Consider the following 129,028-nt stretch of genomic DNA (forward strand, 5'->3'; position numbering starts at 1 on the left):
CAGAGAAGTTCACTCTACCACATTGAAGATAGCAAGGGGGAGAATCATTCTATAACAGAAGGGAGTGAGGATCGAGAATAACGATCCAATCTACCCCAATTCCCCATTCACAATTTCTTTTTCCTCCCTACTACAGGCACCTACTCTTATGTATGTCCAATAGATAGATACATACATACATAGACACATAGAGAGATAGAGACACCAAGATATACATACAAATATATATATAGTCAATAAAATTCTAAAGTATTACTTTTTATTTTATTATTTACAATAAAATATTGTTTTAAATAAACTTTGGTGGGACTGATTTACATTCAATAAATTTAGGTACTTGTTTTGATTATCTAGTTTGATAAATTTTAATAAATGTATATACTCGTGTAACCTCCACAATCAAGACATAGAACACTTCACCATCCCAGAAAAAGTTCACTTGTACCTCTTTGGAGTCAACTCTACCACCCCTGCCCCCAGCTTTCTTTCTGCCTCTGTAGATTAGGTTTGACTGTGCTCAACTTTCATATAAATGGAACCATCCTATACTGCATGTAGTCTTTTGTGTCTGGCCTCCTTCATTTAGTGTAATGCTTTTGAGATTCATCCGTGTTGTGGCCTGAATCAGCAGTTCAGTTCCTTTTCCTTGCTGAGTGGTACTCCACTGTATGAAGGTACCACAGTGTATTAATCCCTTCAACTGTTGAGAGACTTTGGTATTTTTTTAATTTATATAAGTGATAGGGCTTTACACATATTACTCTGTTTCTTACTTTTTCATGTAAACTATTCTATGGCCATCATGTTGCTAATGTGTAGCTCTGCTTTGCTTTTCTGGCTGCTGCAGAATCATCCACACCTTGCTGCACCTCATTTCCTCTGTCCATTCACCTAGTGAAGGACAGTCAGCTTGCCTGTTTGCTAACACTAACAACGCTGCAATGAACAGCCTCACGCAGGTGTTCTTATATATCTGCGTGACTGGTGCTCTGGGGTTAATACCCAAGAATTGGATTTCTGCAGTATGATGTATGCAAACATTAAACATCATAAGATACTGGAAAACTATTCCTCAAACTGCCCACCAGCATGCATCAGGGATTTCGTTCTGCCACATGCTCACCAGTTGTTGATGTTCTCAACTTTCTGGTTTTTACCAATGAGATAGAAATACACTCCATACCATTTAGGTTTAGTGTGTTTCTCAGATTACTGTTGATTCTTTTCTGGTATGCTTATCCAGACTTACTGTCAAGGTTGTGAACTGGGCAGCTTTCCTTTTTTCTTTTTTTTTTTCTGGAACAACTCATATAATACAAGAAGCATCTGCTTCTTAATATTTGTAGAACTCACCTGTAAAACCATCTGGGCATGGTACCTTTTTCCTTATGGCAGGATGAGGCATTAACACCCTTGATCCCATATTTTGCTCTTTCTGGGGAAGCCTGAATATCTTGCATGCTACCTATCAGATACACATGGGCCAAAGAAGATAATGTTGCAGCTGGGTAGAGGAGGAAGGGACAAGGGAAGGGGGAAACCAGGGATAAGGGTAGTCACTGAGCCTGGGATCCAGAGATGTAATGGTGTACAATACAAAAGCAGGCTTTGGGGCTTCCCTGGTGGCACAGTGGTTAAGAATCTGCCTGCCAATGCAGGGGACATGGGTTTGAGCCCTAGTCGGTAAAGATCCCACATGTCGAGGAGCAACCAAGCCCGTGCACCACAACTACTGAGCCTGCGCTCTAGAGGCCAAGAGCCACAACTACTGAGCCCATCTGCCACAACTACTGAAGCCCACGTGCTCATAGCCTGTGCTCTGCAACTGCAACAAGAGAAGACACCACAATGAGAAGCCCATGCACGGCAATGAAGAGTAGCCCCTGCTCACCACAACTAGAGAAAGCCCACGCATAGCAACGAAGACCCAACGTAGCCAAAAATAAACAAATAAAATAAATAAATTTTTTAAAAAGTTTTTTTAAAAAGCAGATTTTGTTCAGATTAGAAGTGACAAGGGAGAGAGAAAAAGGCTGGGACTCTGTGTTATGTCTCTGTGCATGTGTATGTGTACCTAGTGACTCTTGGTATACCTAGTCATACGTGGTGTATATGACCATGTATATTACACTCAATGTCTATTTGCGTAGACATCATACTTGGCACATGTACATTTCCATACATCCACATAGGCACACACCTACCTGTCCTTTTTACCAGGGCCTATTTATACAAGCTCTGTGAAGTGTGTGTGTGTGTGTGTGCATTTTACAGTCGATTATTATTTATCATTTGCATAATCTGAATATTACACTAAATAATAAATAAATAAATGTGTTTAGTGCATTTGTATCTATTGTATTGTTGGTAAAGATTCTGCACACAGGATGTGGCTGCATGTATGTGTGCATGCATGTGTATGTATGCGTATGATGGGAGGGTATTACACAGAACACGTATTATTACATAAACTGAGAATCTCATTATGTGAGTTTATTTGTTAAACAAAACACATTTATCAATTGTGTTTGTGTGCATCCACAAATGTGTATGTGTATGTGTGTGTGTGTATGTGTGTAGGGGGGTGTTACCCCTGTGTTTATTTCCACAGACCACACACTGCATTTGCAAGTTGCTGTCTGTCTGTTACACCCACACAGCCTTCCCTGCCCCCTCCCCAAGTCTGTTTGTAAAGACACCGGCATAATGTGGATGTGTGTGTGAATGTGTGTGTGTGTGTTTGCCTTTTATTTTGCTCACTGTTCTGTGACAACAGAATGCTTTCCCCGCTTACCTCCTCTTCCACATTGCAATCCTTTGGGGGATATCAAGGGCAAGCCAGAGAAGGGTTACCTGGAGAAAAGGGTTGCTAAGCAACCAAACACCCACCACCCCCGAGCACCACCAACCCAAAACTCCGTTCCAGGCCTGCAACCAGATTAGCATATTAATGAGGCTGTAATTTCCCCCGAATTGTCTGCTCCTACACACTCAACTCACAGCACACTGGCCCAGGAGTTTGCTATGCAAATAAACTGGTTTTACAGACTGCGACTTAATTAACTCATCAAGTTCATCCTCCTAACAGAAAAGGCAGACGAACTACAGATTAATGAACCTGTGTTTGCTCGTCCCTCTCTCTCTCTCCCCTGCCACGCGAGCCGGCCTTTCTCTTTTTATGGCCCGTTTCTCTTCCTTCTCCTCCGGAACCGGTAGCTCCCCAAACCCACCTGGGGTTCTCTTCCACATTCCTCTGGCACTTCCCAATCCAAGCCTGGTGTCCCCCACCCTCTAAGGTCCCCTTCTTTCTCATCCCTGCCCGGAGCCCCCAGTCCCCTCACCCAGCTCCAGGGATCAAAGCCTCACACCATCAGATTCCTCAACCCGTCAGAGGACTGGGAACAGGGGCGCTGCTCCTTTAACGAGAGAAAGAGTGCGGGCTTTATTTTTGACACACGATTCATAGTTTAGCCCCAGCCCTGATATTCAATCAGCTGAACACAGACTCTGGAAGAAGAGGCATTCTCCCTGCCTGCGTGTTAATTAGAAACACCAGTCCTGGCTGCTGCCCACACTAATCAACTTTCTCCAGTCTTGATGAAAGACACACACACAGGAGGGGTCTCTGAAACTCTTGGTGGAGAAGTTCTCAAAGCCTGGGATGCAGGAAGCCCCTCAGGAGGGAGTAGCTTTGAACAGTGGACCATTACTCCTTAAATCCTTTTTCTTTTCTCTCTGCATTCACCCCTCACTGAGGCCTGGGGGTAGGATCACCTCCTCCAGGAAGCCTTCTCTGGTTTGGTGACATTCAGTAGGTGGATCTAAACCAGAAGAGAGCCCGATATTGGATGATCACGGCATTTGCACCCCCCCAGATCCCTGACCTCCATACAAGACCTTCCACAACTTCTCCAGCTCCATAGATGATCTGCTGAATAACTTTCTGCCCCCTCCCCAGACTTCCCTGTCCAAGTTCAGGTCCCATTATTTCCCACATGAATTGTTGCACCCATGTCCTATATCAGTTCTCCGTGCCTGCTGCCTTATTTCTTTCCAACCGGCCTTCACTCTGCCACCAGAGAAATAAACCAGGCCCTCTCCTACTCAAACACCTTTGATGGCTCCCTGTGGCCCTCGGGACAAAGTCCAAATGTCATATAGCATTCAAGGCCATCAATGATCTGGCACTACCTAACCTCCCTCAGATTCTCCCCACACCCCAAATGTTTGTGGTTCTGACATAAGTGAATGTAAGACTCACCTGACACCTTTGTTAAAATACAGATTCCTGCCCCATTCCCTGAGACTCTGCTGCTGTAGGTCTGGGGTGGGCCCAGGAATCTGAATCTTTAGCTTGTATCCCTGGCGACGTGGTTACCGGTCGTCTTTGGACCACTCTATAAAAGGCCCCGTCCTGTGAGCTGAAATTCCCTCCTGCCTCCACCTGGCCTAAGCACTGGCTCGGGACTGGCCCGCTGACATCTCCCGCCTGGCGCTTCTCCCCAGCATCTCCAGTGAGGGATGCTGCCTGGAAGGAGTAAATGGGGGCCCTTCCCCCAGATACCCCAGCCCCGTGGGTCCCCTCACTCCTGCCTGTGAGCGGTGGGCTCCTGTGCAGCCCTTGGGGCAACTGTGTGTAACTTTATTGCCTAGTTCTGGGGACAGGCGGGTGGTGGGGGGATTGTTTTTAACTGTCCTTCCAAACCAGGAATAACAAATTCTCCCCAATGGTTGCTCTTATTGTCAATCAGTTAAGATCTTGAGTGTAAATAAAAAAGAATGTGAGTTGTAGAATCCAACTTCTTGGGTTTGATCACCTCCCCCTGCATCTCACCATTCACTTGCTGTGTGACCTTGGGCAAGTAAATTCCCCTCTCTGTGCCTCATTTTCCCCATATGCAAAGTAGGAATGTTGATAGTTCCACTTCGTAGGAGTAGAAACGCAATTTTAAAACATCCACATAAAGTACTTGAGACACCCAGTTAGTGGTTGATTACTAACTGTTGTGTTCACAACTTGCTGGTCAGACTCCAAGGGGCACGCGCTTTGCTAACCAGATGTTTTGGTTTTGGTTTTACTCTCAGGTCACTCCCAGCAATACGGTGCCTGGAACACAGTAGATGGTCAGCCAGTGAATTTTTAATTAAATTGGAACGTAAACAGCTCAGGGGATGCAAAGAAGCTTCCTTTGGGCATCCAGGCAGTTCTCACCCTCACCTGCACACTCACACAGAGACAGACACACACACGCAAAGACACACACAGATAGACACACATAAAGATAGACACATTTATACACACAAACACAAAGACATACAGAAGCACAGAAAGACAGACACATAAAGACAGACCCATAGACAGACATGCTCAGACACACACAATACAGACAGGTACTCATGCACACACTCAAAGACATAAAGACACACAAAGAAGACAGACACACAGAGACACACGTATATACACATGGACACACAGATTGACACACACAGAAACACTCTCCTGTGCATATGCCTGCACACGCCTGCACACGCACGCACACGCGCACACAATTCCAGTCCCTTTTATTCTCTTATGCCAGAATCAGAGGCAGAAGCCACAGAAGCAGCTGCCTCCCGGTCTCTACAACAAGGCTGCATTTATTTGAAGCGTGTCAGGAGGTCATTCCTCAGCTAAATAGTGTCATTCCCATCCTTTCGGTCCCCTCCTAGGACCTATTCCACGATCCATTCATCATGCCTGTATCTCCAGCTGCAGGGCCTCCCATGGACGCCGGCCCCTTCTGCATGGAGGGGTAGCCACAGCAACTCCTGGGGGGGCTGGACTCAAATCCTGTCCCCCTCCCAGTGATTACTGCCCCCACCTTACAGATGAGAAGGTGGAGGCTCAGAGAGGAGAAATGCATTTGTTCATTCATTCATTCAAGATTAGGTGGACCCACTTGGAATTGCCATTTTTGCAAGGTCAACAATAGTCAAATATCAGCAAATTCAAATGGTGCATCCTAATATTCAATGAGTGGGTCCCTCATGCCGGATACCAGGCTAAGCCTGTAGATACAGCGATGGACCTGGAACTGACACTGTAGTAGGTGAGATAGGGGTATGGACTTGTAAGGAGTAGTAGGTGCTGTAAAGAGCACAGGACAGGGCTTCCCTCATGGCGCAGTGGTTGAGAGTCCGCCTGCCGATGCAGGGGACACGGGTTCGTGCCCCGGTCCGGGAAGATCCCACATGCCGCGGAGCAGCTGGGCCCGTGAGCCATGGCCGCTGAGCCTGCGCGTCCGGAGCCTGTGCTCCGCAATGGGAGAGGCCACAACAGTGAGAGGCCCGCGTACCGCAAAAAAAAAAAAAAAAAAAAAAAGAGCACAACACAAGGGGATGTGGTGAGATGGGAAGGGGTGGGAGCTGCTCTAGACAAGGATCAGGGAGGACCTCTCTGGAAAGGTGACATCTGAGCCAAGTTCTAACTGAAGCAGGGCCGAGCCCCATGAGTATCTAGGGTTAGTGGATTTTTTTTTTTTTTTGGCTGCGCGGGTCTTAGTTGCGGCACTCAGGATCTTCGTTGCAGCATGCGGCATCTTTAGTTGGGGCATGCAAACTCTTAGTTGCGGCATATGGGATCTAGTTCCCTGACCCGGGGTCGAACCCGGGCTCCCTGCATTGGGAGCGCGGAGTCTTAGCCACTGGACCACCAGGGAAGTCCCCGGGGCTAGTGGATTTAAAAGCAGAGGGAGGGACTTCCCTGGTGGCGCAGTGGTTAAGAATCCACCTGCCAATGCAGAGGACACGGATTCCATCCCTGGTCCAGGGAGATCCCACATGCTGCTGAGCAACTAAGCACGTACGTCACAACTACCGAGCCTGCGCTCTAGAGCCCACGAGCCACAACTACTGAAGCCCACGTGCCCTAGCGCCCTCGCACTGCAACAAGAGAAGCCACCGCAAGGAGAAGCCCGCCCACCTCAACGAAGAGTAGCCTCCGCTGGCCACAACTAGAGAAATTCCGCACACAGCAATGAAGATCCAACGCAGCCAAAAATTAAAAAAAAAAAGCCAGAGGGAACAGCCGGTGCAAAGGCCCGGAGCCGGGAATGTGCAGGGGTGTGATGGGCAGCATGGAGATGGAAGTGGCAGGAGCAGAAGGGGTGAGAGGAGAGGGGTGGGGAATGAGGTCGGGGGCAGGGAGGAGACGGGTCACATAAGCAGCTTGGATTTTATTCGAGTGTGATGGGAGCCACCATCACCGACAGCTCCCAGATGGGAAGTGATAGGATCTGACTTACACTAAAAACATCACCACCTCCTGGGTATGTGTTCAAAAGAATTGAAAGCAGGGATTCAGATTCTTGAACGTAAATGTTCGCTGCAGCCCTATTCACAATCACCAAAAGGTGGCAACCACCTGAGTGTCCATCAACAAATGAATAAACAGATGTAGTCGGGCCAGACAATGGAATAACTAACATGGAGCCATAAAAAGGGGTGAAGCACTGACACAGGCTACAACCTGGATGAACCTCAGAAACATGACGCTAAGTGAAAGAAGCCAGACACAAAGGACAGATGTTGTATGATCCCACTTACACGAAGTATCTGCAATAGTCAAATCCATAGAGACAAAGAGAACAGAGGTTACCGGGAGCTGGGTGAGGGCGGGGGCGGGGGCAGTCATTGCTTAAAGGGAACAGACTTCACGTTTGGAGTGATGAAGTTTTGAAAATAGATACTCATGATGATGGCATAACATCAGTGACACTGAATTGTACCCTGAAAAATGGTTAAAATGGCAAGTTTTAATAATAATAACAATTTTTTAAAAAAAACACTTTTGGGGACTTCCATGGCAGTCCAGTGGTTAAGACTCCATGCTTCTGCTGCAGGGGGTTAGGGTTCTATCCCTGGCTGGGGAACTAAGATCCCACAGCCCACGCGGAGCAGCCAAAAAAATTAAATAAAAAACACTTTTGAGTAGAGAATGAAAGGGGCAAAGATGGCAGTGTGAAGGCTACTGCCTTTGTCCAAGCGAGAGACTGTAGTGACCAGTCTCAGCAGCCCTATTAGAACCAGGGCTGAAACCCAGGTCTTTGCCCCCCACACCCTTCCCTGTGAAACATCTGGCCTCGGGGACTTGAGTAGAGCAGTGGCTGGGAGTGTGGGTTCCAGTTCTGGGAACCTGTGTTCAGATTCCAGGTCTGCCTCTCCCAGCGCGTGACCTTGGGTTCGTGACCTTACCTCTCTGAGCCTCACTTGTCTCATCTGTTGAGTGGGAATCATAAGAACACCTACTTCAGGGGTTGTCGGGAGGATTCACTGGCGTAAGGTAAGTAAAGGTTTGTCCGCTGCCTGGTAGCAGAAATTCCTCCATAAACACTACTGAGCAGGGGTCACTGTGCCAGGCCACGGATCACCAGCCCCGGATTCCCTCCTTCCTTCTCCCTTTTGCTCCCTGCTCCTCTTTCCCCCACCCCTCTCCCACTTTCTTCTTCTTTTCTCATTTCCTCCTCCTTTTATCTCCTCCCTCCCGGATGGGCTTCATGGGCCGGCAACCTGTGAAGTCCCACAGGGCCCCGCACTTGATTTGATGCTCTGCTGTCGCCATCCTGAAATTCTTTTTTTTTTATTATTATTATTATTTTTGGCTGCGTTGGGTTTTCGTTGCTGCACGCAGGCTTTCTCTAGTTGCGGAGAGCGGGGGCTATTCTTCATTGCAGTGCACGGGCTTCTCATTGCGGTGGCTTCTGTTGTGTGGAGCACGGGCTCTAGGTGCGCAGGCTTCAGTAGTTGTGGCACACAGGCTCGATAGTTGTGGCTCACGGGCTCTAGAGCGCAGGCTCAGTAGCTGTGGTGCACGAGCTTTGTTGCTCCGCGGTATGTGGGATCATCCCGGACCAGGGCTCAAACCTGTGTCCCCTGCATTGGCAGGTGGATTCTTAACCACTGCGCCAACAGAGAAGCCCTGAAATTCTTAATAATTGTTGAGCAAGGGGTCCCTCATTTCCATTTCGCACCGGCTGGTCCTGCCACCCACCTGTCCAGACCCTCACCCAAGAAGAGTACCACTCTGCCCAGCTCTGGTTTGCAGGAAAGTCTTCCTAGAACTCCCGGCCAGAAGGAGCTGGACACAGTAGGTCACCCCAAGTCCTATTCATTTCCGATTTCATGGCTCGTTCCCTATTTTAAAAGTCTTCTCTGGAAGAACAGAGATAGCAGGGGGTGGGGGGTGAGAAGAAACAAGGACAATACTCCAGATTCCCTGTAGCTCATTCCAGAGGTGCTGGGTACCTTGGGGACAGGAGTAGTGAGGAAGAGAAAGACAGTTAGCATACGGAGATGCCTCAAAGGTCCTCTTGTCTGCAGACAAGAGTAAACTGGGTGCATTTCAAAATCACCAGGAAAACAGATTGAAAAAGTGGGTCCTCCAGCCCCACCACCTCCAGGGGGTTTCTGATGACTCCACTGCAGGTAGATAAAATCCAGACTCCTCGAAGGATGCCACGCCATCTGGCCCGTGCCCACACCATCCCCTGCTAACAACCTCTTAGCAAGCCCCCACCTCAGCGCTCCTCTCTTCTGTCAGGAACGCTCTCCCTGGATCTTCCCAAGGCTGGCTCATTTGTCTCAGCTTATATGTCAACCCCTGAAGCCTAAATATAAAGCGGGTCTGCCACCCCTGTTGCTCTCCATCAATGACCTGAGTTGGTTAACTTTGGAGCACTGATCACAACACAAAGAAGGTACCTTATTTATTATGTCTTATCGCCTGTGTCCCCGACTAGAATGGGAGTTACGTGGGAGCCAGGATCTCATCTGTCCTGTCATTATAGTGGCCTCACTGCCAAGCCCAGTCCCTGGCACATAGTAGGTGCTCAATAAACATCAATTGCGTACATGAATGAATGAGTCTGGGTTTTCAGCAAATGCCCCAGTGATTCTGATGCGTCCAGTCTGTGGGTGTTTGGGAGCCAGCGGTCTGGTTTGGTCACTGTTGGAATCCCCTCTACATCCTGTCAACCTTTTCTTGCACACCCTCCATGATGGGGAGACTCATTCCCTCTTTCAACAGACCTAACAGTTGGCAGGATTGACCTTCTTTGGATACTAAATCTGCCTCCCCATAGCTTCCACCCACCGACCCTTATCCAACCCTCAAGTCCCCTCTGAACAGACCTAATTCCTTCATCAAACCATAGCCCCTCAAAACCCTTCACCTCCCAAGACTCCTCAACAAGTCCCATTTCTAAGTTTCCCTTCTCCTGAGGGAGGACCGGGATTTAATTGAAGTAAGCCTGTTCTGGATTAGACACTTCCCATTTATTATTCTTTGACATCTGGCTTCATCTCCAAAATGTTCCACCATGAACTTGGATTCCTTCCATAATCAGGGAGAAAAGTATTCAAGAAACAACCCTATTCAAACTAACAGGCATTTATGGGCGATCTCTCTCCTCCCACATCACACCACCCCTAAAACTGAAAACACATTTCTTTATGGTCTAGAAGGATAATAAGTCATGAGAAGTGAAAGTCACAGAAAATGCAGGGATGAAAGCATCTTTCTTCAAGATGCTAGTCTGGTTCCAAAGAAGAAAAGAAAATGTGTGTCCTTGTCTGTGAAGTCCACCCAGGGGGTCACAGACCATCTTTATGACAAACCTCAGGTGAGCTCGACCAATCAAACACTTGGTTCTGTAAAAGACAGAGTAAGGGACTGTTGCTTCCAATTCGGGAATTTTCAACACCAAGTCCTAGCTGTGTTGTTGGGAGGAGTGTGTTGATCAAAACAGGGCTGGGTGCAAATTCAGAAATATCTTTCTGACCATTTGGAAATTGTTCATGCGGGTGAGACTAGGACCTCAGTTCCCAGAAACCGCTGTGGGAAGGTCTTGGAGTGAGTTAGGTTTGGAAGTTACACCAAGTTCTCCCTGGGAGGCCACAAGTCTAGTGTCATCCAAGGAGACTCCCAGGATGCTAAGGGGTGAGGACTCTGGAAAACAACCCATCGCTACCCCCAGACCATTTTTTAGAGCTTTTTTTACCAAGATTTCAAGAGGTGAGCATCAGCTTTTGTCAACATGCCAGAGAAACAACTGGGGTGTTGGCTTGTCAGGCAGTACAGACAGTCGCTCTCGGGAGCTGTGGCTCCAAAGAGGAGGCCAGAGGAATAGCTGCCCGGCGTCCCTCTGACCTCCTGCCAGGGATCCCCCTGGCCAAGTCCAACCTGAAGTCAGAGGGAAGAGAGCCCAGGGATGTCGTGTCCACACGGGTCAGCCTCCTGGAACACAGAGCAGGTGGAGAAGGATGGAAAATGAATCCAGAGGATCAAGAAGACCCCACCCACACACACACATTCTAGCTCTGCACTTAGCACAGTGCTTAGTACATAGTTGGAGCTCAAAAAATATTGGATGAATGAATGAGTGAGTGACCCTTGATCCAGCCCAGTCTAGGTACCTTGCATTTTTCTACCTTTGAATTTTTCTTCACACTAGTCTCTTCTCTCTGCTTCCTCTCTAAGTCACACCTCCATCCTTCATAGCACAACTCAAAACCAATTCCCCCTTTACGCTGAATGAAAGGAGCCAGATACAAAAGAATGCATACTGTATGATTTATAAATTTATAAAAAAAATTTTTAGTGCAAACTTATCCATAGTGGCAGAAAGCAGATCCGTGGTTACCTAGGGACAGGGAGCAGGGGAAGAGAAAGAACGGATTACCAGGGGACCTGAGGTGACTTTCAGAATGTTGGATATGTTCACTACCTTGATTGTGGTGATGGCTTCAGTGGTGTATACATATGTCAAAACTCATCAACTTGTACATTTTAAACATGCACAGTTCATTACACATTGATTTAAAAAACACAATTCCCCACAAAATCTTCAGATTCCCCACCTCCTAAAAATGCCTGATCACTGGTTGTTGGCACTTTGGCATTCATTCATTCAGTAGCTATTAACTGAGCACCTACTATGAGCCACACACTGGGCTGAATGCTATGGACAATCCCCAGCCCACAATGAGCTCAGAGCCCTGTGGGCAAACAGACAAGGGGGTTGTGGGAGTATACAGATTCCTGGAAAGAAACACGTCCAGGAGGACGTGAAAGGTGAGATAGGCAGGTGTCAGTGGGGAAGGAAGAGCAGTCAAATAAAAGGCTCAGAAGGGAGAGAGCATGTTGGCAAATCCAGTCAAAGCTCAGGACAGGTGGACTGTAGGGAGGGAGGGGGCAAGAGGTGAGGAGGGCAGGGGGCCGGGGGCTTGGAAACCAACCAAAGCATTTGGGTTTTGTCCTGGCAGCAATGAGGGAGCACCTGGAAGGTTTTTTTTGTTTTTGTTTTTTAATTAATTTATTTTTAAAATTTATTTTTGGCTGCATTGGGTCTTCATTGCGGTGCGCGGGCTTCTCATTGCGGTGGCTTCTCTTGTTGCGGAGCACGGGCTGTAGAGCGCAGGCTCAGTAGTTGTGGCACACGGGCTTAGTTGCTCCGCAGCACGTGGGGTCTTCCCAGACCAGGGGTCAAACCCATGTCCCCTGCATTGGCAGGCGGATTCTTAACCACCGCGCCACCAGGGAAGCCCCACCTGGAAGGTTTTAAGCATGGGAGTAACCTCGTCAATTTTGTTCAACAACAAAATTCCTCTGGCTGGGACATGGAGAATGAATTGGAGGAGGTGGGATGGGAGCAGCGTGTTCTGGAAAGAAAAGGTTCTGGCCTGAACTAAGGTCTGGCCGTGAGTAGGAGAGAGACGTGAAAGAGAGAGAAGAAGCAGGATCTGGGAGAGATTAGAAGGGGAGTGAGAGAGGAAGTACCAGCATGGTTTCTGGCTCAGGGAGCTGGACAGATGCAGTGGCCAGAGAGGCAGCAGGCATGGCAGGGAGGGGGTCTGAGGATAGTTGAGTAGATGGGGCTCACATTTGGTGTCCTCTCCTTAAGTTATGAGATCCTGGAAGAAGCTATGAGATCCTTGAAGACCTTTGCATCCACACCAAACGGCACTCAATGCCTGACACATCATTTTCTCCTAACAGATGCTTGTTGATGGACTCATTGCTGAGTTCTCTCTCCAGACTTGTACTCATAAACCCAGGCTCAGAGGACAACTATCTATTTGTTGGTGAGGTTTCCATCTCTCCCGGGGACAAGCCCTAGGCGACAGCAATGATGGAAGACAACATTAAATCCCCATGGGCCAACTGCACCAAGCCCTCCCCATGACCCCCACCCGGGCTCCCCATTCGTGGGTTTCTGGTCAGCCTCCCCCTGTCCATAATCAATTTGCTCTCAAAAGGAAACAGAGCTCTGTGTCTGCCAAATATTAATCATCACGCCGCAGACAGCTCCAGCATAGTTCTCCAGGAAGCTCCAGTCTAGGCAAATTAGGCTGGGGACACAGGACTCCCAATTCAAAGACTGAGGGGTGCAACAGAGAGGTTCAGGAACTTTCCCAAGGCCACATAGCAAATCCAAAGGCAGAATCAGGCCTCCCGATGCTGTGTGGCTTGTCCTCAACACTGGCCAATCTTCCCTCTCCCTACGCTCTCCAAAGTTTGCCTCTGAGGACCTTTGAGGGTCTCAGATTAGAAAAGCCATGAAGAGTGTAGAAGGGTAAAGAGACCGGCCCACAGTCTCATAACTAGGAAAGGGCAGGGCGTTTTTTCATTGGAGCAGAAACTGAAATTCCTATTCTCCCTCGCTTCTCAATTTCTTCAGGGAACATGTACAGTCAGCAATCACTCTATTTATCTACACCGATGAGCCTGGTCACCGCAAACTCTTCCTTCCCGGGGCACTTTGTATCTTTTCCTGGTTTCATATTTAATCTTCTTCACTGAACTCCTGGGGCAAGAGCTGGGTCTGATTCATATTCCTGCTCCCCAGCCCCGCACAAAGTGCCTCGACCTCCGAGGAAGCTCAGTAAATGTCTGCTGATTCATTTTGATCCTTCGATGAGGTGCAAAAGGAGAAATTGTTGGAGTGGGGGGAGAAACAAACCACTGACTGAATAATGCCCACAACCCTGAATTTCCCTTTGGAAATCTGGGTTTCTATCCCTGCCCTCTTTGCCACCATGTGGGGAATACCAAGGCAGCCATCTTCTCCAGGCCTTGGATGTCTATAAAACTGTAGTAACAATAGAAGGAAGGGCTTGAAATTTAAGCAGTCAGAATTCACATGAAAAGAATCACTGCCATCACCAAGAGGGGCAGGACACTGCCAGTTTCTACTCTCTTCTCTTCAAACATGGTTGAGATCAGAGCACAGAAAGGGCTGCCACTGTCTACAGTGGAGAATGATCAATTCAAATAAAAACACCCCAGTCCAAGTCCATGTGGGCTCGGGGTGGTTGATTCACCAGCTCCACCTCACAGACTCATGCCCGGAGAGGTAGAATGACTCCCCCAACCTCACGCAGCAAGAGAGTGGCAGAGTCAGGCAGCATGAGATTAATCAAATAAAAACATCTCTGTTGGAAAAGTGTCTTGGTGAGTTAGCCTCAGACATCTTGAGGCTCAATCTTGGCTTTGCAAGTTACAGGTCATAAAATCCTGGAGAAGTTGCTTAACCTCCCTGTGCCTCAGTTTCCCATCTGCAAAATGGGTGGAATAATAGCACCTACCCTGAAGACACACATTAAGTGCTTTGCACAGTTCCCAGCACACGCAATCTCCATATAAGTTGTTGCCACTGTTTATTTCTCAAAAGACCCTGGAGGAATAATGATAATGGTGGGAATGCTTTGCACTGAAACAGACAAGGCTGGAGATCTTTTACAGTTTTTTTGTTTGGTTGGTTTTCGGTTTGGGGATTTTTTGTTTGTTTGGTTAGTTGGTTGTTTTTTGGGGGGGAGGGGCAGTTGTTTTTTCCTTTTTCCGTGCTGTGTGGCTTGTGGAATCTTAGCTCCCTGACCAGGGATCCAACCCGGGCCCCTGGCAGTGAAAGCACTGAGTCCTAACCACTGGACCGCCAGGGAAGTCCAGAGGGTTTTATTTATTTATTTATTTATTTATTTTTGGCCGCCACCCCACCCCCCACGGCTTGTGGGCTCTAAGTTCCCCTACCAGGGATCGAACCTAGGTCCCTGGGAGATCTTTTAGACCACAAGACTTCTGGTGCCTCTTAAAACTCACAGGCATCTGTTCCCAGACCACCTGGTTACCTCTGCCCTGACCTCTCCTGCAAGATTCCGCAGGGACATGGTGTGGCTGAGAGCCACGTGCAATTGCTGGATCAGCTCTCTCTAGAGAGGGACCCGACGGCATCTTTAAAAACAAAGCCTTCTCAGGTCTGGTTTCATGAGACCTCAGAAAAGTCAAAGCCTCCTGGAGAGAAGGAGAAAGGCAAAGAGGCTCTGAGAAGTTTCCATAAACACTTGCTTACCAGGAGAGGCCTCCGGAGAAGCCCATGCACTGGCCCTGAGACCTTGACCAGCAGGGGACTCCCCACTGGTTCAGGAGGGAGTGGGCGGAGCCTGGCTGAGCATGACACCCCTCCCCCAGTGGGGGCCTTTAGTGCAGGGATTGGGGCATCAGGGCCATAACCCTTGGCAGAGGAATGGGAGCTTCCTGCCAGCCTCAGAAGGTAAGGCAGAGTTTCTCCACCTCCACACTACTGAGACTTTCAGCAGAATAATTCTGGGGTTGGAGGAGACGGTCCTGTGCATTGTAGGATGTGTAGCAGCGTCCCTGGCCTCCACCCACGGCTAGCAAATTCCATCCAGTTGCGTCAGCCAAACACATCTCCAGATATTCCCAAACTTCCCTTGGGGGACAAAATCACCCCCGATTGAGAACCACTGATGTAAAGGGGGCTTCCCAGAAGAGGAAGGAGAAACAGACACCCAGGTTAACAGTGATGGGTAGAAAGAGAGAAAAGAAAGGGAGAGCAGAGATACCTGCTGGCTTTAGGGGGGAAAAAAAGGTGGCGGGGCGGGGGGACTTGATCCCTAACAGATCACATCTAGTAGCCCCAGGGATCTGGTCCAGGTAAGAGACCTTACACCCTCCTCTTTTACTCTGAGAGATCACTCCTTATTCTTCTTAAAAGGGCACATGATTCTATTCTGTAAGTATTTATTGATTGCTTTTCGTAGACAAGGCACTCTCATGCACTCATTCCAAACAATTATTCAACAAATCTGTACTGTTCTTCTTTTTTTTTTTTTTTTTTTTTTCGGTACGCGGGCCTCTCACTGCTGTGGCCTCTCTGGTTGCGGAGCACAGGCTCCGGACGCGCAGGCTCAGCGGCCATGGCTCACGGGGCCAGCCGCTCCGCGGCATGTGGGATCTTCCCAGACCGCGGCACGAACCCGTGTCCCCTGCATCGGCAGGCGGACTCTCAACCACTGCGCCACCAGGGGAGCCCTATTCTTCTTATTACTTAATATTTCTTTGGGCACTTGCCTTGTGCCAGGCACTGTGCTAAGCACATTACACTTATCATCTCATCCAATCTTCACAACAACTTCATGAACTTATTCATTTCTTTTATCATTATTATTTTTCCTAGTTTGCGAATAAGAAAAGTGAACCTCAGAGAGATTAAGTAACTAAGCCCAAAGCACCCAGTTTGATACACTTTGTGGGAAATGAATGAATGAATGAATGAATGAGTGAACAAACAAACAAACGAACAGGCAACAGAGTTCTTACTCTTCCTATGTGTCCATAGTCACATGTAGACATCGTATGGAAATTCAAGTTGATGGCAGGTCTCCCCTGCTAGGTTGAGAGAAGTTTAGGAGCCAGGGGAAAAGGGGTGCTCGTTCATATGGTAACTGCAGCCTCTGGCACAGTAGGAGTCCAACACATGTTTATCAAACGAGCGAATGAAGGAGGCTCTTTGCATACATCTAATTTACCTTTATCAACACCACCACCCAGACCAGGACAGGTCTGGTCCATAGCAGAGGCTCAGCATCACTGTGTTTTGTTCAAGGAGAAAAAGGGTAGGTTCTGGAACCCTGGGTCTTGAGGAGGTCTGGCAGATCTGGTTTGAGATCAGAGGTTCTCAAGCAGGGGTGATTTTTGTACCCCAGAGGACATATCTAAAGACACCTTTGGTGGTCATAACTTGCAGGGGGAAGCGCTCGTGGCATCTGGTGGGTAGAGGCTGGAGATACCACTAAGCATCCTCCTATGCACAAGACAGTCCCCCACCCAATGAAGAATGACCCAGCCCCAAATGTACAGAGTGCCAAGGTGGATAAACCCTGATCTATTTGTATCAGCAGATGACTTATGATGCGGGGTCGTTACAAAGTGCTTTAGGGTCATCTGGCTCTTCATTCACTCATTCAGAACGCCTTTATCAAAACCTGATATAAGACAACCATGAGAAGGAGGGGACAGGGATGAATACAGCTCAGCCTCAACCCCGGCCCCCCACCAAGCTTACCAGGTCCTGGGGTCTCCAGTAAGGATGGCCAACACGAGAATGCTGAATGAAAAATGGGAGGTGTACGCAGTCAGCCAAAGAGAGAAGAACTCAAGAAGAAAACTGCCTTGGAAGGTCCTCTGAGAAAGGGAGACACCGTCCCACTTTAGTGTCATCATTATGTGATCTTTTCAACTATGTGTCTCTTAGGTACACCAACAGGGCAACCACATTGAAAGAAGTATGGCTTTCAGGGCTGGGCCCCATTTTAAGTATTTCTGCTCTATTCACAACTAATATTTTTGCATCCCTCTACAGAAGGCTTTTACAGATAGTCCATATTATATTGTGACAGTTTCTGTTTAAAACTATTACAAAAAAAAAAAAAAAAAAGGAAAGGTACATTTACATCATGGTCAGTCATCAGATCCAGGAACAAATCTGGGCTGGTTCTGACACTTACTAGCTGTGTGACTCCCCTCTCTTCCTTTCTTCATCTGTAAAATGGGGCTAATAAAGCCCCTCGGTCCTAACACTGTTCTGAGAATGCCTAAAGGTGCTGTGTTTTCTATGAATCATCTCACTGCGTAGCAAAATATCAGACACCTAAAAAGATTCAATGACTTTTTAATGCTTACAGATGAGGGAGTGATCATTAACTTAACAAAAGGATTACTGGCCAGGAGAATTACCTTAAAGTCACATTCCAGTAGTGCATTTAACATCTAGTGACCTTGGCCATCATGGGATGGAGACACATCTTGTAGAGCACTTCTATCATGTAAAGGATGGTTCCCCCTGAAGGGTGACAGTGACCACAGTGGTCCAGATAATGCCTCTGGGAACCAGCTCTGTCTGAAGCAGGGCCAGCTCCAGCTCTGGGATTGGATATTGGAAGGCCCTTTAATGACTCCAAGCACATAATTATTTCCCCTTTTCTCCAAGAAGATAACCCTCAGCTCCTACTCTATCTATTCCAGGGCCCAACAAAATGGATTCACTCACTTTTACCAGCTCAAGGAGACACTTTGTAAAGAATAAAGAAATTAGTTCCCCCCACCCCCGAATAAGGCCCAGTAATAGCAGCCATCTACTGTTTTCCAGTTTCCCAAACATCTCCCCCAATGCTCCAGGAAACCCTATGAGGCAGGCACAATTATTGCCCCACTTTACAGATGAGCAGACTGAGGCTCAGAGAAGCTGAGAGTTCCTACCTGCCATGACTGAGCTGGTCAACATTGGAGTTAGGACTCAGCCAAGCCCTCTAATTTCAGACCCTCTTCTACCTTGACAGACAAGAGAAGAGCTCTTGAAGAAGAAAATGAGATTTTGGAAGGTGAGTCTCATCTTTTTCCCTTTGTAACTCAGTCGCTTTGCCCCATCACCTCCCCAAACCCACCTCCCCAAACATGCTCTGCGCCCCTTTTCCTCTCCTATACCAAGCTCTGACACAAGGAAAACAGACTAAAACCATCCCACATGGCCACTCCCTGAGACAGGTATACTCTTTTACCCTTATTCCACAGATGAGGAAACTGAAGAACAGAGAGGCTAGATGACTTACCCTATATCACACAGCCTGTAAACGGTGGAGCCAGATTCTAACCCTGGGGAATTGGGCTCCAGAGTCTGAACTGATAACACGACACTGTATTACTTTCCCTGCAAGTGGGACTGGTTAGATTTTTTTTTTAAAAAAAGAAAGAAAGAAAGAAAAAGATTTTGTAACTTAGACAAATTCCTGGTTTGCTGTGTTTTTCCATCATCAGCCTTTTGTTTGTAACCAAGTGAAGGTTTCAGACCCAACAAGAACAAATAAAAATCACTCTCCAAGGTCAAAGGTCCATTTCTCCATCCTGACTTGATATCTAGTCTGCAAAGACTACACTCCCTTGGGGTCCTTGGGCAAACTTTTCTTACTTCCTTTTTCCAAGCTGGGAACCCACCCAGCCAGCAGCTCCATTTGCAGAGCCCAGAAGATAGGCGAATAAAGTTCAGTCCCTTCTCAGCTTTGCCCATCCATCTCCATTCATTTCTGTAGCTCTCCCGTCGTCTGTGTACGCCTTCATTATTCATTCAGTCAACAAATACGTATTGAACAGCTATGTTCCAGTTACTGAGCTGGGCGCTGGGGATTCAACAGTGAACAAGACAAACACAGTCTCTGCCCTCATGGAACTGATATTTTATTAAGGAAGATAGACAATATGCACCTAAACATATAAATAGGATAATTCTGAGTATTGATGAGGGTTACAAAGAAAACAGACAGAGAGGTGGACTAGAGAGTCACCGGGGATGGGGTGCTTTTAGATCAGATGGTCAGGAAAGACTTCTTTGAGAAGTTGACATTTGAGCTGAGACCTCAGTGGCAAGAAAGAGCCAAACTTGTAAGGATCTGGAGGCAAAAGGACAAACCAAGCACAAAGGTCTTTAGGTGAGAAAAACTAGGAGTGTGTGAGGCTAAACAAGGTGGGGCACCGAAGGGGAGGGGGTGTGTTACAAAAGGTGGGCAGGAGCCAATCACAAAGGCCCCTGCAGATCGCGGTGAGGAATATGGATTTTATTCTAAGTGCATTGGGGAGTCGTTGGAGAGTTAAAAGCAGGAGAATGACAAGATCTGATTTATGATTTTAAAATATAACTTTAGTTATGGAGTAGAGAATGGATTGCAGAGGAGGGCAAGGATAGAAGAAACAGGGAGGCTAGTCCGGAGGCTATTGCTATAAAACAGATGAGATGATGGTGGCTTAGACTAGGGAGGTAACAGGGAAGAAGATGAGAAGTAGATGGGTTGGAATATATCTGGAGGCAGAGTTAACTGACTTGCTGTTGGATCGGATACGAGGCAGGAAAGAAAGGGGGAATCAAGAATGACTCTTAGGCATGGGTTTAGGAGATGGTCCAGGACGCTTTTCATGGAAAACTATTCTTATTTTGTGAAACACCCACCCAACCCACATGAAGGAAGAATCCTGTTTCCTCTTCATTCTAATTTCTTGCATTCACATTTAGGGTTTAAACCAACTTCCAAATCCAGACCATGGGCCATAATGGCCTGGAAATCCAAAGGGATTGTACAAAAGACATTTAGCAGAGTAAACACTGGAATATCCCCTGTATAACTGTCAGTGTGGCCCCCTAGAGCAAGCACAGGCCCCATAACCAATGAGACCTGGGTTAAAATCACAGGTCTTCACTGTGTAACCATAAGCAACTTAATGAACATTTCTGAGCCTCTATTTCATCACCTGTAAAATGAAGCCATGATAAATATCTCTCACTTTTCAGAGTTGCAATGAAGATCAAGGAATCAGATGTACGTAATGGTCATTCAATAAGTGGCGCGCTTTTTTTTTTTTCATTTCTCCTTCACCCACCCAAGGGCAGGGTTTCTCTCCTAGCACGATGAGGTTCTGCATTCCAAGAGGTTGAAAGGTATATGATCCAAAGGGATGACTGCAATGGCCTTAATAAAAGATCTCTGAGTGTTTTGGTGAGAAGATAACAGTCAGGGTGTGGAAGAACTGGGGTACCATCACCTCAAGCCCAAAATGCAACCTCTTATTACAAATCACTCTCGTTTGAGAATTCTAGTTCCTCTGCCTTTATGGGCAAATTATCTCTAGAATGTCCAGGTGGGGAAAGGAATGAATCTATTCCATTGAATTCTCAAGGACCCCTCTCCATAGGTATTGGTGATGCTAACAACTGGGCCTAGCTGACAACTGGGCTTAGCTGGTGGGGAGGCTTGGAGGGTGCTGAGCGGACCAAATGAAGAGGTGGCCCCAGGGCATCTGGGCTCTCTGGGAGGCAGTGTATCTATGAGATGCCAGAGGGATTGTGTATACTTCTGTGTGCACTAAAATGGGTGTGCCCCCCTTCGAGGGAGTATGTAATTTTTTCTCCCCTGCACAAACTTCTTTAGACAAGTGCTGCATACAAATATGAGCAGAGGAATCAATGCTTGGTTATACACCATGCCAGAAGTCTAGATAACACCGCGCACATTTAGAAAATGAAGAACCAGATTAACGCTTTTGTACCCAAACTTTCAAAGGGAATCGTTTCCCTGTCAATAATCCAGGAGATTGTTATCCTTACAGATCTCATCTTTTCCTCAAAGGGTTAAGGCAACTTAATGTCCATCGCTTTCACCCTCATAAGCCATCTATTGACTCACAGGCAAGCTCCCTAGCCTGTTCACCTTCATCTTTGACCACCAATCCTCCCAGCTCTTATATTTTCCCACTCAAGAAGTTAAGATGCCAAGGATAGGATATTCCTGGAATTAAATATTCTAAACCCCTTACCTCTTCTTCAGAATAAATCAAAGGACAGATTCATGATATTTGTATATGCTTCGTTCTATTGTTTTAAGCATGAATTTCCACTTCTTTGGGGGTCGGGATAGCTATTTGTATCTGTTTTAGAGTACATTTTCAATAAACCTTTCTTTCGTCATTTATTTGGGAAGAAAGGAGAAGACACCGTTTTTAATCAATTGTTTTGTTCTTTGATTATACACACACACACACACACATACACACCTGTGTACAGGACGCGAGTTCTAAGGAAAGACAAAAGGGGGAAATAAACGCAGGAGGGGGCAAGAATCACAGAGTGAAGGAGAGCTAGAACGAGGGCGTAAAGGAGGAGAGGGCAGGTTATAGGAGCCCATTTGCCCTCGCGGCGGCGCGTCCGGTTCAGCACCGCGGACAGCTCCCGTCTTTGTCTTGGTCCAAACTCCCGCGCCCGCGCGTAGCCAGGCTGCGACCGGGGGCGCACCCGCTGCCTTCTCCGCCAAACCTGCTTCGGGAAAAAAGAGAGAAAGACCAGAGCGGACAGGTAGAGGTTTTCTCATCTTCTCCCCGCATCGTCCGAACTCGGCCCTGATCCCATCCCACTGCATTACGGCGGTCGATTTTAACTTGGTTTCAGGCGGAACCTTGCTCCTGTCTACACAGCGTTGGGGGCCAGGGAAGTTCACATGGCGAGTTCAGATTAGGTTTGGAATTCGTTTCACTGTCCCTGCCCCAGGCCCTAGCCTCCCACAATCTGTCCCCAGACAACGCCTAGCCTAGTCTTCGACCAAAGAGGGGGAAAAAAGCGATGTCTAACGCTTTACCGTGGGTATACGGGGCTGTGAAAACGCAAGACCACCCAGACCCCAAGACCCGCCGCGTCAAATCCAAGCGAGGGGAAACTGAAACTCAGAGAGGGAAGTCAGAGAGATGAGAAAGGGTTGATTCCGTTGCAACCGAGGCCCAGCAAAAAGGAATGAATTATGCTCTGATCGGAGACTGTACATCCCGCTGCTGGAATTCCGCAGAGTTTTTTCTCCCTTTTGCCAGGAAAGGCGTCTTTCTCCGAGTTCAACAAGCTTCACCCACAGAGGCGGCTCCAAATGTTTTGTTTTGTTTTTTTCTGGGTCCCTTCGTAGAATCCAGAATAAAAAGAATTTCTTCTCACGTTCTCCTCTGCCTGAAACCTTGCTTCCCCGAGGGAGTGGGAAACGCCGCGCGTGTGACGGTCATTCTCCAAATCCTACAACCACATACATAAACACACACACACACACTCCAGCCCATGGTCGATAAAGTTATGCGCTTCCACCAACCTTCAGAGAAGTCGGCCAGCCAAGCTACGATGCACTCTCATGGAATTCGTTCCCTAAAGGAGCCCTAGGGTAGGGGTACACAGGGGAAGTTTAGGAATGGGTCTAACCACGAGAGGAAGATTCTTCCTCAGTCCATCTGCCAATTTGTTGGGAGAAAGAAAGAGAACTCTTGCAGACTTTCTGATGCCTGGGGCTTCCATACCTGCGTCCAGGCCGCAGCGATATTGCCACAAACCAACCAGCCAAAGACCCGGAGCCCAGCTCCAGCCGCCGCGGACTGATTGGTATTCACCTCCAAAATAAGACCTCTCACCGCCCCCCGCCTCAAAAAATCCCTGGAATTTTTTTTTTTTCGGAACAGCATTCTGCTCTTCCCCTCCTCTTCCCCCAAGAAACGGAGGAGAAAGGCCACCGCGCACTGTTGGGCAGCTCAAAGGAGTTTTAGAGAAAGCGCGATCCCCGCTGTGGTCCCCGAGGAACAGAGGGGCTCGCAGCAGGGTAAACATACTCGTCTTGGGAGGAAGGTGCTGGGGGTCGCCTTCCCTGGGCCCCTCCCCCCTCCCGGGGTCCAAGGGCGGTGGGCAGCCCCTCCACCCCCCAGCCGGCTCCAGCGCGTAGTTCAGCCAGGCTGCGGTGTAAACCGCGGCTTTCCGATGCAGATTTCCCTTTTAACACCTTCTAAACAAAGGCTAATGAGGCCACTGCGTTGCTCTATCAACACACAATCATTAGCAGCCGAGAAATACACACAATCACACACACACACACACACACACGCACAAGCACAGCGCGCGCGAGCTGCCAAAGTTGGGCGATTTCTAAAGGAACCCATATTAGGCTAACAAAAAGGAGGTGGGATGTGGAGGGGGGTGGGGGAGAGGAGGTGCGAGAGAATGGGGAAAGGGGGAGGAGAAGGAGGTAGAGCGCCAGAGCCAGAAAGGGAGCGCGCGAGAGAAAGAGAAATGCTATCGAGACCACGGAAAAGACCAAGATAAAAGAAAGGGGAAGCAAGATACAGACTCAAACTCAGACTAGCTAGCTAGTTGAGGGAGGATAATTAGAAAGTCTGCGGGATGCTGAATTTGGAGGTTAGCGCTCCCCGTTTGGGCTCCAGAGATTGAGCAGAGTTGCAAGCATCTTCTTAAAAACAGCTCCCGGAGCTCCGGTGATGGCCTCCACCGTCGGTTACCTCAATGGGGCCAGAGAGGCCAAGACCACAACCCCACGCGCCCCAGCGCTGCTGCTCTCGGACATCAATGGGCTGGGGCGGCCCTCCAGGCTAAATCCCCACGGCGAGAATGCGGAAGATGCCAGCGGCTCTCAGCTCAAACCCTCGGCTAGTCTGGCCACCTAGGGTTTGAGCCTCACCGGGCAGTTGTCGGGGCAGCCTCCAGCTCTGCACAAAGTATGGAGTTTTCCCTCTCGGAACAAAGAGTCAGCGTTGCCCCCCACAAGTTGGAGGACTGGGTCGCACCTTTCCTTCTGTCTTCCCCAGGCCCCCCTCGGGCCCCCAGGGATCAGCTCCAGTCTGCACCCTCCCTGCGACTGCTGCCTAAGTTGGGCCCTGGGTTGCAGCGCCAGAGAGTGATGTAGCCTGCGGGAGCTGGCAGGGCAGCCTGATGGGTGGGGCCTCTGAGATATGCATTCCAGGAGGGGGTGTCTTGCTGGAAGGAGAGAGGGGACACCATGCTCCACCCTACCCTGGCCCCAACCAGCCAGGTCTCTAAGCTGGCCAGCGCTCACACACACACACCCATTCACTTTGGAGCTGGATCTCCCCAAACGGCCAAGTGCGAGCAGCCGCTGGCCTCCAACCTGCTCGCGCCCAGAAATACTGGCCGGGCCTGCCCCTGGTGGCTTGTAGGGCTCCTCAGCAGACTTCCACCAGCCTGCCCCATAAAGCTGACCATGGCCTTCTGGCCCCAGTGCCTGTCCCAAAGCCACTGAACACAACAGTGCTGCCCACCTCCTGCCACCGCTCACGCCCCTCAGGCCCCTTAAAGTCCCTCCCCAGATATTGGACTGGGGACTCAGAGCCTCACTCCCCAGCGCTGGGAGGGGGTGTTTAAGGAGGGGAGAATCTTTGCCATTGTTGATGGATGAATAAATAGATGAAGGAAAGAAGAGGGAGGGAGGGAGGAAGGAAGGAAGGGAGGGAGGGAAGGAGGGAGGGGAGGGATTCCCTGCCTTTTTGATTAAACGTTCCAGGTCGGGCCAGCCCAGTTAACGAGACCGTTAATTAAGCCGCGCACGATTCAACTGACAGGAAGGCCCTGCGCCCCGCAGAGATGTTCTGGAAACCAAGCAGTCCACAGCAGAGTGCGAGGGGACACACTGGCCTCGTCGCCCCTGCCTTCCAGGGTTCAGCCTATGTCCTGCCCTCTTGGGGACGCCCAGGCCCACACACTCTCCCAGCCTGGACTCGGGGCTGCCCCCAGCTGGCCGCCCCCGCGGGTATCCCAGAAAGCTCATCCACCGCCACCTCACTCCCATTCCCCCACCAATCCCTTCTGCATCCCTGTCCGGATGCCTAGGCCTAAGCCCTCACCCTGATCCACGCGACGCACCCGGTGGACGTCCACCCAAGCCAGCCTGGGCGCACACGGTCCGGGGATCATCGGGCAAACCCGAACTCCCGAGGGCAGGGACCGTGGACTGCACCTGCCGGCTCGGCTCTCTGGGTCTCTCCGGAGCGCCAAGCCAGCCGTTCTTCTCCGGCCTCCGGGCGGTAGGGCCCAGCCTCCACGCCCGCTCCTACCCGGGGGCCGATTCCTCGCGGCGGCGCGGCGGGACGCTGAGTATGTGTGCGCAGCGCGGCCTATATTTACACCCCAAACAAAATAATTACACTTTTGTCGGAGGGAGAAAGCCAGTGATTAGGCGCGGGCTCTTTGCGGCAAAACAGTTTCTCAGTGGTACACCAGTATAATTTTTCACGGCTGGCTGAAATCAAAGAGGGGAGGTAATGAATCCGGCGAGCAATTTAAATTTACAATTTGTAACGCCGCCGCCGAGCAGACCCGGCCGAGAGCGCAGCTCTGAGACGCTCGCTGCGTTTGTTTAATGTTAAAGCCGCGCTGGCTCCGGCAAGGGCGGGGGCCGGCGGCGGGGAGGGTGGAGTGTGCGTGTTGGGTGGGGGGCGGTAATGATGGAAGTCTCGGGAGAGGACGGGCTGAGTCGCCCAAGAGACCACGGGGAGTCGTGGACGAGGGGCGCGCTTCCCGGGTCCCCCCAACGCGCGCGCTCCCCGAGAAAGCAGGCCACTCCAGTCCATTCAAAGGGAGGGGCTGTCTTCAGATGGGGCGAAGGGAGATACTCTGGCCGCCAGAAAAGCCCCCATTTCTGCTCGGCTGCAGAATCTCCCCAGGCCGGAGAGTTTCCGTGAGGAGCAGGGAGGTGTTCTACGACCTGCGGGAAGGTCGGCTCCAAACGCCCAGAAGAGTCCCCATTCCGGCCGCTGCCCCGTGTCCCAGGCTGCAGAAGTCGGGAAAGGCGCACCCCGCCCCAATCCCCAGCTCAGCGCGCCTCGAAACTCCCACCCCGAGCGGCTGTGTGCCTCCGCGCCGGTAATTAATTACCGAACTCAAGGGGGAATATGCAAACCGCATATTACTAACTCTACAGGGCTTAAGTGATTGGAAACAGATTATTATCTTGTTTGTCTTTTGTCTGTTTTACTTATCCCGCTGCCGTCTGTCGAGTTGTAATGTTGATACTCTTTACTCTAGGAGGAAGGTTTTTATATAGTAAATTCCATCAACATCTTGTATAAGTGACATTGCGTCTCCATGCATTACCCTGTTAAGACACAAGCGGTTTATTAGTTACATATAGGAGGGGATTTCGCTGCCTGGTTGCCATCTGTTAGCGCTGTTAGGGCGGGATAATTCGTTTAATAGTTGGTCTGCTGGCGTTTTTCGGAGGCTGTGCGCCCTGGAAGGTGGAGGGCTGACAAGGGCCAAGCAGGATCCCCTGCGACTGGGCTGGAGCGAGGGGGTTCTGGACTGAGAGTGGGCTGTGCTGAGGCTCCCAGGGCGATTCCAAGGGGCTGTGAGCTGGACAGGATGGGTAAGCTCAGCCACTGGAGGGAGAAGGCCAGGCAGGGGCTTCTGGAAGCAGAGTCCTCATCTCCTGCCACCGGGCATCCAGCCCCGGGTGACTCGCCCGCATCCAGGGGGTGGAGGGGCCAGAGCTGCTCTCTGAGGCTGCCCACATTCCTCCTACCTCCCCGGCCTGGCACTGCAGCTAATGGGGCCAGGCTGTGCACTGGCATTTAAGCACATCCAGGAGGTGAGGGTGGGTGGATTTGTCCTAGACGGAGCCTGGCACACAGGCGCCCAGCAGCCAGCGTGGTGTGCAGAGCTGGGGCTAGAAAGACACAGCAGACCTAGCTCTTCAGGTACCCACTTGGGGGTGGAGGTGGCGGCTAGGCTCAGCGCACCTAGTCCAGGGCAAGGGAGAAGGCTCCCATCTAGATGGCGGCTTTTAATGACTGTAGAGTAGTTCCCCACACACACCCCAAAATCCACATGGAACACAATGAGAATCCTTCATCGCAGCCTTTGAGCCAGATGCTGGATTTGGATGCCCAGCAGAGAGGCAGAGGCAGAGAAATAAAAACAGAGAAACCGAAAAAAAAAGTGATGGGGCAACAGAGGGAAAGGGAAACAGAAAAAGAACAGAGGCTGAACATAAGAAAGAGAGACAGAAAGGAAATGAAGTGAAGAGAACTCAGGAGAGAGGGAGAAACCCCAGTGAGACAAAGACCAAGTAGGCAGCGCGATTCGCCTCCACTTGGGGCCCGGGTGCCTCTCTCAGGTTCTGGCTTCTCTGTCCCTGCCCTGTCTGAGCTCAAGGACCCTTCATACCCCAGGAGGGCAGGGCCAGGCACTGCCAGAAACTGCAGTTTCATTTGGGGCTCCCGGAGCTCTCCCAGCCAGGCCTGGGAGACCAGGCAAGATCCGGCCTGCTTGTTCCTGGCTGAGCCGAGCTCCGTCCAGCCACACCTGTCCCTTGCTCGGCAAGCTGGAGGATGGAGTAACAGCAGAAGCTGCCCAGTCTGGGGACTCTTCTTCAGAAGCCCAGCTTCTGGGTCAATGCCCCACCCAGTGACCAGCACCTGTCAATTCCTTGTCGGAAGCCAGATCACTTCACATAGAAACTGTGCACTGTGGGGCGAAGCTGGAGGTCTGGAAAGGAACCAGGGGGGAAAGCGAACATCTCTGTGCCTCCACCAACTGCCCCAATACAGGCATTCACAAATCCTGCTCCCATTCAAATCCACAAAGGCAAGCACACTAGAAGTGCACACACGAACATACACCTCCCCCCCAAAATAAACACTACAGGAGTCACATAACCAAAAATACGCTATCTGCAGAAATACATACACGCAGACACACACACGTAATGACTGGCCCACAGACACAGATCCAAAAAATTCTGAACTCACAAACACAGCCAGCCCAGCTCAGTCAGTCACATACACACACACCCACCTGCACGCGATTCAGATGTTTCAAAGGCCACTTTCACACCAATGTTACCACACATCTATACAAATAATCTTACACAGATGCACACTCACACAGGCAAACACCATCACATTCATGTGACTGCAGATATGTATGCACATATATATATATATATATACACACACTGACCAACAAAAACAGGGGCACACAGACTAATACACACAAATATTAGCAGAACTATGCACAGATATAAACACACAAAAATACACGTGCCAAAATGTATTCACATGATTGATTCATGAGTAACTCTAAAGAGAGGCAAAAACAAGATTCTCAAAGAGCAAATGTTTACTAACAAACTCAGCCAATGCACCCAAACACACATCCACAGGCAAGCCTTAGCGCGCGCACATGCTCCTCTGGCCCCCAGCCTGTGGGCCCAGGCCCTACAGACCCCATTAGCCCTCTTTCCTGGAACGGGAAGGGAAAATCCCCACTTTGCCTGCCTGCCCTCCCTAACTTAGAGCACCCCGGTCAGTCGCTGGGTTGGCGCCTTGGGAAAGGAGGCATGGCCCTCTCCCTCCCCCCACCAGAGTCACATTCCCCCTCCACACACACCTGCGAACGCCCCCCACACCCTCCGAGCCCCGTGGAATGGCACTTCCTGCCTCCTATGATGGATCGAACTTGCACACTCCGCCCGGACGCCCAGCGTGTGCAAACAGCGCCCCGCGCACTCTCCAGCGTACCCTCCTCGGCCGCGCTACCCACACCGCGGCGCCCCGACTGGCTGACCCGGGATCCGGAAGGTGCAGCGCGGAAAGCGGAGACGCGGTGAACGTCACTTCGGAGCTGGCTTCGGGGAGACCGGTGCGTCCTGGATCTCCCCCTCCCCACATCTCCCCCGAGCCCCGTGGCCAGCGCGCTCTGGCTGGAAACAACTCCGCGGTCTGAGACCGGGCCAGAGGACATCCCCCTCCAACCTGGGTCTGGGCTTGCTCGGCCTTTCTCTCTCTCTCTCTCTCTCTCTCTCTCACCCCCTCTCCCTGAGAAAGGCCGGGCTGGGCCCCAGCCCCCGCATATGACAAAGGAAGCCGGTGCCTCCTCCGGGAGTCCCGAGAACCTCGCCGCCGCAGCTCCAGGGCGCTGACCCCAGGGGTGCGCGGATGGGGGAGTCCAAAACGACGGGCTGAGCTGGGGAAAAGGAGGCAGGCGTAGAGCGCGATCCCGGCCTCGGGCAACTTCTGCAAGTTCCGTGGATTGTGAAGGGGGCAGAGGTCCCCCTCCCACTAGGCCTTCGACCCCCAGCCCCCCAAATATGTGCGAAGAGAGAGAAGAGAGACGCAGTTTTCAGATCGCGCGGCCCCCAGCCCCAAGCCCCAAACTGGAAGGTAAATACTTACTTAGCCTCCGAACCAGGTACAAGCTAATACTCAACAATACTGATGCCTTGTTTTTTTTGCTCTGTCCGGACCGCAACGCTGTAGCCAATTTAGATATGCTATAAATTTAAGAGGTTGCCATGGCCACCGCGTACCCATTGGCCGCCGGGCCCCCTACGTGCCTCGCCACGTCACCAAATCTGAATAAGGATGCGCGAATTAGGCGGCGGCCAGACAAAGATGAGGATCGGGACCGCTTGAAAGTGGGGGAAAGTGCCGGCGCCTCCGCCACCGGGGAAAGCCGCTCGGCAGAGGCGAAGCCAGCGGCCACCCAAGATACACTGGGGCGCGCGGCCCGGGGCATGAGGCTGTGAACGCCACCACTCCCCACCCCGCCCAGGGCAGCCCAGCGCCAGGCCAGGAATCACCCAAGGACTTGACCGGCTGAGTCTTGGTTCGGACCGGACTCGCCCGGCGGCGGCCAAGAGAAGAGGCGGAGAGCAGCGGCGGGGCCAGGGGGCCCGAGGGCCGGGGGCCCAAAGGGAGGGCGAGGCGGCCCGAGCCGCCGGGGCGCGGGGCTATGATGGTGCACTGTGCTGGCTGCGAGCGGCCCATCCTCGACCGCTTTCTGTTGAACGTGCTGGACCGCGCGTGGCACATCAAATGCGTTCAGTGCTGCGAGTGTAAGACCAACCTCTCGGAGAAGTGCTTCTCGCGCGAGGGCAAGCTCTACTGCAAAAATGACTTCTTCAGGTAAGAGGCCGCGCCGCCCTGCTGCCCGAGCGCCCGCCCTGCAGGCGCTCCGCTGGGGCGCCGGGGAAGGGGACACCACGAAACCCATCCCAGCCTCCCAGGCCCCCCAGATTCAGTGGGGAGCCGGGGAGCCCACCACTCTCCTCCTGTCCTCGGTCCAACAAGGGCCTGAACCCAGGCAGAGTGAGAAGAACGCTGCTTGGCTGCTTGTAGCTGGCTTTTCCAGGCCGGCTTGGATCGGTGGTGGGCCAGGGGGAGGAAGCCTGACCAACTTGCTGCCCATCCGGCTCTGCCACTTTCTAGCTGAGGCCACCCCAAGGGTGGAAGCTTCCAGCCAGGCTCGGAGAGACTAAGGATTTTTGCGAAGTTAGGGGCAGGCAGAGTGCGGAGTCCTGAAGCTGGTCTCCAGGCAGGTGGGACCCCCAGAGTGCTTCTGGACAAACAGAAACTTCCCAGCTCCTGAGGGGACTCACTCAGAAAGGCCTCCCCTGGTGATGGGGCAGGGAATCTTCTCCTCACTCCCCGCCATCAACTCCTTAAACATTTTCTCCTCTGTAGAAAGTACAAATGAAATGGAAGCTGGAATCAGGACCTCCAGAGTCCAGCCTTGCTGCCCACAGGCGCCCTCAGGCAGGTCACAGCAGATCACTTCTCTGAGCCTCACTTTCCCAGCTGAGAAACGCCGAAGGTCGGCCTGGAAGGCTGTGGGGTTTTTGGCAGCTCAGCCCTGCCTGCTTCCCCCGGCTTTGTGAGTGCCAACTGCGTGGAGGGAAGGGGGGGCGTGATTAACGCCCTGGAGAAAGGCTGCTCGCCGGCCCCAGTACCTGGCACTAGGGAACTTGAATAGGAGAAAAGGTCAGACGCGCCTTTACACGTGTAAACTCCTCGGCCCCAGAGGCCCAAGGCCCCTAATGTGGTGGTGCTTGCAAAGCACCTAATGATTTTTGATAAGGTGCATATGGCCAATTATGCTGCCGGATAAGGCCAAAAGTGACTTATGGCTTCTAATGCCCTCACTACATCAACGTCACCCAAATTCGCCCTGTTTAGAGACGTGGGTACGAGAAGACGTGGGGCCCCAGAGTCCTGGGCCCTCGCCCTCCCCCTCCCCCTCCACCGGCACCTCACCCCTCCCAGTGCTGGTCTGCACCATCCATTTCGGGGGAGGCCAGCCTTCTCCCAGCGCTCGAGGAAGAAAGAGAAGGATTTAGACCAGGAACACAGAAAAGGTGGCATTGGCGAGAGCCCCGTGTTCTGGCCGTGCAGGTTTTGGATTGCCTTCTGGTCACATTTTCCCACTGCCTGCCAGGGCCTGAGATTTGGGGACCTGGAGATTCAGTCCCTGTCCTTCAGAGTCCACAGGCCCCTGACTTGCTCAAGCGGGGCCCAGAGCAGGGACTGAAAAGTGTCCAGTGCTGGTGGTGCTGAGGACCAGCAGAAGGCTCCCTCCTTCCTGCTAAGGTTCAGCTCAGAAGAGGGGCTCCCGCCCAGCTCCATCGCTAGGACCCGACAGCCAGGCTCATTGGCCCTACCTGGACCCCAGCAGACTGTTCAGGATCCAGGAGGCAAAGCCGAGAAATGGTCCAGACCCGGCCTGCCTGGCTTAAAATGCTTCACGACCTCCAGAGCAGAATTTGCCAGGAGCAGCCCAGGCCCATCTGGTAGGGATGTGGGGTGGGGGAGGGGCGCGACTTGAGGTGCTCTGGGCTTTCTGCTGGGCTGAAGGCTGCGCCCATTGCTGGAAGCCCAGCAGAGTCCAAATAAACCTGACCGAGGCATGACAGTCCCAGTCCCAAGAACAGACCTGGATATTTGTCTCATGACTTGCATTCTGGCCAGAGAGGGCAGGATTGGGATCTCATTTGACAGATGTGGAAACGGAGGCTTTTCAGAAGCTGGGGCAGGGTGGCAAGAGATCAGGGCTTCAGGAGGATGGGACACAGGGCTGGCCCTGGGTGACAGGCCGTGTTGTGTCTGCAGGCGCTTCGGCACTAAGTGTGCAGGCTGCGCGCAAGGCATCTCGCCCAGTGACCTGGTGCGCAAGGCCCGCAGCAAAGTCTTCCACCTCAGCTGCTTCACCTGCATGGTCTGCAATAAGCAGCTGTCCACGGGCGAGGAGCTCTACGTCATCGACGAGAACAAGTTCGTGTGCAAGGACGACTACCTGAGCTCGTCCAGCCTCAAGGAGGGTAGCCTCAACTCAGGTAGGAGGCCCCCTGCCCCTCCCCAGGCCAGGCCCCAGCGCCCTCCAGCCAAGGCCTGCCTGCGCTCCCTCCTTTGCCCCCTGCGTGCCTGCGGTGCACGGCTCACAGCTCTCCACTCGCGCCGGGCAGGTCAGGGTGCGAGTGAGGTGCGGGGGCTGGGAAAGAGAGTCAGCGTTTGCAGCCAGCCTTCCACGATGTCTACACTGCCAGCTCTTCCCCGCCCTCCTCCAGTTCAGGAGGCTTTTCCAAGCTGCCCTCCTCCCCCAGTTTGGAACCGCACAATTTCCCCTTTCCGAGTCTTTTCAGCTCCTGGTAATTTCTAGCCGCACTGGGAGGACACTCATTGGGGTCTCGAGGAAGGAGAGAAGGGAGAGGAAGATCCCAGGCCCGGAGGGCATCTGTACCCTCCTCCCGTCCCCTGTCCTAGAAGGCCGGGCTCTCCAGAGAGCGCGACTCCCCCTTTCCCAAGCACTAGCTGAAAAGTGCTGAGAGGGCTTGAGAAGGGCGCTTCCAAAGGCCCAGCCCCGCCTGGAGGGAGTGGGCGGGCGCCGGGCCCCTGGGGGAGGGGCTGTCGCCGGCTTTGGGAGGGAACCCGCCGGGGTTGGTGGTGGCCTGAGCCTGCAGGAACCGGCTACCCGACTGGAGAGGTCTCGGGCCGCCGCTGACGCCCTGTCCCCTTCCCGCTCCGTCCTCTCGCAGTGTCGTCCTGTACGGACCGCAGCTTGTCCCCGGACCTCCAGGACCCACTCCAGGACGATCCCAAGGAGACGGACAACTCGACGTCGTCGGACAAGGAGACCGCCAACAACGAGAACGAGGAGCAGAACTCGGGCACGAAGCGGCGCGGCCCGCGCACCACCATCAAAGCCAAGCAGCTGGAGACGCTCAAGGCCGCCTTCGCCGCCACGCCCAAGCCCACGCGCCACATCCGCGAGCAGTTGGCCCAGGAGACCGGCCTCAACATGCGCGTCATCCAGGTGCGGCCCGGGTCACCCCTCCGCAGCCCCGCTGCGCCCGCGAGCTGCGAAGCTCGGAGGAGCCCCCTTGGCCAGGAGCCCTCCGAGCCCGCTCTAGGGGCAGACGGTGCGCCGGAGATCGGGGCCGGCTGGTCAAACTCGGAGCCAAAAGATTCAGCCTAGCCCTGCTGGCTTCCGGCGGCGTCATCTTGGGCGGGTCACTTCACATCTCTGAATCCCACCCCCGCCCCTTTCAGGGAAGGTTCTAAGCCTCGCTTAAAGGACAGGACCTTTCCTGTCCTCCCATCCTCTGAGCAGAGAAAGAGGCGATGCTCTTCACGTGCTCCTTCCCAGCGCCCGACGCGCGGGCAGACAGACAAACGGCCAGAGCCCGGCTGGGGAGTCTCGGGGCCGAGACCAGAGCCGTGCCGGGCGGCAGGCCTTTATAAAGCCGTCAGGCCGCGGATGGGCCGAGGACCAGGAAGCCCAAGTCTTTATGAGTCGCCCCACGGGTGCGCGAAATCCTTCATCCTTGGCTGGTTCGCAGAGGCCCCTCTCCACCCCTTTGGTCTAATCCGGCCCGGCCCCCGGCTCAGGGCATTCTTGGTGCGGAGGAGGCGCTAGGACCCAGCGGGGGTGGCCCGGGCAGGGAGAGAAGGGGACCCGGAACAGAGTTCACAACCCCTTCCTCTGTCCCAGGTGTGGTTCCAGAACCGACGGTCCAAAGAACGCCGGATGAAACAGCTGAGCGCCCTCGGCGCCCGGAGACACGCCTTCTTCCGGAGTCCGAGGCGCATGCGCCCGTTGGGCGGCCGCTTGGACGAGTCCGAGATGTTGGGGTCCACTCCGTACACCTACTACGGAGGTAAGCAACCTCCTTGGACGCGGTGCCCCACACCTAGGTCAATGCTGCTTGAGGGTGCAGGGCCGGATAGCCGTGATCTCAGGCTGCGCCGGGACCCCTCCCTCCCTTCTACCCATGCAAGACGTACACGATCATGAGCACACCTTAAGAGACACGCATCAACACAGGTACCCTCACCCGCAGATAATTCCTGGACAGAAAATCAGACACATGGCTTCACTCAACCATGCAGTGGTACCAACAGATAATAAACACAAGAGAAAAGCAGTGACACACTCACCCATGCAGGACCATACGAGTTCAGAGACCTCGGGGACACGCATCTGGACACATGATCACCCGCAACCAACACAGGTATACCCCACCCCCTAGATATACTGGCACTCTCACGCATCATACCAAGTCAGGCACTTCTGCATGCACCGCATCCCAACCTGACACACAGCCTTTGCCGCCCTGGCCCACGACCTGGTGTATTTGACACCAGCAGGAAAGCAGGCACTGGAGGACAGCACCGGCAGTAGGGATGGAGGGGTCAGGATTCATCTGCCCCCTTGCTATCTTCCAAGTCTGCATCTCCTGTTGGGCTACGGGGACTGTGTACACAGCACCTGGCCCGGTTAGCCCAGATGCTGGCAGTTGCTCTGGACTAGGACCCCCGCCCACCCTCCAGCTTCAAGCGCACCAGGGTTCATCAGGGATGGGGTGGGCAAGGATTGAGCCAACCCAGCTATGCACTCTCTGTCTTTGGGGCTGCAGAGGGCCAGGAGCCTGCTTTGCACAGAGGAATTTCATGGTTAGTGTTAGGAGGCTCAGGCCTGGTGAACTCTCCTCTTAGGTCACCCCTTCCCTTCCTCCTTCCCTCCTCTCTCGTCCCTTCACCCCACTGTGTTACCTTACTTCACTCTCCTTCCTGGATGACCTCTTCTGACTCCCTCACCTCCGTTTTTCATTTTTTGTTTTTGTTGTTGGTAGTGGTGGTTTTTTGGTTTTTGGTTTTTTTGAGACCCAGTTGTTTTGGGGCACTACTGCACTGACTTACTGTCCTACGCATTTCAGACTTGTGGACTCCAGGAAGGCACCTTCCCCTTCTATTCCTGAGCCTCTGGATTTGGGGAGCCCCCAGGAATGTCTCTGCCTGAGGGGAATCTGTGCTCAGTGCCACCCAGCCTGGGAGAGGAGGGGCAGAGGCTAGTAGCCCAGTTTGGGGAGAGGTGGCAATGTGGAGGGCCAGGAGCCAGGTGCCCAGGAAGACCCAGAAGGGAAAATAAGAGAACCCTATAACTAGCCTTGGTACATCCGCAGGCCTGGGAAGTTAGATCTTCTGGCCTGGCCAGGGGCCCCAGAAACTGTGGATGAAATGTGGTGGTGTGCTTTTTCGGGAGAGACTGAGATGGCAGGGCCCAGGTTGGGGGGACTACAGACACCAGAGGCAGCCGGGTTGGTGGACTTGTCCTGGGGCCTCTACTCACCAACTCTCTTCACCTATCTTTGGTTCCTTGAGCGCAAAATCTCCGCCTGGCGCAGGGAGGCTGGCGGGGCGGTACCAGTCCGGAATTTTTCCCCGCCTGGGTAATTAACCAAGGTTTCCCCCAGGACCAGTGTGCCTCTCACCAATCCCACCGCCTCCTCTACCCGCGTGGCTGCTGGATGGGGTGGCGGCCTGGACTCGCGGGCCCCTCTTTCCCCGGAATGGGGGGGCGGACCCCCCAATCCCAGGGAGGCAGCCCCGCCTAATCCGTGCTGGGAGATCCCGGCGTCGGCGGCCGGCAGCGGGCGAGAAAGGGGCCGGGCGGCGGGGCCGGCGGCTCCCCGTGGGAGCGCGGACAAAGCCCCAGCTGCGGCTTTTGTGCCCTTTTCAGACGGCGTTTGTTCCAATTACCTCCGGCCCGGCCGCCATATGGGCGGAGGCGGCGCGCTCCGCGCGGGGGCCGAGGCCCTCCCTGGCTAGCAGGCTCGCTACGCGCCGTGGCCGTCCCCCATCCCCGTCCCTTAGGGGCCCCAAATTCGCCGCTTCCAACCTTTCTCTTCACTTACGGGGAGAATGGAATGAGTGGTTTTAAAAAAGTAATTGGCGACCGTTTTAGCTGTTGCCTAAACCGTCTCCAAGCCCGCCTCCAGACACTCCCCATTTGGACTGATGTCGTGGGGTGGGGGTGGAGAGGGAAGGGGGCGGCAGGGGGCGTCCAGAACTCGCCCCGGTGACAGACCCCCAACACTAAGCAGGAGGCGTGGGTTTGCACAGGAGACCCCGGCTTCCAGGCGCGCCGGTTTTCCCGCCGTACAAAGCGGGTTATTGTCACGAGTGCCGGCTACACGGTGCTCATTTCCTGGCTTCCCACACCCCACTCATTCGGGGCCGACCCGGGGGAGGGGAAGAGGCTGTGCGGAAGGACTTTAGGAAAGGGGGCTCTAGGAGGAGGTCACACGGTCGATGCAGAAACACTTTGTTGAGAATGGGCGAGCGTGTCATCTGGAGCCCCTGCGCTCCCTGAATTTGTGGGCAAAATTCGCGTTTGTGCATTTTTCCGGAGAGAGAGCCCATAGCTCTCATCAGTTTATCAAAAGAGCTCAATGTCCCCAAATACTCCAAAACCTTGCGGTCCTGGCAAACCCGCCCGGGGTCCGCCTGGAGGACCCCAGGCACACGGAACTCTAGACGTGGCCCGGCGAGTGTTCTCATCCTCCCCCCACCTCTCCCGAGTCTCTGGGCCTCAACTTTCTCCGTTCCAGGCCAGGTGAGGCCGGGACAAACGGTCGGAGTCCCACGTTCACCGGGACGGACGCGGGGCACGGGGCCGCGCCGGGTCGGCGGGGCGCAGGGGGCGAAGGAGAGGGCGCTGAGGCCGCCTTGCGCGCTCCGAGTCCAGGGTTCCGCGGCCGGGGCCCGACTCGCCAGCCCCTCGGCGCTCCGGCCGCGCTTCTCCCGGCCGGGTCTCGGGCCGATCTCAGTCCCTTCGTGTTCCGGTCTCCGTCCGCCGCCCCTGCATCCCCGCCCTACTCCTCTCGCCGGCCTCTCAGCCCCAGCGTCTCTGGCCGTCTGTCTGACTCATCTCGCGCGGCTCTGGGCGCCTCTGTCTCTCCCGACCTTCCGTCTCGTTCCTGGGTCTCTTGCCGGGTTTTTCCCGTGTCTCTAACCACACGGCCGTCTCATCTTTCTCTTTGCGTCCCCTAGACTGTCTCTGCCTTACTCGAATAAAGCCGGGTCTCCGTCTCAGCCGTGGGTTCGGTGACTGAGGCTCTTTTCTTGCCTTGACACCGACTCTGAGTCTGGGGGCTCCCTGCTGCATCCCCTCTCCGCCCCCCTTTCACCCTGTCCTCTGCCGATCTCTCCCGGTCTCCTTATCTGGCAGTCGCCGTGACTCTCCCTCTCTGTGTATCTCTCACCAACTCTAAGACACTGTCAGGAATCGTCACTGTGTTGCGTCTCCCGCCACCGCTGTCTCCCCTCCGTCTCTCTTTGTCAAGGAACCTTTCTGTGTGTTCCTCAGCGTCTCTGCGCCTCTCCCGGCCCCTGAGTGTAGCCTTTCCGTACTTTTGGTTGTCTCTCTGCCCAGCACGAGCTCCGGGGCTGGTCCTCCGCCCCTCTGGCCTCCCTTGGTCTCCGCAGGCCTCTCCACGGGTCTTTCTCTAACCTCGAGTCAGTGTCGTGCGGTCCCCCCGTTAACGTCCTGTCCCGGTGGCCCCCACCACGTCCCACGTCTCTGGCCTTCGTCTCCCCGGGTTCGCTCCCCCGGGTCTCTTCCGCCGGGTCCCTCGAGTCCCTCGGCGACCTCGCATCTCTCACTCTCGCCTCTCCTGCCCCGTCCCCTCCGCAGACTACCAGGGCGACTACTACGCTCCGGGAGGCAGCTACGACTTCTTCGCGCACGGCCCGCCGTCGCAGGCGCAGTCCCCGGCCGACTCGAGCTTCCTGGCCGCCTCGGGGCCCGGCTCGACGCCGCTCGGCGCGCTGGAGCCGCCGCTCGCCGGCCCGCACGCCGCCGACAACCCCAGGTTCACCGACATGATCTCGCACCCGGACACGCCGAGCCCCGAGCCGGGCCTGCCGGGCGCGCTGCACCCCATGCCCGGCGAGGTGTTCAGCGGCGGCCCCAGCCCACCCTTCCCCATGAGCGGCACCAGCGGCTACAGCGGACCCCTGTCGCACCCCAACCCCGAGCTCAACGAGGCCGCCGTGTGGTAAGGCCGTCGGGCCGGGCCGCCCCCCGCCCCCGCGCTCGGCCCTGGGGCCCCGCCCGGCCGTCCCCACCTCCCCCCACCCCACCCCCCACCCCCCACCCCCGCGCCCCGGACGCAGCCTCCCGAAACCAAAGCGCCCGACGCGGCCGCGGCGCGGGGCGCCCTCGGGGGCTCTCTCTCGAGTCCGAACTCAACCGGCAGCTGCTTCTCGGCTGGGCGCGGAGGGGTACCGACCCCCGCATCTGCATCCACCCCTGGGACTCTCCGGGAACCCCCTGCCCTCCGCCAGCGCTCCCCGGCAGCCGCGAGCAATTTCTTGGGACCAAAGTGAATACTCCGGAGGGTCAAGAGATTTCAAGCACGCTCTAGACGTCTCCCGACCCGCCACCACCACCCCGCACCTCTTTGGACCAAGAGAGGGCTGAAGCTAAGGGACAGAGACAATTTTTTTTCCCCTCCTTGCAATCCGAGTGTCATTTTGTAAATCTTATTTCTCACTCTGCTTTCCCGTCTTTAAAAAAAAGATAAGAAAAAGAGAGATCGAAGAGAAGAAAGGGAGCAAAATGAGTTAGAGAGAAGATGGAGAGGGCGCCAGCCAGAGAGAGAGAAAAGATGGAGAGAGAGTGAGAAACACGCTTGGATGGGGGTGTCACTGGGAGGAAGAAAGATCCACCTGCGCGTTGGCGCCCCCTGGTGGCCAATCTTGAGGATCACGGTCAGTTTCTCTAGGAAGGGGCGGGGGGCGGTCCGGACATCGGCGGCCCAGGGCCAGACCCCCACCTCTTCCTTCCTTTGACATTTATTCTGACCCTGGGTGTCCAGGCCAGCCTCAAACACTCGCCCACCCTGCGCTCCCCCTGGGCAAGGCGCCAAGATTTCTTGGGCTCTGACCCACAGACCACCCTCTGTGCCCGAGTCCTGGAGGCTGGGTGGTCAGGATGTACAGTATTATACTTTTTTGGAAGTTGAACGCTTCTAGTTTCCTTATTTTGTATAAAGAAGAAACAAATAAAGTATGTTTTTGTGTTTACTGTTTATTTATTGTACACTAGTTACCTGGGGTTGGACATTTTATATTTTTAAGAGGAGGGTGTGCAGAGTGAGGGAGGGGAGGCAGAAAGAGGTTTACCTAAAAAAAAAACACAAAAAACCACAAAAAACACACAAAAAATCAACTTTTTTAAAAAGAAAGATTAATAAAAAAATTCTTTTTCCCTCCGTGCTGTGTGGTTTTCTTTCTTTCTTGCCTTGTTTCGTTTGTTTGTTTGTTTGTTGTGCCCCTGTCCTCAGTCACTCAGAGTGAATGGAACTGTTCTGGTTCTTGTTTCTGACATAACACAGACTTGATGGGTGCAAAGACCTCTCCTCATCTAGAGGGGTGACAGGGGGGTCTTTTGGCAATTACCAGGTAAGGAAGGTGCCTGTCATGTTTTTTCTTTTCTTTTTTTTTGGACTGCTACTATGCACCAATAGTATCTCCCCCTGCTTTACGTAATACCCTGGTCTAACACAAGCCAGCCTGGCACATAGTAGGCCTTCAAAATATTTGATGACTGAATGGATGTGTGATTTGTTTGTCTCCAGAAGAATTCTAGCTTCACTCCTAATTATGCCCCCATGTAATCCCAGGTGGCAGAAACAAAAAAAAAAAACAGGCTGGTAGGCCCAGTGCTAGTTATCTGCAAGGCTGTATTAGGACAGAAAGTGCCCCCAGGGAGAGCAAGGCTGTTTGCCCTGCAGTTCTTATGCAGTGTCGGCTTGTGCCCTTCTGTAAACCAGCATGATGGAAGGGAGTCCTCCAGGAGAATTAATGGGCCTGAGGCCACTCCCTAAAGACAAGTCCCTCCCTCTCTCTGCCTCAGTTTCCCTACTTTCAAAAGTGGGGACTGGAGGGAGGGCTTCCTATGCCTCATCTCCTTTCTGCTCAAACACTGTAAGATGAGAAAAGCAGATGAGAGAAAAATATATGGAAGAGGGTCCCGCGTTTGGATGCCTTTTCCCCCAAGCTTAGGGTGGGGGGAGCTTGCCCATTTTAGCAGTGGCAGGAAAAGTAGGGGGACAAGGAGCCGGTAGGTAGTGAACCACCAATGGGCACATGCTAAGAGTTCTCCTCATCTGTCCTTTTGTGTGGACATCACAAGAATTAATTCGAGGTGACCTAGCTTTTTCTTTTCTTTCCTTTTAGCACATCTACCTTTATCAGACAAATGCTACTTGCTCATTGTGGAAAATCTACAAATTTCAGATAAACAAGAGGAAGAAAAGGCAGTCACCCAGAATCTCAAGTAAAGTAGTGGATGCATTTCCTTCCAGTCTTTTTTTTTTTTTTTTCTTTTTGAGACTAGAGATTGTGCACACATAGACACAGAGCATAGACTTGCCCTTGGCATGCTCACAACTCTGGGAGCACCAGGCATGGGAGAGGCCCACTCTTGTGTCAGGGGTTCCTTGAATAACCCTGGGGTGGCCCCATCAAGATCTCAGAGGGTGGCTTCGGAAACCAGAGTCCAGGAGGGATGTGATCTCTGGCGTCACGATCTGGGCTTGAGACTAATTCCCTGGGGGCTCTTCCTCTGAGTGTTTGTTACTTAGGAGGGTTGGGAGCAGAGGTCACCTAGGAGTGGGATGAGGGAAGAACAGAACAAGGGCCCTGGGGTCTGGGAGACTATCTGGCTGGTCATTGCATCACCTTTTTAAGCCTCAGTTTGCTCCACCGTGAAATGGGCTCACAATGGCATTTCATCCACATTGGGGAGATGCAATTTAACCCGTGGCCAAGGTTTAGGAAATATAGGTCTTGGATTCAATCCTCATCCCCATCCTCTGCCAAACACACACACACACACACACACACACACATACACACCAGCTTCCTTGGACGATGACAAGGGGAGAGAGAAGGGGACACTTGTCAAAATCAGCTCAAATCCACCCCCACTCCTGTGAGCTCATTTCAGCTCCCCTAGTGCTTGCTGGGCCCATGGGCTCTGGGAGGAGAAATCCCACCCCCACTCCATCCTGCAGCAGTGACCCTGCAGGTGTCACTGTCGTGGTCTTGGGTGCACTTAATTAGGGAGGCAGTTCCTAAGGAAGGCTGAGTGGAGAAGGAAGAGAGTTGGAAAGGGACATTTGTCCCTACACACCCACAACCATTTTCTCAAAGTGTGGTCAGAAGATGAAGCTTGCTAAAAATACATATCCCTGGGCCCCCTGGCTCATGGCTGGAATTGCTCTCTGGAGTGGTGCCCAAGATGTTTCACATTTGTCAAGCTCCCCCGTTGCTTCTGAAGTCTCCCAAACTTGCAGGACCTCTGCCTGAAATAGTCTTGTCCAGAGTCTAATATGATCCTCATAACGCCCCTTCAGGATGAGCATTGTTATCCCCATTTTACAGATGAGGAGACTGAGACTCATGAGCTGCCTGGGGTCACACAGACATGGAGTAATTTTGAATCAAGAACTTCTGCTTCCAGAGGCCACATTGTCCCTGGACCCAGGACGTTGCCCGGCACAGGTAAGACCTCATTCTGTGTCTAACAACTACATCAATGAATGAATGAATGAATGAACAAATGAATGAAATGAAATGAATGTGCTCCAGCTGCTGTAAAAAGAGCTTCAAGAAAGACTCTAGGGGCCTCCCTGGTGGCGCAGTGGTTGAGAGTCCGCCTGCCGATGCAGGGGATACGGGTTCGTGCCCCGGTCCGGGAGGATCCCATATGCCGCGGAGCGGCTGGGCCCGTGAGCCATGGCCACTGAGCCTGCGCATCCGGAGCCTGTGCTCCGCAACGGGAGAGGCCACAACAGTGAGAGGCCCGCATACCGCAAAAAAAAAAAAAAAAAAAAAGAAAGACTCTAATGAACGCTAATTCTTACTGGTAGCAACCTCACTGGATTTTGTTTAAAAGCCCTTCCGAGGTTAAACAAAGCCAGCCAGAAGGGCAAAGGGCTCAGTGAAAATTGCCAAGGTCAAAAGACAGAGGACTTCCAGCTTCTCCACGTTTGTCCTTGTTTCTTTCTCTCTCCCCCGTCCTCGTCCCTTTCCTCCTACATTAATGTATCTGTTCATCTCCTCTATCTCCTCATCGCCTGTATTTATTATCATTTAAAAATAAAAGATCTCCGAGAGGACAAAAAATACTGTGAGCTGTGCAGGTAAGGAGGTTAGCCAGCCCCTGGCTGCGCCTTCCAGCTCTGAGAAAAGGGGGACATCGCCTCTCCCTTGCTTCCCCCGAGGCTGTAATGCTGGCCAGCACTGGACAGTGAAGCCACATGTATTCCGGCCCCCGGCATGCATGCTCTGCCCCGCCCCCACCTCTGTCCTCCTGCCCTGAAATGAACACCCCACGGAGCCCGAGCCTGAGATCTGACCCACTGTGCTTAGGACTAATATTTAAAATGCAGAATGGCTGTGGAGGGTTCCTGCTCCCAAGCCTTGTCGTGCAGTAAAAAGATATAAACAGAATAAATTACCTCTCTAGCTCGGATTATGAGAATACCCATCTCCTGACCGGAATTTTAAGTCCTGTCTCCCTCATAGCGCTGCATCCGGCTGATTTATGGAAACCCGAGCACTTCTCTGCATATTTCTTCTGTTCAGCCAAGTGACCGAGTTTACCCTTCCTATTCCATTAGCGTTATTAACACCTGGGCAACCGATCATTGCAAATGGGCCATTTCTGTGATGAACGGAAACCTCTCCCACTGCTTCTCTGGGGCCTTGCTGCCTCTGGCCTCCTCTTTCTGCACTTTGTGCTGGGGCTCAGGACCACCCCCAGCACCTGCTGATGGGCTCCAGGGGGTCTGGGAGGAAACCTCTCACCCCAGCATGTGTCCATGCTTTCAGGCAAGCATGCAGAAAGTGATAATACCACTCATTTTTTTATGCCTCAGAGAATGTTCCAGATGGAGGGCAATGCCCCCATTGACCAGGGAAAGAAACTGAGGCTCAGAGATGGCAAAAGACTAGCCTAAGTTCCCAGAGAAAGTTTACAGCAAAAGTTGGGATCTGAATTCAAATCTTCCAGCCCCTTCATACTCAAAGTATGGTCCGTGGATCAACAGCAGCGAAATGCGGAATCTCAGGCCCCACCCCAGAACTTCAGAGCCAAAGAGTGCACAAGCCCCAGGAGATGAGGGTGCACATTCGGTTTTTCGAAGCATTAGCTTAGAAACACACGCAGGTTCTCAATAATCCCTTTTTCACTGGAGGAAAACATTATGGTGTAAATTCTCCTTGCTCAGAAGCAACAGGGACCCCGCTTCCACGGTCATACCAAGTGAAGGTGAAGCAGCTGGCCAAACCAGTGTCACCCACCTAGGCACCCGTAGCACTGTGTCCACTGCTTCTTCCATTATAACACCTCAAACCCACACTGTGTCTGTGTCCTGATCCCCAGGCTGTGAGCTACTTGAGACCAGGAAATGTATGTGACTTGATTTCGGGCACTCAACGTCTCTGAGCCTCAGCTTTGCCATCTATAAAAAGGGCACAATAAGATCTAACTTCAAGAGTCATCACAAGGGTTGGAACTTCCCTGGTGGTCCAGTGGCTAAAGCTCCGTGCTCCGAATGCAGGGGGGCCTGGGTTCGATCCCTGGTCAGGGAACTAGATCCCACGTGCCACAACTAAGAGTTCACATGCTGCAACTAAGATCTCACATGCCGCAACTAAGACCCAGCATGGCCATATAAACAAATATTTTAAAAAAGAAACAAAAAAGAGTCATCACAAGGGTTAAATAAGTCTTCATATGTTATGGTCTAAACACAGTGCTTGGCACGGAGCATACCACTGACTAAGAAACACTGAATGAAATAATCATAATACAGGGATAATAACAATGGCTGTGTATCAGATGCTGTAGCTACTGTTATCATTATCCCATTTTCTTCTTTGAAGAAATGCTTAAAACGTATTCTAAAACCAGGACTAACTTCACAGGCTATTTGGACAGAGGTGCAATTTATTACTTTCCACAACATACTTCAAGATATCAATGTTATCTAATGGAAAATTATAGGGCTTGTAAAGATAAGAATAGTAAGAGATCAAGGTCTAATGAAGAATAATCTGGCAATCTGTTTCTTTTTATTTTTTGGCCACACTGCGTGGCTTGTGGGATATGGGATCTTAGTTCCCCGACCAAAGATTGAACCTGGGCCCTCGTCAGTGAGAGCGTGGAGTCCTAACCACTGGACCACCAGGGAATTCCCTGGCAATCTCTTTAAAAAGAAATGCACCACCAATGGATGAAAAGAGAAAATGTGGCATGTCCCTACCTGGAATATTATTCAGTCATAAAAAGGAAGGAAATACTGGTACAGGTTAAGACATGGGTGAACCTTGGAAACATGATGCTAAGTGAAAGAAGCCAGTTGCAAAAGGACCATATATTATATGATTCCATTTATATGAAATGTCCAGAACAGATAACTCCATAGAGACAAAAAGCAGATTGGTGGTTGCCAGGGGTTGGGGGGAAGGGAGGTATGGTGATGGCTCAATGGGTGCAGGGTGTCCTTCTGGGTGACGAAGATATCTTGGAACTGGATAGAGGAGGTGGTTTCACAACACTGTGAATGTAACAAATGTCTCTGTATTGTTCACTTTTAAAGGATTAGTTTTATGTTATGGTTCAGCTCATTTTAAAAATATGGGGGGGAAAGGAATGCAATTTTACGATATTCAGGGACCTACAGGACATCCAAACCTTGCTTAAAGAGAAATCCTGGTACCTAACAGAGAGCGTGGGAACCTCTGCTCATACCTGCTGCAGGCGCTCGGGCTGTTGCTGCTTCTCAATGGCAGAAATTGCTGGAGGAAGAGTTTGCCTCACATGACTTTGCGGGCCCCTGAGATCAAAATCAGTATCACTGTGCAATGCTGCCACGCTATTATTTAACCAACAGTGTGGGACACGGACCCACGGGAGGAGCCAGGCATTTTCACAGGTGCCTGATGCCTCATGAACAAGTCACTGTCTTTTCAGTTCTTTGTCAGCCTTTATGATCGTTTTAGGGAGAGTCTCTTGTGCTAGCTTGCTAACCCTGGCTTACGCCGGCAGGCTTGGAGTCTCCGCAGGACAGAAGCTAGCTACATGTAAGGGCATCGTTTTGTTTATCCTTCTATATATTGCTACATGTATTGTTTATCCGTTTATATATTGCTACATGTATCTAATTCTGGGAAGTGATACTGTTTCTCCATTTAGAGTGGTGATAACTGTTCCCTTTCTAAACAGCATTTAAGGTTTCAAGAAACGTGTGAATTAAGTAATAGTAAAGATGATGCATGGATCTGGCACAACCCTAGGTGGCAAGGTGGGTCTGGGGACGATATTTCAGGAATGTGTGCACTCAGAGAGAGCTGGCCCCTAAAGGCCCACTCCAGGTCACGGGAGACTTCTCCCTGAGGGCCTCACAGTCCCATGGGATTTTCAGTTTGGGACCAGCTTTGATGTGGCTGTGCTGTGTGACTATGATTAGGGTACTCACCCTCTCTGGACCTCAGCCTCCTCGTCTGAAAAATGGGGAGGGGAGGTGGAGTGAAGACCCTGCAATCAAGTTGCCCAGACCTCTACCTGCCTTCCTGCATCTGCTCTTCATTCATTCATTCATTCACTTGGTCATTCAGCAAATATTTGTTGAAATAATATGCACCGGGCACTCTTCTGGGCTCTGGGGTACAGATGTGAATAGGACAGACTTGATCTCAGCCCTCACTGAGCTGATATTTTAGTGGGGGAGACAGACAGTAACCAAGGGAGAAAATAATTGGTCATTCCAAATAGTGGTAAGAAAAGAAAGTGGTGAGACTGGGAATAACTGGGTGTTAAAACAGGCAGTCAGGGACTTCCCTGGTGGTGCAGTGGGTAAGACTCTACACTCCCAATGCAGGGGGCCCGGGTTCAATCCCTGGTCAGGGAACTAGATCCCACGTGCATGCCGCAACTAAGACCCAGTGAAACCAAATAAATAAAACCAGTGAATAAATTCTAAAAAAAAACAAAAAAAACAGGCAGTCAGCCAGGCTGGGCTATTGTGAGGCAACTGGGGTACTCATGTTGGGTGCAAAATTTAAAGGGGGTGCACTCCAAACACTTAGGAGTCAAGATAAATAGTGCTTTTATATAATATTTTGAAAACTCAAAATTAATGCAAAATAATCCGTAATGAACAAAATGGCAACTTTTTTTTTTTTTTTTTTTTTGCGGTACGCGGGCCTCTCACTGCTGTGGCCTCTCCCGTCGCGGAGCACAGGCTCCGGACGCGCAGGCTCAGCGGCCATGGCTCACGGGCCCAGCCGCTCGGCGGCATGTGGGATCCTCCCGGACCGGGGCACGAACCCGCGTCCCCCGCATCGGCAGGCGGACTCTCAACCACTGCGCCACCGGGGAAGCCCAAACGGCAACATTTTAAATAAAGACAGGATCTGAGAGATCTGCCATTCAGGGGAGATGCGACATCCAAGTGCAAGGTGAGATCCTATCTTTACGGAAAATTTCCCTATGCTTTTCACCATGAATTTCTGGTGCATTCATTTTCATTTTAAAGTTGTTTTATTACAATCTTTTTCTTGATTTCTGAGTCTTCTTTCTTTCTTTTTTTTAAACTGATTTCGAGTTTTGTGGCGCCCCTTACCTTTTCCTCCCAAAGTGAGTATCTTGCTCGCTTCACCCTAGTCCTGGCCCTGAGTGGCAGGCAGTGCGTCAGGAGGGCCTCTCTGAGGAGGTGACACTTGACCCGAGTCCTGAATGAGAAGTTGCCAACTTTGCTGAGCTCTGGAAGGGTGTGGCAGGCAAAGGGAACAGCACTGACAATGGCCCTGAGACAGGATCAAGCTTGGTGAGTTCTAGGAAGAGAAAAACGCTGGTGTGGCTGCAATTCAGGGATTCTGGGGCTGGGGGAAAGGAGGAGGGGCTGAGACCCCAAAGGTCCGCAAAAGCCAGATGACACGGGGCCCTGTGGGCCTAGGTGAGGGGTCAGACCTTTATCTGAAATGCAGCCAGGGGTACGGGAGGGTTTCAGCAGAAGGGGTGACGCTCTGCCTTGGGCTTGTTTGAGACTATTCTGGTGGTCCAGTGGTTAGGACTCTGAGCTTCCACTGCAGGGGGCATGTGTTCGATCCCTGGTCGGGGAACTAAGATCCCACATGCTGCACGGTGCGGCTGAAAAAAACCCAAAAAAACAAACCAAAAAATCTATTCTGGCTGCTGAGCGCGAAATAGATTGGGGATGGGAGTGAGGACAGCCTCAAAACTGGTGACAGGAAGGCCAGGGGGGAGGTTGCTAGTCACCCGGGCAAGGGACATGCGCAACTTCTGCCCTCTGTGTTTGCTGTCACATGTCTTCTCCCTGGAAGCCTTCCTGGGGTGCTTTTATTCCTCATTTTGCAGGAGAAGAATTTTGAGGCTCAGAGCCGTTAATTCATCTGCTCAGGGTCCTAGCTAGTAAGAAGCGGAGGTAGGCTTTGAACCCAGGTCTTCAAATACCCAGCCTGGCCCATTCTCTGCCCACCTTACCACCTCAGAAGAAAGGGTTAGCATGTAACTTCAGGCAAGCCTCAGTTTCCCTCATCTGTAACATGGGTTGAATTAGAGCACCCACTTCCTGGGGTGGAGGAGTCCAGAAAATTGAATGTGTCCTGCACAGGCTGAGTGCTCAATAACTTTTACCTTAAAAGGAAGAAAAAGGACCCTTTCCCACCACTTTCTCTCTCTCTCTCTCTCTCTGTCTCTCTGCTGGTTCTCCCCTAAAAGGAGAAACTTTGGTATTTATTCTTCAAACATTTATTTTATTCTTTAGGGTTTTTTTGGAAGGGGAAGGATTGGTGAAGGCAATCAGTTTTCGGACTTAAGATAAAAAATCACAGCAAAGGGTCGACTTGACTCTATAATTAATGGGGCGGCTTGTAATAGGATTCTCCTGCCCGTGGCGCTCCCAGGAAACACCTTTTTACATAAGATATTGCCCACGCCGGAATGGCAGCAGGGTGATTTATGGGGTTCCTTGCTCCAGAAAACCTCTCCTGGGGTTGCCCAGCCAGTGGAATTTATCAGGGAGTTTGGAAACCAGGCAAGAAACCTGCCCGTGACATTTTTGGTGGAGTTTAAAAAGCACAAACACTGGGGAAGGGAGAAGCCAGTGGGATGGGGACAGGGGGAGAGGGTCCATTTAGGTTGGGTTTTCCACCAGCAGAGCCTGAGATGGGGGTTCTTGGCATGTGATTTATCAAGAGTAGAAGGGGATGGCAGGTGAACAGGAGGAGGGGAGGGCTCAGGCGGAATCGGGTCTCAGCCTCATCCCACAGGTAGCTCTGCTCTGTGAATGGGGCCACAGAGCTGCCCCCACCTTGAGGTTGTAGGAGAGGCTGCATCTCTAAACACAGTGGCTCCCACTGGCTGTCCTCTGGAGAAGGGGGCAGCTGTGGGCCGTCAGCAGCCAACACTCTCAGCAGCTGGGGGGCATGGCTGCACCCACCTGATCCAGGAGATTCGAGTCGGTGGTGGGGTGAGCACCAATCGTATGCAAAGGTTTCTCAGGACAGGAGATGAAGATCGAGGCTGGGGACAGAGCGGAGGGAGGCGGGAGGCAGGGATATGGTCTCATGCTCCACTCTCCTAGGGCTCTTCATCATCCTCAGAGTAAAAACCAAAGTACTGACCACAGCCTGCAAGGCTCTTCGTGACCTGGTGCCCCTTCCCTCCACCCATGCACACTCCTTACCTCTCTGTCCATCTTCCACCATCATCTACTTTCTCTCCCTTGGCCTTCCCTCTGCAGTCACAGTGGCCTCCTCACAGCTTCCCACCTCAGGACCTTTGCACATGCTGTTCCCTCTGCTCTTCCCCCATACACCCCCACATACTCCTTCATTTCCTTCAGTCCTCAGCTCAAATGTCACCTTTTCAAAGAAGCTTTCTTAACCATCCTATCTCAACTAACCAAAAGATTAAGACACTTGGGAAACAGATCAACCCGCTGTGTGACTGGAGGCTCCTGGCGCTGCTTCTCTAAGCCTGTTTCTTCTGCTATAAACTAGGATCAATAACCCCAACTTCACATAAAGGGCTTCTGTAAATGGATTCCGTAAATTCAGCCACTATCCTGGTGAGGTGTTGGTGAGATCATTTAAATTTTCCAGAAGTTTCTTCTTCAAAGCAGTCCAGGGACTTCCCTGGTGGCACAGTGGTTAAGACTCCACGCTCCCGGGCTTCCCTGCTGGCGCGGTGGTTGAGAGTCTGCCTGCCGATGCAGGGGACACGGGTTCGTGCCCCGGTCTGGGAAGATCCCACATGCCGCGGAGCGGCTAGGCCCGTGAGCCATGGCCGCTGAGCCTGCGCGTCCAGATCCTGTGCTCCACAGCAGGAGAGGCCACAACAGTGAGAGGCCCGTGTACCGCAAAAAAAAAAAAAAAAAAAAAAGATTCCACGCTCCCAGTGCAGGGGGCCCGGGTTCAATCCCTGGTCAGGGAAGTAGATCCCACTTGCCGCAACTAAGCGTTCGCATGCCACAGTTAAGGAGCCCGCCTGCCACAACTAAGGAGCTGGCAAGCTGCAGCTAAGACCCGGCTTGCCAAATAAATAAATGAACAAATAATTTTTTTTTTTTTAAAGCAGTCCAGTGGGTTTAGGGACTTGGTGAGATGCGTTGCCTCATTGGGTTCACTACCTGCCCGTCATCATAGCTCAGCGAACCAGGTCCTACAGGGGGCGGACCATGGGTCCACCTGCCTCCTTTCCTCCACTGTGGAGCCCCTGGCTACTCTGGCTGTTATGGTAATTAGGGTCCTTGACTCTGGAGTGGGCCTGGGCTCTACCTCTCTCCCAGCATCCCTTTCTTCATGTGTAAGACAGGGAATCCTCCCAGGCACTGAGTAGTTGCTTGATAAAGTGATAACAATTGAAACAGCATGCGATCTCCCAGTACACAAATAGAGATAATCCAGAGCCACCTCCCCCCTCCCAAGAAAAAGACCCAGAAGAGATGAGATTTGCCTGACTCAGGGTTTCCCAACCTCAGCTCTACTACTCTAAGGTCCAGTTACTCCTTGCCGTGGGGGCCATCCTGTGCATTGTAGGGCGTCAGGCAGCTTCCCTGGACCTCATCCACTAAGTGCCAGGGGCACGCTCCCCCAACCCAGTTGTGGCAATCAAACATGTCTCCAGAATTTGCCAAACAATTCCCAGCTCACATCCTGAGAGCTGCTCTGATTGGACAGTTTGGCTCCTGGGCCTGCCCTTGAACCAGTCACCATGGCCAGACAGAATACAGTGCTTGAATTGGCTGAGGTTGGGGTCACATGTTCCTCCTCCTCCTCCTGCAGGACCTGTCCAGAGCCTTTTTATAAATAGGCAGGCAAACAGACCACATGGCTTTTCCTAAATTGCTTTGAATTTGAGCTAACACTAAGAAATCGGGAGATCTGTTATGCTGGACCTGCTATGGGATAAACTTGAGCAGTGGCCACCTCCTTTAGGCAGAATATGAGCTTTCCAGTTTGCTCCAATCCCCACCACTCCCTAATGTCTAGCCCCCAACCTGCTTCATCGTATACATCTAAGTTTGATGCCTGGCTAGTGACTGGATTATAAGTCCCAAGTGCAAAAATGTGAAGCTCTACACAGTTTGAGGGAAATCCTTCAATGAATTGCAAGTGTTGCCTCATAAATACACGAGTGCATGCACTCTCCCACACATGGACACAAACATACATGCATGCCTACAAGTACAAAAGCACACAGCCGTGCACAGATGACTTGAGATATAAAGCCAGTCTGAGCCATCATGTCCACAACTGAGAGTCAGACCCTTCTCTGAAGGTACAGGAGCACGTACCTGCTCTGTACTGGGCTCTTGCCCAGGCTGGAGAAAGGGGAGCAGCAGCAGCATGACCCTGGTCTGCCTTCCCATGCCCCTGCCATGCCTGGGGCCAGCTCTGGGGTAAAAACACCCCCTGTGCCAACCAAAGGCCGGATTTCAACCATCACCTTGGCTTAAGGCTGGAGAGAAGGACTAGATGGAGGCAGCCTCTGGAGGCAGGGGTTTTCGAGTCCGCCTGGTGAGAAGACCGAGGGAACCTCGGCTGATAGGACCCACAGGGAACCAAAGGGCCCCCCTCCCAGGAGAGGGGCCCCAGCTGGGATGGGGAAGCTGGGTGTATCTCAGGCAGGTACACACACCTGGTGACCCAGTGTTCAGTGCTCTCCACAGAGCCCTGGACCAATACAGAAAATCTCCTGCTCCCAGGACCCTCCTCGTAGGCTCCCCATTTCCCCCACTGAGTGGTCCAGGAAGGCAAAGGCAGAATGGCAATGGTTTCTCAGCTCCAGTGCCCATCCCGCTACATCAGGCCATAACCGCCATCACCTCAGCTTCAACCATCCACGTCCTGCTCTCTCCCTGTGCCTCCGCCCTGCCCTTGGCATTCCTTGGGTGTCAACCAGGAAGGGCGACTCCAAGGTAATTGACATGTGTTATCTGGACAGGGTCAACAGGCCCCTCGGGTTCTTATCTCAAGCTTGCCGAGACCAGGAGAGGAGCCAACGGCAGCTGACAAGTCTCCCAAGAGGGCAGCCAAGGACAGGAGCCTGAGTGGAAGACAGAGCGTCTGGAGTGAAGACGGGCTCTGCCACTCACCTGGAGGAGTGCGGGGCTGGGGAGACGGTGTCTGGCTGAAGCAATCCCAGGGGCTTCAGGGAGGAGGCTGCCTTTACACGGGGCTTCGAAGAATGTGTAGGATTTAGAAGCGTAGAGGGCATGGCATGCAGGGGGCATGGCTTAAGCAAAGGAAAGGAGGTAGGAGGGCAGTCGTGGTTAGAGGCACAAGCCCAGGTGTTTACACAGCAGCGTTCCAGTTCAGCTGTGTGACTTGGAGTAAGTGCTTGACTGCTCTGTGCCTCGGTTTCCTCATTTGCAGAAATGAAGATTATAATAGTATCTACCACATAGGTTACTGCAGGATTAAATGAAATGACTGCTGAGACCCGAAGCACACAGTAGGTGCTCAACACGAGAATAACTACTAGTTCCTCCACACCCCTCATTGTTGCAGGAGGAACACTCAGGAGGTGGTAAGAACTAGCAATTATTGAAAGACGATACCTATGCCAGGTCCTAGTAGTAATCTGCAAACAACCCATTTTACTGGTTAGAACACTGAGGTACTGAACCAGAGCATCATTTACTCAAGGTCACTGGGGTAGTGAGTAGGAACAAAGTTCAGGCTCAAGCCTGGCTGTGTCCCGCTCTGGAGCGCTCAGTGTCTATTCCAGGAACCCACAAGGACAGAGGGCTGGGTCCTGGGGCCTTCTGGAGGGACAACCTTGGCAACCGAGGTCGACGTCTACGGTCAAAGGGAGGATGAAACCGAAGCAGCGGGCGAAGTACAGGGAGGCCACTGCTGCTCTCAAATCCTCAGCCTGAGAAAAGGAGGAGACACCTGGTGGAGGGAACAGTTTGGCCACAGGAAAGGAGGTGGGAAGCAGCAAGTGGGTCTCCTCCAGCACAGAGGGGCAGCCTGAGGCCCAGAGAGGGGAAGGCACTTGCCCAAGGTCACACAGCCCTCATGAAGCAGCCCCTCAGCGGGAGCTGGGAGCTGGGTTCTGCCAAGGGCTATGACACAGGGTGGCCCCCGCCCTCTCTGAGCCTTGTTTCCTGCAGCGCTGGGAGGGGTTGGATAGGGCTCCCCCCATGTCCAGACTGTGTGGGCCCATTCGCATCTGGGACCTCAGCACCCACCCACCCCCACCCCCAGCTGGGTAGAGTCAAGGAAGACCCTGGGGCAGGTCTCACCTGCCTGGAGCCGGGCTTCCCCATTGGAGACAATTTGCTGCCCCCTGGTGGCCACAAAGGATTCTAATTTTCTCTCGGTTTCTGAAGAGATCCTTCCCAGGGGCTGCAGGTGCCCAGTTTCAGGACCAGTGTCCACCCTCCTTTTGACCCACAGGTGTGTCCAGACCGACCTGGAGGCCCTACCGCCTTCTCCAATGTCCCACCACACAAAGAAGGCGGAGGTCCAAGAAATACAGAGTCATGTCAAAAATCACAGGGTTTGAAACTGGCTGGGCTACATTCCAGCCTGTGTGACCTCGAGCGAGTTGTCACCTTTCCATGCCTCAGTGTCCCCATCTGTAGAACACGGACGATAATAATGGTTTCTCCTTCATAGTGCCTTTGTGAACTTTAAAGAGGACAATGAATAGGAAGTTCTTAGAAGCATTTCTGGCACATGACAAGCACTTGATAAAGATTGGCAATATTGTCCTACCAGCCCAGGCCTGAGAAGTGACAGAATGTCCCCCTCCCCTTCCTGAGCAGGTCCGCCAGGTAAGGGAAGCCCGGCTAGGAGCTCAGCATGGCCGGATTGCCTTAGGAACTGGAGTTCTGAATTCTTGGCTTTGATGCACAAGCTGTGTGATATGAAGAGAGCCGCTTCATCAGAGTGCTGGCATCAGGTTGCTGTGTGCCTTCTCTGAGTTCATGGAGGCGGGAAAAAATGGACCTGCTGGAGTTACAGGCACAACTCAGAAAGGGTTTATTGGCCAGAGCTGCAGGGAAGCCAAAGGGGGCAGTTCAGGAGGGCTTCCTGCAGGAGGCAGCCAGCGTAGCAGCACAGGGCAGCTGCCACTGCCATCCATGAGCACAGAGGCCCCTCAGCCAGCAACCCCCTCCAGGGGTGTCCAGGAGCTTCTTGGGGGTCACTGGGGCCCAGCCAGCCCTCCTAAACCAGGAGCCCTCAGCCCTGGCCCAGCTGGGCTTTCAGAGCCTGTAGCTCCCCACTGTCAATGTTGTTGCCTCCACACACGATGACCACGACTGAGGCCGGGGAAGGGTGCAGGCGGCCCTCAGCCTGAAGCCTCCCCAGGAGGCCTGAGTAGATGGCAGCTAAGGCTGCCCCGCAGGCAGGCTCCACCAACATCCGCTCATCATCTGCCCAGAGTAGGGGAACGGGGGTGGAGGGGAGGAAAGGGAGGAAGAACCAGTTAGTGCTCAGCAGGCTCTGGGCACTGCAATTCCATGAAGCCAGCCATCCAGGCATCCATCTCACAATCCTTCATCTGTCTGACTCTCTCTCCATCCATCAATCTGACCATCTATCCCTCCATCCATCCGCCTTTCATCTATCCATCCATCCATCCCACCCTCTATCCATCATTAGACTGTCTGTCTTTCCATCCATCAGTGTATCTATCAATCATTGTTTTATCCATCCATCCATTCATCCATCCATCCATGCATCCCCTATCCATCATTTGACTGTCTGTCTGTCCATCCATCAATGTGTCCATTAATCAATGTGTCCACCCATCCTTCCATCCATTTCATCCATGTCATTTGTCAATCCACTGCCCATCAATCTAACCGTCTACCCACCCACCCATCCACCTATTCATTATCCACCTTTCCACTCACTCATACATTCATCCATTCACTCAACAAATATTTATTGAGCGCCCCCTCCCTGCCAGGCCCAGTGCTAGGAAGGCGCTGGGGACACAACAATGAACAAGACACACCAGCCCCCGCCCTCATAGAGTTCACAGTCTAGTGATGTAGTTGGATAAGAATCTGGCAGTTATGAGACTGTTGGGATTGGTGCATAGGAAGTCTTCAACCCAGGTGGGGTGGGGGTGAGAGATCAGAGGAGGCTTCCTGGAGGAGGTGCCATGATAGCTGAGTAGCCCTTAGTTACATGAAACCAATAGGGAGCAGGGCCAGGATGTGCAGCCAGAGGGGAGAAGAGTGGGTGCAGAAGTCCGGAGGCTAAAGACAGCAGGACACACCCCTTCCTCACCCCCACCCTTTCCATCCACTCAATGTGCACTTACTACATGATTACTGTATACCCAGCCCTGCGATAGGCACTGAGGCTACACACAAGAGAGAGCACACTCTCTCCAGGGGATCCAGGGACTTGGCCGGTTTCTGAGCCCGGGTCGGGGGCAGTGCTCACTCACCCAGGAACCGCTGCACAGCGCTCACGGCCTCAACATCCTCCACCACCTCAGAGAAGACCTTGAACTCCTTCGTACACGCCAGGGCCTGTGCAGCCACCGTCCTGGCACCCAGACACTTGGCTACACTGCAGGAGCGGGCAGGTGGGGCAGGGAGGGCAGGGGTGCGGAGAAGAGCTGGCGAGTCAAGTCTCCTCCCCGCACAGCCCCAGCCCTCCCCAGCCCCGGGCCCCCCTCCCATCCTGCAATGGGCCGGGGGCCCGGCATTTCAAGAATCTCGAGCAGCGCCTGGCTCAGAGGACGCACTCAAAAAGTGTGTGTCCCGGGCTTCCCTGGTGGCGCAGGGGTTGAGAGTCCGCCTGCCGATGCAGGGGACACGGGTTCGTGCCCCGGTCCGGGAAGATCCCACATGCCACGGAGCGGCTGGGCCCGTGAGCCATGGCCGCTGAGCCTGCGCATCCGGAGCCTGTGCTCCGCAACGGGAGAGGCCACAATGGTGAGAGGCCCGCGAACCACCCCCCAAAAAAATCGTGTGTCCCATGAATAGCTGATGAATGCACATCACCCCCTCTGACTCTACAGCCATGATTGTGTTGTTCTTGCACAGACCCCAGAAAGCCAAGCCTAGAAAATGATCTTTTCTTCATTTTATTCATTAATAACCATTTACCATGTCTATACTATAGCTAATATTCATTGAATGTTGACAAGGTGCTGGATGCTTGGATTTTCTGACAGGGGTTTTGTTTGTTTGTTTGTTTGGCTGCGCCATGCAGCATGTGGGGTCTTAGTTCCCCAACCAGGGATCGAACCTGAGCCCCATGCAGTGGAAGCACGGAGTTGTAACCACTGGACCTCCAGGGAAGTCCCTGGATTTTCTGTTTTCATCCTTAAGCTCTCCCTTGGAGTTAGAAATTTATGAGTTCCATTTTATAGGTCAGGAAACTGAAGTTCACAGAGGTTGAGGAACTTGCCCAAGAACACACAGCTAGTCAAGAGCAGAATGTGGGCTCAAATTCAGGTAGTCTGGCTCCAGAGTCCATGCTCTGAACCTCCGTGCTTGGGATCACCTACCTGCTGGTATTTTCCTGAGCTAGGCAGTGTTTCAGGCCTGGGAGAGGCTTTGCTGAGCTCATAAGAACTGGCTCTGTGCCCTCAGTGGCCCAGAGTACGGACTCTGGTACCAGGCTGCCTGGTTTCAAACCTTGGCTCTAAACTAGCTGTGTGACCTTGGAAAAGTCACTTCACCTCCCTGAGCCTCAGTTTCCTCATCTGAAAAACTGGGCTAATAACAATAGCTGGCTCACGACGTTGTCGTAGAGAATGAGTTAAAACATTTCAAGTGCTTAGAACAGAGCCTGACAGATAGTGAGTTCTACAGAAGTGTGGGTTGCGATAATTGTTATTGCTGCTATCAAGAAGCAAGTCTGGGAGGGGAGACAGCAGTGAGTAAAGAAACACAAGGACAAGTAAAGAAATACCCACGGTAGGTAGACGCTCTGAGGGAGAACTTGGGGGGCGGCAACTCCGATGACAGAGTTGTGGGGAGAATCTCTCTGAGGGGAGGGAAAACGGCCAAAAGAAGAAGAGGGAACCCTAGGACTTCTGGGCAGAGGACACAGCCCGTGCAGAGGCATGGAGGGAGGAAAGAGCATGACCCATTCAAGGGACAGGAAGACAGGCCAGTGGCTGAAGTGGAATGGGGAGGAGTCTGATTTGGGCCTGAGAGCTTGGGGAACACACTGATGGGTTTAAGCGGGGAATGAAAAGTCCTATAGATCAGCCATGCAGGATTAAGGAGACCCCCTTGAGGGGACTTCCCTGGTGGTCCAGTGGTTAGGGCTCCGTGCTTCCACTGCAGGGGACATGGGTTCGATCCCTGGTCAGGGAACTAAGATCCCGCATGCCATGCTGTGGCCAAAAAAACAATCTCTTTTTAATTAAAAAAAAAAAAGGTGACCCCCTTGAGCGCCCCACTTCCACTAAGTGGGACTGGGAGGTCCTAGGGCAGCCTAGCGCCCCACAAATGCCCCCAGCCTAGGCCTACCTGGTGATGTCCGGCAGTGTCACCAGCCTGCCTGCCTTGATGGCCGCATTGAAAGAGTGTGCCCCTTGGGTCTCCATGGCAATTATGGGCACATGCTGCCAGCCCACCTCTGCCAGACCAGCCGACACCCCGGCCAGGAGGCCTCCGCCCCCCACTGCCAGCACCAGGGCACCCGGTGGGGTCCCCAGCACTGCCTTCAGCTCCCGCACCAGGCTCCCGTGGCCTTCCCTGCAAGATGAGGGAGCAGGAGAGAGGAGCAGGGGTGAGGGAGGCCCCAGTCCCACGGGCTCACGTCCACACAAACTCCCCGCGTCGCCATCCGCCTCCCCACCCATGGCACGTGGAGGGGAGACCCTGCCACCCTTAGTTCACTCAGCTTTCATCCACTCAGGTTATTCATCCACTCATTCTTTCCCCCTTTCATCAACCTCCCAGGCACATCCTTAATCCATTTAATCCATTCCACAACGCTGGGAAGAGGCAGCGTTCTTGTGTCTGGTTAAGAGGAGACCAGAGTAACACGTGGAACCAGCCCAACTCAAATTCTGGGCCTGGGCCCCAAGGTCTCCGCCACTTACTAGCTGTGTGATCTTCAGCAAGGAGCTTGACCCCTCTGTGCCTCAGTTTCCTCACCTGTAAAATGGGCATTAAAAAAACCATCTCTAGGGCTCTGGGGAAGACGAAACGGATGAAATGTGTCCCAAAGTACACACTCAGTCAAGGGGCTTTATTATTAGCATTTCCATTTTACACACGTGGAAACTGAGGCATGGGTGGTGAGACGCTTTGCAGAGTCACACAAATCACAAGTGGCAGAGGTGGGGTCTGGACCTCCATGTGCTTGGCTTCCAAGCCTCTTCTCCTCTTTGGGTCTCAGTTTCCCCTCTGTCCAGTGGGAGGACCCTGACTCAACGAGGGTCTCTCAGTGCTGAGTTCCATGGGGAGAGGGGCACCAGCCTTACCATATCAGGGGGTGGTCAAACGGGTGGATGTTCACCCAGCCGTCCTTCTTGGCCAACTCTTGTGCCCTTAGATTGGCCTCATCCCAGACCTGAAGAGAAACCGAGGCCCCCAGAAGACGGCAGTCAGACGGCTATGGAGGTTGGAACAGAGCCTGAGGTCTCCTGGATGGCTCCAGGGGCCAGTGGGCTGAGGAGACCCCCGAGGGTGAGACCAGAGCTGGTGTGGACCCAGAAGCCTCCTGGGTCAAAGGCAGAGGCTTCCAAGTGGACAAATGGATGCCATGTGCTTTCTACAATCCAGGCAGGACCCATCGTGTTCTATTCTCATCGTCTGGTTACCTGCGAGTCTCCCCAACAATACTTGGAGCTTTGTAAGAGTAGAGACCACGTCTTATTATCTCTGTATTCTTAGCACTGCCTAACACAGTGCAGGCGCATAGTCTGTGCTCAATGAAAATCTTTTGGATGGATGATGGATGGATGGAGGGGTGGAAAAGAAGGCAGAGGGAGGGAGAAAGGGTGATGGACGGAAGGATGTTGAATGAATGAATGAGTGAGTGAATGAATGAATGGATGAATGGATGAAGGAAGGAAGGAGAAAGGAAGACAGAAAAGCAGGCAGGAAGGAAACTGTATACACTAAGTATTTGGAGACCAGCTTTTGGGTACCATGATATGGCTTTTAGTTTTAACTTTGATGGTTTTTAAAAGCCTGTTTTCCAGGGATGATGGATGGATGGATGGATGGATGGATGGATGGATGGATGGATGGATTTCGTTTTCTTCTTCTTCCCAGGAGGGGAGAAGGATGACATGTTGGGGTCTCTGTTTCTTGGGTAACAAAGTGAACCAATGATATCCTTATCAGATGAATATCCTTTCATTTCGGGGCGGCCTCAGAATGGGGGGTGATGCTGTCCTCGTCTTTCTTTGTACTTTTTGTCCTATTGAGTGGCAACAATTTAAAGTGGATAGCACCAAGTGTTAGTGAGGGTGCAGGGAGACAGATACACTCCTGGTAACCACCAGCCTCCTGCTTCTCTTGGGTTCACACAGGAAAAGTCTTCTCAAGGTGGAGAGAGGCAAGATGACAGAGCGTAGCCCTTAATATATAACACATCTCACTCACCCCTCAACTCAGCCATCCTCAGGGATGACTGGGTCCCAGGCATAGTTCACAAAAAGGAAAAGGAAACAGGATCTCTTTGGGGGGGGGGGTGAGGTGGGAGTAAAGGGGGAACAGCCCCCTTCAGCAGGCTTCCCCTTCTTGAGGTCCTTACCTTTCCAGTCAGCTGAACTTCGGCCCCCTCCCCCTGCAGCCTGCTCACCACCTGCAGAGAGGTGCCCTCCGGGAGCACAGTGGTGGCTGGGATGCCCAGCTTCCGAGCAGCATAAGCGGCAGCGATGCCTGCGTTACCCCCTGTGGAGGCAGTAGAAGGGGGTGTTGTGGGCATTTGCATTAGCCTGTCGACACACTGCTCTCCCACCCCCTCCATTTTCCTTTGGGAGTCACTCCTTCCTGACACTTATATGCCCCACCATTGGTCCCAGAGGTGGACACGTGATCTACGTGGAGCCAATCAGAGAACTCACTCACCTGAACCATGATTGGTTCAGGGATGAGTACATCGGAGAAGCTGGGCCAAAAAGACCAATTCATGGACTGATGAGGCCATTGGGAAGGGGTACTGCCTTTTCACCAGGGCTGGTAGGATGGTAGGAGGCAAGCCTAAAACTCCTGATGGCCATCTTGTTCCCATGTGGTCTATATGAGAGTAAAGTTAGTACAGAGGAAAGACAAGCCAAGAAAAGGAGAGGTACAGAGGAGAGCTCCTGGGTCCAGCTGTGCCTGAAAGCCAATTATCCCAAGAATTCTTCAATTCTTGGAGCCTGTAACTTAAACCCGTATGACTGGGGTTTTATCACTTACTACCAGGAGGCTTGAATGATGGGAAGGGGGCTAGGAGAGGACATACAAAGCAGCCATCTGACCATGACCTTGATGAGACTGGACATTTAAGAAGAGGCCAAGGACTTCCCTGGTGGTGCAGTGGTTAAGAATCTGCCTGCCAATGCAGGCGACATGGGCTCGATCCCTGGTCCGGGAAGATCCCACATGCCGTGGAGCAGCTAAGCCCGTGTACCACAACTACTGAGACTGTGCTCTAGAGCCTGCGAGCCACAACTACTGAGCCCACATGCTGCAACTACTGAGGCCCACGTGCCACAACTACAGAAGCCTGGGCGCCTAGAGCCCGTGCTCTGCGACAAGAGAAGCCACCGCAATGAGAAGCCCACGCACCACAACAAAGAGTAGACCCTGCTCGCCGCAACTAGAGAAAGCCCACGTGCAGCCAAAATAAACAAATAAATTAATTTATTTATTTTTAAAAAAAGAAAAAGAGGCCAAGCCCTGGACATCTACTGCTGCTCCAGCCAGGTCCTCCTCCCCCATCCCAGCCCTGAGGACCCTCATGAAGTAGAAAGGGGTGGGCTCACCTGAGGAGCACACCAGGTGTCTGCATCCCTTTTTGGCCACCTGGGAAGACAAGGTATGTGGGTAGGGGCTGACCCAAGCAGGTGTCATGGAGGCCTGTGTGGGATGGAGTTAGACCCTCCCACTCCACCTCTCCCCACCCCCGCCACAGCTGTCCCCTTCCATCTGTACAACCTCACTCTCCCCTCCTGCCCACACACCCTCACCTCCTGGCAGAAACGTCCAATGCCACGGATCTTGAAGGAGCCAGTCGGCTGCACATTCTCATACTTGAGGAAGACAGGCATGCCCACCACCTGGGACAGCGCCCAGCTCTCCAGCAGAGGTGTGACGATGTGGAAGTGCTCACCCTTGGCACACTCCGCCAGAGGGCCCTCCATACCAGCAACCACCTAGAGGGCCTGCAGGAGGGCACAAACATCATAGCGCAGGCAGCTCCAGCCAAGAGTCCCTGTAACCAGAACAGGGAACGGGGAGAGGGAGAAGCTCCTACATACACTTGGCTCCCTTAGTGCCATATGGCTGCCAAGCTGTGAGGCTCCAGGGAAGTATCCGTGCCTTTCTGGGCCTCAGTTTCACCATCTGGACAAGGAGGTTTTGACTAGGGGCCCTTTTCTTCTGTAACTGTGGCTGCTCACAGCGCTGGGGATGGAGAACGTGGCCAATAGTGGTGATGAATGAATGAGAGTGGGAGAATTCATTCATTCATCATTCATTATTCATTCATTTATTCAAAAGACATTACTGAGCACCTACTATGTGCCAGGCAGTTCCAGGTTTTGGGACGCAGGAGGGGACACGTCAGAGGCAGCCCCTGCTTTGCCGGAGCTCACGGTCTAGCTGGGGAGACAGAATCACAGAATTTCAAACAGGAGTGACCTAGAGGGGAGGGTATTGTTTTAGCCAGGGTGGTCAGCAAAGACGTCTCCCAGGAAAGAAACTTTTTTTTAAACTTGTATTATAGAAAATTTAAACACAGCAAAAGTGTCAAGAACTGTCTGATGAAGCTCCCGTGTAGCCATCACTTAGTTTCAACAATCGTCAACACGTGGCCTGCCTTGTTTTCTCCATATCTGTGCCTAATCCTCCTTCCTGTATTATATTATTATTATAAATTTCCTCCCGTATTATTTCTTCTGTAAATAGTTCAGCATGTAGCTCTAAAAGCAAAGAACTCTTTTTAAACATTGTAGCCACAGTTTCAGAACAGTATACATTTGTCCAAACTCTTCAAATTCTAACCTTGAGTAAGCTAATTTTATTTTATGGAAATTATACGTCACTGATGTTTATTTTTTTAAATGTAATCACAATGCCATTATCACGTCTAAAAATATTAAAATGATTTCTTAATATCATCAAATATCTGCTAAGTGTTCCAATTTCCAATCGTCTCATTAAATGTAATAAACTGCCCGTCTTGCTGTTGGTGATGGTTTAGGGGTTTTAACAGTTTGAATTGGGAGGCAGATCGGAGCTGTGCATTTTTGGTTGGCTGAGAGGTAATTTACTTTTCTTTTGACCTGCAAGTTCTCAAAGGGGGAACTTTGAGATGAATGACAAGAAGAGAAGCAAGGGAAAAGCGTTCTGCAGAGGGAACAGCAGGTAGAACCGCCGCCTTGAGGGAAATGAACTTAGAGCGTTCCTGGTGCTGAGAGAAGGGACTGGTGGAGGTGAGAGTAGGAGGCGAGCAAGGAGAGGTGGTCAGGGATGTTGGGGAGGGCGTTCCAGCCCACGGTGAAGAGTTGGGCTATTATTCTTTTTTTTTTTTTTTTGCAGTACGCGGGCCTCTCACTGTTGTGGCCTCTCCCGATGCGGAGCACAGGCTCCGGACGCGCAGGCTCAGCGGCCATGGCTCACGGGCCCAGCCGCTCTGCGGCATGTGGCATCTTCCCAAACCGGGGCACGAACCCGCGTCTGCTGCATCGGCAGGCGGACCCTCAACCACTGTGCCACCAGGGAAGCTCTGGGCTATTATTCTAATTCTACTTGCTATGGGAAGCCGCTGGGAAGTTTTAAGCCAAAGTGCAGATGAGTGAGTGAGTGAATGAACCAGTGTGTAAGGGCGAGAAGCAGAGAGGGAGGAAATTAGAAGGGAGAAAAATAGAAGGATTTTTTTTTAAGGAGCAAACGCTCTGGCCTCCCACCCCACCCCCTTTTTTTTTTTCTGGAGCAGAAAAGCATTGAGCCGCCCAATAGTGGGGCTGCAGCTCCATGATTTGCCACTAGGGGGAGCGCTGCAACCTCCCCCGCCCACCACAAGCCCAAGCTTCTTGTCCACCCTTGCTTAGTCAAGAGCTGGGCTCCCCGCTTCAGAGGTCTCCAGGTCTCCTGTCCCTGGATTTGACTCTGGGCCTTTGTTGGGATGGCCCTGGGGTTCTCCAGGTATGGCAAAGCCTGAACCACCTCCACCCTGTTCCATCCAGGACAATTCTTAAGCAGGGCATGGCATTGGGGGAGGGTAGCCCACGGGTCACCCAAATCCCACATACCCAGCCCTGGGCCTCACCTCAGCCCCAGAGCCCAAGAATGTGAACTTTGGGGTCAATCAGAGACCAAAGTTAGAAACTAGCTATGACTTCTTGGCTGTGTGACCCAGAGAAGTGTCTCAACCTGTGTGTGCCTATTTCCCCTTCTGTAAAATGGGAATAATAACATCCCAACTCACAGGGTTTGGTGCAGATTAATAATAATAGTAATAATAATAACAGCTATCCTTTGTGGAATCCAATTACCAGAAATTGACTGAGTCATTTTTTTGGGGGGGGCGGGTACGCAGACCTCTCACTGTTGTGGCCTCTCCCGTTGCGGAGCACAGGCTCCGGACGCACAGGCTCAGCGGCCATGGCTCACGGGCCCAGCCGCTCTGCGGCATGTGGGATCCTCCCGGACCGGGGCACGAACCCGCGTCCCCTGCATCGGCAGGCGGACTCTCATCCACTGCGCCACCAGGGAAGCCCTGACTGAGTCTTTTGGAGGCGTCGTTATCTCATTGGGGTCTCCTAACAGTGCTGGTAGGCTCATTGTTGCTCTAGAATGCTTACAAGGTGTAGGCCCTGACCTAGGAACTAGGGATACCATGGTGAACCAGACAGACATCTACTCCTGGAGGTGACTTATAATCTCAGAAAGAGATCGACATTCAACAAATAACTGTATAGACAAACAAAATAATCAGAAATGGTGAGAACTGCTAAAAGGGAAACAGACATATACGGAGTCTTGAAGAGAAGAACAGGGGACCTACTTTGGGTCAGGAGGTCAGGAAAGGCCTTTTGGAGGAGGTGACCATTAAAACTGAGACCTGAAAAAGGAAAAGGAACTAACCACGCAACAAACTGGGAGAAGAGCTTGTGCATCACAGGATCATTGTGAGGATTAAGTGAGACCATAAAGTAAAGGCATCAACTCTGCTTCACATATAATAATAGCTAATAATTATATGGGACTTCCTTTGAGCCAGGCACTATACCAACCACCTTATATTTTATCTCATATAATCATTACAATGACCCTGAGATAGGTTCAGTTATTAACTCCACTTTATAGACAATGAAACTGAGGCCCAGAGAGGTTAAGTAACTTGTCCAAGGTCACACAGCTAGAAATGGCATGGCCAGGATTCAAACTCAGGCAGTGCACTTTGGCATCTGTGTTCTTACCCACCATGCTTTACTTCCTCTTTTATATTAGCATTATTATCATTAAAGGTGTGAGCATTTAGCACTTAACTGCCAGTTGTCCTTAGGAGCTAAATGCTCCTGCCTCAGTCCCCAGGCTCCCCCAGCCCTCTTGGTTATACCGACTGCCCAGAAGAGGACAGCAGGCATCAGTCAAATGAATGAACCCCAAGTTGCCAACAGCCTTATCAAGCCCAGACGCCCAGGAGGGCACCTGCTACTTCTATGAATTGGGATAAAAGACCAACTGACTACCTTTTCCACCTCCCTTGTCCCTCATGCTTTTCCCCAGAGGTCACCTGGGTGACGCCCAACAGTCAAATCTCTGGTGCCAGGGCTGGGAAACCTCAGCCACTCCTTGGCTGGCAGAATGTCAGCCCCACCTCCCTGGGATCAGGATGTGCTCCCCGATCCTCAGGGTCCCAGACCCCTAGCCTTCTACTCCAAGGCAGACGGGCCACAAGCACCCTGAGCTGAACCCATGTTCCTGGGAGGACTTCGGACAGTCTCACCCTCCCACTTTCTGTCCACTCAGCTGGGACTTGGCCCCAGAACTTTCCAACTAGCCTCTACTCACATTCACAAATGTACCCAGAGCCCCAGAGCCCTATTTGGGCCCCAGACGCCCTTACCTTCCTTCTCAACAGTCCCCAGACCAGCTCAGCCCCAGCCTGCTGCCCACCAGCCTGCCTGGGCACTGGCTTTGCCAGCTTCCTGCAGCTTCCTGTGGCCTTGGCCCCTCCTTCTGTGTTAAAGGGACAGCTCCCCACTGGAGGAGAAAGGGGACAAGATCAGCCTTCGCTGCCTCCCGGTTTGCTGTCCGAGACATGTGATTACCTGTTCCCATTTCACAGATGAAGAAACTGAGGCCCAGAGAAGGGGACTCACTCGGCCAAGGCCACCCAGCCAGCGAGGGGCACCCTTTAACTCTCACCCTGGACCACCTTTGCTGTGACACAGACACCTCCAAGTCCAGTGCTTGTGCTGAATGCCAAGTCACGTCCCCTGGACCACTGTCAAGGTCAACTTAGGTCTGAGACAAGAAAACAAGGATAAAGAAACAATTATTATCTGTCACATTAGAAAGGCATGTTTTCTTCTGAAGCTCCTCCTCACCTCTGATATTTTATACCCAACATTGGGACTCAAACAATTATTTACTGTTCAAATGAGTGACCCTGACAACCGATTCATTCATTCAAAGAATATTTATTGGACACCAACTACGTGTCAAGTCCTGGGATCTTTAGCCTCAAATAAAACAGCATGTCCCCTGCCCTCAAGAAGCCCCAAGATACCACTGAAGAGCAGCTATGATCAGTGCTGTCAGATGTTGGCAGGAAGATGTGGGGTAGGGCTGTGGGCGCCCAGAGCAGGTACCTCACCTGGCCCTTGAGGGCTGGGAAGGCTTCCTGGAGGAGGAGACCGAGAGGAGCCAGGAATCAGGAACAGGGAAAGCAAAGGTCTGAAACTGAAAAACATGGGGTGTTCCAGGAACGGAGACATGTGCAGGAGGACTCGAATAGAAAGGGCAAGGATGGGACAGCAGGTGGGTTTGTGGCTGAGGAGGTGGGCAAGGACCAGAGTCCACAGGATGCCTGTGCCAATCCGGAGTCTGGACCTCACCCAGGGGCACTAGGGAGCCATGGAAGGCTTTAGGCAGGGGAATGACGTGATCACATTCATGTCTTTTCTCTATCAGCATCTCACTGGGTGAATCTGAGCTGGTCACATTAATTTGGGGGGGGGCCTCAGTTTCCCTATATATCAAATGGGAGGTGAGGTCCAGGAAGCACCTGGCAGCCCAGATGGTCTGTGCCCTTCTTGACCTGTGTGTGACCTCCCCGGGTTTGATGATTAACTCCTGGCCACTTGGGGTCAAGTGGAACTGCTTGGTCATGATCCTTGATGAGGACTTTAGCAGTTTCATCCCCATCCTCACATTAAACAAACGCCATCCTTGTCAGGTGTCCTGTCCTGGTCTGGGCACTGGGGACACAGAGGTGATAAAACCCAGTTCATGCCCTGAGGTGGCCCCCAGCCTGGAGGGGAGAGGAAGTCACTAATTCAGTGACAACCCTGACACCCCCTAGGAGAACAGAGAGCAGAAGGTCCCCATAGGGCAGCTGAGGGTGGGGTGTGATCAGGGAGGGCTTCCTGGAGGAGTGGGGCCTTAGCATATAGTTCAGGTTTGGACAAGAAGCATGATGGCTGCATTTATTGCATCCTACTGTATGCCAGCCCTTTTGTGTTGATGAGAGGTTCCCAAAGGTTTTTTACTAATTGGGTATTTATATCCTCTGTGTGTGTGTGTGTGTGCATATAAAATAATGCACATAACTTTGTGGATGTTACTGCTTAGGAAGAAGCTAAGGCAGATATTAAAGTTTAAAAATGGAGTTGTTTTTCTTTTTTTACTATTAAATAGTAGCAGTAAGTTTCTGGCATGAAGAGGCAGTAACAATGAGAGCACAGACCCTGAAGCCAGCCTCTAGTACAAATACCAGCTTTGCACTTACTGGCTGTGGCTTGGGTAAGTTACTTAACCTCTCTGCGTGTTGGTTCCTCAAGTGTAAGATGGGGATAAAATACTACTTCCCCAGTAGTGTATGCAGCCTGTTGCCTGTATGGGTTGCCCTAAGGGACCTTGGAGACAGCCCTTTCCAGTGGACATTCATGTCCGGCATGCAGTCCCCAATCTAGGCTCCAGACAGGTATGCGCAGTGCCTTTGGGAAGCCCCAGGGCATAGTGGCCAGGGTCCACATTGGCCAAGTCGTAATGTTCATCCGCACCGAGCTGCAGAGCAAGGAGCATGTGATTGAGGCCCTACGCAGGCTGAGTTCTAGTTCCCTGGCCTCCAGAAGATTCACATCTCCAAGAAGTGGGGATTTACAAAGTTTAAGCAGATGAATTTGAAAACATGGTGGCAGAAAAATGGCTCATCCCGGATGGCTGTGGGGTCGAATACACCCCTAATCGTGGCCCCCTGGACAAATGTCATGTCCTGCATTCATGAGAGCCTTGGCTAACTGAATCACTTTGCTGTACAATAGAAATTAACACAATATTGTAAATCAACTGTACTTCAATAAAAATTTTACTTTAATGTAAATAACCCTTCCTGTCCAAAAATTAAATTAAATGAAAAGCTATTTTTCCTTACATTAAAGCAGTATGGGAGGAAGACTTTGAAGTTTTGATTATAATACTGAATTTCCATTTGGTGGGTAGAAAAAAAAATACTGCTTCCCTAGTGGAGTTGATGTGAGGATCAAAAGAGTTAACAGATGGGGACTTCCCTGGCAGTCCAGTGGTTAAGACTATGCGCTCCCCACGCATAGGGCACGGGTTCGATCTCTGGTCAGAGAACTATCCCCCATGTTGCACAGTGCGGCCCCCCAAAAAAGTTAACAGATGTAAACTATTTAGAACAGTAGGAAGTATTCTGTGTTTGCTGCTGTTGCTGCTAGTGTTGCTTTATCAGTATTATAAAAGATGTGACACAGCAGTGTGGCAAAAATTGCAAAGGCAGCACATGAATGTCCGAAGTTTGGGAACACGACATCGTTCTATCACAGGACGCTTACAACACCCTGGGGGAGGTAGGTATTGTAATGAACTCCACATTGTGGAATCAGATTTGGCTCAGAAAGGCTAGGTCATTTTCCTGAGGTCACACAGCAGAGGCAGAGCCAGGGCTTAGACCCAGAGCTCCTGACCTGGAAGACGATGGAGTGAGGGAGCCAGAGTGGCTGCATCAGAGAGCAGATGAGGCTGGAGAGGGGTCCAAGTCCCTGACCCATCCCCTCCCAGATCCACATTTGTTAGCCAGCCCCTGTCCCTGATACCTCAGGCTGACAAACACCCTGGCCAGTCTCCCGGATTATTCATTAAGCTTCATTTCACCATCTTCACCCCCAGCTGGCCTTCTTGTTCCCAGGGCAAGGGAACTGCGTAAAGGGGAGGGATGGAGCCTTGGACACAGTTAATGGGCCCTCTGAATTTGCAGGTTTAACTCTGGACTCTGCGTCATACACTTTCCAAGCCACAGAGGTTCAGTTCCATCAACAGGGAAAAGAACTGGAGTTCATGCAGTCAAGCAGCCAGTCTAGCTAGTGAGTAGCCCAGCTGGGATTTGCCCTGGATCTTCTAACACCCAGTACATCTTAGCTAATGTCTCAGACCCTTGCCAAGATGATAAATCATTCTAGAGCAGAAAGGGTCTCAAACTAGGGGGCCACGTTTTTGCCGGCTGGAGCTGATTCACTCTGACCTCTGTAGAACTATCCCATGGGGGATAGTTCTATTTGCCACTGTCCCCATCTTTCTCTATTGCATCCCTAACACCCAGAAGGCTTCTGCCTGGTTCCTGGAGTTCTTTGAGTTTGAAACCCTGTGCAGAGGAACTCTCCCTCTCTCCTCTTGCCCTGAAAAGGAAAGGAGTCAGTTATTAAGGGAGAAGCTGAGGCACAGAAAGGTTAGGTCACTTGCCCAGCAAATAGCCCACGGGACCAGTCATTGAGGGATCCCACGTCCAACATAGGTGTTCTTGTCCCAGGAGTCTTACAGATTCACAGCCATGATATCTGAGCTGAAAGAATCTGTCAGGGCCATCTAAGCCATCCTTATTGTGGATGGGGAAAAATGGGGCCCAGACAAAAAAGGGGAACAGTTCTGGCCCTATGTTCAGATTTTTGAAATAAAGATAAATGGATAGACAGCTTTAAGGGTGCAGTATATTAAATATTGCACAATATAGGAGGTGGTACAACTCGATATACTTTTATACTTTTAGCAGCACAAGTATAGGGACAAGCCATGCGATTGGAGGAAAAACCCAGGACTGAACTGAATGGTCCTCGGTTACTGATAGAAGCTCCCTGTGACTTCAGGCCTGAGACCAAGGAGTTGGTCAGTATATAAAACGCACTGAATTCAAGACAGACAGTAGCAGCAGGGTAGATATTAAGGAATTGGCTCTTGCCAATTAGGATTGGCAGTGGGGGCCAGTCTGAAGTGAGCAGGGTGGCTGGAGACTGGAAATCTAGATGCTGCAGCTCAAGTCCAGGATCTGTAGATTAGAGCAGCAGTCTAGAGGTAGAATGATTAGTGCATTCTTCAAAAATCCCAGATTTTCCAAACAACTTCTTAGGATGCTTTCCTCAAACAGGGGTGTAATGACTTTTTTTTTTAAACAAACAACAATGTTGCTTTTAAAAAGACAACAATAACCAAAAGTTCCTGATACACCAGTCTATGATTGCATCAATACCTGTAGGTTCATGGAAACAATACTGATAACACCGTGTGTCCTGGGGAAATGGGAGAGGTAGGGATGAGGGCGGAGTGGGGCAAGGAGGCGGGGGCCAGCATGGAAACATGACGATGAAAATGGTCCATAATGTTCGCTGTGCGATATGGTAGCCACTCACCACCCATGCCTACCGAGCTCTTGAATTGTGATTGTGCAACTGAGGAACTGAATTGTAACTTTTGTTTAATTTTGTTAATCTAAATGTAAATAACCTTAGGATGGATAAACAACAAGGTCCTACTGTATAGCACAGGGAACTATATTCAATATCCTGTGATAAACCATAATGGAAAAGAATATGAAAAAGAATGTATATATATGTGTAACTGAATCACTTTGCTGTACAACAGAAATTAACACAATATTGTAAATCAACTATACTTCAATAAAAATTTTACTTTAATGTAAATAACCAGAGGTGGCCAGGGGCTACCATACCGGACAGCATGAGCTAGAGAATCTGCCTAGGAGGCAGTGTGGACCCAACATGAGAGACGTTATTGTCACCAGGGGAGGGGGAAGCGTGTTAGCCAGTCCTTGGGCTTTGTGTGATGATTCCCCCACTGAGACAGACAGATCCAAGTGACATGCACACAGAAGGGCAATCACAAAACAGGGACAGGAAGTCCCCTAAGTGAATATGGGATCTGTGCGCCATACAGATGGACGCAACTCAAAAAAAAACTCCACAGCTGGAAGAAAGAGGAACGTTACAGTGGGGACACCTGACAACCAGCACCTGGGCCAGGTGATCAAGGTCAGCATCCACAGTGATGTGTCATGTTGGTAGTTGGCATGGTCTTAATGGGATGGGATGAGACATCGCCTCCATGGTCTTCCTCCCCAAATCCTATAACCCCCGTCCTTCCACTCATGAGAAAAAACATAAAATCCACGATAGTTCTGTTCAAATCTGTCAAGGTTATCAAAAACTACCCAAACCTGCAAAAGTAGCGGAAAATAACAATATTTCTTACAAGAGGATTCTTTGCTTTGCAGAAAGATTCTCCTCAGAGGGTGCTTAAATAACGAGGTGTTTTTTATTTTTTCATTCTCATTCAAAGCAAGCTTAACTGACTAAAGTCCTATGTTTTAAAATGGAGGGAGAAACAGGCCCACTGCTTGGATGCAGATGTTGAGAAGCTAGCCGATGACAGAGAAAAAGCTGGAAAAGAAATTGACTACAACCATTAAATAAAGAGGGGGCAATGAACAGGAGCCAGTCCGGGATTGGCAGTAACCATTTCTTCCCTTTTGCCGTAGTTATTTTTCTGTATAATCAGGGCAAATGCATAGCAGAGGCATGTATCATGGAGGAATGATATTTTGAGAATATTAACTTATCACTCCCTCCCCCTCACTTCCCTCCCCTGGGGAGGAGACAGACATTGACAGACAGAGAGTAACAGAGACAAACACAGAGAGACAGAGACAAAGAGAGACATTGAGAGACAAAGAGACAGATCAGAGAGAGACAGAGAAAGAGAGAGAAAAAGAAAGAGAAAGGAAAAGAAAGAAGAAAGGAAGGAAAGAAGGAAGGAGTCCTCATTTGTAACATTTGTTGATTTTCATGGTATCAATAGCCCCCAGCGGATAGTTTCAAGCTACCAAAGTTTAACGACTTACTCAAACTTTCTTGCAGATTTACAGTTGATAGGCATCTACTCCACACTCCACTGCTGGAAGAGGGGCCGTGCACTTTGCCTCAGGGAATGGAGATAAGAGAAAGTTTAAGGCAGTGGCCAACACAGGGAGGGGAGTGAAGATACCTTGAGTCTCCAACCTTTCTCTGGAATGGTTGCCCATGGCCCCCAGACTATGGGGCAAGGATTCACGTGGCTGGGAATGAGAAAGGGCCCCCCAGCAAGCTGGGGCGGGGGTCAGACAAGTGAAGACCAGGCAGCATCCCCACCCCATCTTGTGTTGACTCAGCCCTGGAATGTCACTCCACCCCTTGTGGGGAGGGGGGAGGGAAAACCCCTCATTGCCTCCAATTATTTATCTGCTTGAAATAAAAATTAAGCAGAGTTAGAGGAAAATAAAAAAGTCTTCATTTGTTGCACATGGGGTTTGTGTTCTGAGACTGAAACCCGCTGCGAATATCTTGGTTTTCTGGTCAACTTTGGATAAAATCCCTCATTAGGCCATTTGGACCCAGTCAACTCCTAACACGTTGATTGATGGGTGATGAGAACCCCAAGGGGGAAGCCCCGCTGTGGACAGTTTTAGCCATAGGGCCCACCAGGAGGCTGTTTGCCATGTTTGGGGATGATGCAAAGCCAGGCAGCATCACCACAGACAGCACCGTCAAATGGCCCAAGGAGGGTTCCAAAAGGTCTTGGCAAAATTGAATGATGGACTGAAGCCAGGTGAAGGAAAATAAAGAGGGCTAGCTGTCCAGTAGCACAGCCAGGGTCACAGAGGTTAAATGTATTAAATCCAAAACAAGGGAGGCATGATTGAATTGTATTAATCTCACCAAGAAAAAAAAATCTTTTAACTTCTCTGGAGGTTGATTGAGTAGCCTTTGGACATAGAACCACAGTTTTGTTCCCTGACCAGGGATCGAACCTGGGCCCCTGGCCATGGAAGCACAGAGTTCTAACCACTGGACTGCCAGGGAATTCCCAGAATAACAGTTTTTTAGATAAAGCACATTTCACCCACATGAGTTTAATTAATTCCCTTGGTCATATTAATAGCAGTAGAGAAGATAGAACAAGGGAGGATATAGTCTCATTCCAAATTACTCTTACACAGAATTTTTCAACCTCAGCACTACTGACATTTGGGGCCAGAAGATTCTTTGTTGGGGGGTGGAGGGTGCGGTCCCGTGCAGTATAGGATGTTGAGTGAATGGAGGGGAGAGTGGGAAATCCAACGGGGAATAAGTTAGTACAGACCTGCCCTCAGGCTGCTCAAGGTCCCCTGGGGTGAGTCTCCAGGGGCTGCCAGGCTGCAGAACCTCAAAGAGGCTCCAACCCAGACTTGATGGGGAATAAACATGAATGAGGAGCCAGGCTTGGAGGGAGGACTCAGGAGATGGGGACCAGAGGGGTGGGAAAGTCCTGGACAATAATAACCTACCAAAGATAATCATAATAGCAGTTACTATTCTTTCAGCTGTTACCCCATGCCTGACACTGGTCTGCCACTATCTCTGTCTTGCAATACCCAGGAGGTATCATCATTCCCATTTCTTGGGGCAGGAAACTGTGGTTTAGGGAGGTTAGATGACCACCCCAAGGTCACACAGATGGATGTCAGTTTCAGCTCAGGTCTGATGGACTCAGGAGCCAGAGACCTTAACTAATCAGGAGATTCTGGGGCTTGGCTGCACCTACCAAGGAGGGCAAACAGAAGTGAGAGCTGTCTCTTCCTCCTTGGGGTTGTGAAGACAGTCGTCATCATCCCCACGTCCCACAACCAAGGAAACACTGATCTGGGTGTGATGCAACAGAGCCAGCAGGCAGAGGTGAGAGAGGCAACTTGCCCAAGATTCCACAGCGAGACTCCCACCCTCCTCCTGGGATTATCGGCTCTGCCCTCACCTCCCTACATTGGATAGATCCAGGCCTCAGTTTTCCCATCTGTGAAATGGGGGAAGGGGACTTTCAGTTTCCTCCCCTGTTTCTCAAGACCTTTCAAGGGAGGATTAGATGGGAAAGGAAAGCCCTGGTTCCCTATTACATAGAGCTAGGGATGAAAATGCCCTCTTGAGTACCAGAAAAAGAAAATAGCCATCACCTATTAAGAGCTCGCTATATGCTGGGCACGGTCCTTACCACTTTACATCAATTAAGTCATTAAATCCTCACAACAAATCTAAGGGGTGGATACTACTATCAGTTAAAGCAAGTTCATGGCAAAAGTTGGATTTGAACTTGGTGCTGTCAGGAAACTGACTCACTTGCTCTCTGGAAACGGACACGCCTTGGATGCTAGAGTCATGGGCATGAAGTGATCTCTCTGAGGTTTGTACAATGACAGCGGCCAGCCTCCCTCTAAGACCCTCCAGCAGCTGACTGGTCACAGTGTCCCCAGCACACCGCCACTCTACCTGGTTCTGCTCCATTTGCTCTCCAGGGTGACCATGGGTGAGCCCCCTGCCCTGTTAGGGTCTCGGGTTTCCATCCATGTGATGGGACACAGAACCACACACATACCCACACATGTACATTTTTTTTAACATTTTTAAAAAATGAAGATATGCCCAGACTGCAAATGTCCATCAACTGCTGAATGGATAACAAAAAATGTGGTCTATCCATACAATGGAATATTATAAAGACATAAAAAGGAACGAAGCTTTCCGGGCGGTGGGGCCGGAACCCAGGTCCCCGCCCACCCCAGCGCCCGCCGCCGGCCAAGCCCCGCACCGCGCGCCTCCGTCTTGGGTCACGGTGGTCGGAGGTGGGCCCGGGTCCGCGGGACAGGCGGGCGCAGAGGTCGCTTGTGTTGGTTGGTGTTGGGGTGGGGGGGCGGTGCGGCGAGGACCCGGCGCCTCCGCGGAGCATCGCGGGTCCGGGGCGGGGCCGGGGGCGCCGCGCCTTGCTCTCCTCTCCGCACTCTCCCGGCTCTGAAGCCTCGAGAACACGGCTAGGCAGCAGTAGTTTAATGGGGCGTTTGCCTGCTGGGAACTGGGGGCCTGCTGGGGTCTCAGTTCTTGGCTGGCCCTCGAACACGAGGTTGCCAGGCGTGTGACGGCAGCAGGTAGGAGCGAGCCGCTGATGCAGCGATGAGCAGGGAAGGAAGGACACTGGCTGTTGGCCTGTGAACCTAGGCAAGAAGGACCAGCCAACACAATCCAGACCAAGGTCCGTGGGCCCAGCTCGGTCCTGTGCGGCTAGTCAGTGGAACAGACCTGCAGGTGTGGCTCTTGTCACTCTAGGGCTGGCTTCAGGATAGAGCCTGCTGATGAGCCCAGGGCACCGCCCTCAGTTCCCCAGGAGAGTGCGCCGGAGTGGAGCCAGGGGGCGTGCCCACTCAGCACCACGGCCACGCCCCTCCAGTCGGCTGGCAAGGGCAGTGGAGAGCCGGGGAAAGTCATGGCCTTGCGAATGTCCTCTGATGAAAAAGAACCTGCAGGCTTAACTTTTGTGTGGAACGTTGGTGTGTTGGAAAGCAGTTCTGTGTGCTTTTCCCCCTTGGTGTGCATCGGCAGTGCTGAGGCAGCGGGCGTGACACAGAAGTGTGAGCGGAGACCGTCTGGAATCCCCGAGCTCCAGGGAAACTAGAGGGGACAGCCAGCCTAGTGAAGAGGGCAGGAGGCGGGGGCCGGTGGCGGTGGCAGCAGCCCAGCAGGTGCCCCTCGTCTCAGGCCCCTAATCCTGGCTCCAGCCGGGTGGTCAGGGAAGCTGCACGGTCTTCCGGGCGAGCAGAGCCCACAGTCCTGAGCTGTTCTTCGCTGTGTTTGGGTCATCTCCCCCCATCCAAGGGGAGAAATCTCGATGAGGTTTAAGAATTAGTGCTTTAGGGCTTCCCTGGTGGCGCAGTGGTTAAGAGTCCGCCTGCTGATGCAGGGGACGCGGGTTCGTGCCCCGGTCCAGGAAGATCCCACATGCCGCGGAGCGGCTGGACCCGTGAGCCATGGCCGCTGAACCTGCGCGTCGGAGCCTGTGCTCCGCAACGGGAGAGGCCACAGCAGTGAGAGGGCGGCGTACCGCAAAAAATAAACAAACAAACAAACAAAACAAATTAGTGCTTTAAGAATGTGGATCTCATAGTTGAAAGCTCGGAACACGTGTTTTCAGCACAAGGTGTTAAAGTGAACGGAAGTATTCAAAGCCCTTTCAAGGAGGTTGTCTCTATGTGGGCAGAACTAGAGAATAAATGGGTCTTGAATTTAAAGGAAAAATTAAAATAAATAAATAAATAAATAATAAATAACAATAAAAAGGAATGAAGCACTGACACATGCTACAATGTGGTTGAACCTTGAAGACAGAATACTCAGTGAAAGGAGCCAGACACAAAAGACTACATAGTATATGATCCCATTTATATGAAATGTCCAGAATAGAAGAATCCATAAAGACAGAAAGCAGGTTGGTGGTTGCCAGGGGCTGGAGGGAGGGGGGAAAAGGAGCAGTGATTGTTATTGGGTAGGGGGTTTCTTTGTGGGATGATGAAAATGTTTTAAGCTGATACTCTGTAAAACGGGTGAATTGTATGCCTTGTGAATTATATCTCAATAAGGTTACTTTTTTTTTCTTTTTTTTTTGGCTGCACCGTGCAGTATGTATGCGAATCTTAGTTCCCCGACCAGGGATGGAACGCATGCCCCCTGCATTGGAAGCACGGGAAGTCCCAGTAAAGTTACTTTTTTTTTAAATGCCCAAACAGGTTATCAAAAATGATATATATTTTGTCTTTTTCTCTCTTTTTGGTTCTTATATGACTGATTTTCTTAATTTGGTGTTTTTCAAATCACAGCCGTGATCCATTCTTGTTGAAATAAATGGAACAATACATAGAGGTCAAAAGAAAGAATTAATCATCTTGTTTCCACCACTTGCAGCTTCCCACCACCCAGTCAGGGTGCTGCTCCACTGGAATGGAGCTTAATCCAGCACTTAAAATAGCTGCCTTCCTCATGTGGAGGTGGCATCAAAAGCCTAAATCTGGGACTTGTGACTGTGACCAGGCTGGGCCAGATGCCCTCCCTGACCCCCACCTCCAACCCCTCCATCAGCCTTGTATCCACGAAGGACTCAGAATTCCTGAATTTGCATCTGACAACTAAAAAATGTCACTCGTCACCTGGTTCTACAAGAATGAAGTCACTAGCCACTGCAATCTCTGACCTTCAACACACCCTGCCCAAAAGGAGTTCAGGGCTGCGATGAGGAATGAGGCACTCTGTGCTCTGGGAAAACTGGCAGAACAGGCCTTCAGACAGTTAGATAATTTCAGGAAATTTTTGTTTTTGTTTTTGCGGTACGCGGGCCTCTCACTCTTGTGGCCTCTCCCGTTGTGGAGCACAGGCTCCGGACGTGCAGGCTCAGCAGCCATGGCTCACGGGCCTAGCCACCCCACGGCATGTGGGATCTTCCCAGACCGGGGCATGAACCCGTGTCCCCTGCACCGGCAGGCGGACTCTCAACCACTGCGCCACCAGGGAAGCCCCCAGGAAAAATTTTTAGGAACCCAATTTCTTGTATCTTCTCATACCTAGAAAAGCACTAAAGTCATTAACGGAGATGCCTGCTCCTGGTGACTAGCAGCAACGCTGTACCGAGATGTTTGCTGGATTGCACGCACCCTCTTCACCAAATCTTATATGTACTGACCTCCCCCCGCACCCCACCTCTTTGGAGCAGCTCCTTAGAGCGATCTGGGAGCATGTCTCCCGCCCGGGCTACTGTCCTCAGTAAGTTCCCAAATAAAACTGAAACTCACAGCTCTCGCCTTGTGTGGTTTTATTTCAGTCGACTCATTTCATCCCTGCCTCCTGGGTGACCTTGGGCAGTTTTACTTCATCTCTGAGCCTGTTTCCTTACCTGTGACGTGGGATTCAAAATGCCCACTCACCTAGTTGTCTGAGGGTTAAGTGAAAACCCACACAGGAAACACTTGACATGGAATCAGGCACAAGCAGATACTCGGACAAAGTGAGCGCCAGCTGTATACACTCAGATGCACGCCAGGAGGTCGTGGCTACGCGTGAGCTTCCTGATGCCCACATCTCTTCAGCTCCGCCACCCTGGATCCCCAACACACACCTGTGGATGTCCCACTAGGAAGGGGGGCTCGGGATGGCCTGTGGAAAGTCAGAGGGGGCCAGCAAGAGGGGACAGCTTGTCGCATGGAGGGGGATGGCTGTGTGGTCTGTTTGTGCCCTCTCTGCCCTCTGTCTCATCGATATTCTCGTCCTGGCCAGTTGGACAAGAAAGCTTTGTTGAAGGGGCCAGGGAGAAAGCCGACTGTGTGTGTGTGTGTGTGTGTGTGTGTGTGTGTGTGTGTGTGTGCGCGCGCGCATGCGCACCACCCCTGTGGGGATACAGACCCCTGCAGACAGCCAGCGACAGATCCGAGGCTTGGCATGGGGCAGGGAGGCAAGACCTTCCACTTCTGTGATGATGAAGATAATGGTGAGGATGATGGTGATGGCTGCCAGCACTTACTGAACACTCACACTCAATTCCATACATACATACGTTATCATGTCATCTAATCCTAGGAGGGAGGTACCATTATCATCCCCATTTTACAGATGAGCAAACAGAGCCCCAGGGAGGCAAAGTGACTTGCCTAGGGCCGTGCAGCTAGTAAAGGGCAGAGCCAGGATTTGAACTCTGACCCTCCTGGGTCTTACCCATAAGGCTGTCTGCCCCTTTAGGACAACGGGGTCATAAAGGATGACAGGAGACGGCAATTTAAAAAACTGTGTTTAGATTTTGCAGTTTTGGGAGTCAGACTGCTGCGTTCAGGTGCCAGCTCATCCCTCTTACTGTGTGCCTCAGTTTCCCTTTCTGCAAGACGGGGATAATAATAGTATCCACTTTCTCCACTGTTTGTTTCTTGGGTGCCTACTAAGTGCCAAGCACGTGCTAGCGACTTTAAGTGCATTATCGCACACCCTCCTCCAGCAGCCTCCTAAAAGCCCTAGGGAAGTAGGTATTTGTCCTCATTTGCAAGTGAGGTTGTGGGTGGGGAAGGGGAGGTGGTTAGCGGGACTGGGAAAAAGACAGAAGCAGCTGCCAGAGAGGCGCAGCTAGCTGCCGCCGGTTCCCCTCCTGGAAGCCCCCGGCCTTGGGCCAGGGGGCGGGGCCTGGAGGGGGTATGGCCTGTCCTAGGGCCCCATTGGCTGCCCGGAGGCGCCTGGGGGGATAAAGCCCGGACCCGTTAGCCCCGGGACAATTCTGAAGACACTCTCTACCTGTTCTGCACTTCATCTGTCCGTGGGCCGTCTACCCATCTAGACCATCTCCAATCTATCCCTCCCTTGCTCGCACGCTTTGTGCAGCCGCCAGCTCATCGCCTTTGCCCGGTAAGCGGCCCCATCCATCCTCAGCTCCATCCCTGCGACTGGAGTGCCTGCGGCCAGCCTGGGTTTTCCCAGGGGAAGAGGGGGAGGTAGAGTCAGCTGAGCATAAAAACCCATGCTTTGAAGCCAGACTGTCTGGGTGCACTGCCAGCTCTGTGCCTCAGTTTCCTCATCTGTAAAGTGGGGGTAATAATAACAGAACCTTCCTCTTAAGGTTGTTGTGAGGGTGAAATGAGATAGGGCACTTAAAGTGTTCAGTCCATGTATAATAATAGTTCATTTTTACTGAGCTCTTACTGTGAGTCACGTGAGAGTGTAACTTCTGACTGCCGGGTGGCAGGTAGGCAGACTGCAGCTTCCCGCGCCCTCTCCCTCCTCCGCGCCTGGCTCAGCCTCCTTTTTTGAAGTCTTACCTTCCTTAGCAGGTGGGAATGGCTGCCCAGTGCAGTTTACAGATGCCCCCTTTCCACAGGGCTCTGTGCTGGAGGGACCCTGCCCCCTCACCTGAGGGCATCCGATAGCACAATGGGAAACGGGTTGGGAGCGGGTGTTCCAAATCCACCTGAAAGGGGTGGGTGCCTCCCCCCAACCCCGCAACCAGGAGGGCCCCCTGAGGCCGGGACTTGGCTACCTGCATAAGACCTGCATAAGACCTTAAGGTCCAGTCAGCCAGAACAAGAGTTCCATTGTTTGAGGAATAACCTCCAGGAACCAGAAGTTAATTCAAACAGATGTGGGGATGCCCCTGTTTTGGAGTGCCTCCTGTCTCTGACTTTTATTCAGCAGATCTAGGGGAGAGGTGGTGTGTGTTTGGGCCCCCCCCCCAGGCCCTGAATGTCAGTTAAGTCAGACAGACATGGGAGGCCCATATTTGGGGGGTGCTAAGGCTGCTGGGGTGGTCAGAACGCCATCCCCCACTTTTCTTCCAAGCCAGGCATATCTGGACCATTCCGGGAGGGGGGATGCCTGGGCCAGGAGTACCCAGGTCCAGGGGCTGGACCAGTGGAGTCACTGGGAATGTAGTGGGGGGATGGGAGGGGGTAGCCACCCTTGCCTGGCCTTCTGGGGTGTGGGGAAGGGGAGAAGCAGATAGGCTGTTCAACCACCCGCTGATCAATTCTGGCTCCCATCAAGTTGGGGAGAATCAGTTTCCCCGGTGACTCAGCAGGAGAGGCAGGATGGAAAGCCTGCATGTGTATGTGGGGGCGTGGTCAGAATCTGGGCCTTAGTTTCTCAGTCACCCAGAATCCGTGCAGACAGGGGAGCCTGAGCCACCCCCATGTGTCCTGGAGAGAGCCTGGCTCTGGGCCTAGACTGCCTGTTTCACATCCTATCTCCCCAGCTTGGGAATTCTCTGGCAGTCCAGTGGTTAGGATTCCATTCTTTCACAGCCAAGGGCACAGGTTCACTCCCTGGTTGGGGAACTAAGATCCCACAAGCCACGCGGCATGGCCAAAGATAGAAAATAAAATTCCTGCCTCCCCTACTCCCTAGTTGTGTGACCTTGGGCCAGTCAATACTCCAGCCTCTATTGCTGTGTGACAAACTGCCCCAAGGTGAGTGACTGAAAACAACAGTAGACATTCTTTACCTGTCATGACTCTGGGGCTTGATTGGACTCAGCCAGGCAGTTCCCACTTGGGTCTCACTTGGGGGCTGCAGTGTGATGACGGTAGCTGGGCTAGAGTCATCCCTAAGTCAGACCCCATGTCTGGCCATCAGCTGGAATCTCAGCTGGAACTGTCGGGCGAGACACCTACCTGTGGCCTCCGCATGCGGCCTGGGCCTGCGCCCATCATGGCGTCTGGATTAGGACAGGGAGCTTACCAGCCAGGTGGAAGCTGGGTCACCTTACATGGACCAGCCTTGAGAGCCACAATGGGCTAGAGCCACACTCTAGAAATCAGGACTTTCTTTTCCTTTGGAGAGGCCATAGTTAAATATTCACCAGCATCTCACTGCTTGGAGGTCACATAGTGTCACTTCCACTGCACCCACAGCGCCCCTCCCACCCCCGACCCACTTCAAGAGAAGGAAGCATAGACCCTACCCCACCTCCCATCTAGAAAAGTGTCAATGTCGCATTGTAAGAGGTACATGCGGTCAACCTGAAAAGCAGAGTCAGAGTCCGTTTCCTCACCAGAAGAACTGGAGAATAATGACACCTTCGAGGACTGTTAAAAGGATTAAACGAGTTAATATCTGTAAAACTTAAGACAGTGCCTGGCACATGGTAATCACTTTAGAAGTGATTATTAAATAATATAATAATTATTATAAAAAAAATAACAATAATAAAAAGCTTCCCCTAACTGGGTACAGGGCTTTCCGAAGGTTAGTTTTTTAAAAATGCATACTTTGGACTTCCCTGGTGGCGCAGTGGTTAAGAATCCACCTGCCAATGCAGGGGACACGGGTTCGATCCCTAGTCCGGGAAAATCCCACATGCCACGGAGCAGCTAAGCCCTTGCGCCACAACTACTGAGCCTGCACTCTAGAGCCTGCGAGCCACAACTACTGAAGCCCACGTGCCCTAGAGCCCGTGCTCCGCAAAAAGAGAAGCCACTGCAATGAGAAGCCCCACGCGCCACAACGAAGAGTAGCCCTGGCTCGCTGCAACTAGAGAAAGCCCGCACGCAGCAACGAAGACCCAACGCAGCCATAAATAAATAAATAAATAAATTTAAAAATAAAATAAAATAAAAATGCATATTTAAATAAGTAATATATATGCACGTGGCAAAACATTCAAATTGTACATAAGGGGATGCTGAGCGCCAGTTCTCCTCAGAGGTCCCCACCCTGACTGGTTTCTTGTGTGTTTCCTGAGGTGTTCTGTGCACACGGGAGAACGTGGATTGCGTGTGTGTGCGTGTGTCCCTGCACAGACTAGACCTGATATCCCACCCCTGTTTCAGCCACTTAGCCACCTTGTGGCTCATTCTGAATCAGCACCTGCAAATCTATTTCCACCACCTCATGCTCTTCAAAAGTTACAAAGTCTGGATGTTATTTCTTTCTTTCTTTCTTTCTTTCTTTCTTTTTTCTTTTACGCCGCGCCATGCAGCTTGTGGGATCTTAGTTCCCTGACCAGGGATCGAACCCATGCCCTCAACAGTGAGAGGGAGGAGTCCTAACCCCTGGACCGCCAGGGACTTCCCTGGATGTTATTTCTGATGTTCGTAGCTTCCCAGCATAGCGTATGTGTGTCTTGGGGTGGGCAAAGTTGGGGGGGCAGATGACCCTTATGCCCATTTTACAGATGAGGCAGCTGAGGCTGAAGGGAGATTCCTTGTCCCATGTCAAGTAGGTGGCCGAGTTGAGATTTGAACTCAGGTCTCCAGGTTGTTATAATCTGGGCCTTGTCCTTGGCCTCCTGGGAAGTTAGGGACAGGGTCCCTCCCAGCTACACTGCCTACTGAATGGCAGCAGCTGCCACCAGGGCCAGCTCCCCTGACCCTCTGGGTTTCCTTCCTTTCTCCCAGCAATGATGTCAGGCGAAACTCTGCACGTGAAGACCCCCGTCCGTGACAGCATGACCCTGTCCAAAGTGGCTGGCACCACCGTCTATCTCAAGATAGACAGTGCCCAGCCATCCGGCTCCTTCAAGATCCGGGGCATCGGACACCTCTGCAAGACGGTACAGCACGGGCTCTGCATCATCCGGGAGAGTGCAGCAGCTCCTCTTTCTGGACAGGCCAGGGCCAGTGCCGTGTGAAATCCTAGGAGCTACAGGCTAGGCCCTGCAACTTCCCCGCAATGCCTGAGCACCCACCATTAATGCCCCCTCTGGTTAAGGGGTGCCAGTCCAGAGGGTCCCCTTGTGGACTGATCCCAGAGCCATCAGTGGCCTGCCTCTCCCTCTCCCTTCCCTGAGCCAGTCCCTTTGGGGAGGGAAGACGTATGGCCTGATCCCCTCCCTCTTTGTCTCTGCAGTGGGCTGAGCGAGGCTGTGAACACTTTGTCTGTTCCTCGGGTAAGTGGCCTGCATGCCTCCTCCTGTCCTCTGCTGTGTGTCCTGGGGCCAGGGGCTCCACCTCTCTGGGCCCTGGTTTCCCCAGCAATGAGCCGTTGCAAACATCTGCAGAAGTCCCAATTTAGAATTCCAGCTGGAGGCCAGCGGTCACCCAGGGAGGGTTCAGAGCCTGGAGGTCAGGGAGTCCCACTAACACTATACCCCCCCACCCCTGGCAGCAGGCAACGCAGGCATGGCAGCTGCCTATGCGGCCAGGAAGCTGGGCATTCCCGCCACGATCGTCGTGCCCAGCACCACGCCTGCCCTCACCATCCAGCGGCTCAAGAATGAGGGCGCCATGGTCAAGGTGGTGGGTGAGGTGAGTGCCAACCTGGGGCAGGGGCCACGGAGGGCACCTGGTAGCAGGGCCAGGTCCCCCCCCCCCAGCCCCTCACCCCTCCCGCCTCCTCTGTGATCTTGCAGACATTGGATGAGGCTGTCAAGGTGGCCAAGGCCCTGGCGAAAAACAACTCAGGCTGGATCTACATCCCTCCTTTCGATGACCCCCTCATCTGGTACATGGAGCCCAGGGTCACCCGGGGTGGGTAGTGACCACCCCGCTACACCACTGAGTAGACACCTGCCATGATGTACACCATCACACACAGCAGTGTACACGTGTGTGCACATCATCATGTAGAAGCACACACACAGGCATGGCAGCTGGTGCCCACACACCAATGCCCATTCTCCTTGACCGTGAGCGAACACATGGGCTCAGATACACAGGTGTGTGCGATTGGGTCCCCCGGAATCAGACCCCGAGACAAAGATTTCAGGGAAAGCAGTTGACTTGGGAGGTGACTCATTAGAGGAGTGAGGAGGGAAGCCAATAAAGAGCACTGATGGGCCAGTGACCACTGTGGGCAGCTGGCGCTCAATCCCTCGGGGGCCCCTGGAAGCCAGTGTGGAACATGAACCAGAGTTACCACACCTGCAGAAGATGATGCTGGGGCATCTGTGCATCAACTCCCGTAATTCTTAATTCCCATAGTTGGTTGAGGGCTGCTCTCAGGGGGTTTCTTCTCCTGGCACCGCCAGCTGCCCAGTCATAGTGCTCCAGTGGCTAGAGAAAGCCCTCAGGTAGAGATGCAGATTCTGGCAGCTGGAGATCAGGGCGGAGTCGGGGACGAGGTGACCAGCCCCGAGGCCCATCAGCCGCCTGGGATGAGGGCAAATACAGAGGGTAAGTGGCACCTTCAGGGCCGCCTGGTGTCTCCAGGAAGCCCCGCCCTGACCTGCCCCGCCCCCCCCCCCCCTCCTCCAGGGAAGGCCACTCTTCTATCGTGAAGGAGCTGAAGGAAACGATGAGCACAAAGCCGGGGGCCATCGTGCTGGCGGTGGGGGGTGGAGGGCTGTTGTGCGGGGTGGCCCAGGGGCTGGTGGCGGTGGGCTGGGGGGACGTGCCCATCATCACCATGGAGACCATCGGAGCCAACAGCTTCCACGCTTCCACCAAGGCTGGCAAGCTTGTCACCCTGCCCCAGATTAGCAGGTAAGTAGGCACGGGTGCTGCCACTGTGTTCCGCGAGCACTGGGGAGCTCCCCCCTCGGTGCTGGCTGTGAGGCAGATCGCGATGCCAGTCCCATTTTATAGGTGAAGAAACTGAGGCTTTGGTCACTTGCCCAGAGTCACAAAGCCAGTGAGTGGTACGGCTGGGACCAAACCCAAGTCTGTGTGACTCTGTAGCATGAACATCACACTTCCTTGCATGAAAAGTCCAATATTAATCATTTATTGGGTTCCTCTGTGGCAGGGTTTTACACACCTCACTAATATACCAACCATTTACTGATCCCCTAATATGTGCAAGACACTGGCTGATCCTGGGGAGACAGTGGTGAATAGACACAGCTCCTGCTCCCAAGGAGTTCTTATCCCAGCCCCAAACCTTTGACAGATGGTATTTGATTAGGATTAGGTTTGGCCACATTATACAGGAGCCCAAAATAACAATGCCTTAAACAAAATTGAACTTTATTTCCTCTCATATATAAAAAAAGATTTGGAGGTAGTCAGTCCAGGGGCAACTCCACGAAGCCAGGGGCCCAGGATCCTTGAGTTTGCTTTCCATAATCCTTATCATGTAGACTTATGGCCCAAAATAGCTGCTTAAGTGCCAGCTATCACACCCATACTCCATCTAGCAGGAAGAAGTCAGGGCAGAAGCTATGCCCTCTCCCTTTAAAGACATGATACTTCCATTTACCTCTCATTGGCCAGAAGGTAGTCACGTGGTCTGCCTCCCTCCTCTCTCCTATCTCTTCCCCCCCTTCTCCATCCTTGCCTCTCCCAGTGTTGCCAAAGCCCTGGGCGTGACCACTGTGACGGCACAGGCTATGAAGGTGTTTCAGGAACACCCCATTTTCTCTGAAGTTGTCTCGGACCAGGAGGCTGTGGCCGCTGTTGAGAAGTTTGTGGGTATGTGTCAAGTCCTTTCAAGACCCAACCTGCTGATTCAGGACCTAAGTGGCTGTCCACTTGGCGTGCCAAGGGATCCCATTCACAGTTCTGTCTCCCGTCCCTCCCTGGAATTTCCCATTAATGGAAGTTAATGCAATGCGGTGGTAAAAATAGAAAGACCAAAGGGACAAATGAAGAAGTCAGTCTGATAACATAACAGCAAGGAAAAATAACGGAGTATTTAAAATGTTGGCTCTGAGTTTCCTGGTAGCCAGGGTAACAAAGGAAACTATGGGCCTCAGTGTTGGATTCAGAGGTGGGTCTGTCACTGAGCTGGACTCTTACTGCATTCATCCTGGGACAGGGATGACAAACATAGACACACAGACACACACACACACATACACACACACTTAAGCTGCCACTTAATTCTCCTATACTCACAGTTTGGCTAATCAACCCTGGCGCTCTTGCTGATTCCTCAGAATCCTCAACATGGTGCTCAGGAAATTACAATCATTTTATCAGTGTTAGCACTGATGATGAAACTCAGCCCTGGCTCAGACCGTGGAAGTTCAATGTAGGGTAATGATGGCGGGGTGGGGTTGGTCCTGGACCAGAGTCTGTGCCCAGGGCTGAGAGCTGATTGGCTCATGCTTTACCAGTGGCCCAACTGTTCCCTCGCACCCTGCAGAACTCTGGCTCTACCCTCCCCATCCCCCTCCTCTGGCAGATGACGAGAAGATCCTGGTGGAGCCCGCCTGTGGGGCAGCCCTGGCCGCCATCTACAGCAACGTGGTCCAGAAGCTGCAGGCAGAGGGGAAGCTCTGTACCCCGCTGTCCTCCCTCGTGGTCATCGTTTGTGGGGGCAGCAACATCAGCCTGGCCCAGCTGCTGGCGCTCAAGACACAGCTGGGCATGAAGAGCGGGCTGCCCCAGTGAGGACGCCTCCCCTACGCAGGAGACCCCTGGAAGGGCTGGAGTTTTATCCAGTGACTTGTTAAATATTATTCTTGTGTCTTTTGGGAGCCTGTGGCCCGGGCCAGCCGGTAACCTCATTCTCACGAGAACACTGTGTGGAGGGCCGGGACGGGAAGCAGCCAGCAAGGCTGTGAACTGAACTCTTTGGTGTCTGTGTGACTGCTCTGTGGTTCCTCCCCGCCCCCCCCACCCCGGCTCTTATCCACCCCTGCTAGGGTGACAACCGCCCACATGGAATAGACCAGGTACCCAGAGCAGGGTGGGCAGGAGGGACAGGAACCACAGCAGCGGGGCCTCCTCAAGATGAGGTGTCCCCAACCCAGGCTTTCTCCCTGGGAAGGTGGACAGGGCCACAGTCCAGGGTGGAAGAACCATCTTGTCTCTCTTCCCAGAAAGCCCAAAGTCCATCCTTACTCACTTTTCTAATGTGCAAACTTTCATTGAAGAAGAAAAGCGTTATTTATTGAAATGAAGCTCCTTTGAGTTTTTCCATCATGGCTGTCTGCCTCCCTCCCTCCCTCCCTCCCTCCCTCCCTCCCTCCCTTCCACCCCACCGTGCCTGTTGTCACCCCCAGCTCTCAACACTAAGTACCGTTCCATCCTCCACCCCACCCCCACCCTTACCCCTGGGAACCCCGGGCTCCCACTTGGAGGCCAGGATCCCAACTCCTGCTGGGCTTGTGTGCCGGGAGGGGGCATCCCTGCATGGCAGGGAGCAGGTGAGGGGGAGGTGTGCTGGACACGAGGGGTTTGGGATGGGATGTGGGCCGCCAGTGGAGGCAGAAGAGTCCAACCTCATTCTGATCGGAAGTCCTTCCTGATGACAGAATGATTTTATCACAGAACCACTGGGAGCGTAGTAGTGAGCCCCCCATTCGTGGGGGTGTGTAAACTGACACTGGACACCCATCTCTGGTCAACGTCAAGCAAACCCTCTCAAACACAAACCCTCTCTTCCAAGGACAGCACATGACTGAAGCCAGCCTATAAACCAGACAGAAGAGGAACTGCCGGGGCTGCCTGGAGGTCCTGAAGGGAGCCCCCCATGGCCACTCAAGAACACCCCTGTACTACCTATAGCAGCCCCTGGGACACTAGTGGGTCCCCAAGTTCAAAGTGAAGTTTGAGAACCAACCTAACCCTTCGAGATACCACACAGATCCACATGGGCTTGCAGTCCCCCACCCACCTCGACAAAGAGCAGGTGCTGTGAAATTTCAGGGAAAACCCATCCCAGCAACAGGCCTACATGCTGATTTCCAGCCAGGAGGGACAGCACATGTACCTTAAAAACCCAGGAGAGAGGACAGCAGGAAAGGGCAGGCAGGGATGGGAAATCATCAGCCCCTTGGCCCCAGAATTGTTCCCAGGGGGACAGGGCCTAAAACAGCATTCAGTTCAGGGAAACCTGCCCAGAACAGGAGTCTCCAGCTTCCACTGTCCCGCCTGAATCAGGCACAAAACCCCCAAAGAAGGGAGGCAGACATCTCTGCCCACTAAAGGAGGAGCCGCTGTGGGCCAGGGCCGACCAGCTGCCCAGACCCTTGTCCTGCAGGGGAGGGCAGAAGTCACAGATGAGCCTGCGGCTGCCATCTTGAAGCTGAGGATTGTGGGAAACTCCCAGGGCAAAGGTGCTGAGGGAAACTGCCTTTCAGGCTGCCCCTGCAAAGGTGGGTCCTGCCTTTACTGGATCAGCTGAAGCTCCAGTGGGGGACCATCTGCATGACCCCCCACTCTCTGTTCAGTCACCTTAGCTTCACACCTACCCTTAACTCCTGAAAAGCTGAAAGAGGGACCAGAATCATTCTAGGGAAGAGACAAGAGTTGCCCCTTCCTACAGAGTGGCCCTGTTTGAGTTCCACCAGCCTGAGCCTCTGATTGCTCATCTGCCAAATGGGTCTCATAAAAGCCTCAGCCTCAAGAGTGGTTGGGAAGATCCAGTGGCTGGCGCACAGTGGTGGGGGGTGGTGACCTTTGTTCTGCTGGGGCCTGCGCCATCACAAGGAGATGGGGAGGGAGAGCTGTGTCCCATGGGAGAGTCTGCAGACCTGGGCCCCCCTCCTAGTTCTGAAGGGCCCAAGACTTGAGATTTCAGGCACATCACTTCCCTTCTCCAAGTCTGCACCCTCACCTTTTAACCACATGTGAACATCCCGGCCTACCCCACCTAACAGGGCTGTTCTGAGCTCAAGAGACCTGGGAAAGACAACACTCTTAAGGGAGCTGGGAAATGTACCGGCAGAAAAGTTAATTTTAGAACCACAAGTTGTCAATTCCCAGATAACAAGAATTGTAAAGCTACGGTGAGAAACAGCAAACAAACAGCGGTCCAGTGGTTAGGGCTCCGTGGTTCCACTGCAGGGGGCACAGGTTAGATCCCTGGTCAGGGAACTAAGATCCCACAAGCCACACAGCGAGGCCAAAAAAAAAAAAAAAAAAAAGAAAAAGAAATAGCAAATCCATCCACAGCCCTCAACTGTGCTTTAGTTTCTCCAGAGCATTTACCAGCATCTTACACACTGTATGTCTATTTTCACTATCTACCTCCCCAATGTAAATGTCACAAGAGCAGGGATTTTTTTTTGGGGGGGGTACCTGTTGTTCTGAGGTATCCCCAGGACCTTATAACAGTGGCTGGAATGCTCTAAGCATTCTATAAATTCTCGCTAATGAATGAATGTTGCGTGTGTGAGGCCCCGTGTGGGCTACGTCACAGCCACCTTTGCAGCAAATCCTCACCCTCCTCCCACCAAATGTGCACACACATGTGCGAGGAAATGCTGCTCACATGGTTATACCTATTTTACAGATGAGGTAACTGAGGCTCAGAGAGATTAAGTCCCATAACTAGTAGGAGGTGGAGACAGGATTCGAACCCAGGCCTCGGACTCCCGGGTTGTGTGCTTTCCTCTCCCTAAGTACATCGCATTGTGCGAGTCTCCACTGTAGGCTTTGGGTAAGATCAGGTGGGGAGGGACACTGTGTTGTGTTGATCTGTCCCCCCGCCACCCCCCAGTAGGATTTGGGAAGGTCTTGGTGGTTAAGAGAGCCCTAGAACAGGACCCAGAACAAAGTAGGTGTTCAATAAACATATGGATAGATGGATGGTCGGATAGATATGGATGGATGGATGAACGGGTAGATGGGTCAGTATCTGGATGACGGACGGACGGATGGATGACTGGAAAATGGAAGGACGGACGGATGGATGACTGGAAAATGGAAGGATGGATGGACGGATGACTGTGAAGATGGACAAGGGGTGAGTGGGTTGGCAGGTGAATGACGGTACAGATGGACAGACAGAAGGATGGAGAGGATGCACAGGTGAATGGTCAGAACCCAAAGCTGAGAAGAGACAGGGCGCCGACCCAGCCTGCCCCACTGCCCCAAGAAGCACAGCACGGGGGCCATGGCCTCTCTTTTTAATGGCGGCACAGCCTGCGATTTGGTTCCTGTAGCAGGGGACCTGTGGGCAATGCCCTGAGGCCAGGGGCAGGCCTGGATTTGGGGGGGCACGGGCCGAGGCTGGAGCAGGGGGCTGACACGCTTGCATGCCCCCGGAGAGAGGACACTCGGGCCCTTCCAGCCACAAGTGGCCAGAGACTTTGGTTCTTGTTTGGTTTCAAGTTCCTGTCCTCAAGGAGCTGTCCAGGAGGAGAAACAGGGGAGCTAGTTCCCGGACGGCGCAGAGTCGGGCTGGGGTCGGGAGCTGGGAGGAGAGATGTCAACCAGAGGCAACGCCCGGGTCTCGGGGGCTGAAGCTCCAGAGCTGCCGGCAGGAACAGCACTGGGAATCAGGCACTGGAACAGGCCTCTCCTGCCGGCCCCACTAGGGGCCCTGGAACCTGGTCCCAGGATCTGGCTCCCGCCCTCAGGAAGGGGCGGCCTGAGGAGGGGGCCCAAGGCTGGAAGAGAGAGAAAAGCAGGGGGAGAGAGAGAGACGCAGAGAGGCAGAGGGAGACGGGGATGGCATCACCCACTTAGGGGAAGAGAGTCAGTCCTGGGTCCCATCGGGTTCCGTTCCCCACCCACGAGGCCACTCAGATGAGAGTGAACCTGGGCACAGTGGCGGGGGGGCAACGCTCACATGGGGGACCGGGGCGGGGGGACAGGCAGGAGGGCAGGGTGGCAGCCAGTCGGGTGGCCCCGCTAGGGTCAGCAGAGCAGAGATGGAGCCTCAGTCCCACCAGACCTCGATGGGTGAGAACTTCCAGAGGTCAGGCTGGCCCATGTGCAGCAGACTGCTGAAGGGCGAGGTGCTCCACTGGAACGGGGGCAGCTGGTCCCACGTGGGGCCGCTGGCCGCCAGGAGACGCAAGGCCTTGGCCAGTGCCGTGCTGGTCACCTGGGGGTAGAGGGGAGGGCAGGTCGTTGAGTTGTCCCAACCTGGGAGGCTCTGCTGCTCCCCGCCCCAACTTTGACCCCATCCACAGCCCCAGGCCCGGCACCTTCACGTCGATGCCCCCATGGGAGCGCTGGTGCAGGGCCTGGAAGGGGTAGGAGCCATTGGCTGGGTTGAGGTCAGAGCGGGCCGAGACGGCATTCTCCCCGTTGGGCTTGGGGTTGCAAGCTTTGCACAATGACAGGGGGTCATGCAGGAAGTCGTTGTACCTGGAGGCAGAAAGAGAGGAAACATCAGTCGTTCGGGGGAGCGGGGGAGGCCAGACTGCTGGCGGCAGCCCCTAGCTCAGCCGCCTGCTTTCAATGTGCCCGGCTCCCTCCCGCCGCCTGGGCTTCAGCCACCACCTCCCCCTTCAGCTGGTCACTCCACAGGCATCACTCAGCCTAGGCTCTGCCATCCCTCCCTCGGGGAATCCCTCTGGGCCCCCATCCCAGGCCAGAGACCCCGTTTTGTCCCTTCATAGCATTTCCTGGAGCTCAGACGGTCCTAGTTACATGTCCACATCAGTGTGAGTCCGGGAGGGACTTCTGCATCCCCCAAAGGACAGGGGGGACACGTTCTGTGCCCGTTTCCCAGTCCCAAGCACGGAGCCCGGCACAGGGCGGTCACTCCACAGCTGTTCGTCATCCTCGCCCATGACATGAGGACAGCAACAGGGCTCAGCTGAGCGCTGCCTCGGTCCTGCTGTCCTGGCTGCTACGCAGTTGCACCACCCCCCTGCCACCCCCCCAACCCCGGGCTTGCTGGGAGGTTGAAATGAGTTACAACAAAGCCCCACCACATGACTCTGGCCTCATGGTCCCCTGCGCACCTCATAAGCCGGATCATGGAGTTCAGGTCGTTTACCAGCGACTGGTTCCGCCGGAAGATCTGGGCCCGGGGGCTCCCGTCGTAGGAGAACCAGTCCCCAAAGTGGGCCACCAGGGCCGGAAGCCCACTGGCGTTGAACACAGACTCAAAGGACCTGCTGGGAACGAGGATGGTCACTCACGACCCCCACTGACTTCACCCGGCCGTGACCGTGGCCAGGGAGGTGAAGGGGGCGGTCGTGCCACGACATTAACACCAACAACCATGACAGTCAGGATAGCAATAATCATGTCTTTTGTTTGTGCTGGGGGGTGGCTTGGTGGGGTGGCCAAGCTAGGGCTCTGGGGTCCAAGAGGCACGGGTTCAAATCCTGACTTCACTGTTGGCCACCTATGGAACCTTGGGAGAGTTAGGTACTTTCTCAAGGCCTCAGTTTCATCATCTGTGAAATGGGAATAGGAGCAGTGGCTACCATGCACGGTGGCTGTACGGATCAAAGGGGATAACCCAGGTAAAGCACAGTGAGGGTCAAGAGGTGCTGGCTGTGCAGCCCAGTTAAAGCAGCTCCAGCTGGAGAGCCACGGCAGGGGTCGGCACCTGAGCCAGGCCGCCCCCTACCACCCTGCGGTGGGTGGGTGCAGACTGGGAGGCCGAACGGATGCCGACCTCACAACTGTACCCTAAAATCGTCAGGGCTTTCCTGGAGAAAAAGGGGGTAGGGTGGGTTTCTTTGTGGAGGTAAAGAATCACCTGGGAAGCACCCCTCCCCAGCACGGAGAGCTGAGCAAAGGGTGGGGAATACCAGGAAGGGGGGGACATACGGGATATTGTAGCTGGCCCAGTAGGTTTTCTGGTAGAGTTCCGAGGTCCTGTCGGCCACCACCACCATGCCCCTGCAACCGGGAAGGGACAAGGGGCAGGAGTGGTGAGAAAGGGGGCTCCTGTGGGCGCTGCCCTGCTCAAGGACCCTCGCTGGCTCCCCATTGCCTGGAGCTAGATTATGTCCCCAATCTTTAGCCCCAGTCAGGGGCTGCCTTCTCCTCCAGTATTGCCTTCCTGAGGTTTCCCCTCCCGCACACGATTCAGCTGCCTGCAGGCCTCTGCCTTGGCAGTTCCCTCTGCTGGAATGCCCTGCCCCTTTCCGGGTACTCACGGGATCTGCTCCAGGATGGTGAGCACCCTTCTCCCAGGGCTGGGCCCGCCGGGGACAAATGCCTTGTAGTCCACGATCATCCACTGGTTGTTGTACCTGCCGTGCCCAAGGAAGGAGGGCTGAACAGACCCTGGGGTCACTGCCCCAGCCTCCCTCTGCCCCCAGGGCCACACACAGTCAGGAATCATGGGGCCGGGGTGGTCTGGGTGCATCCGGCCATCCGACCGTCACCCGGACACTTTAGCTTGACCAGGCGTCCTCAGACTTTTCTCTCATCATGCTGCTTACCTGCTCCAGAAGAGTCTATGGCTCCCTAGTGCTTACTGGAACAAAGGTCAATTCTGCGCAATGTTCTAAGACCCTGCCCTATCCAGTTCCCGTGTCTCTGGCTCATGGGGCCCCCATCCACCCATGTCCGTCTCCTCGGATGGCCCTCTCCACTGTCCCCAGAGCTCTCAAGTTCCAAGTGTCTTCCTGTCCTTCCTCTGGGAGCCTTTCCCTGGGTGGAGAAGCCTGCAAGAGGGGGGCAAATCCTTTCCTTCCCTGTGCCTCAGTTTCCCGACGTATAAAACAAGGAGAGGACTCTGCAGAGGGTGTGGGGCGTGTGGCCCTGGTGCCACATCAGGTCTCCCAGGGTCTGAGCATTAGCGGGGAGGTTGGCTGCAGTGCCAGAAGCCCACTCACGTGCCACTGTTGAACCTCTTGAAGATATCAGCCCAGGAGTCCCCGTCCAAGGCCAGGCGATTGGCCACAACATTTCGCATCCACTCCAGCACACAGCCCTCGGGCTGCACGTACTTCCACAGGGCCGAGTTCCGGTTGCCGATGGTGGTCTCCAGGGTCACCTGTGGGAGAGCCGAGGGGGCGCTGCACGAAAGGGCCCCCTAACTCACAACCGGGGCATGGTGCCACCAAGTGGCAGCGCTGCATCAATCGTGGTTCAAATCTGTTGACTCGTTTTTTAAAACTTCATGTCCTGGCTTAGGTGCATGTTCCTCACTAGTTCTTTGGATGAGCATTGAGGGGGTCAAGATCGTGCATCCACCTTTGCCCTGGGGAACAGCCCCTAAGAGAGCCCAGGGTGCTGCTCCTACGGGACCCACTGCCCCTACCAAGTGGGTCAACTCTTTCCCCAGAGAGATAGCATCCCATCTCTACCCCTTCCCTGCAGTTCCGCAGGGAAAGCTGGGAGGCTTGGGGTTGGTAGCCTGGTGGACTACTACAACTTCCATGAACTCTTACAGCCCTCCGGGGGAAAACACAGCACGGCTATTAAGCCCCCTTCTTCTTGAACGGTAAACTGAGGCCTGGAGAAGCTAAAAGACTTGCCAAAAGGTCATGGCCGCTACGTGGATGGGCCAAGATTTGACCCTCAGACTTCCAACTCTTAAATCGGGGCGTGGGAAGAGATATGGGAACATATGTATATGTATAACTGAGTCACTTTGTTATACAGCAGAAACTAACACACCATTGTAAAGCAATTATACTGCAATAAAGGTGTAAAAAAAAAAAAAAAATCGGGGCTTGCTCCCCTCCAGCAGGATATTAGCATGCTTCCTCCTTTTTTATACGAAGCTGGAAAACAACTAAGAGATAGCAGGAGCCGTGAATATGATGTTTCAAAGAGGAATCTGCAAAGCAAGCCTCTCAACAGCGATGCCCAGGTAGGAAGAGCTTCTCTACTCCCTGCACACTGTACCCTCCTCATCACTCTAGTGTCCCACGTCATCGCCAGGATTCAGACCCGCATGGCCTCAGAAGCCCTGGAGGGCAGTTTCCTCTCTCTGTGCCAGGGGTTGTTCTCAACCTGGGGCAGTGCTCAGGGAGTCTGCAGCCTTGGGTGGGGAAACATTACATCTTTATTTCCACTAATGTCAAACCGAAATGCAGCATCTCCTTCCACTGCTAATGAGGTGACACGACAGTGTTATTAGCGGCACCTGAGATCGTCACCAACAGAAATCACAGATGTTTTCCCACCATAGGACAGGATTGAACACATCTCAAGATATCGTTTACACTCCTCATACTTGTAAATTATGGCAGGTAACCCACCTGCGACTGGAGTTTCTTTCTTTTTTTTTTTTCTGGCCACATCTTGTGGCATGAGGGATTTTAGTTCCCCGACCAGGGATCGAACCCGTGCCCCCTCCACTGGGAGCATGGAATCTTAACCACTGGACCACCAGGGAAGTTCCTGGAGTTTCTTATTTAACGTGCTAATAAAGCAGCACATACAGGCAGACCCGAGAGATATCACGGGTTCTGTTCCAGACCGCTGCAATAAAGTGAATACCACGAGAAAGCAAGTCACATGGATTTTTTGATTTCCCAGTGCATGTAAGAGTTACGATTCCACTATACTATAGTCTATTAAGTGTGCAATAGTATTATGTCTTAAAACCCAATGTACATACCTTAATTTAAAAATAGAAAAAAAAATACAAAACAAAAAACCAATTATAATAGTCACATCAAAGATCACTGATCACAGATGACCATAATGAATATAATAGTAATGAAAACCTTAAAATATTGTGAGAATTACAAGAGTGTGACACAGAGACACAAAATGAGCAAATGTTGTTAGAAAAATGGCGCTGACAGACTTGCCCGATGCAGGGTTGTTACAAACCTTCAATTTGTAAAAACTGCAATATCTGCAAAGTTCAATAAAACGAGGTATACTTGTATATTACATTAAAAGTTTACTTATATTTCGATAAATGCATGTCGATATAATTGGTTTCCTTTATAATCCCATATATGTTGGCTTGTGCATTTAAAAGCATTATTCTGAGAAGGGGTTCACGGCTCCCCAGACTGCCAAAGGAGTCTGTGGCACAAAAACAGTTAAGCACCCAGATGGAAGGTAAATTTCCTTCCCGGACACGTTTCGTAACTGGATGAAACTACTTCAACTGTCCTTCCCCAGGCTTCACTCCTGCCTTCCCCACCCCAGACCGCAGCAAGGGGGTCCCCTCACCCACTGCCTGGCCCCTTTCATGCTTCTTCCCACATTTAAGGGAACTAAATCCCACGGTCCTCTCACAAAGTAATAGAAGAAAAAGAGACCCTTCCTCTCCCCTCCCCAGAATTGGCGTCTTCTGCATCTAGGATTTTTTTTTTTAAGTGATGTTTTTTCTCCTCTGCAGTGTTACCCTGGCGACTACAGAGCTTGCTGTGTTCTCGAAGCGTGCCAGGAACAGATTTCTAAATGAGTTTGGAGCCCAGCCAGGAAAACCGATAAAAACAACACATTGTAAACAACATTTATTCAGAAAACCCAGCCAGGTTTAGAGGGGGTTTTGTGGAAAGCAAAAGGGAAGGCGGAAGGAGAAAGAGCAGAGTCATGGTAGGGAGAGAGATAGCTTGTCCTAAATACAGAAACACAAAATGAGGTCACTGGGGCCACGGATATTTCAAAAGGGCCCAAACCAGGGATTTCTGAGGAGCTGCAGGACAATACAGAGTCCCAGGCCAGCTGCAGGGTCTGGAAGCCCGGGCGTGACCTGGGGAGTGACATTTTACAAGCGTTTCCTGGTAGAGGACAGCCTCGACCCTGGGGTGGTGGTGATGCGGGAATGTTGGGGTCTGCGTCCCCCTGCTGTGCCTAAGCTGCTGGGTGCGAAGCTGCCCCGGGGAGAAAAGTGACACCAGAGGATGACTCACCAGCCCGCTGCCCAGGATGTAGAAGTCATCACAGGAGAAAATGGTACCAGGGTAGGATGAGAAGATCACCCTGTTGCCGGGAGCCCGGGTAGATTGCTCTGCAGGCGGGAGAGTGAGCCCGGGGTGGGGGGGTGGGGTGGGCAGGGGAGGGGGCCTGGTCAGACAAGCGCATACGGAGAACCCCACTCCCCCTCCCAGCAAGACTTGGGAGTCTCCAGGTGGAACAGCAGGCTTCAGAGGAAGCCCCTACTCCATTCTTTCTGAGAGTCAGCAAACCAGGCCATTTGTGTAAAAGCTAGTAGCAATATATATATATATACATATATATATATATAATTGTTTTGATTACTGTACCTTTTTTTGGCTTTCCTTTTTTTTTTTTTTAATTGCAAAAACCTACTGTGAAAAAGATAATTCACAGAGCAAATACCCAGAAGTCTGAGAGCACGGACTTTGTTTTTTTGGGTTTTTTTGGGGGGTGGGGGGAGGGTTTATCCCCTGCTTTACTGAGGTATAATTGACAAATAAAAATTGTCTGTGTTTAAGGTGCACACTGTGATGTCTGGATAGGCGTAGACACTGTGAAAGGATGGCCACAGTCAAGCTAATTTACACATCCATCACTTCACATGGTTACCTCTGCTGTGTGTGTGGTGAGAACACTGAAGTTCTACTCTCTTGGCAAGTTTCAAGTATACAATACGGTGTTGTTAACTACAGTCACCATGCTGTGCTTTAGACTCCAGCATTCATTTGTCTTCTAACTGGGAGATGGTACTCTCTGACCAGCATCTCCCCATTTCCCCCTCCCCCCCAGCCGCCTGCAACCACCATTCTACTCTCTGCTTATATAAGTTCAACTTTTTTTTTTTTTGGCCGTACCACGCAGCTTGCGGGATCTTAATTCTCCAACCAGGGACTGAACCCAGGCCCGCAGCAGTGAAAGCACAGACTCCTAACCACCAGACCGCCAGGGAAGTCCCTCGAGTTCAACTTTTTTAGATTCCACATGAAAGTGAGATCATACAGTATTTGTCTTTCTCTGACTTATTTCACTTAGCATAATAGCCTCCAGGTTCACCCATGTTGTCGCAAAGGGCAGGGTTTCCTGCTTTTTTGTTGAAGAATACTCCATTGTATGTGTGTGTATGTGTGTGTGTGTATGTGTGTGTGTGTGTGTGTGTGTGTACGTGTACATTTTCTTTATCCATTTGTCTGGCTATGGACATTTAGGTTGTTCCCATATCTCAGATATTATTGCAATGAATATAGGAGTGCAGACACTTCCTCAAGATTTTATTTCCTGGAAGTGAGATGGATGGATCATATGAGAACACAGGCTTTGTGGGGAGGAGACCTGGGCAGAGTCCCGGTTCAGGCCCTTATCAACTGTTTGATTTATGTCGAGTTACTTAGCCTTTCTGAGCCTCAGTTTCCTTACCTGCAAACTGGGAATAATAATCCTTCATCCCACACAGGGCAGTTGTAAAGATTTAATTTATGAGATCGTGGAGGTAGTTTCTAGCACAACAGTGGGTACCCAGTAGGCCTACAATCAAGGTTACTGCGTAACCAGACCAGCACTTGTCAAGGGATGGACTTTCAGTACAAAGTGTTCTGGGGTGGGGATGAGGGCCACTAGGGATGAGGGGATGGACCAAAGGAGCTATTTCTATATAACTAATGAACAGAAAAAGTAAAAAGGGCAAAGTCATCAATGAACAGCTAAAACTGGAAGGGAAAACAACCAACACCAATGGTGGTTTTTCAGGGGCTGGTGGCAGGGTGGGTTACAAGTGATTTTTATTGCTTCTTTGTGCTCTATCTTCTAACTTCCTACAGGGAACATGGATGACTTGATTAATTTGTTTTAATTGTTGAAAATTAGTGTAGAATACAAAAAGAAATAACACAAGTATCCATCAATAGATGGACGGATAAACAAACTGTAGTGTCTCCATGCGGCAAAATATTAGGCAGTCAGAAAAAGGAATGAAGTGCTGACACGTGCTACGGCATGGAGAAGCCTTGAAATTATGATGCTGAGTGAAAGAAGCCAGTCGTAAGAAAACCACCACTGTATGCTTCCACTTTTATGGCATGTCCAGAACAGGTAAATCTACAGAGATAGAAAGTAGATTAGTGGTTGCCAGGGGCTGGGAGGAGGGGGAAAAGGGAGTGATTACTCAGTGGGTACAGGGTTTCCTCTCTCGGTGATGAAAACGTTTTGGAACTAGACTGAGGTGGCAGGTGCACAACACTGTGAATGTACTAAATGCCACTGAATTGTTCACTTGAATAAAGACACAGACCTACTTGAGAATGGACTTGAGGATATGGGGAGGGGGAAGGGTAAGCTGTGACAAAGCGAAAGAGAGGCATGGACATATATACACTACCAAACGTAAGGTAGATAGCTAGTGGGAAGCAGCCGCAGAGCACAGGGAGATCAGCTCGGTGCTTTGTGACTGCCTGGAGGGGTGGGATGGGGAGGGTGGGAGGGAGGGAGATGCATGAGGGAAGGGATGTGGGAACAGATGTATATGTATGACTGATTCACTTTGTTATAAAGCAGAAACTAATAAAAATAAATAAATAAATAAATAAATAAATAAATAAAATAGTTCATTTTGTTATGTGAACTTCACCTCAAATAAATAAAGAAAGAAATAAACTAGGGAAAAAAACCTTTTTTTTTTTTTTTTGGCTGCACTGTGAGGCAGGCAGGATCTTAGTTCCCTGACCAGGGATCAAACCTGTGCCCCCTGCAGTGGAAGTGCAGAGTCCTAACCACTGGACCGCCAGGGAATTCCCTTAGAAAATTTTTAAAAATCAGTGCAGGTTTATATGAAGTTCTAGAACAGGCAAATCTAACCTCATGGGAAAGAAATCAGAAGAGCGGTTGCCTGGGGAGAGGGGTGGAGGCTAACTGCAAAGGTCACAGGGAACTTTCTAGGGTGATGGAAATGTTCTATATCTTTACGGAATGGTGTTTACATGACTGCATATGTTTGTCCAAACCCATCAAATTATATGCTCTAAATGTGTATTTAAGCTATCCATCAATAAGGTGAATTAAAAAAAAAAAAAAACAGAACAAACTTAGTCCGGGACATCATTTATCACCCAGCAGAATGGCAAAAAAATTTGAAATGAACCATAAAACCCAGTGCTAGCAAGGCTGTGGGGAAAGACAACATATTCACAGAATGGCGGTGGAAGTGTAAATTGGCCCAACCCTATTTTGAGGCAATTTGGCTGTTATCTATCTAGAAACTAAAATTTTAATTATACTCATCTTTTAACCCAGTGTGTCCACCAGGAAACACATCTGGGGGCCCACTTGCTTGCTGTAGTACTGTTTGAAACAGCAAAGACCTGGGAATTCCCTGGCAGTCCAGTGGTTGGGACTCCTTGCTCTCACTGGACGAGCCTCACAGTGCGGCCAAATAAAGAAATAAATATTTTTTAAAAAGAAGGGAGGGAGGGAGGAAGGAAGGAAAGAAGGAAAGAAGGAAGAGCAAAGACCTGGAAATGGCCCATATCCTCAACTGGGGACTAATTAAAATTTAACGTCCAGGGCTTCCCTGGTGGCGCAGTGGTTGGGAGTCCGCCTGCCAATGCAGGGGACACGGGTTCGTGCCCCGGTCCAGGAAGATCCCACATGCCGCGGAGTGGCTGGGCCCGTGAGCCATGGCCGCTGAGCCTGCGCGCCCGGAGTCTGCGCGCCCGGAGCCTGTGCTCCGCAACGGGAGAGGCCACAACAGTGAGAGGCCCGCGTACCGCAAAAAAAAAAAAAAAAAAAATTCAACGTCCAGCTGTTAAAAGGTGGACCGAACATGGCAATATCAAAAGCTCTCCAAGGCCAGCTGTGGAGCAAGAGGAACAAGTGGCAGACAACCCATATAGCATGATCTCATTTATGTTTTTTTTAAAAAAGCCAGAAAGCAAACTTTTTAGGGCTGTGCAACTATTCTGTAGAATACCGTAATGGTGGATACATGTCATTGAGCGTTCATCAAAAATCCATAAAACTCTACAAAGAGTGAATTCAAATGTAAACCATGGACTTCAGTCGACAATAATGTATCAATACTGGTTCATCAATTGTACCAAATGAACCACACTAATGCGGGGAGCTAGTAACAGGGGAAGGTGGGAAGGGAGAGATATGGGAACGCTCTGTACTGTCTACCCAATTTATGTCCATGTAAAATTTTTCTAAGCAATAAAGTCTATTAATTTTTTAAAGTTCCATATATACACACATATAAATGTAGCCCCCCAAATCTAGAGAGATCCAAACCAAAATGGCATCAGTGCTTTCCTCTTAGGAGAGATCTGGAATTTGGGACGAAGGTATCAAGGGAGATGTATTTCGTCATCTCTGTTGCTGGAATCTGTGACAGTGAGGATGTATTTACATATAAATAGTATAATAAAAATACTGATAAGTTAAAAGAAATGGAAAAGTGAGGTACGTTTTTTTAAAAGTCTGACAAAACATAACCAAGTGTTTGCAGAAATGACCTCTTGTGGGATGTGGGGTGTTCCAGTGACTTTCATTGTGTGTATGTGTGTTTTGCCGCATTTTCCAATTTTCTGTAACATACGTGTATGACTTATGTAGGTTTTTCAGGTGTTAAGACGATAGTGGATACACAGCCATGGGAACGACAGATCTGCAGCTACAGAGGACAACGTGGATGAAACTCACAGACGTTACACTGAGTGAAAGAAGCCAGATGCCAACAAGCCCATGCTGCATGATTCCATTCGCAAAACATTCCAAATCCATCAAACCGAATCCAGGCTGTGAGAAGTCACTACGGGCTGGGGACAGTGCCTGGAAAGGGACAGGAAGGAAGCTTCTGGGGGCTGGGAATGTTGTTCCTCTGTCTGGATGCTACACACACAGGTGTGTGTTCAACGTGCAAAACTCCCAGCTGTACACTTATGATGTGCACACTTTTCTGTACAAATGTCAATTTAGAAGTTTACATTTAAGTTAATGGGCATTAGGTTGTTTCCAAACCACTAATGCAGCTGACAGCCACGTACACAATCCCCTTGCAGAAATAGCAATGTTTCTCCAGGGACAGATCTGAGCCAGAGGGTTGCTGGATCACAGGCGAGACAGATTTTAGATTTTCTTAGACGCCAGCGGGGCTCCTCTTCAAAGTGGCCGTGCCAGCTCCCACTCCCGTTAGCAGTGAATGAGGGTATACATTTCCCCACCCTCTGGCCACCTCCTGGCAACATTAATTTTTTTAAGTTTGGCCAAGAAGGAGGCACTGCAAACATTTGGCAGTGGCTACCTCTAGACTTAACGCTGGGGCCAGGAATGACGGGCACACGATCTGGCCCTTGGGCCTTAGTGGCAAGGTTTTCACATTTGACAGGAAGAACGTATTCATCCATTCCTGTGTAGCTGTTTGCAAAAAGGGCTGTAACTCTCCCCGTACTTGTATCCACGTCGTCTGCAATGTGACTCTGCAGTTCCTCCTATCACATGGTCGGGTCTATTTCCCCACTTGTTGAATCTGCATGGGTCACTTGACTTGCTTTGAGCAACACAATGCTGGGCCAGTTTCAGTCAGCCTTCGAGAGGCCCTCCACACTTGCCTGCCCAGATGTCACATGAACACGCCTGAGGGAGGATGAAGGGCCACGCAGCCTAGCTGTCACATCACCCCCGCTGACAGCCACCCCCAGACGTGCAGACGAGGCCGTCCTAGGTCAGCCAGCTCACCCCAGCTGAGTACACAAGCATCAGTGAGGCCAGCCACAATCAGCAGGCTTGTCCCAGAATAACAGAACCACCCAGCAGACCCAGGGACATGTGAGCAAAAATAAATGGCTATGCTTTAAACCTTTGTTGTTTTAAATTTGGGGAGATTTGTTATGCAGCAGTAGCTTACTGAGACGCCTTGTGAGATAAAAATGAAAAGGAAATAAACATGCTAAAAATAACATGAACTCTTCGAGCGGCCTTATGGTGACCCCAGTGTATACGGGGCTGAGGCCCACACCTCCCAGGACGATGCCCACTGTGTACCCACATACATGCTCACACACACACCCACCCACATCTACCCACCTTGGGGCCCTTCTCTGAACTGGAACCAGTACTTTTTCATGATGCGCAGCATGTACTGGTAGGAGTGCCAGGTGTTGTGGGCGACCAGGAGGTCACTCCGGCCAGGCAGCAGCTTGATGAGGGCAGAGCAGGAGCCAGAGCCCATAGCACGCTTGGTCTTGGTCTTATTCAGGGCCAGCTCTAAGTCTTCGAGGTCCCCAGAGATCTGCAACAGGCTGAGGAGGGTCAGAGTGCCGGAGGGTTACCACGCCTGCTGGGAGTGCCATTACATACCCATTTCACAGAAGAGAAAGCTGAGGCACTGGGAGGTTGGGCGACCGGTCTGAGGCCATGTAGCCAGGAAGTGGCAGGGCTGGTATTGGAACCCAGGTCTGTCTGACTATAAGGTGTGTGGCACTTTCCCCTGCCCTGTCCACTCTGGGGGTGGCACTTACAGGAACCCCAAGGGTTTGATGGTGAACTTCCCAGTTGGAAAGGTCACACTGCCTTCATAGCTGTCCTCTAGGCCTTTCAGCTGCAGGAGGCTCAGCCGCACCTAGAGGGAGGAGGAGGAGGGGGCAGGGGGCAGGGGGCAGAGGGAGGGTGAGGCCTCTCCCCCAGGCTCATGCCTTCTGCAGTGGGAGGGGCTCCAGCAAGGGAGGCTCAGATGTACCCTCCAGGCTCCAGCCAACCCTGACCCCCCGCTTAACCACCACCCACCCCTCCATGCCAAGCACCCTCCTGCCATCATTTAACTATATGTCTCCATCCTGTGGCAACCCCACATCACCCCACTTACGAACCCAACTCAACTCCGCCTCCTCCAGGAAGCCTCCCAGCCTGCCCTGGCCCACTGCTGACTGCTCCCTGTTCTGAGTTTTACTGGCTGTGCTGCTGGCTCAGCGCACTCGTCTCATGTGGCTGACTTCTCCCCACTGTCACCGTCACTGTTCTGTCACCATGGAGTATATCACTGTGTCCCCCACCGGGCTTTGGACTGTGCTGGGCATACACCAGGCACTTAGCGAGCATCCGTAAGATGGGTAGTCAAAAGGACAGATGGATGGATGGATGGATGATGGCTACTGAGTTAAACGAGAGAAGGACAGAGAGCAAGGCAATCATCTAGATGGACAAGAGGGTGAAGAGAAGGACAGATGTTCAGGCAGGTGCCGAAGTAGATGGACGGGACCAGATGGGTTCACTCCTTCATCTGTAAATACTCAACAAACCTTCACTTATAAAGCGCCTACTATGTGCCAGGCCCTGTGCTAGGTACTGGGGATACCACAGTGGACAAGGCAGATGTGGTCCTTGCCTTGTCCTCATGGGGCCCAAGTCCAGTTGAAGACAGAATCTGAATGCCTCACAAGAGGGTTACGAAGAAGTGCAGGGAGGGGACGTGGAGGTGAGGAAGGGTGGGGGTGAGCCAGGCAGAGGGGGAGAAGGAAAAGCGTTCCAGGCAGAAGGAACAGCACATTTTAAAGCCCTGAGTGAAGAGGTAACATCTTGTTCAAGGAACTGGGAGGAGGCCAGGGAGGCTGGAGCACAGATTGAGAAGGTCAGTAGATGAGGCTGGGGAGGGAGAGGGTGCAGGGGGGTGTTGAGGCCACATTAAGGAGTATGGGCATCACCCTGGAGAACTGGGCAGCCCCTGGCGAGATGTACGACCAGCAGCGACACAGCAGAGGGGATGCACCAACAGATGGACAGACTGAGAGGTGCCTAGGCTCTGGCCAGAAGGAAGAGGTGGAATGAAGCAGGGAACGTGGTCCGTCAGAAAGATGGCTAGGCAGGATGGACAGACAGGTAGATGATGAACAGAGAGAGAGACAGGCAACCAAATGGGGTATATCAACAAGGCGGGTGGATAGAATATCTGACAACTAGGCTAAGATGGGCAGGTTGGTGACAGATGAATAAATGGGAAGAAGAGAGTGAAAGATGGATAGACTTGTGGGTGGGTGGACGAATGTGCTGAAAAACTAGATGGATGGATGGATGAACAGATGGATCAATGAACGGGTAGATGGATGCAGGGGTGGGTGGGTGGATGGATAGATGGATGGATGGGAGGGAGAAAGGGAAGGATGGGCATGGAGAGAGGGAAGGAGGGAAGACTGGATGGATCTGTGGATGGATGAGTAGATGGATGGGAGGATGGGGAGGGAGATGGGTGGATGGATGAGGGAGGGAGGGAGAAAGGGCTGGCGAAGAGCAGCAGGGGACAGACAGGTTGGCCAGCTGGAACAGTAGCCGCCGCCTTGGTAGCAGGTCCCCAGGGCTGCCCCAGCCCTCTGAGCGTGGGGGCCATGCCCACCTGGTGCCAGTAAGCAGAGCCATTGTTCAACTCCATCTCCTTCTGCATCCACTCCAGGTTGGCCTCCAGGAACTTCTTGAGCCTCTCGCAGTAACTGACTTCGTACTCGAAGGGGCCACAGTAATTCACCACCGTGTTCATCCAGTGCATATAGATGAGCTGTAGGGTGGGCGAGGACGGGGGCGGGGCATCAGGGCTGCGCTCTCCCCTGAGGACCCCACCGGCCCCCACTCGGGCTCAGAGTCCTCACTCCGATCCAGGTCTCCAAAGAGTCGAGGAGCCCTGGTGAGGACACCTCCGCACCTCTGCCCACGCTGGCTTCTCTCACCCAGCCGGCTCTCACCCCCACCAGGGCCCAGTGCCTCTGGATGCCTCCCTCCTCTGAAAGCCGTCAGCACTCACAGTCTGTCCTAGGTGACGCCTCCTCTGTTACTGGGGACCGCCCCCCCATCTATACATGTATTCGGTCACTCGACTACCTTTTTTTTTTTTTTTGAGCACCTACTATGTCCTGTCCTGAACACTGAGGACCCAGCAGTGAACCTGGCTAGAGAATCCTGTGCCAGTTCCACCAGCCCTCAAGAGGCCTTCCCCACCTCCCCGCCCCGATGTCACATGAACAAGCTGGGCCAGCCTGCTGGGGGGTGAAAGACCATATGAGCCCATCGTCCCCGTCACCGCAACAGACGGAGAGCCTCCCTCGGGGGCTGGTGTGCAAGCTCAGAGAGGTAACGTGGGCAAAGCCCCTGGCACGTGTGTCTGGGGTTCCTCACGTGAGAACCACTTCGGGCCTTGCCTCAGTGTTCCTGGCTCAGGCTACGGGGCGCTTGAGAGATGGAATCTTGCCTCCAGTACCACCAAGCACCCAAAACAGCGTGGCCTGACCCAGTGTCTGACACCTCCCCAGACACCGAGGTCCCAGCAGGGCATCTCAAACTGCAGCTGGATGTCAGAATGAGGAGAGGGAGCTTATTAAACGCTGTCACACTGTACACCGTCTCCTGGGACGTGTTCTGTCCTTCTCACCACCATGCATCTCACACCCATCCACTCTGCTCGTTCATTTTCACTGCTCTATGATCCTGCACTGTGTGACATTACTGCAATCCGGTTACCCGTGCATCCACCGGTGGCGTTTGAGTGTGTTTGCCTCGGGGCTGCTTTGAACCCCTTAAGTACACACCTAAGGAGTGGGGCCCCTGGGTCCTAAGGCATGTGTGTATTCAACTCTACAAGTTAACGCCAAATTACATTCCAACGTGGGTGTCACACCTTCACGCACAGTGTGGGAGCATGACCAGCCCGCCACGGCCTCACCCACTCCTGATGTGGTCTGCCTTCTGAAATCTGTGATTATCACTTTTAAAAAGCCCAAAAGCAGGTAAAGCAAAATAATATGTTGTTTAAGGTTTCATCACATGTCGTAAAACTAGTTTAACCAAAGGAAGGGAGTGGAAATAACTCAAATGTCCACCCACTGATGAAAGGATAAATAAAATAGTCTGTCGCTACAATGCAATATTATTCGGCCATAAGAAGGAATAACGTTCTAACATACACTAAAACATGGAGGAACCCTGGAAACAAGTTAAAGAAGCCAGCCACAAAAGACCACATACTGGATGATTCCTTTCATGGGAACTGTTCAGAATAAGCAAATCCGTAGAGACAGAAAGTAGATTAGCGGCTGCCGGGGGCTGGGTGGAGTGGGGAAAAAGGGAGGTGACTGCTAACAGGTATGGGGTTTCTCTCTGGGGTGATGAGAATGTTATGGAATTAGATAGTGGTAGTGGTTGTCCAACCTTATGAATATACTAAAAACCACTGAACTGTACATTATAAAATGGTGAATTTTATGGCATGTGAATTCTATCTCGATATAAATGAATGAATGAATGAAAGGGAATGACAGCCACCACAAGTAGTGTGGTGGGTGTCTCTGGGGTAGGAGAGGCAGGGGAACGGAGTCGAGAGGGGGCTTCAATGGTTTTAGTAACATTCCAGGGTGTAGTTTGGGCGTTCATTTTATTACTAAGCTTCGTAACTTGGAATGTGTTGTGTATTTTTTATATGCATTGAATAGCACCCAGCATAAATTTTTAACAAATACATGTGAGCCTTTTCTCCCCAACTAGATGGAAGGCTGGGGGTGGGAGAGCCCCCTCTACACACATCTCAGAACCCTCCAAAGCTCCCTGGGGAACACACTTGATGGGCGGGGGAAACCCCGGGGTCCCGCGTTTGGCCCTTACCTCCTCGGACACGGCGGCCTCCACCACGCCCGCTGCGTAGGCCTGCAGACTATCATTGTAGTGGCCGTTCGTGTGCAGCTCCAGAAAGGCCCACCTGCAGGGGTAGGAGAGGGGACACTTGGTCAGCGAGGGGGCGAGCGTGAAACGGGCCCTCAGCTCGGCATGCACCTGTCTGCAGTTTTAAACCATAGAAAACAACGCAGTGACGAACTGCCATTCACATGAATGTCTGTCGGTCTGTCTCTGTGCACGTGTCAGGCTAAATCCCTAAAAGAGCAACTGCTAGGTCAAAGGACACATGCATTTTTAATTTTAACAGATACTGACAAACAGCCTCCCCCAGGGCTGTACTAACCTTCATTCTCCGCCCCTCCCCCACGATAATACCAGCTAATGTCTACTGAGGGTTTCTTCTGAGCCAGGCACTGTTCTAGTCACTTCCGTATCTATTAACTCATGTACTAGTCCTCATGACAATCCCACAGTCCTGCAAGGCAGGCACCGTTACTGTCTCCATCGTACAGAAGGGGAGGGAGTTCAAGCACAGTTACGTACCTGCTGTGGTAGACGGCATCGCAGCCTCTTCCCCCCACGTCCATGCCTTTTGCTGTGTGGCTTTACATCCCCCCCACCACTGGCCAAATGTCCTTCCCTGTCCCCTTGATTTGGGCTCAGTCATGTCATATGACTTGCTCTGGCCGATGGAATGCGGTAGAAGTGACTTGTCTCAGTTATGAGATTAGCCTTCAAAGGGCCTCCCGTGTTTCCACTTGTGTCCCTGCTATGGCCACGAGAAAAACATGCCTGGCCAGCTCACTGGTCCCAGGAATATGAGAGACACGTGTTGTTGACCAGGTCTGCAGAGCTACAGCATGAAGCAGAGCTGCCCCAACTGCTCCAAGGATCCATGAGCATAAACGGTTGTCGTTCCAAGCTGCTGAGTTTGGGGGCAGTTTGTTATACAGCACTGTTGCCCAATACTAGCTGATAACACACACCAAAGGTCACAGAGCTAAGAAGGGCAAAGCTAGGATTCAATTCCAGGCAGGCTGGCTCCCAGGAAGCAGATTCTGATCAGGAGGTCTGGGGTAAAGCCCAAGACTCCGTATTTCTAACTAGCTCCCAGGTGATGCCTGGGGTATATACTGCATTTCTACAACACACAAACTCCTGTCTGTGCACTTCCCTGCTTACAATCAATCTTTTTCATCCTGACTACGGTGACAGGTGAAAAATTCAATCACGTAATTATAATCCTTTAATGAGTTAAGCTACATATATTTTCTTATTTCTTATTGGTCATTTATAGTTCTTTGGTTCATGTCCTTTACTCATTTTTCTCTACCGTGGTTTTTTCCATCTCATTATTATTATTATTTTTCGGCTGCACCATGGCTTGCGGGATCTCAGTTCCCCAACCAGGGATTGAACCTTGGCCACGGCTGTGAAAGCACCAAATCCTAACCACTAGACCACCAGGGAATTCCCATCGCCTTTTCTTATTGGTTGGTGAAATTCTCTATATACATATTAGCCCTTGGCTTGTCACTAATATTGAAAGTACCTGTATTTTAATTTATTTTTGCTTTTGTTTTTGCCATATGGCAGTTTTCAGTTTTGTCCTATCAGCCTTTCCTTTATGGGTCTGGATTTCATCCTTGCTCCAAGTACACAAAGAATATTCACCCAAGTGACTTCTGTAACTAAGGAAAACACTTGTGAAGTCAATTTCTATTAAGAAAATGAGGGCAACAGAAGACACTAATGAGACCTTGAAGAGGCTACACAACACGGAGAGCCAGGCTCAGCCAGGACTGTCGCACAGGAATTTGGCTAAAAAGTCACCAAAGAGCTCCAGGACAGGCACAGCTCTGCCCTAGAGAAGACACAGGAGAGGAAATGACTATCAAAATACTCACACGCAATAGTTTTGGCACTCAAGCTTCTTTGAGCACCTACTGGGTGCCAGACACCGAGGGTATACAAGAATGAATATATGTAACTGCTATGACGAGAAAAGGAATAAAGTACCCTGAGGAGGTACGCTCCTGCTGCTACTGAGTAAAATCTAGGAAGGCTTCACAGAAGGGGTGACAGCTGCTCCAGGTTTTGAAGTTTAAGTAGGAGCTTGCAGGGAGAAGGGGGGTGGGGGGGGAGGAGAGGGAAAGTAAAAGAAGGAAGCCTGAGCTCTGAGAGTTCCAAAGCAAAGAACTTGAGCTACAAGATAAAATGGACCTGTGGGGACTGGTAATGAGGCCCTGCTAGGGTGGATAACAATAGCCCCCAGTGCTAAGCACATCACATGTCTACTTTTCTCTCTAAATTCTCCCAAAGACCCTATGACATGAGTTTGATTCTCCCAATTTACAGTTGTGGGACCCGAGGCTCAGAGAGGTGAAGTCACTTGCCCAACAGAGCTGAGACTAACATCACAGAGCGTGATGTGCTCTGAGCCTCTACCTTAACTGAGTTTTGTGGGGGATTGTTTTGTCCTTGAAGGTGAAGGAGTTAGTTCTTATCAAACAAATCTAAGAGCCATGAACTTCCGGCTAATGACTCACATATAACCACAGATATGGACAGAAAAACACAAGAGACTAGAATGAAGGTTTTAAATTTCAAGGAGAGTGGAGGACAAAGAGAGTCTGGGATTGTGGGTCCCTCAGGCATCGTTTGAATCCCCAGGTCTCTCTCTTATCAACTGTGTACCTTTGGGCAAATTGCTTAACCTCTCTGGGCCTCAGTTTCCTCACCTGTAAAATGGGCAAAGCGATTCCCACTTCAGAGGGTTGCCATGGCAGGTGCCAGAAGAGAACTCATGTTTTATACTCACTGAATATGTGTCTCATCATGAACCTGAGAGGGGAGGTTTGGAGCAATCCAGTAGACTTGGTGATGGGAAGAAATTTAAAACAGGGTACAGAATGTAGTTCCCCTTGTGATTTAAAAAAAAAAAAAAAAAGCGGGGAATCAAGGGAGAACATACACAACTTACATAAAACCAAAAAGGCTGTTCAGATGCCAAGTCCTGGTTATAACTGAGAGGCCAGTGGCCTTCTTCCAGACAGCGCCTGCTTAAAAGCTCTCCTTCTGCAGGGAGCAGGCTCAGTCAAGGCCACAGTGCTGAGGCCCTGAAGACAGGCAGCAGCTAGGAACTCACCCTGTGACTGGTGCTCACACAGCCCTCACGGATGTGTATGAGCATCCTTGTTCACAGCAGCATTTTTTATTTTTAACATCTTTATTAGAGTATAATTGCTTTACAATGGTGTGTTAGTTTCTGCTTTATAACAAAGTGAATCAGTTATACATATACATATGTTCCCATCTCTCTTCCCTCTTGCATCTCCCGCCCTCCCACCCCCCCATCCCACCCCTCTAGGTGGTCACAAAGCACCGAGCTGATCTCCCTGTGCTATGCGGCTGCTTCCCACTAGCTATCTGTTTTACGTTTGGTAGCGTATATATGTCCATGCCACTCTCTCACTTCGTCCCAGCTTACCCTTCCCCCTCCCCGTGTCCTCAAGTCCATTCTCTAGTAAGTCTGCATCTTTATTCGCATCTTGCCCCTAGGTTCTTCATGACCCTTTCTTTTTTTAGATTCCATATATATGTGTTAGCATACGGTATTTGTTTTTCTCTTTCTGACTTACTTCACTGTGTATGACAGCCTCTAGGTCCAACCACCTCACTACAAATAACTCAGTTTTGTTCCTTTTTATGGCTGAGTAATATTCCGTTGTATATATGTGCCACATCTTCTTTATCCATTCATCTGTTGATGGACATTTCGGCTGCTTCCATGTCCTGGCTATTGTAAATAGAGCTCACAGCAGCATTTTTGACAAGAGCTGAGGAAAACAGGACCCTCCCAAAACATCCAGTGTTAGGGGCCTGATACAATCATCTATCCATATATGCGGTGGGCTTCTAGAACCGTGTGGCAGACCGCCATGTGCTGATGAGATGTCAGACACAACGTTTTTTTTAAAAAAAATAAGATTAGAGAAGGACAAACGGTGGACTCAGGATAACCTCAAATACAAACACATTACACGCACACACATACCAGTACATATACACATGTATGTATGTATGTATGTTTAGGCCTGTTTATGCATAGAAAATTCTAGAAGAAAGAACTAACAGTGGTTATATATAAAAAGAAAGAGTGGGGAGTGCAGTTTACCTTCCACATTCCACCTCACCTTTCTAAACTGCTAGAATTTTTTTACCATGGAAAGTTGTATAATTTTTGTGTAATAATGACAAAGATTTAAAAGAGAGCAGTGTGACTCTTTCAAGCTGGACAGAAAGGAAAAGGATGAGTGGAGAGTGACAATTCCCCCCCCAACCCCCCCAGCCAGGCCACAGTACTGTAAATATGGAATTAGGCACTGCCCTTGTTGGAGAGAGTGCCTTCTGCATTCCTCTCTGAACCGCCTCATTCCAAAGGGCAACTAGGGTGATTCAGTTTGGATGGGGTTTGTGCACTTTGCTCGAGTTCTCAGAAAACCTGGCTACGCACGTGTCTGCCTATCTTTCCAGAATACCTTGGAAAGAGAGTGATTCCCACTCATGAGGGAATTTCAGTGCTAGAGCCCCTCTGGCTGATCTCTGAGGATCCCTCTGTTGCCTCGGGCCCTAAGCCCTAATCAAATGATTTTCTTCCAGGCCCCAACAAGGCTGGTGCCATCCTCATCTCGGGGGGTGAGGCAGCTGCCGACAGCCACCTGTAGGAAGTGTCCAGGCAGAGATCTGAACCTAGATCTCTCTGATGTTAAGCCTGAAACCCTGCCTCTACCACATCTCCACGCTCTCCCAGCCTCAGCTTCCCCATCTGTAAAACGGGAAGGCTTGGACATCAGCAAATGGATTCTGGAATCCCTCACTGCTGTGCTGGCTGACAACTTTGGGAGACTCTACCCCAGTCCCTGGCCAAAACAAAACAAAAAAACAAACCACTGGAAAGAATGTGTTTCTAAAGCAAAATGTCCCCATTAGACTGTTCTTGATTCAGAGATCATGTCCTTCCTGCTTGTTTGGTTCTAAAATAGCTGATCTTTTATTAGATGAAATGGGCAGAGATCAATAAATATTGTTCTGGTTTGTTTTTAATGCACTTGTCTGGCAAAAATAAAAAGTTGGCTGCACTGAATCTATTTCCCCAATCTTTTTTTTTTTTTTTTTCTGGAAAGTGTATGGGCCACACTGTGGTTTTATGTCAGGGACAGCTAATACCTCTGAGATGACTCCAGGATCTAATGAAGAGGCCACGTTTGGGAAAAGCCAGACCATTCTTGTGAGAAAAGCAAGGGGTCACAAATCCCCCCTCACCATCATTGTCCCTTCAGTGTATAGTGTGCCCTGGACACCCGCTACTATGTGGGATGTACCACCTCATCTGTGGCTATCACTCCTTTTCCATTCTTGATGGTGTAAGCTTATCTTTTGTGACTTTTCAAAGAAACAGTTGGATAACTAATAAGAACCTGCTGTATAGCACAGGGAACTCTACTCAATACTCTGTAATGGGCTACGTGGGAGAAGAATCTAAAAAAAAAATGTAGATATATGTATAACTGATTCACTTTGCTGTACACCTGAAACTAATACAACATTGTACATCAGCTATACTCCAATAAAAAATTTTTTTTTAAATTAAAGAGAGAAGAGAAGAGCTAACACCCATCCTTCTCAAACTCTTCCAAAAAATTGCAGAGGAAGGAACACTCCCAAACTCATTCTATGAGGCCACCATCACCCTGATTCCAAAACCAGACAAAGATACTACAAAAAAAGAAAATTACAGACCAATATCACTGATGAATATAGATGCAAAAATCCCCAACAAAATATTAGCAAACAGAATCCAACAACACATTAAAAGGATCATACACCATGATCAAGTGGGATTTATCCCAAGGATGCAAGGATTCTTCAACATACGCAAATCAATCACTGTGATACATCCTATTAACAAACTGAAGAATAAAAACCATATGATCATCTCAATAGGTGCAGAAAAAGCTTTTGACAAAATTCAACACCCATTTATGATAAAAACTCTCCAGAAAGTGGGCATAGAGGGAACCTACCTCAACATAATAAAGGCCATATACGACAAACCCACAGCAAACATCATTCTCAATGGTGAAAAACTGAAAGCATTTCCTCTAAGATCAGGAACAAGACAAGGATGTCCACTCTCACCACTATTATTCAACATAATTTTGGAAGTCCTAGCCACGGCAATCAGAGAAGAAAAAGAAATAAAAGGAATACAAATTGGAAAAGAAGAAGTAAAACTGTCACTGTTTGCAGATGACATGATACTATACATAGAGAACGCTAAAGATGCCACCAGAAAACTACTAGAGCTAATCAGTGAATTTGGTAAAGTTGCAGGATACAAAATTAATGCACAGATATCTCCTGCATTCCTATATACTAATAATGAAAAATCTGACAGAGAAATTATGGAAACACTCCCATTTACCATTGCAACAAAAAGAATAAAATACCTAGGAATAAACCTACCTAGGGAAACAAAAGACCTGTATGCAGAAAACTATAAGACACTGATGAAAGAAATTAAAGATGATACCAACAGATGGAGAGATATACCATGTTCTTGGATTAGAAGAATCAATATTGTGAAAATGACTATACTACCCAAAGCAATCTACAGATCCAATGCAATCCCTATCAAATTACCAATGGCATTTTTTACAGAACTAGAACAAAAAATCCTAGAATTTATATGGAGACACAAAAGACCCCAAATAGCCAAAGCAGTCTTGAGGGAAAAAAGCAGAGCTGGAGGAATCAGACTCCCTGACTTCAGACTATACTACAAAGCTACAGTCATCAAGACAATATGGTACTGGCATAAAAATAGAAATATAGATCAATGGAACAAGATAGAAAGCCCAGAGATAAACCCACACACCTATGGTCAACTAGTCTATGACAAAGGAGGCAAGGATATACAATGGAGAAAAGACAGTCTCCTTAATAAGTGGTGCTGGGAAAACTGGACAGCTACATGTAAAAGAATGAAATTAGAACACTCCCTAACACCATACACAAAAATAAACTCAAAATGGATTCGAGACCTAAATGTAAGACCGGACACTATAAAACTCTTAGAGGAAAACATAGGCAGAACACTCTTTGACATAAATCACAGCAAGAACTTTTTTGATCCACCTCCTAGAGTAATGGAAGTAGAAACAAAAGTAAACAAACGGGACCTAATGAAACTTCAAAGCTTTTGCACAGCAAAGGAAACCATAAACAAGACGAAAAGACAACCCTCAGAATGGGAGAAAATATTTGCAAACGAATCAACGGACAAAGGATTAATCTCCAAAATATAAAAACAGCTCATGCAGCTCAGTATTAAAAAAACAAACAACCCAATCTAAAAATGGGCAGAAGACCTAAATAGACATTTCTCCAAAGGAGGCATACAGATGGCCAAGAAGCACATGAAAAGCTGTACAACATCACTAATTATTAGAGAAATGCACATCAAAACTACAATGAGGTATCACCTCACACCAGTCAGAATGGCCATCATCAGAAAATCTACAAACAACAAATGCTGGAGAGGGTGTGGAGAAAAGGGAACCCTCTTGCACTGTTGGTGGGAATGTAAATTGATATAGCCACTATGGAGAACAGTATGGAGGTTCCTTAAAAAACTAAAAATAGAACTACCATATGACCCAGCAATCCCACTACTGGGCATATACCCAGAGAAAACCATAATTCAAAAAGACACATGCACCCCAATGTTCACTGCAGCACTATTTACAACAGCCAGGTCATGGAAGCAACCTAAATGCTCACAGACAGACGACTGGATAAAGAAGATGTGGTACATATATACAATGGAATATTACTCAGCCATAAAAAGGAATGAAATTGGGTCATTTGTAGAGACGTGGATGGATCTAGAGACTGTCATACAGAGTGAAGTAAGTCAGAAAGAGAAAAACAAATATCGTATATTAATGCATATATGTGGAACCTAGAAAAATGGTACAGATGAACCGTTTTGCAGGGCAGAAATTGAGACACAGATGTAGAAAAGAAACGTATGGACACCAAGGGGGGAAAGCGGCAGGGGGGTGGGGGGCTGGGATGAACTGTGAGATTGGGATTGACATGTATACACTGATGTGTATAAAATGGATGACTAATAAGAACCTGCTGTATAAAAAAATAAATTAAATTAAATACAAAAAAAATAGATTAAAAAAAGAAAAAAAAAGAAACAGTTGGGTGATATTTATCCATTTTACTGGGCTGGGTTTCTGCCTGTTGGTGGTAGATTTGGGTTGTTTCCCAGTTTCCTAATAGGTTAGTTCCATTGGTATTCACTTCCTCTCCCAACTTGAAGGCTATTTAGGTCAATCAGCTGGTTGGGGGGCATCAGGTCAGAAAAGGAGGAAAAGGTAAGGTTGGAGGGCTCGGTCTCCCCAGGACCAAGACCAGAGCCAGGCTGGCGCAGGCGCTGCTTCTGGGTGCATCTCTGATCCCCTAGCATTAAATCCTAAATGTTTCAGGCTCCATGGGGAGTGTCAGTCCAGAGTCAGATACAGCACAAGTAAGAGGAAAGATTATGGGGGAAGGAAACGTGCAAGTTATCCTGACAATCCCAGGATCTGGTGAAATTTGGGAGCCAGAAAGGAGGAAGGATCCCAATTCTAGGTGAACAGAAGAGTCAAACCATGATTTCCACCCTCCAAAAAATAAGACAGTCACCTGCAAATCAGCAATTTTGCTGCTCGGGCGCCAGGACACCCCAGATGTCTTTCTTACATCTCACTCCTGAGTTCTCAACAGGGTGTCTTTGAGGGCCTCCGTATCCCTGCTTATAAACTGGGGGCTTCCCATACAGTTTCCCCTACATCATAGTCCCAAGTGCTGTCAAACCCACAGGGAAAGGGGCAGACTGGACAGAAAAGATACTGGAACAGTGAAGTGAGAGCAAGAAGTGTGGAAGAGACCAGGCTCACTTCTCAGTTTCCCCATCTGCAAAGTGGGGGCAGAAGACACGCGCCCCTTTCTCTTTCATTCACTCCTTCCTTTAGTAAATAAACAGAGGTGCTTTCTGTGATCCCCCGAATTTCACTTCGAGCCCCACCTTCAGGAAGGAAACAGGCTCAGAGAGATGAAGTGATTTGCCCAAGGTCACACAGCGCCAGAGCTGAGCCTGGAAGAACTTTCCATCCAGCACAAGCAGGGGAGCCCTCTCCCCACTTCTCTGTTTTCCATAATTGACAGCAACACAGCCTAGCGGGGAACTGCTGGGGCCAAAGCCCCCTCCCCATGCTGAGCCTTACCTCTGTGCCTGCTCACTAGCATCCAGAGATTGTCATCTCTCTTAGCTCTGCTAAGCAGGGGCCCAAAACATATGAGTCAGCAGAGACTGGGTCACCAGATTCCAGAGTCACGTCGCCACAGAGTTCTGATTCCCTCCACAGACGCCAGCCCACTCTGTGGCTTCCTCTCCCTGGGAGCCTTCCCAGATTAGCCGCACCCAGCTCCTGTGTCTGCAGCAAGTCCTCTCCCCACAATCTCTGGTCTATCTAATATACTCCCAAGTGCCACAAAGCACCAGAACGGGGGTGTCCACAGTGTCCTATGTCTCCCCAACACCTGCAGAAATGAATGCAAGCCAGCCAAATGGATGGGGGCAGCAGTGGGAGAAGCCATGCCTGCTGGAGGGGGTAACGTATTCTAAGCACTCAGATGACTCCAGGATGGGATAGTTCAGGTGGGGGAGGAGGTGGGGGGGGACACAGGGTTCCCCAAGATTCCCCAGCACAGCGTGGATCCAGGGTCTGGGCCTTGCTGACAAGGCTTTGAGGCAGATGTTCCCCACTCCCAGGATTTTCCCTCCTGGCACCGTCTCCCTGACTGAATGGGGACCCCCTCAGCTCTGTGTCCCCATAGCCAAGAGCACCAGGTGAGTGAATGAATGAATGGACACCAGCCCTGGTACAAGACCTGAGAGCGGCACCACCCAACTACCCAGCCAGAGCACATCATCAAAATCCAGGCCACAGATGGGGAAATGAGAGCCCAGACAGGCAGAGGAGTTAGGTAAGAACCATACAACAGAATGACAGCCTGGGTCCCGGCGATAAGGATAGTGACGGTGACTGCCAAAGATGGAGTGCTTGGCTCCATACTAAGTATCTGGCCAAGCGACTTTCCCCTGGACCAGGAGAGAGGAGGGAAGCAAGGAGCAGAAGCCAAGCAATGATACAATCTGGGTCTTTGTGAATTTAGGGACCCTCTGTTTTCAGACTGGCCTGCAATCCAAGCTCAGTCCTGCTGCTCTGGTTCTGGAAAGAAGGCAGGGGGGCTGGCACCCATGGGGTAAGCTAAAACCAAGGAAGTGAGAATTTCTCCTCCCCGTGAGCTGAGGGATGCTGCATCAGCCCCACCCAACTACGGTGCAGCAGCCTCAGAGGTGGGACACTGACCCCCAGGGAGACAAGGATGGGACTCTGTCACCGCAAGAGGGTGGTCCTAGGGGCAGGTGAGGTCCGGCGCCCACGCAACTCCCTCCCCCGGCTGGTCCGCGCGAGATGGGGCCAACCCTTACCCGGTCTCGCGGATGGCGTTGGTAAGGTTGGCCCAGGCCACGGCGTCAGGGTGGCGGCCATCTACCAGGCGCAGCTGGCCCGTCTCAGGGTCCAGGAGCACCGAACGGCAGCGGGAGGCGGGTGGGACCGGCCTCCCCGGTCCCCGGTGACCCCTCGGGGTCGGGATCGCGCCGGTCAGGCCGCTCAGGAACAGCCCGACCAGCAGAGCCAGCACCAGGGCCAGCGCCAGCGCCCGCGTCAGCGCCCGGGTCAGGCGGCCGCCCGGGGATCCATACATGGGGTCCACCATGACGGTGCGGAGCCGGGCGCCGCAGCTCGGCTCACGTGACTACACTCCGCTACGGAGGGCCGGGCCAGGGCTGGCTGGAAAAGGAGGTTGGCGGTGGAGGGGCGGGGCTTGGGCCGAGCCCTTCCGGGTGGGCGGGGCCTGGGGGCGGGATGTAAGGGACGGGGCCATCTTAAAGGGGCCCGGCGCCCTCGTCAGCCTACTCAAACCTTGTAGTGGCACCCTTCCTCCGGGCTTTTTATTTTTCAAAAGTTTGAACCTCAAGAAAAGTTGCAAGAATAGTAAAGTATAATAAATATCCATATGCCTGTCATCAATTGCTAATATTTTGTCACATTTTATTAAGTGTCTCTTCATACTTATATGTAATTTTGCTCAACCATTTGAGAGTTAATTGAAGACATAGTGACGCATCAACCCTAAAAACTGCAGGTGGTCACATAAGAGAAAAGACACTATCCTTCATAACCACAGTACCACTCAGGAAATTTACCATTTACTTAATACTGTTGTCTAGTACAGGGTCTTTATTCGAATTTTACCAGTTGTCCCAAAAATACTTTCTCTGTTTTTCTTTTCTTCTGACCCAGTATCCACTGCTCACACAACACAGAAGAATAAACTCCTGGGACTTCCCTGGGTGGTGCAGTGGTTAAGAATCCGCCTGCCGGGGCTTCCCTGGTGGCGCAGTGGTTGAGAGTCCGCCTGCCGATGCAGGGGACACGGGTTCGTGCCCCGGTCTGGGAAGATCCCACATGCCGCAGAGCGGCTAGGCCCGTGAGCCATGGCTGCTGAGCCTGCGCATCCGGAGCCTGTGCTCTGCAAGGGGAGAGGCCACAACAGTGAGAGGCCCGCCTACCGCAAAAAAAAAAAAAAAAAAAAAAAAAAAAAAAGAATCCGCCTGCCAATGCAGGGGACATGGGTTCGAGCCCTAGTCTAGGAGGATCCCACGTGCCGCGGAGCAACTTAAGCCCGTGCGCCACAACTACTGAGCCTGTGCTCTAGAGCCTGCGAGCCACAACTACCGAAGCCCACGCACACAGAGCCCGTGCTCCACAACAAAAGAAGCCACCGCAATGAGAAGCCCGCGCAACGAAGAATAGTCCCCACTCGCCGCAACTAGAGAAAGCCCGCGTGCAGCAACAAAACCCCAACGCAGACAAAAATAAATAAATAAATTGATTTTTAAAAAAAGAATAAACTCCTAAATGATGAGCATCTAGATGTAAAAAATGAAACTGCAATTCCTAGAAGTATATGTATGGGTGAATTCCTCCATAACTTGTGTGTGGAAAAAAAAGGCCTCTAGGGGCTTCCCTGGTGGCGCAGTGGTTGAGAGTCCGCCTGCCGATGCAGGGGACACAGGTTCGTGCCCCGGTCCGGGAAGATCCCACATGCCGCGGAGCAGCTGGGCCCGTGAGCCATGGCCGCTGAGCCTGCGCGTCCGGAGCCTGTGCTCCGCAACGGGAGAGGCCACAACAGTGAGAGGCCCGCGTACCGCAAAAAAAAAAAAAAAAAAGGCCTCTAGGCCTCTAACTATGGCTCAAAACCCAAATGCAATAAAAGATTAGTACATTTGACTACATAAAACTTGCGAAGTCAAAAGACAAGTGACAAACTGGGAGAAGATATTTATAACATGTATCATGGATAAAGGGCCATTCTCACTAATATATGAATAACCCTTTAAATTTGAGGGGAAAATGTGAAAACCAGATAGAAAAATGGACAAAAACTATGAACGGACAATTCATGAAAAAAGATGTTAAAATGATCTTTAGGGGCTTCCCTGGTGGCGCAGTGGTTGAGAGTCTGCCTGCCGATGCAGGGGGCACGGGCTCGTGCCCCGGTCCGGGAAGATCCCACATGCCGCGGAGCAGCTGGGCCCGTGAGCCATGGCTGCTGAGCCTGCACGTCCGGAGCCTGTGCTCCGCAACAGGAGAGGCCACAGCAGTGAGAGGCCTGCGTACCGAAAAACAAAAAAAAAAAAGATCTTTAAACATGGAAAATGCTCACTTCGTTTACCATAAGAGAAAAGGACAGTGGTGTTGGGCTGGGGGCAGGGGAGTGGGTTTGGTGGCCATAGCACTGGGAGGAGAAAGGCCTTGATTTGGGGGGCAGTAGTTTGTGGGAGATGGGAAGGATGTTGAGAGATAAGTGCCTTGTCTCCTTCAAGCCTCAAAAGGGCCTGCAGCAAGTAAGTAGGCTGATGGGATTCTACCCTGGGCCTCTTTGCCTCTGAATTCTAAGCATTTAATTTCTTAGCTATATGGACTCCTATAAACCTGGCTTTGGAAGCTAGTGAACCACTGTGGATCTCAGCCTGCGTGGAGAAAATGTTCAAATGGCCATGGGTCATCAAGAACAAAAAGATTCTCCTTGAGTGATGAGAAACCTCCAGAATACTCCCAGCTGAGCCCTGAACCCGAGCAGCAGCCCCCTACCCCAACTTGGGCCAGGTGACCCTCACTGCAGCTGTAATGATCCCAGTCCCAGAGAAAGAGCCTCACCATCAGGGGTTACAATCCCACCCGAGAGCCTGGCAGACATAGAAACCCCTCAGCTACAGCCCCCAAGGTCCCCATTGATTAGCCCAGCCCTTGGGCCTTGGCTGAAATGAAGACTCCAGTCTAATAACGATCATGATTTCAAAGTAGTGATAAGTCAAAGATTAGTGTGTTTAGCCACTGTGATTCCAGGTTTGTCTGTTGCAGCAGCTGGCATTAAATACCCTGACACCTTCAGACCCCAAAGTTAGAAGAGAGCAAAGCACACTGGTAGAGAGTAAATGATGGGCTGTCATGCCTTCAATTAAAAACAAAAAAGCAAGCTAACATGTACTGAAGTTATTATGAACCAGACATTGTTCTGAGCACTCAACGTTCATTAAATCATTTAATCCTCATACTCCACACCTAGGGGACAGGTATCTATTATTCATCATCCCCATTTTACAGATGAGAAAGCAGAGCTACAAAAAAGTAAAGTAACTTGCCCAACATCACACAACTAGGAAGAGTTGAAGCTAGGATTTCAACTCAGACAACCAGACTCCAGGGCCCATGTGTTCATTCCTTACCTAAAAATGGCAAATGCAGGATCCACTGAAATGCTGCCACTGGGGTGTGCAAGGCACAAACAGGATCTGTCAGTGACTGCAGCAACAGTGAAACTGCTGAGGAGAAGGGCAAAGGAGCAATGTAGGGGATCAGAAGTTCTCAGTCTCTCCTCAGCTGGGTAACTACGATAAGTTGAATAATGTCTTTCCAAAGATGTCCACATCCTGATCTCCACAATTGACAAATATGTTACTGCACATGGCAAAAAGAACTTTGCAGATGTGATTAAGTTAAGGACCTTGACATGAGGAGATTGTCCTGGATTACCCAGATGGTGGGCCCAATGTAATCGCAAGCGTCCTTAGAAGAGGGAGGCAGGAGGTCAGAGTGAGGAAAGGCGGTGTGATTGGAAGATGCTACGCTGCTGGCCTTGAAGATAGAGGAAGGGGCCACAAGCCAAGGAACACAGTGGCCTTTAGAAGCTGGAAAAGGCACAGAAACAGACTCTCCCTTGAAGACTTCAGAATGAACGCAGTCCTGCCAACACCTTGACTTTAGGATTTCTGACCTTCTGAACTGTAAGATAAATTTGTATTGTTTAAAGCCACTAAGTCTGTGGTCATTTGTTACAGCAGCAATAGGAAATGCATACAGTGGCCTTGGGCAAGGCTTTTTGACTTTCTGGACCTCCAGAGCCTCATCCATATAATGAGAAGAATGATACCTGTCTCCCCTGCCTGTGGGGATACTTAAGATGATAAATGTGAAAAGGCTTGGAAAGTATCCTATAAATGAGGATTGAATTTTCCAACCCATTTCAGGATACCCTTGACCTCTTTTTTTTTTTTTTTTTTTAGCGGTATGTGGGCCTCTCACTGTTGTGGCCTCTCCCGTTGCGGAGCACAGGCTCCGGACACGCAGGCTCAGCGGCCATGGCTCATGGGCCCCAGCTGCTCCGTGGCGTGTGGGATCTTCCCAGACCGGGGCACAAACCCGTGTCCCCTGCATCGGCAGGCAGACTCTCAACCACTGCGCCACCAGGGAAGCCCACCCTTGACCTCTCTTACTGGCTGTTAGCTTTGGGGTTGAGAGCTCCTCCTCTTCCCTCTCTCCTTCCACCCCCGCTCTCTGCTGGGGAAATCTCCACGGTCTCCCGCCTGCAGAGTCAGCTTCTAGAACAGCAGATGGCTGTCCCGGTGTCAGAGGGTTGGCCAGAGCCCAGGCTGGGAGGCCATGGGACAGAGCCAGATTGTCACATCAGAGAGGACAAAGGCTGGTGGTGGCCACTTCTTCCTCTGCAACTGGGCTGCCCTGTCTACCTGACCAGCTAGGGTCTCCCAGATAGCCTGTTCATCGTCAAGGGCACTGGGCAAGCCATGAAAGCTAAGCCTGCAAAGGAGACCCAAGCCAACTCTCTACACACTTGGTTTGCTTTATCGAACTCTTGCCTCTACCAAGTTTAAGTCATCCATTGGTTCACTCCTCAGCGTTTAAGGAGCATCAAGTACACGCCAGCGCTGTTGGTTGCCTACCCAGCAGTAATTCCTCTATTTTCCCTTGCTACCCAAATTCATCCACTTGGTGTCAGGGGATGAGTCTTGATTGGTCTAAGCCAATTCTGGCATCCTGTGTCCCCTTTCCAGTGATTGGTCTAGAGGTGGACATGTGACCTTATTCTGGCCAATTAAACATAGAGAGAAGTCTGCTAAGGGATTCTGGGAAGATTGTCTTCCAGTCTATTCCCAGACTATTAAGAGAGAGATGGGCAAAGAAAAGACGTTTTTTATCTGGACAGTATTGTTGTCTGAGATTGTGATTTCTGGAGTTCAGCAGCCATCTTGTAACCTTGAGGTGACAATGCTAAGGCTGAAATATCAACACATCTAGGACAGAAAAGCAGAAGGATGAAAGAAACTTGAGAGCTGGGATGGGTAATTTTATGTGTTCCCTTGGCCTGGCTATAGTGCCCACATGTTTGGTTATACACCAGTTGAGATGTTGCTGTGAAGGTATTTTTAGATGTGATTAGCATTTAAATTGGAAGACTTTGAGTAAAGCAGATTACTTTCCATAATGAGGGTGGGCCTCATCCAATCAACTGGAGAGAGAGAGAGAAAGAAAGCAAATACGGTAAAATGGTAACATTTGGAGACTCTGAGTGAAGGATATACAATAATTCATTGCATTCTTTGCAACTTCTCTTTAAGTCCAAAATGATTTTTTTAGTAATTTTCTTTTTATTTATGTATTATTTATTTATGTTTGGCTGCATTGGGTCTTCGTTGCTTCACATGGGCTTTCTCTAGTTGCGGTGAGCAGGGGCTACTCTTCGTTGCACGGGCTTCTTATTGCGGTGGCTTCTCTTGTTGCAGAGCACAGGCTCTAGGCGTGCGGGCTTCAGTAGTTGTGGCACATGGGCTCAGTAGTTGTGGCTCACGGGCTCTAGAGCGCAGGCTCAGTAGTTGTGGCGCACGGGCTCAGTAGTTGTGGCTCACGGGCTCTAGAGCGCAGGCTCAGTAGTTGTGGCAAATGGGCTTAGTTGCTCCACAGCATGTGGGATCTTCCCGGACCAGGGCTCGAACCCGTGTCCCCTGCATTTGGCAGGTGGATTCTTAACCACTGTGCCACCAGGGAAGCCCCTCAAAATGAATTTAAAATAAAAATTTAAACAAAAAAAAAGGGAGCCAGGTACAAACTTGATTTGTTTGATACAAATGCCTGAGCTTTCCTTGGGAGCCCAGGGTTGGAGTACCAGCTCCCAGAAACCCAGAGATGATCTCAGGTCAGTCACGGGCCCTTTCATACTCAAAACCAGTCCTTTTTCAACAAAGGTGGCATGAGGATTAATCCCTCTGAGCCATGAGAATCCTTTGCAAACTGTACAGCATCACATTCACACCAGGAGGGAGAGTTGTGGTAGTGATGCTTTTATTACAGCAAATACTCCCTCCCTCATTTTTACTTTGGGAGGATTTGGATTTTCATAAACAGGATTTGCTGGAAACTATGTGTGCCCATAGGAAGGCAGAATAGGACACTGGCTTCAAATCCTGGCCACTATTTAGTGGCCATCTGACCTTGAGCATGCAACTTGAGTTTTCTGTGCTTCAGTTTCACCATCTGTTAAATGGGGATAGTAATATTATATCTCATAGCATTGTTGTAAAACTTAAATGGGTTAAAATATATGTTAAAAAGTGGAGGACAGCGCCTGGCACAGGCATAATGCTCTGTGACCACTAGCTGTCATCATCACCAAGATTAATAGGATTGCTGTCAAGATCCTGGGCTGTAGAGAGACACACAACTAAGTTTGAGCCCTTGATGTAAATATTACTGGCTGGTGACATTAAAGTTAGTTATTTGTCCCTCCAACCTCTGTGCCTCAGTTTCCTCATCTGTAAATGTGGATGATGCTAACACTTTCACTTGCTAACATGAGGATTAAATGACGGCAAACATGGAACCCACTTAGTCTGGTACTGGGCACACATAAGCCTTCACTGAATGGTCAGGAGGAAAATTACCTGGAACACCCATGAGGATGGTTACTATCAACAAAATAGGAAATAACAAGTGTTGGCGAGGATGCAGAGAAATTGGAACCCTTGTGCACTGTTGGTGGAAGTGTAAGATGGTGCAGCTGCGGTGGAAAACAATACAGCGGTTCCTCAAAAACTGAAAGTAGATTTACCAAATTGTATTAGTCAGTCCAGGCTGCCATAACAAAATACCATAGACTGGGGAGCTTAAACAACAGAAATGTATGCCCGGAAGTCTAAGATCAGGGTGCCAGTTTGGTGAGGTTCTGGTGAGAGCTCTCTTCCTGGCTTGTAAATTGACCGCTTTCTCGTTGTGGCCTCACGTGGCCTTTCCTCAATGTGTGAATGAAGACCAGGAGAAGAGAGAGAGAACTCTGACTCTTCCTCTTTTTATAAGGCCAGCAGTCCTATCAGATCAGGACCCCAATATGACCTTGTTCAACCTTAATTACCTCCTAAAAGCCATGTCTCCAAATAGAGTCACACTGTGGGGTTAGGGCTTCAACAAATGAACTGGGGGAGGGGGAGGAGACACAAGTCAGTCCATAGCACATATGATCCAGCAATTCCACTTCCGGGTATAGATTGGAAAGAATTGAAAGCTGGATCTCAGATATTTGCACACACATGTTCATAGCAGTACTATTTACAATAACCAAGAGGTGGAAGCAAACAAAATGTGGTGTGTACATACAGTGGAATATTACTCAGCCTTAAAAAGGAAGGAGATTCTGACACAGGCTACAGTATGAAAGAATCCTGGGGAAATTATGCTAAGTGAAATAAGCCAGTCACAGAAAGACAAATACTGTATGAGGCCATTTATAGGAGGTCCCTAGAGCAGTCAAATTCGTAGAGACAAAGTAAAACGGTGATTGCCAGGGCCTGGGCGGGGGGAGGAATGGGGAGTTGTTTAATGGGTATAGAATTTCAGTTCTATGAGATGAAAACGTTCTGAAGATTGGTTGAACAACAGTTTGAATATGCTTAACACTACTGAGCTGTATGCTTACAAGTGGTTAAGACGATAAATTTTATGTTATGCGTTTTTACCACAACAAAAATAAATTACCTGGAAATCCCTCCAGCATTAGAGCAATGACCCAAAATAGGCCACCAGGGGGCGCTATGCTTCCATTTCAATTCACAGCCCTCCCCGCCGTTCCCTCCCCGGGACGAAACTGGCGGTTTCTAGAGGGGGGAAAAATGCACTAGGATCCTGGAGAAAGTCAGAGCTCCTCTCTGCTCCCCGCCTTCCCCAGATGGACCAGCTTTGCATAAACCCCAGAGCTGCACCGCATCCCTGCCACATGCCCGCCACAGCCGACTCTGAACCCCGTTCTTTCTCTGGGTCCCTTCCCTCCTGCTGGAGACACAGCGGGTCCTGGATGGAGTGCGCCCACCAAGCCTAGCTGCCCACGGGCCTCCAGATTGCCCAGGGGCTGGAGAAGAGGGAGAAGTGACAAGGACTCACCTGCCCCCAAGTTACCCAAAGATGAGGGGACACACCAGTGGAAATGAGTCAGAGACCTCCTATCCCAGGTGCAGGGGCTTCACCGTCGACCAGACATGGGGTTTTCCCACTCGGCTGCTCACTTTGTATGTCATAACCTCCGTGGGTCTCAGTCTCCTCATCTGTAAAATCTATATTAATACCCAGGAGGATGGAAAGAAGTTAATAAAATCCCTGATGCTTAAAAAGCACTCAGTAGATTGGCTAATTACCATTCCATGCCCCGTATCTGATGCTGGCCTGGGTCTCCTCCCATCTCCGGGTGGTTTTCTACTGCACAGCATCCACCCTCGAGTTTGCACTTATCTCTTGAGAAACCTCTCCCGAAGTAACCTGCACCATGGTCTCCTGGACCAGACAGGGTCAGTGACTTAACCAAGTAGGACTCGCTGGGTTGCAAGTAATAGAAACTCAGTTAAACTACCTCAAGGAAACTGAAGTGTCTCATGGAATCCAAGAAAAAAATCGAACAGCAAATTGCTGAGAAGAGCAGATCCAGGATCTGGGCTCTTCGGGGAACCCTGGACCATCCTCCCTGTCCCCTCCCGAAGCCTGCTTTATTCTCTCCTCCATGCAGGACAAGTGCCCACACTCCCTCCCTCCAGCCCACGGACCCTGCTGCCATTCCTAGAGCATGCCAAGCACACTCCCACCTCAGGGCGTTTGCACTTGCTTTGCCCTCTGCCTAGGACACCCTTCCCTACATCTCTCCTGTGGTTCACTACCCCCTCCTTCAAGTCTTGGCTCAGAGGTCACCCCAGTGGCGCCTTCCTTGATTAACTGATTGAAAATTGCAAACTGGGACTTCCCTGATGGTCCAGTGGTTAAGATTCTGCACTTCCACTGCAAGGGGCTCCATTGTAAGGGGCACGGGTCCAATCCCTGGTTGGGGAACTAAGATTCCACATGCCAAAAAAAAAAAAAAGAAAGAAAATTGCAATCCACCTCCCACCAGCAGCATGCTCTAGCCCCTCTCCTGCTTGCTTGTTTTTTTTCTTTAACCCAAGTTCACAAAAAATAAAGAGGGGGTAATCATAACCCTCGATTCATAGCTTACTCTCATCAGCATTTAATTTTTAAATTTAATAATATAATAAACACCTGTGAAACCACCACTCGAAACAAAACCTATAGCCTTGACAATAACCTGCATCTAACCAGATGGTTCTCCCGGCCCCATCATAATCCCCTCACCATAATCTTCATCCTGAATCCTATAGTGGTTCTTCCCTTGTTTACTCTTTATAGTTTATTATTGCATATATGTGTGTATGCTTTTAGTTGCTTTTAACTTGATAGGAAGGATACCGTGTTTACGTAATGGGACATTTTTCATTGGATATTCTATCTCAGAGATCCATCCACATTGCAATGTGTGGTTATATTTCCTGTGTTTTGACTGCCAAGTAATATTTCATCATGGGAATTTACTCATTTGCTCTCCCATAGATGGGCATGTGGGTGTTTCCCAATTTTGGCCACTTAGTAGACAGCGCCCCTATGAATATTCTTCCATGTAATTCCTGGTGTAGATGGGTCAGCATTTCTCCACGGTGCATACTTCGGAGTAGAAGTGCTGGGTCGTAGGATACATACATGCTCGGCTTTAGGAGATAAAGCCAGACTGTTTTCCAACATGGTAGCACCAATTCACACCCCCACCAGCAATGTTAAGAAGGCTTTATTTTTCTCCACAGCACTTACACTTTCTGATATACTATGTATTTTACTTATGTCTTTGATTACTGTCTATCTCTGCCCTCCACCCCACTAGAATGTCAGCACCAGGAGGGCAGAGGTTTTTGACTCTTTTGCTCATTATTGTATTCCCAGTGCCTAGATCAGTGTGTGGCACATAGTAGATGCTCGATAAACATCTTCTGATTGGACGAACAAGCGGATGGCCCAAAACGAGAGCTGAGAGCTCATACTATGTATTATCGGCCCAATTACCTGGGCTGATTTAACCCTCTCTCAGTTTCAATCGCCCCAATCCAGGAAAGGACCACTGGCCAAAAACTACTGATGCCAGGACCCCCAGTCCAACTAAATCAGAGTTCCTGAGGGTGGGACTTGGGACATGGATAGTTTTTAACCACTCCCCAGGAGATTCTCCTGTGCATCCAGAGTGAGGCCCAGAGCTCTAAGGTAAGCCATTTGTCTCACTCAGAGATACTCAAGCCCCACACAAGTCCTGCTGGATCCAAAGTTTAGGGTGAGGCTCAGGGATCTGTGTTCACCTGGCAGCAACCCCACGACCTGGACATGTGGCCATCAGAGCAGCTCCCACACCGGCCGCTGTGCCTGTGGACACTCCTCACCCACCAGGGCCAGCTGTGTATGTTACCATTCTGGGGTTTCTCTAATTCCACCACCAGTTCTCAGCTGGCAGCGAATGACCTTGTACCACTCGCCACCCCACCTGCATCCTGCAGGCCGGAGGAAGTCCCCTGTTTTCAGCAGAACGCTCTGAGTTCCAGGGGCCCTGTTTCAGTCCCCAAGACATGCAAACAATCTTTCTTGCTCTGTTTCTTATTTCCCACTTAAACTTTCCCCCCGCTGCTGTAGGAAAGGTCACAGCTGGTCCACGCACCAGGATGTAGGGAGCTGGAAAGAATTCGGAAAAGTCTTAACTCACTTGGCT

General features: G+C 51.1%; 4 protein-coding genes across 7 annotated transcripts; 2 read left to right on the forward strand and 2 right to left on the reverse strand.

Annotated features, from left to right (window-relative positions):
* Positions 1-30,434: 30,434 nt before the first annotated feature.
* On the forward strand, positions 30,435-38,818 carry LHX5 (LIM homeobox 5; the record flags this gene model as incomplete). The annotated part of the gene is made up of 5 exons (XM_081252904.1): positions 30,435-30,607; positions 32,588-32,811; positions 33,511-33,788; positions 34,467-34,632; positions 38,451-38,818. The coding sequence occupies 5 exons, from the start codon at positions 30,435-30,437 to the stop codon at positions 38,816-38,818; spliced, it is 1,209 nt and encodes a 402-aa protein (XP_081109030.1).
* Positions 38,819-54,328: 15,510 nt separating this feature from the next.
* SDSL (serine dehydratase like) lies at positions 54,329-65,673 on the reverse strand. 3 transcript variants are annotated; one of them, XM_081252878.1, is made up of 9 exons: positions 65,591-65,673; positions 62,035-62,118; positions 61,485-61,679; positions 61,281-61,320; positions 60,062-60,201; positions 58,782-58,870; positions 57,820-58,047; positions 55,776-55,900; positions 54,329-54,747 (listed from the first exon to the last, which is right to left on the reverse strand). In XM_081252878.1, the coding sequence occupies exons 3-9, from the start codon at positions 61,656-61,658 to the stop codon at positions 54,554-54,556; spliced, it is 990 nt and encodes a 329-aa protein (XP_081109004.1). In that variant the 5' UTR covers positions 61,659-61,679; positions 62,035-62,118; positions 65,591-65,673; the 3' UTR covers positions 54,329-54,553. The 3 variants fall into 3 exon arrangements, with proteins under 3 accessions (XP_081109004.1, XP_081109005.1, XP_081109006.1); XM_081252879.1 differs by having other exon boundaries at positions 62,035-62,114; positions 65,591-65,623; XM_081252880.1 differs by lacking the exon at positions 62,035-62,118 and having other exon boundaries at positions 65,591-65,649.
* A 17,073-nt stretch (positions 65,674-82,746) lies between these two features.
* Positions 82,747-86,693, forward strand: SDS (serine dehydratase). The gene is made up of 7 exons (XM_081252482.1): positions 82,747-82,902; positions 83,199-83,238; positions 83,457-83,596; positions 83,701-83,792; positions 84,545-84,772; positions 85,575-85,699; positions 86,415-86,693. Exons 1-7 carry the CDS (start codon positions 82,750-82,752, stop codon positions 86,621-86,623), a joined length of 987 nt encoding a protein of 328 aa, XP_081108608.1. The 5' UTR covers positions 82,747-82,749; the 3' UTR covers positions 86,624-86,693.
* Positions 86,694-90,070: 3,377 nt separating this feature from the next.
* PLBD2 (phospholipase B domain containing 2) lies at positions 90,071-118,342 on the reverse strand. Of its 2 annotated transcripts, none has more exons than XM_081253410.1 (12): positions 117,984-118,342; positions 107,357-107,450; positions 105,105-105,263; positions 103,240-103,340; positions 102,806-103,020; positions 96,706-96,803; positions 93,715-93,875; positions 93,031-93,126; positions 92,699-92,770; positions 91,879-92,034; positions 91,114-91,276; positions 90,071-91,010 (listed from the first exon to the last, which is right to left on the reverse strand). In XM_081253410.1, exons 1-12 carry the CDS (start codon positions 118,271-118,273, stop codon positions 90,843-90,845), a joined length of 1,773 nt encoding a protein of 590 aa, XP_081109536.1. In that variant the 5' UTR covers positions 118,274-118,342; the 3' UTR covers positions 90,071-90,842. The 2 variants fall into 2 exon arrangements, with proteins under 2 accessions (XP_081109536.1, XP_081109537.1); XM_081253411.1 differs by having other exon boundaries at positions 91,879-92,031; positions 117,984-118,341.
* Between the last annotated feature and the right edge of the window lie 10,686 nt (positions 118,343-129,028).

This window comes from Mesoplodon bidens, assembly GCF_964165515.1.
Source record: "Mesoplodon bidens genome assembly, chromosome: 13".
NCBI classification, from domain to species: Eukaryota; Metazoa; Chordata; class Mammalia; order Artiodactyla; family Ziphiidae; genus Mesoplodon; species Mesoplodon bidens.

Coding starts and splice junctions, on each gene's coding strand:
- PLBD2 (XM_081253410.1), bottom strand. CDS start 118,273: ATGGTGGACCCCATGTATGGATCCCCGGGCGGCCGCCTGACCCGGGCG. Junction 103,021..103,239: donor ATCAAACCCTTGGGGTTCCT/GTAAGTGCCACC, acceptor GACCCTCCTCAG/CCTGTTGCAGATCTCTGGGG. Junction 93,876..96,705: donor ACATCCTGGGCAGCGGGCTG/GTGAGTCATCCT, acceptor GCTCTCCCACAG/GTGACCCTGGAGACCACCAT.
- SDS (XM_081252482.1), top strand. CDS start 82,750: ATGATGTCAGGCGAAACTCTGCACGTGAAGACCCCCGTCCGTGACAGC. Junction 83,239..83,456: donor ACACTTTGTCTGTTCCTCGG/GTAAGTGGCCTG, acceptor CACCCCTGGCAG/CAGGCAACGCAGGCATGGCA. Junction 84,773..85,574: donor ACCCTGCCCCAGATTAGCAG/GTAAGTAGGCAC, acceptor TGCCTCTCCCAG/TGTTGCCAAAGCCCTGGGCG.
- SDSL (XM_081252878.1), bottom strand. CDS start 61,658: ATGGAGGGCCCTCTGGCGGAGTGTGCCAAGGGTGAGCACTTCCACATC. Junction 58,048..58,781: donor TTTGACCACCCCCTGATATG/GTAAGGCTGGTG, acceptor CTCATCTTGCAG/GGAAGGCCACGGGAGCCTGG. Junction 55,901..57,819: donor ACACTGCCGGACATCACCAG/GTAGGCCTAGGC, acceptor CCGCTCCTGCAG/TGTAGCCAAGTGTCTGGGTG.